Consider the following 127507-nt stretch of genomic DNA (forward strand, 5'->3'; position numbering starts at 1 on the left):
TCCTTTCTCCTCAGTTGCTTTTCTCCCAAATACGCACCTGGCGCGTGTCGGACCTTCTCTTCCTTCCCGCCTCCCCCCCAGTTTAGGGGAAGAGAGAGAGGGGCCGTGGGAGAAGCAGGTTCTCCGCTGAGCGGGTACCCTGGATGTAGGACTTGATCCCGGGACCTAGGGTCATGAGCTCAGCCGAGGGCAGATGCTTTACCATCTGAGCCATCAAGGCACCCCGTTGAAGGCCTCCTTTGCGTCTTTGTTCGCGGCTTTCCCAGTGAAGACGTCCCTGTCCATTCTACTTAAATCACCACCATTTTAAAGACTCCATACTCTCTAATCTTATTTTTCTTATCCGACTCGTAAGCTAAATGTACTTATTTTATTGTCCGTTTCTCACCAGCTAGACTGTAGGCTCCATGAAGACAAGCCTTGTGTTATGTTCAGAACTGGAACTCCTGGAACAGCGTGAGCACTCGGCAGAGCCCACCAAACTATAACGCCGTGTTGAGAATCACTATTATGGAAATGTTTTAATTTTAATTTCTTTTTAAGTCAGAAGAAAAGTATAATGATAATAACATAGAACAATGAATCTAACATGGATTATAGTTATCCTTATAACAACAGCCATAAAGTAGAATTTGAGAATGCCTTTATGAGGGCACCTGGGTGGCTCAGTTAAGCCACTGACTCTTGATCTCAGCTTAGGTCTTGAGCTCAGGGTACTGAGTTCAGGTTCTTAGTTGAGCTGGCACGTGGTCTAGAGCATTCTTTAAATAAATAAATAAATAAAGCCAGCCTTTATGGAGGAAGTAAATTGTGTAGGGTACATAAATGATAGTTATTAATCACAAGTCTAAGTGAATGGATAAAAGAATGAAGGAATTCAATCATCCACTTGACAGGCTGCAGAGGGTGAAGCAATCTAGTGAGTCCCCTAAAATGAAGACTGGAATCAAGAAATGTGAAACCTGGCCAAAACAGAGGGTAATAAGCTACTATATTTAACTGTTAGTCCCCTGACCCTGTACAGACAGAAAAGTTTGAGGAAAAAAATGTAAAAAAAAAAAAAAAAAAAAACCTAACAATATCTTTTGGATTCAATAACAAGAAGAGCCAAGGTATGTACACCGACTTTCTCCCTTGATTGGCTAAAAGCTAAATCCCAAGAACATACCCTACTTAATTACAAAGCATTAGAAAATGTTGCCCTGTGTGTACAGACCTACATCTCTGTGTCTTAAAAAAAATTCTAAAACTGAAATAATTGTTCAGTATAATAAATGTGCAGAACTTAATGACATATAATCCTGATGAACCAAAACCAATACAATTCCAGGATAAACAATATTTTTTTCATTTAGGAGAGGCTATAGAAGCCAAATTTAAATTTTGTCTGCTTAGATGCATGATAGATCCTTTAATTTGATAAGAATTAAAAGTGTGAAGATTTTATGTTATATGCTTACATATCTCTGGGGAACCATTTTCCTATGGGGTTTCTGTATTTTATTGGTTAAACTTCCTAGTACTTCTCAATGGTATGATTCCTTGATAAATGATGTGCATACTTAAGATTATTATATTAATTTTTGTCTCCCTCACTATGGACTTTACGAAGGAAAACCCACTCATTTTTTAAAAATTTACCAGTTTGCCCCAAACCTAGCACTGACAGCACTAGTTTCAACTTTTGTAAATAGTTGCAGAAATTTTTCTTTTATTATATTTTTAAAGATTTCATTTATTTGAGAGACAGCACAAGCAGGGGGAGGAGCAGATGGGCAGAGACAAGCAGACTCCCTGCTGAGAAGAGGTAGGACTTAATTCCATGACCCTGAGATCATGACCTGAGACGAAATCAAGAGTCAATCACTTAAACAACTGAGCCACCCAGGTGCTCCTCTTTTAGGTTTAATCTTTGTTTTATTAAGTAGGCTCCACACCCAGCTTGGAGCCCAAAGCAGAACTTGAATGCACAACCCTGAGAGCAAGACCTGAACTGAAATCAAGAGTCAGATGTTTAGGGGCACCTGGGTGGCTCAGTGGGTTGAGCCTCTGCCTTCGGTGAGGGTCACGATCTTAGGGTCCTGGGATGGAGCCCCGTGGTGGGCTCTCTGCTCAGTAGGGAGCCTGCTTCCTCCTCTTTCTCTCTCTGCCTGTCTTTCTGCCTACTTATGATCTCTGTCAAATAAATAAAATCCTTAAAAATAAAAATAAAATATGCTCTGAAAAACAAGCAAGATAAACTATAAACTCAGAGTAGCCAAACTATAGAATATTAAGGATAATAGAAAAATCTTGAAAGCTAACAGATTTACCTTCAAAGTAACAATTAGGTTGACAGTAAGCATCTTACCAATTACCAAAGGGTCCAGAAGACAATGGAGTACTATCTTAAACATATCAAGATTAAAAAACAAAAAACAAAAACCTCTTTCAACCTAGAATTTTAAAACCGGCAATCATTGAGGAGTGAGCATCAAGAATTTCGTTTATGACCTCCCAGACACCAGCTTAGATTCAAAGTGCTTTCAGCCAAAGCCTTCCATTGACTTATTAACGCAGGTGTATGTACAACATGGCACAATTCAGTGACTGGCAGGTTATCCATACCCCTTTAAATAACAGGTCAGTATATGTAAGCTCTTTCAATAACTTTATTGAATAGCCAAATTGATAAGTTAGCACAGTTCAAACGATTATTTGCATGGGTTACAAATGACTTTTTTACAGGAATAAAACAGTGAAAATTACAAACTGTAAAAAGGAAGACAAATCTTGTCTCTAATATTTAAGAGAAGCAAGATTTAACACAGCACATTGAAGATCAATACATATTTGAATTTGAGAACAAGAATTTAATGTTACAATATTTTACACTACTTTACAAAATTAAAATTTCTATATAAGGATTATATTTGAAATAGTTAACAAAATCTTGAAATCACATTTGATGGTCCCCTAGATAATAGCTGTTATGCATCTTTGATTAGAAGAAATAAATCTTTTGTTCTAATTATCGAAAAACAGTCTGTTAGACTTAATACATTACATTAAATTAAAAAAATGAAGTATATGCAAACTAAAATGGTATACAGCTTGAGTGAATATTAATGTCAGATGTACAGAAATGTTATTTTAAAAATCCTAGAAATTAGAAAAATAGAGTACTTTTTATGGTAGAATTGCCATGCTCAGATTTAAATACCAAGATTGCCCTTGTCTGTTACTTTAGTAGTTGTAGAACTGTAGAAAATTTAAGGATCGTTTATAATTTATAACTACAATAAAAAAAATATGGCATAGTGTAAATATTAGTTGCTTTACGTCAAAAAGTAATACAAGATGAGATAGCAGGTAGTGCCCTACAGCAAAAAAAAAAAAAAAAAAAAAAACCTAAACTAAACACATTCAGTATTGCAAAAAATAATTGCTTAATATCATTATCTCCAAAAGGTTCATTCATTCCCTCATTACCCAGAGAACAAATATTATGAATCTTAACTAAAGTTGTTTTTTATGACATGCCTATGACAAAATTATTCTGGATTGCACATGTTATACACTATCTAAAATAATTTTTAAGGTGAAATTTTAAAAGTAAATTTGTGAAATATACTAACAAAGCATGTGGCAATAACAACTCATATTCACTTAGGGATGAAGTGAGGCACAGGAAGATTTCTTTCCTAGACGCACAAACTTTTCCCTCTGGAAGGTTCTTCACTACTATTAAGAAAGGATCTACAAATATCAAGATTGACAGTTCACATTAAGAAGAGAATTTTAGTTATTTTAAGAAACATCAGTGCACAAGGATGACTCTGTTTCTTTAAAAGAAGGCAAAATACAATTTTAATTTGCTGCAGCTTGAAAATAGTTTCCTAATAATAATGAAGCAGATTTCAAGAAAATTTCCAGTTCATGTGCCACTCTCATCCTGAAGATAAACCTTAACACTGCTTAAGGGAGATGATATTCCTATAAAATCCAAACAATTAGTCTGACCCAGCATGTAAGCAGTAGTGTATATTCTAATGGGACCTGCTTCTTCTCTGTCCCCAAACAACTCAGTTAAAGTCAGCTCATACTGATGTAAACCTGAAAGTTACTATTTCATTGGTGATCATATAAGACCAAGATTGTAAACACATTTTTCTAACCCATTAAAACAAAGAAACAAAAATATTTTCATCAAGTATTACACACGAACAACTTTTATGTTAAGAAGTTCATACAAGACAAGGTGAATCTGTGAAAAATGGGCCAAACTCTTTAAAGATATCCTATCACAGCAATTTAAATATATAAATGTATAATTTACCTATTTGTAAACAAAATCCACTCAATGGTTTTGACTATAATATTTCTCTGGCTCAAACAAAAAAGCAGTCTCTTGAGCATGTTCAGAAATCAAGCTTCTACCATAACTTCAATATATTGGATATGTCTAATCTTAATATCCACCAAATCAAACAGCAGCATTCATGCTTTAATAAGTTTTAATATCCAAGAATAAATATCTAATGAGCGGCTTCCAATTATTAAACTTTTTAGAAAAATGTTACTGATGCATTTGAGACAGAATTTTTAAAACCTTTAATTTCTTTAATTCATCAATTCACCAATATAACACTTTTATTATACATCACAGAGCAGAAATGAACCAAACAAAGCCCACTTCAAGGATCAAGATAACCAAAGTCTCTCATCTCCCTATTACCATTGCCAGTCTCAATGTATTTATGAAGGCAGCTGATTCTTTTCACTGCAGAATATGATACTGGCTCCAACCAAGTCTTCTGCAGTCAAATCAGAAAACCACTTAATTAGTTTTCATTTCAAATCAAAGTGACTTTGTTCTTCAAGTATAGAGAATACTGACAGATTTTAAAGCTTGACTGTATTATTTCATATTCTTCTCAAACTAGACTAGAGTTAGTTTACTCTGGTTTTAGTTAACATGATGATCCTTTTTCTTCCTTTAAAAAAAAAAAAAAACAGGTGTGGGAGATGGGGTCTAGCTTTTCTACATATATTTACTTCTGAAATTTTTTTGATCTTAAAAAGATCATTATCAATGGATTTGTAATATCCCTGCAACACTCAGTCTCGTGAGGTTGTAAATGTAGCAGCCAAAATTTCAGGAAAAAAGGAGAAATATACATTTGAAACACAGAAGTCTTTATTTTACAAAATTTACTTTGCCTCTGCAATATTGTCTCATCCTATTTCAATCCATAACATCTCAAATATTATTGGCAGCAAAGGAAAAAAAGTATCCAGTCAAATGTATGTAGATATATTTTGATTTGAAAAATACAGTATTTCAGAGTTTCATGTTTGATTCTCTGCTGTGGTCCTTTATTTGCTATAGTTTGTTGAAATCACAGTGAGAACATATAATCATCCCATTAGTCCACAAACCTAATAGAAAAGGAAAGTATTACACATTCTCAGGTGTTCTGCATTATCATGACTTTAAGCCAAATATCTTCATTTGTTCATTTGTTCACTTGCTGTTGTATATGCAAGAGGAATTCATAATATGATAATGCAGATTCTGTTCTGTCTTCTACCATGTTTTGAAGGAAGTTTGCTTTCATTGGACTCTCATCCCTGAGGAATAAAAGATAAAAATATATACATTAGATAACAATGTAATAGTAAAATAAAGTGGATTTGTTATGAGACTTTTAATATACCCTTTACTAATAACTGGATATAAAGAATAAATGAGTAATATTTATTGAAAATCCTTTTTTTTTTTCCTGAAGGGTTTGCCTAAGCATTAGGTCACATATGACTCAAAATAGGTCCTTGTAAAGCTGAACAACTGTAAACCTTGTAAAGCTGCTATTTCACTATTAGCAAATGGAAAATTCAACTTACCTTATTACATAAAGTATGGGGAAAAATGGTCTCTGCTCTCTTAGCCAAGAGATGAATGCTATTATTCTGGCAGATTCTGGTGTATCAAGTTCTGGAAGGTCTGTCTGTTAAACAAAACCAAGCAATATCCAACTTACTTGAGTCACATATCTAAAGCATCATTTACAGTGCTTCTCAAACTTCATCATGTATATGAATCCCCTGGAGATCTTAACCAACGGAGCCATCCAGGCACCCCTAATTCTAACTTTAAAATCGAAAATTGTCCAAACAAATGCTATAGAGCTTAACAAATGCTTTCTTATGGATCATTTCAGTTATTCTTCCATAAGCAAGAACATTCTTAATTTACAAATGAGGCTGTTAGTGACTTGTCCATGATTACAGAGCTGGTGACAAAGTTTATTATTACTTTCTTCAATAATATATATTAATCCAACTGACACTAATCACAAATCATTAGCTTATTTGGCAATTAGATCAGTTCTTACTCCAAATCAGTGGTTAAAAGGACCCTGCCATAGACCAATGAAATGGTCTTGTGAGTCTACCACAATCATAATCACGATAAAACAGTCTTACCATAATCTGTGGAATTAATGCATAGTTTTGAACTCCTAGAACCTGGCTGAGAAAATTTTGTCCACAATTTTTTCCAACCCAAAGCATCAGTACCTGGGAATAGGAAAAAAATCATTTTGAGACGTGTGTAACAGTGAACTGCTGACTCACCTTTACCACTGAGTATGTTCTAAAAGATCAAAATGATGAGTACGTTTAGTGAGCTTATACAGTCTTCAACTGAATAATTTTCCATGATGAGACATGTATGCTTATCATGAAAAGAGGCTATGGAGGGAGAAGGTGACTCATACAAAAATGTATAGATTAAATAGCACATAATCTGTTCAGAAAAAGACATTAAAGGGAATGAAGATACAGCAGTATGCAGAGACAAGGATCCAGATTAGTCAGACTACTCACAGAGCCTGCATCCATGAGGAAAGCTCCATCCCTGCTCAACTTTTCCACAGAAAGCTGAAGAATAGGTGGCTGAGGTATGGTGCGATCGTTGATGTTCAGTGCTCCCTGAGGAATTAAGCAAAAAAATTAAAGGTTTTAGACTTTATTTATTTGAGAGAGAGAAGAGGGGCAGAGGGAAAGGGAGAGAGAATCTCAAGCAGACTTTCCATTCAGGATGGAGTCCGATGTGGGACTCGATCCCACAACCATGAGATCATGACCCAAGCCAAAATCAAGAGTCAGAGGCTTAACCGACTGAGCTACCCAGGTGCCCCCAAAAAAGTTACAGCTTTTCAATACAACTTAAGAACAAAATACCCCAATAATTAGACAGCAACAGCTGACAGGATGGGTTCCCTCATCATAAACTTTTTATCAGAACAAATGCCCATGGGGAACAAAACCAGACAACACAGCTTGAGGTAGCAAGCACACACAAAATTCAGCAAAATTTGCAGACCCCCGCCACACACCTTATCAGGCTGCTGCCTGATCCTGAAGCTGCTATGAGAAGTATGAAAATGTATCCAGCTTGTCACTCTGCTCCTAAAGTTGCAATTTGAGACCTCAGGCTGACCAGCCCTTAATAAGGACACAGAACTTGTGCCTATTCAAACTCGAGCTCAAACCTTCACCTTCAGAGCAGACTTCTGGTTTGTAAACTCTACAGCACTAAAGCTCTCCCTTGCCTCTAACCAAATCTTTGCATTCCAGGAATTTTTGTTGACATGGTAATATGCAGTCACAATTAAAAAAAATTTTTTTGATGTCACTTCCAAGACTTTGAAACTTAGCTAAATCACAGTTATTCATATTTAAATATAAGGAAGATGAAGAAATATTTATTGCTCATCTAAACAAACCCATTTGAATCCCAATAAATCCAAATTAACTTCTGATCTTAACTATTATTTTTTTTTAAAGATTTTTATTTGTTTATTTGACAGACAGAGATCACAAGTAGACAGAGAGGCAGGCAGAGAGAGAGAGAGAGGGAAGCAGGCTCCCTGCTGAGCAGAGAGCCCGATGCAGGACTCGATCCCAGGACCCTGAGATCATGACCTGAGCCGAAGGCAGCGGCTTAACCCACTGAGCCACCCAGGCGCCCCTGATCTTAACTATTATTTAAAAAATATAATAAATGCAACCAATACCTATGTATCCTGAACAGAAAAATGACTTCAGTGAGAACCAAATGAAATCTGGAATTTAGTTAATAAATAATGGCTAACTGTGTGACTTAGGTTATGTGCACATGTGTGGGAGGAATAAAGGCCGAATGCAAATGAGATTTTAATAGTTCTATTAGGTTTGACATTAATTTATTAAGGCCAGAAATGGAAATTTCTCATTTATAACGAATACTACTATTCTCTGAAAACACACACACCTTTAAATATTCATAACTATTAATTTTTGACCAAAAAAACTTTGAGTACTTAAACTAAGGTGCTTGATTAAACCTTACCTAAAGGAAGAAGTAAATAAAATACTGATCTATCAAGGGGTATGCCCCCTCCAGCTTAAGGATTTAGCTTTAAAGAGGGAGTACTAATCACATTACCTTAAGACCTCTGACCTTAAGGCATGTGGGAACCACCACAAAGAATATGCAGACTCAAGAGAGCCATTCAGAAATTTCCCCTAAAGGCTTTTTTTTTTTTTTTTAAGATTTTATTTATTTATTTGACAGAGAGATAGAGACAGAGCACAAGTAAGCAGAGCCATAGTCAGGGGAAGAGAGAGAAGCAGGCCCTCCGCGGAGCAGGGAGCCGGATGCCGGGCTCCATCCCAAGACCCTGGAATCGTGACCTGTACGGAAGGCAGGCGCTCAATGAACTGAGCCACCCAGGCACCCTCCCTAAAGGCTTCCTAATGTGAAAGAAAAAAAGAATCTTGTCTTTCTCTGGTGGGAAAGAAGATAAGCGATCAGTGGCTCTGTTTTCTAGTCTCCTAGCAAAGACCCCTAAGAAAGAATGAAGTAAAAAAGGGGGCAAAAAATATTACAATTTAAATATTTTTTCTTTGGGGCGCCTGGGTGACTCAGTTTTTAAGCGGCTGCCTTTGGCTCAGGTCATGATTCTGGGAGTTCTGTGATCAAGCCCCTGTCTGGCTTCCTGCTCAGCTGGGAGTGTGCTTCTTGCTCTGCCCTTTCCACCCCCCCACCCCCCCACCCTCGCTATGACCCCCATGCAGGCTCTCTGTAAAATGAATAAATAAATCTTTAGAAAACAACAACAACAAAACTTTCCTCATTTCTACAATGGACTCAGAATAATTAGGTCTTTAAAACTCCAAGAAATAGCGACTAAAAAAGTAATCAATCTTACCTCATCTGAGAGATTGTCAACTCTATACAAACTGGGATGAGTTGTGAGCATAAGGTAAACCAAGGGCTGATTTTTCACCTGACACATGGCAAAAATGCGTTCATCTAGACGTGCATTTGTCCCAGTCTGAAATGATTTCTGTAACAAAACACAACCCCCCATTAAAAAAAGGGGGAGGATTTAATAATAAATATAAACAAAGCTTTGCAAATATAAGATGTTAAAAGAATATCTTCAGACAGAATTAGCAAATTTTTTGTTAATTATTCTTTTAATGGATTCTGTTAAGTATCTTTTAAAAAGTCACACATCTATTAAATTATGACTACACTGCCACCTGAAAGAAACTAATTACATGACCACGGCAAAGTCATTAGGTCTCTCTGGTATTTCCTAATCACTGAACTAGATCTAAATATTCTATCTGCCATAGAGGGATAGTGATATAGAAATCTAAATAATACCATGAGAAGAATAAAGTTAAACTGCAGATGATGAAATAAAAACATACACGAAGGACTAAAGATCTGTTTTGTAAATGTTAGGAGATGACTAATGGTGGTTAACTATCCTTGTTTCTCCCATAGTTAGAGAAATTAAACAACACAATAAAGGTTAAAAATCAACCAGAAAAATAGAAATGAGGATGTTAATTAGCAGAATAAAAGTAGTAAATAGTAAGTTTTACTGATGTTTAAGTACTAACTTTTAACTGATATATTAGCTTCATGGAGAGTATTAGAAGTTTTGGGGTAGGGTTTTAAGCATTCCTGGGGCTCCTGGCTGGCTCAGTAGGTAGGGCATGCAGCTCTCGATTGTGAGGTTGTGAGTTCCAGCCCCACAGTGGGTGCAGAGATTACTTAAAAAAAAAATAAAATCTTTAAAAGAAATTTGTAAGCATTCCTACTGATGGAAAGTTGTAGAAACAGGCAAAGAGCTAGCAGCAATGAGATGATGTATTAAAACAAGTGGAAGTGCTATAAATAAAGAAAGACTGGAAAAGGCTCTTAAGTTTTTTGTTTATTTTAATAATCTCTACTTCCTAAATGGGGCTTGAAGTGATAACCTGGCATGCTCTATCGAAGGAGCCAGAATGAGGCCCCAAGGCTCTTAAGATTTCTTTTTAAGTAAGCTCTGCACTCAACATGGGGCTCAAACCCATGACCCTGAGATCAAGAGTTGCATGCTCTACCAACTAAGCCAGCCAGGTGCCCCAAGATCTTTTTTTTTTTTTTAAAGATTTTTTATTTATTTATCAGAGAGAGAGAGAGGGAGAGAGAGCGAGCACAGGCAGACAGAATGGCAGGCAGAGGCAGAGGGAGAAGCAGGCTCCCTGCCGAGCAAGGAGCCCGACGTGGGACTCGATCCCAGAATGCTGGGATCATGACCTGAGCTGAAAGCAGCTGCTTAACCAACTGAGCCACCCAGGCGTCCCCCCAAGATCTTTTAAATTAGTATGTTAATAGTCATTAAGAAAGAAAAAAGAATATTATGAGAAATGGAAGAAGGAAAGTTTATTCATTCAATAACTATTTACTGATAGTCCATTATGTACGAAGAATTGTTCTTCTAGGTGATGGGACAATGTGGTAACTTTTCAAAAAAGATAAAAATCCTTGCCCTCATGGACAAAAAATCCTAGTAAGGGAAAAGTAAATAATAAATAAGCAAAATACTGATATGTCAGTGTTAAAAACTATGGAGAAAAGGGAGGGAAGAGAAGTAAAGAATGTAGGTTAGGTACATTAGGTAAAGAAGTAAAGAATATAGGTTAGAACACTGCACACTAAATGGGGAGATCAGGAAAGGCAGGCCTCAGTAAAAGGACAACATTTAATGGAAGACCTAAAGAGAGAAAAGCTCAGATTTTTAAGTATTAAAATTTAAGCATTTATGTAATTTCTGTGCATTTATATTATATTCAGAAGTGGAAATACATAATTTGAGTTAAAGAAGCTAGAAGTTGATCCAAAAACCATTCTATTAGGATGAGTGGGTTGTCCTTCTTCCCTAGAAGAGATGACATACACCAGACAAATCAATCCTGGAGTTCAGAAAAATATACAAATTGACAATTTTTGTAGTTTCTATCAATTTTGGAATCTGGGATGCTCTCCCAGGTGATTTATTAACATGAGCTTTTTGATAAAATTTAACTGATATATTTAAAAATTTGTAATATGTATTTTAAAATTAATAAACTTTACACCCTAAGTATACAAGCTTGGATTTTTTATTTTGGATACTGGAAAAATAAGCCTCCTCTACCTACCAGCAGTAGGGGCAAAGGGCAGGCAGAGAAGACAAGTAATTAATATCAAATAAAAAACTCTACAAGACCATAGAAGGAAAGGCAACTTCCAGAAAGGTAACATTTAAACTCAAACACAGGCATAGGAAAGTATAATGCAGGTCATGGAAATAGGTGCACATGTATGAGAGGGAAAATCTAAGATTAAGTAGTAGTATGTGGGTGAAATACTGGACAGAGCAGGAAAAAGCCAGAAGAGTTTTATGTTATGTGTGACTTCTTACATGAGCAATAAAACATATAGCTCTTGTTCTGGAAAACTGAAAAACTGATCATTGACATCTCTGATAATGTCAATGAATACTTGGTGAACATCTCTTACAAATGAGGCACATGCTTTAAATCAGTATCTTGTGAATTTATTAGGTTACAGATTCTTTCAAGGTTCAAGTAAGAGTCAAAGTCACTGTCCTCAGAAAATTTTAATGGCTTAAAGTAATACATACAGTGTTCAGTGGTTCACAGGATAAAAATTTGGGCTATTGACATTTTCACTGTTTTAGTTTCTGGTTTTGATTCTCTTACCTGTTTAAGGAGAGCCAACACAAAGAGTGGGAAAAGCCGCAAAGAAAAAGGAACCATGAGTCCAGGCTGCTGGTTACTTAGGACTGAAGAACGATAAGCTGAAAGAGAGTCTATGACAGCATTCACTAGGGCATCCCGAGCATCACTCAGACTGGCAGTCACAGACCTGTCAACAGCTAACAGAGACAGAGGTAGGGACAAACAAGAGAAAAGAGAGAAATTTAGCTACCCCACTGTTAAGGATAGAAGAGATGTAATTTTTTTTATTATACAAATTCTCTAACTTATTACACAGATAAGCAACCAAGGAAAGCATTTAAAAGCACATAGTTTGACAAATCAAACCAAACTCCCCTGAAATCAGTCTCTATTTCCTAGCTGTATGACAATATGGCAAGGAATCTGACCTTCATGAGCTTATCTATAAAATGGGAAAACTGTATCTTGCTGGATCTAAGATGTTATTAATTATAATCCACCATCTTATGTTTTATACCACAGAGAAAGAAAAAACTCTATAACTAAACATACATGCTCTCTTCACAGAGAACTTTATATTTATTGAAAGACCTCTCAGGAAGCTACTTAGATGATTCTTATCATCAGTCATGCCACTGTTCATATGCATTTCTGCATACTTGAAAAAAATGTTTCCAAAAAAATTTTTTTAAATACTAAAACAACTATTATTGTTTTGAAGACTTCTCAAACTAGAACTAAATTCATGTGGTCTCAAAAATACAATCAATAAAGTAATGATATTAACTGCTATAACCAAACTTGTACATAGCCAAGAAAGACCACTGTTACCAGGCCAACAGCAACTCTTTTTTTTGTTTTTTAAAGTGGGCTCCACACCCAGTTTGGAGTTCAACAAGGGGCTTGAACTTATGACCCTGTGATCAAGACCTGTGCTGAGACCAAGAGATGGATGCTTGACAGACTCACCCCACCCAGGTGCCCCAAGAGTAACTCTTAAGACTTGAATTGAAGACTTCTTAAGATTTTGATAAAATGTGAAAAAAATGTGCATACTGGGATAAAGGAAATTTAGTAATAAAATAAATATTTGTGAAGCAAATTGTGAAAATTTTTTAAATCTACAAATACTGCTTGAATTATAGTTCTTGTTGATGATAATAAAGATAATAAGAATGATCATATGATTACTAAAAAGTATTAGTTCAACAAAATATAAAGGCAGTGATCCTCATATTCTTAGGTCAAGATCTTTAACCTTCAACAGCATGTGAGACTATAACAGGGTTGGATTCCTTATCAGGCTTCATTAAAGAAAAAAATTTCCCAATAGAAAATGTGAGAAAATGAGTAATTATTCCTAATATTGACAGATCTGAGTGTGAAGCAAATGGATGCAATGGCATCTTTCCTGAAGGAGAAAAAAATTAAGAATCAAAATGATGTTAAGCTCTATGTATTTGAAAAAGACCAAAAAAGGCAACTATATCTGATACAGAAGTAAAGAAGTGAAGGTATCAGTAAATTTTCTTCTAGCTCATGTGATCTGGCCAAGGCTGTAAACTTATCTTTGAGAGTAAACTGGTTGTTAATCCTGAATTCCAAGACTCCAAGACTAAAGATCTTTACAGTTCAAAGTCTCTTGTAATCCAGGTTATAGAACTCATTAAAAAGCTATTAACCACTAGTAAATTTGAATATTAACTAAAATATGATATTTAAGCCCATCGTAGGCAGATCATGAGACAGAAAGCAGTTTAGTACCTGCCTAAAACCAATGAGGGAAGGAGGAAGGAGTAGTGGGCAGTAACTACTAATTGGCATGAGGTTCTTTTTGGGGTGATAAAATGTTCTAAAATCAGGTTGAGATGAAGGCCACGCCATTCTGTAAACATACTATAAACAGTGGGGTTGTATTAGGTAAAATGGGTTATGTGAAGTGGTATATAAATTATATCCCAATAAAGCTCTTAAAATTTTTTAAAAAATAAGGTTACCTGCAACAGATCCTTTCATTCAAGTAGCTACCTAGGAGGCATACAGAAGTTCTAAAACACTGAAACCTTTAAAGGTACTTACTTAAAGGAAAGAAAACTAAGCAGATTTTTCTATTATTATATTTGTGAAATATTTATAACAGCTGATAATGGTTCTTACCCATATTGGCCAATAACCCTGAAATTGCTTGAACATCAGCTCCAAGAAAGACTTCATTCAGAGTTGAAACTACAGGCAAACACAATGTATGAACACGAATTCTTCTTTCACCTTTGCCGAAAAGACAAAAATGATAGTAAGGACACAACTATATTAAAAATTTGTATTTTCTTGGAATCACTTCTTTTTAATTTAGAACCAAAAAGGGTTATTCAGTATGCAGAAATAGTATCAAAACTTTAAAAATAGGGGCGCCTGGGTGGCTCAGTGGGTTAAGCCGCTGCCTTCGGGTCAGGTCATGATCTCAGGATCCTGGGATCGAGTCCTGCATCGGGCTCTCTGCTCAGCAGGGAGCCTGCTTCCTCCTCTCTCTCTCTCTCTCTCTCTGCCTGCCTCTCTGCCTACTTGTGATCTCTCTCTGTCAAATAAATAAATAAAATCTTTAAAAAAAAAACTTTAAAAATAAACAAAAAGAAACAAACTTCAGAGTTTTATTCATTAAAGATTTTCTTTATTTGAGAGAGAGAGAGAGAGAAAGAGGGATCACAAGCGGTGGGGGCGGGGAAGGACAGAGGAAGAAGCAGACTCCCCATTTATCAGGGAGCCTGATGCAGGACTCAATCCTAGGACCCTGGGATCATGACCTGAGCCAAAGGCAGATGCCTAACTGACTTAAGCCACCGAGGTGCCCTCTTATTTTTTCACTACAAAATTCTTTTTGTTTGGGGCATCTGACTGGCTCAGCCAGTTAAACATCTGCCCTGAGATAATAAGGCTCAGGGTCATGATCCTGGCATCCTGGGATCAAGCCCTGGTTCAGGTTTCCTGCTCAGTGGGGAGTCTGCTTCTCCATTTCCCTCTGCCCCTCCCCTCTACTTGTGCTCCCTATCTCTCTCTCTCCCTTTCAAATAAATAAAATTTTTTAAAAAATTCTTTTTGTTCAAGTTACAATTGAAAAGGGATCATACTCAAATGGTGGTAAAATGGTAGCTTAAAAATCTCTTTTCTGAATCTTTTGGTTATTTTATCTTTTTTATTAATATAAATTTTGAATTACATACATTGTATATATGAATTACATACACACATGAATACATACATAATGACAACAATACTTCCACATGTGTTCTAGAGTCTGTTTTGACATTTATCTATTTATTTATTTATTAAAAGATTTTATTTATTTGACAGAAAGAGATCACAGTAGGCAGAGAGGCAGGCAGAGAGAGAGAGAGGGAAGCAGGCTCCCCGCCGAGCAGAGAGCCCGATGCGGGACTCGATCCCAGGATCCTGAGATCATGACCTGAGCTGAAGGCAGCGGCTTAACCCACTGAGCCACCCAGGCGCCCTTTTTTTTTTTAAAGCTGTTTTGACATTTAAAGTCCAAAGAAATTTTATACTTTCCTCTTTAATCACAGAAAAAACTTTTTATTTTATTTTTTCAGTGTTCCAAGATTGTTTATTGTTTATTCACCTCACCCAGCAGAAAAAACATTAAAAAAAAAATCAATTAATATAATTATTTTCTCGGGGCGCCTGGGTGGCTCAGTGGGTTAAAGCCTCTGCTTTCAGCTCAGGTCATGATCCCAGGGTCCTGGGATGGAGCCCTGCATAGGGCTCTCTGCTCAGTAGGGAGCCTGCTTCCTCCTCTCTCTCTGCCTGCCTCTCTGCCTACTTGTGATCTCTGTCTGTCAAATAAATAAATAAAATCTTTAAAAAAAAATACAATTATTTTCTCTTTAGTAATTACCCACAATAAAAAATCAATATACAGAAAAATGAAAACTTTTTGATAGCCATCAAATATCAGATATTATGTCTGATATAATTTTTAAAATTTCTAACCAGTAAAACCTTGAACACTAATGAAAAAGAACAAGTCAAAAAACTAGAGATGATATTCATACTACAACCTGTACTGATACATGAAGAGTGATGAAAATGTACATATGAGGAGCTCATTAAATTACTTTTAAAAAGGAGAAATAATATCTGCAAAAAAGGGTAACAGTGTTTAGAGTTTCTATTCTAGCCAAAAACAGTGAGAGCTAAAAGAAAACAGTTACAATAATTAACCTATCAACAACAACAAATAAACATACAGAGAGACATGCAAAGACATACACACACACAAAATCAGAGGCTAAAATGGAAAGGGCACTTGATGGGACCATGAACTGGTGAAATCCTTCTGAAAAACAATCCGACAATACTAAGATTTTTCTTAACAGTCAGCCTGACACTAAGTAGACTCTTAGTAAATATCTGTTAAAAACAATGGCTAAGGAAAACAAATACAACACATCTTAGCTTTATCAGGAATAGCAACAAAGCTCTTAAGATGAGAAACACTCTTCTGGCTTAATAGAAGTGAGTATGTCCAAAGGAGAGGGCATTCATTATAAGGCAAAGAATACATAACTAAATAAAAAAATTTACCTTTGCCACAACACAATGGATTTATAGTTAACTACACTGGATTGTAATCTTAAAAATCTGTTAAAAGTGTAATCACATGTTATATGTCTTTGCCACAATAAAAGCAAACAAACAAACAAAACTAATTTACCTTTGCTGGACGTATACAAGAGTGCAGACTGAAAGGAAACCAACTGAGTGTCAGTAAGACTCTCTTCCACAGACATCTGTACTGCATACCCAGCATCTGGGTTTACGTTAGGCAAAGACAGTAAGTCTGTCGACCGAACAAAGAAGTTCCCATGGAAAGTATGAATGGAAAGACCTAGAAGAGAAAATTTTATCAAGATGATTTACATAAGGCAATATATAGATACTTAATTTTATCTTTGTCACCTATCAGAGTGACAGAGTAAATTTAAAAGTTTAGTTGTGGAGCTGTGGAGTGGGGGAGAAAGTTTAGTTTTCAGGCACCTGGTTGGCTCAGTCGGTTAAGGGTCTGCCTTCTGCTAGGATGATGATCTCATGGTCCTGGGATCCAACCCTGTGTTGGATTCCCTTTTCAGCAGGAAGTCTGTTTCTCCCTCTCCCTTTGTGAATGCTATCTCTCTCACTCTTGCTCTCTCTCAAATAAATAAAATCTTTTTTTTTTAAAGATTTTATTTATTTATTTGACAGAGAGATCACAAGTAGGCAGAGAGGCAGGCAGAGAGAGGAGGAAGCAGGACCTCCATTGAGCAGAGAGCCCGATGCGGGGCTCAATCCCAGGACTCTGGGATCATGACCTGAGCTGAAGGCAGAGGCTTTAATCCACTGAGCCACCCAGGTGCCCCAAGTATCCAACTCTTAATCTCAGCTCAGCTCTTGATCTGAGAGTTGTGAGTTCAAGCCCCTCACTGGGCCCTATGCTGGGTGTACAGCCTACTTAAAAAAAAAAGTTTGCATGTAATATTGTGATTTATAATAAGAAATAGGTACTTGGTCTTCACTCATTGCCAGCACAGAACTCCTAAACTCTTAGGACGATCTAAGTGATGAAATTCACAAAGGTATCTTCTGCTATGTTGATGGAGTGATCTTTGATAAGCACCTATGTAACCAAAGGATGGGAGCTGGTTACCAGAGGACCCAACCATGTAATCAGAAGGTTGGAAATTACAGTCCAACCTGTCCCCCCACCAACAACCTTTGGGGAGGGCAAAGGAACTGGAGGTAGAGTCAGCCATCAATGGCCAATAACTTAATCAGCCACAACTATGTAAAACCCAGTAGGAGAGGTCCTTTGGAAAGCTTCCAGATTGGTGAACGCACAGAGATTTGGGGAGAGTGGAGTGCTCAGAGAGAACATGGAAGCTGCAGAAGCTCCATGCCCTTTCCCTTTCTCTATACCTTTCTCTATACATCTTTTCCATCAGACTGTTCCTAAGTTACATCCTTCTATAATAAACCAGTAATCTAGAAAGTAAAATGTTTCTTTGATTTCTGTAAGCTTCTCTGGCAAATTAATTGAACCCAAAGCGGGGGTAGCAGGAACCTCCAATCTACAGCCAGCCAATCAGAGCACAAGAACCAGAAACAGAAAGCTAGTTGGTAACTAACTGGTGACGAGTGACATTACTACCTGAGGTGTTTGGAGATGTGGCAACCTTTTTTTTTTTTTTTTTTTTTTTTAAGATTTTATTTATTTGTCAGAGAGAGAGAGCAAGCACAGGCAGACAGAATGGCAGGCAGAGGCAGAGGGAGGAGCAGGCTCCCCGCCAAGCAAGGAGCCCGACGTGGGACTCGATCCCAGGACGCTGGGATCATGACCTGAGCCGAAGGCAGCTGCTCAACCAACTGAGCCACCCAGGCGGAGATGTGGCAACCTTATAGAAGTATTTGAAATCTTACATATTACAAAGGCTTTATTGTCAGCTGTTTTACTCAACCGTTTTTTCTTTTTATTACAGTGACAGATAAAAGAGAACTTCATTTGACACATGGTTTGACAGAAAGATTTCAACATCTATCTAGTGGACCAGTCCATGGATCCTTATATATTGATATATTTTGTTTTTGTTTTTTTGCTATTTCATATAATCTTTCCACTTTAAAAAAATGATTGCTTCATATCTCTTAAAGAACATTATTTTATTTATATATTTTTAAAGATTTATTTATTTGTCAGAGAGAGAGAGAGAGCACAAACAGCAGGAACAGCAGGCAAAAGAAGAAGAAACAGGCACCTGATAGGAACAATTTCCTAGGACCCTGGGATCATGACCTGAGCCGAAGATAAGACACTTACCTGAGCCACTCAGGCATCCCAGAACAAGATTATTTTAAAATCTGAATAAAGTGGGGCGCCAGGGTGGCTCAGTGGGTTAAAGCCTCTGCCTTCAGCTCAGGTCATGATCCCAGGGTCCTGGGATCGAGCCCCGCATCTGGCTCTCTGCTCAGCAGGGAGCCTGCTTCCTCTTCTCTCTATCTGCTTGCCTCTCTACCTACTTGTGATCTCTGTCTGTCAAATAAAGAAATAAAATCTTTAAAAAAAAAAAAATCTGAATAAAGAGGCGCCAGGGTGGTTTACTGGGTTAAAGCCTCTGCCTTCGGCTCAGGTCATGATCCCAGGGTCCTGGGATCAAGCCCTGCACTGGGCTCACTGCTTAGTGGGGAGCCTGTTTCTTCCTCTCCTGCTCCCTTGCTTGTGCACTCTGTCAAATAAATAAATAAAATCTAAAAAAAAAAAAAAAAAAAAGAAGATTTATTTATTTATAACAGAGAGAGATCGCAAGTAGGCAGAGAGAGAGGAAGGGAAGCAGGCTCCCCACTGAGCAAAGAGCCCGATGTGGGGCTCGATCCCAGGACCTTGGGATCATGACCTGAGCCGAAGGCAGAGGCTTTAACCCACTGAGCCACCCAGGCGCCCCCAATTTTTTTTAAATGAGAGATATAATTCACATACCATAAAAACCACACATACATGTACAATTCAGTGGCTTTCAGAACATTCGAAATAGTTTCTATTTTCTGGGGCGCCTGGGTGGCTCAGTGGGTTAAGTCTTTGCCTTCAACTCATATCACGATCCCTGGGATCGAGCCCTGCACTGGGCTCACTGCTTAGTGGGGAGCCTGCTTCTCCCTCTCCTGCTCCCTTGTTTGTGCGCTGTCAAATAAATTAAAAAATATATTTTAAAAAAAGTTTCTATTTTCTTTTATAATGTTTCTTCAGATTATTATTTTTTTTTTTTAAGTAGGCTCCACACCCAATGTGGGACTTGAACTCACAACCCTGAGATCAAGAGTTGCATGCTCTAGCAACTGAGCCAGCCAGGTACCTCTCTTCCCTATTCTTAATTTCATATTCCATTAGTTTAAGTAAAATCTCTTATAAAATGAACTTTTTTTTTAAGATGTATGCATTTATTTATATATTTATTTGACAGAGAGAGAGAGAGAGAGAGAAACAGAGATCACAAGTTGGCAGAGAGGCAGGCAGAGAGAGGGGGAAGCAGGCTCCCTGCTGAGCAGAGAGTCCAATGTGGGGCTTGATCCCAGGACCCTGAGACCATGACCTGAGTCACTGAGCCACCCAGGCACCCCAAAATAAACTCTTATGAAGCAACCCTTATGAAATAATGTTAGCTGAAAATGTTTATTTATTGATATCAAAAGCAACACATCTATGTAAGTGTGAAAAAAGTGCCCTCACCTTTCGTACACCGAATCCTCATGACTGCCTCAAAGCCAATCTTTCGAGTGAGGTATCTCTGTAGTTCCTTCTGTAATTTCTGTACTTGGACTGGGTTCTGCTGATGGTGGTAAGAAGGATAGTAATAGACACTACCTGCTGAATACCGAGAAATACAACCTGGAAGAAAACACATACTTTTTAAAAATTCTGTAATTAACTATTACTGCATGAAAAAACTACTGGTGTTTGAATCAGTCTTGCCCCAGCCTCCCAAAGTATTATCAAAAAAAGAGTATTTCATCCTTTTAAATAGCAGTATAAAATCTCTCTATTATAAACGTTCAGAAATACATAATAAATGTTTAGAAGACCAAAGGTTTATAACAGACTGATTAACTCTCTCAAAGGAATAAAAATTTCTTCGCTTTGTCCTTTATTTAGAGTATCATCATACAAATGTCATTTTCACATTTACTTGAGAAAAATAATCATGAGGAAGAACTCACCCAGAGAAGCCAAGTCAGAATACTGTCCACTGAGAAGGAATAAGTCCACGGCTACCTGCTGACCAGAACAATCTAAGGCTAATTTCTTGTAAAAGTCAGTGGATGGTGTCAAGTGAATCTCCTGTTAATAATAAATTACAAGAAAGAAAAAAGTTTTAATTATTAAGTTGTCATAAAAACTTAAAACCTATCTCTTGAGATACATAGATATATATACCAAGATGTTAACAATTATCCTTGGGCATGCTAAAAATACTTTCTTTTCAGTTCTTCATTTTCTCAGCGAAAAACATGTACGACTTAAGGATTTTCTATTTTCTACTTTTAAAAAAGAAATATATCTATAATGCTAATTTCAATAATCTATTAAATGCTTAGAATGCTGGAAAGTGTTCTAAAGAATTCATGTGTAATATCTATGTAGACCTTTGAACTATTGTAAGAAGCTAGTACTATAATTATTTTTACTTTATAAATAAACATAAGGAAACAGAAGGGCAAAGAAATTAATTCTTCAAGCTCGTACAGCTAAAAGGCAGTTGAGGGACGCCCGGGTGGCTCGGTCGGTTAAGCATCTGTCTTTGGTTCAGGTCATGATCTCAAGGTCCTGGGATCAAGCCCCAAATCGGGCTCCCTGCACAGGAGAGAGCCTGTTTCTCCTTCTGCCTGCTCTTCCCCCTGCTTGTGCTCTCTATTACAAATAAATAATATCTTTAAAAACATAGTAGTAAAAATGATAAAACAAAAAGCAGAATTTAGACAGACTGACCCCAGGACTGACACCATCATCATTACAGTATACAGCATCTCTCATCATCTTTTAAACAATACACACTTCAAATCGTTTATATACACAAAGTGCTCAAAAGCAATCCATGGCAGTCAAGAAGACAGACTACTTTTTAGCGGTCACCCACATTCTACTTTGTTCCTAAAAGGTATATTCTTTAGACTGCCAGACTTTCTTATTAAAGGCAGGCTGCACTGCTAGCGGCCTGCTAAAGATCCAAAAATAAGGTAAAAGTGAATCAGGTGGTAAGTGTAACAAAATAGAAATTTCGACATAAAAGAGAAATGCTTTGTCTCTTTCCTTATACTCCCTCCTCTCCACAACTGAAAAATAAATGAACAGGCTTTGTGGTCAAGGGACAGAGCAGAGTCCCAAAATATATGGTAACATACATTTGATGACTTTCTAACCTTAGCAGATGACCTTTGGTTGGGCTCCTCTCGTGGTCTCAGGGCTCCCACTCCAAGAGTAGGAAGTTGTGTTTGAAAGACAGACATTCGACCACCAGTTGGGGACATCAGCTTAAAGGCAGCCTGAAGTGCAGGACCCAAGGCACTCTGGGTTTCCAGGGTCTTGGTGAACATTTGTGGCAAAGTTTTCAGTAAATCTTGAACAAGCTTGTAAAATAAAGCAAGAAAACTCAAGATGTTAACAATTAAAAACTTCTTCCACAAAAGTCAATAACTAATACAGTAGACAAGACACTGAGTCATGATGATGGTCAGAGAATCTACAGACAGTACAGTAAACAATGAAGTTGGCCAAATGACAAGAAAGCCATTTTAAGTCAACATTATAAATTGGCAAGCAAGACAAATCAAAATTGGGGCCTTACAGTTCTTGCACATGCAGTAGTCCAGCAAGACTATAAGTCCAAAATGTATCCAAAAGAACCATCACAGTTTAGATTTGATTTCTTTTAATGCCATCAAACACGGCCTTCTCAATCACCTCTACACACTTTATTCTTTCCAGTTCCAAAGCGATTTAACTCTTCCCCTATTGAAAAGTCTAAGATAGCCAGTAAATTTTCCAACTAGTAATACCACTACAAAAGAAAAACAAAATGAAAAACTACTACCTATTCAGGTTAAGTTGTACAAATAAAGAGAGTTAAAGGGAAAAAAAGTACTTCACGCTATGGTGAAGTCACTGTTGCCAACAGCTGAGACCATAGACTTGCTAGTTAAAATGTTACCCCTACGGCATATATGCATGTACAGGGTAGACAACATCCCCCCTTCAGACACATTCTGTTCACCTCTCACTGTATTATGTCATGGCAATTTCCAGGCAGGGAATAAGTTTCTTCTGAACTGACCCCAATGACACTCTGTGAATCAGAAAAGCAAAGGGCACTGAAAGCAGCCTAGCTAAAGTGCTTCTATGTAGTGACCAGAAGCTTATCTGAGCAACCCTCCCCATTTCCCAAATGGTGGCAAGGCAGGTTTCCTTCAGGTTTCCCTTTACGAAATAGGCTTATCTTCTACCCTATTACAAAGTATCTTGCTACGTTAGACTTAAGAGCCATCAGTTCAAGGGTAAACTCAAGATCTGTTCATCTGATGAATTTTAACTAACAGCAAATATAAAATGTTATACATCTTAGAAATGCCTCAGAAAGAAAAAAAACTACTTAAAGTTCATTTTGAAAATATATTCCTTCAATATTTCAAAAAAATGTGTCAGATAAGAAAATGTAACTTACCTCTTTACTTTCATTTAAATTTACTAATAAGTTCTCTGGCATAGGTATAAAAACATCTGAAAAAATAAATAAATATTTCTTTCAAACAAAACTTAATTGTTAAAGATATTCCAAACATTTAACACTGATATAATTAACCACCCCCAGGGATGCCTGGGTGGCTCAGTCCGTTAAGCATCTGTCTTTGTCTCAGGTCACAATCCCAGGGTCCTGGGATACAGTCTGGTGTCTGGCTCCTTGCTCAGCAGGGAGCCTGCTTCTCCCTCTGTCTGCTGCTCCCTCTACTTGTGCTCTCTCTGACAAATAAAATCTTAAAAAAAAAATTAACCATCCTCATAATTTAAAGAAAAGTGACGTCCTCGATTATATAAGCACTGTCTACCTATATTCAAAAAGCCACCAAAGGACCATTGATTTAGGTATTTATTATAACTTACGTTATCATATAAAAGGTAAATAGGCTCCTAATTAGAAAATATTGATCTGTTGAGTAAACACTCAGTACAGGTTTGTACAAGTGCTCTGCTTCTTAAGTTAAAGACAAGAGTTTAGAATCCTACTTTACATTCTTGCTTATTAGCCCATGAAACTAGTAGTCTTGGCATTAAAAAAAAAATGTTGACTAAGATGACACACAAGAATGCTAGGTCTTTACAAAGAAGTAATGGAACCCAACAACAGCTCTGTCACTCAAAAAGCACATACTGTCTCATAAAGAATGTCCCAACTAGTGCCAATATTTATGAGACTATAAAATCAGGTAAATCAGATGGTATGCTAACTGACCACTTCAGATGAGCTCCTCAGGATTCAAATTCATTTTTATTTAGGAATTAAATTCTCTTCCTTTAAAAGGAAGCAAAACTGTGGGTGGAGGTGAAGGTTTATAAGAAGTCTTACTTTCCACATATTGGTACTATTTGCTTTTTTTTTTAAAGGCTCATTATAATGTTCATTAAAAATAATACTAAAATACTATTTGTAATATTAAATATTTACTTTAGCTGCCACACAAAAATTCTACAGTCAAGGCACCTGGGTGGCTCAGTTGGTCAAGCATCTGCCTTCAGCTTGGGTTATGATCTCTGTGTCCTGGGACTGAACCCCGCATCAGGCTTCCTGCTCAGCAGGGAATCTGCTTCTATCTCTCTTCCTCTCTCCCTTTCCCCCTCTGCATCTCTCTTTCTCTCAAATAAATTAGAAAAATCTTCTGAAAAAATTCTCGTTGACAGTTGACTATTTAGATTTTTTTCTTTAAAGAATGTTTTGAGGGGCGGTGGGAACCGCTGGTGAGTCGGTCGCGGGAGTAGTCCCCGGCGCCTGAGAGGAGGACGAGGAGGGTGTGGGCATGAACGTGGCAGAGGGGGACACCCTGATATCAGTGGATCATGAAATTTTTGGGAAGGTCCAAGGGGTGTTTTTCCACAAGTACACTCAGGCTGAGGGAAAAAAGCTGGGATTAGTTGGCTGGGTCCAGAACACCGATGAGGGCACCGTGCAAGGACAGTTGCAAGGTCCCATCTCCAAAGTGCGTCATATGCAGGAATGGCTTGAGACAAAAGGAAGTCCCAAATCACACATCGACAGAGCAAACTTCAGGAATGAGAAAGTCATAGTAAAGTTGGATTACTCAGATTTCCAGATTGTGAAACAATGGCTTGAATTTAAATTTTCTAAGATAAATTCACTGGTTTTGTTTTTATTGTTAATATAGATCTAGTCTGTGTTCAGTATTAGATTTGGTCAGTAAGTTATGTTAGTATCAGATATTTGAATTTTACTTTATATTATATGTATGATAGATGACCAACTCTACACAATTCTAAATAAATAAAAATGCATTAGAACCTTTAAAAAAAAAAAAAAAGAATGTTTTGAGGTGCCTGGATGGCACAGTCAGGCCATTCAAGTTTGATTCTTGTTTTCTGCTCACGTTGTGATCTCAAGCCCCATGTTGGGTTCCACGCTTCACAAGGAGGCTGCCTAAGGCTCTCTCCCTCTGCCCGTCCCCCCACACGCTCTGTAGCTCTCTCTCAAATAAATCAATCGTAAAAATTTTAAAAATGTTTAATAAGTTTAATTGAGATATAATTCCCGTATCATAGAATTCACCCTTATAGAAGATAACAATTCAGTGATGTTTTTATATAATCATAGAATTGCAAATCATCAACACTAATTCCAGATCCTTCTCATTATCCCAAAAGGAAACACCATGTGAACTCTTCATGTCCCTGCCAACTCCCAGAGAGCTAGGAAGCCACCAGTCTGTCTGTGGATGTGCCTATCCTGGACATTTCATATTTTTAAAAATATTTAATTTATTTATTTTAGAGAGAGAATGCATGATAGCGGTGAGTGGCAGAGGGAGAGGCAGAGAATCCCAAGCAGACTCCATGCCCAGATAATCTAAGACGAAACCAATAGCCCAACACCTAACTAACTCTTGATTTCAGTTCAGAATATGGTCCGAAGGTCATGATCCCGGGGTTGTGAGATCAAGCCCTACATCAGACTCTGCACCAACGGGGGAGTCTGCTTGGAATTCTCTCTCCTTCTGCTCCTCCCTCACGTCCCATCCCCCACACCACAAGTGCGAGCACACGCACACAAACAAGCGCGCGTGCACACACACGCTTTCTAAAACAGATAAAATTTTAAAATAAAAAGAGTCACACACGAAAGAGTCACAGTACGAGGTACTTTATGACTGGCTTCTGACATTCAGTATAATGTTTTCAAGGTTCGCTATGTTGAAGCACCTATCAGTACTTTATTCTTTTTTACTGACAAATAGTATTTCATGGTATGGATACACTTTTTATTTATCCATTCATCAAATAAGGGGCATTAGGGTTGTTTCTACTTTTTGGCTATGTTGCTATGAACATCCACCTGCACATTTTCCTACTTTCCTTGGAAAAAAAAAAAAAAATATATATATATATATATATATATATATATATAGACTAGAATTGCTCGGTCATATGATAACTCTATGTTTATAAACTTTTGGAGCAAGTGGTAGACTGTTCCATAATGGCTGCAGTATTTTCCATTCCAACCAGCAGTGTCTAAGAGTTCCACTTTCTCCACATTCTTGCAAATACTTTACTTATTACTATCTTTTTTTAATCCCTGCTATATGACATCCAGCAAGGGACACTCCATCCATCAGCTTATGTATAAAACTGAGAGGCTGGATCTTATCAGTGAATTCACAATTTGGCCCATCATCAGAATCACCTATTCAGTGATTTTATTTCATGCAAAATAATTATCTGGTTAGGGAATGAATGAATAACCGGGCTGGTTTGTTGTGAGATTAAAAACAACCAAGACAGAAACCAGGGCTCTTTTAAACTACTGCCCTTTAAAGATGTATAGTGAGTCCTCACTACTTATGGATTCTGTATTTGCCAATTTGCCTACTAAAATCTTTTTTGAAGATTTTATTTATTTGACAAAGAGTGAGAGAGAGAAAGAGCGAGCACAAACAGGGGGAGTGGGAGAAGGAGAAGCAGGCTCCCCTCTGAGCAAGACCCATAACCAACTGAGCTCACCCATGTACCCCTACTCACTAATATTTATTTGTAACCCCAAAACCAATACTCATGCTGCTTCTATGGACATTCATAGACATGCTCAGAGCAGCAAAACAATTTGAATTCTGAATCTGAGATTTTCTAACTAGTCTCATCGTGGTTTTCATTTGTATTTCCCTGATAACTTATGATACAGAGCATCTTTTCAAGAGCTTATCAGCCAACTGTTTATAGAAAATATTGAATACTGTGTATAGAATAGAGACATGTCTATTCAAATCATTTACCCACTTTAAATTGTATTTTTCTTGTTCAGTTGTAGAAGTTCTTTCTATAATGCAGATGTAAATTCCTATCTTTTTTTTTTAAAGATTTTATTTATTTATTTGACAGAGAGAGATCACAAGTAGGCAGAGAGGCAGGCAGAGAGAGAGAAGGAAGCAGGCTCCCCGCTGAGCAGAGAGCCCGATGCGGGGCTTGATCCCAGGACCCTGGGATCATGACCCGAGCAGAAGGCAGAGGCTTTAACCCACTGAGCCACCCAGGCGCCCCCCTATATCTTTTTTTTTTAATTTTATTATTTATTTGACACAGAGAGAGAGACATCACAAGTAGGCAGAGAGGCAGACAGAGAGAGGGGGAAGCAGGCTTCCCACTGAGCAGAGAGCATGATGCGGGGCTCAACTCCAGGACCCTGGGATCATGACCCGAGCCAAAGGCAGAGACTTTAACCCACTGAGTCACCCAGGTGCCCCACAAATTCCTATATTTTTTTAAAAAGATTTTATTTATTGGGGCATTTGGGTGGCTCAGTCAGTTAAGTATCTGCCTTCAGCTCAGGTCATGATCTCAGGGTCCTGGGATTGAGCCCGCATCAGGCTCCCCCATTCATTGGGAGTCTGCTTCTCCCTCTGCCCCTCACCCTGCTTGTGCTCTCTCTCTCTTCTCTCTTTGTCTCTCTCTCAAATAAAATAAAATTAAGATTTTATTTATTTACTTGACAGAGAGAGAGAAAGATAGCATGTGAGAGAGAGAGCATGTGCACAAGGAAGAGGAGCAGCAGGCAGAGGGAGAGGGAAAAGCAGGCTCCCCACTGAGCAAGGAGCCGGATGCAGGGCTCAATCCTAAGACCCTGGGATCTTGACCTGAGCCAAAGGAAGTTCAAATGACTGACCCACCCCAGGTGCCCCTAGATATAAATTCCTGATCAGATATATGATTTATAATATTTTCTCATTCTGTGGGTTGCCTTTTTACATTCTTGACTGTGAAACACAAAAGTTCTTAATTTGGGGGGTACCTGGGTGGTTCACTTGGTTAAGCAGCCAACTCTTGATTTACATACATGTCATGATCTCAGGGTGGGGAACTTGAGCCCCATGTAGGGCTCCATGCTTAGGAGAGTCAGCTTGAGATTCTGTCCCTGTCCTCTGACCCTCCCCGTTCTTGTGTACTTGCTCTCTAAATAAATAAATCTTTTAAAAAATTATTTTTTAATTTTGAAGAAGCCAAATTATCTATTTTCCTTTTTCTTTTTTTTCTCCAAGATTTTATTTATTTATTTGACAGAGATCTCAAGTAGGCAGAGAGGCAGGCGGAGAGAGAGAAAGAGGAGGAAGCAGGCTCCCCGCCTAGCAGAGAGGCTGATGTGGGACTCAATCCCAGGACCCTGAGATCTCTTAAAATATCTGTACTATAGGGGCGCCTGGGTGGCTCAGTGGGTTAGGCCGCTGCCTTCGGCTCAGGTCATGATCTCAGGGTCCTGGGATCAAGTCCTGCATCGGGCTCTCTGCTCAGCAGGGAGCCTGCTTCCCTCTCGCTCTCTCTCTCTGCCTGCCTCTCCATCTGCTTGTGATTTCTCTCTGTCAAATAAATAAATAGAATCTTAAAAAAATAAAAAATAAAAAATAAAAAAATATCTGTACTATAAATGGTTCTTAGATACTTATTGTAACCTATAAAAGCTAGTATAACTTTTCACTGTTGTGAAATATAGTGCTCTTGCGTGGTATAGAAGAATGTGAAGGATCATACCTTACGAGAAGTGGACTAAGTCTCTCACCTGGGCAAATGGAGCCTCCTTATTCTTTTTTTTTTTTTTTTTTAAAGATTTTATTCATTTATTTGACAGGGAAAGATCACAAGTAGGCAGAGAGGCAGGCAGAGAGAGAGGGGGAAGAAGGCTCCCCACTGAGCAGAGAGCCGGATGCGGGGCTCGATCCCAGGACCCTGAGATCATGACCTGAGCCGAAGGCAGCGGCTCAACCCACTGAGCCACCCAGGCGCCCCAGGAGCCTCCTTATTCTTGCCAGCATTTGTATTTCTTTTTTATTTTAATTTTAATTAATTTATTTATTTTTAAAAGATTTTATTTATTTATTTGGCAGAGAGAGAGAGAGAGAGATCACGAGTAGGCAGAGAGGCAAGCAGAGAGATGGGGGGAAGCAGGCTCCCTGCCCAGCAGAGAGACTGATGCAGGGCTTGATCTCATGACCCTGAGATCATGACCCAAGTCCAAGGCAGAGGCTCAACCCACTGAGCCACCCAGGCACCCCATAAATAAGTAAATTCTTAAAAAAAAAAAAAAAATCAATTCAGGGGCACCTGAGTGGCTTAGTGGGTTAAACACTCTGCCTTCAGCTCAGGTCATGATCCCAGTGAGATCAAGCCCCGCCTCAGGCTCTCTACTCAGTATGGAGCCTGCTTCCTCCTCTCTCTGCCTGTGTTTCTGCCTACTTGTGATCTCTGTCAAATAAATAAGTAAAATCTTAAAAAAGAAAAAAAATCAGTTCAGCATATATGTTCGGTTTATTCCTGGAATAAACCTATTCTGTCCCATTACTTTTATATGTCTCTCCTCAAATACTTTTTGAATGAATGAATAAGAAGGGAAAAAGAAACCTATGTTTAATTTGTTTGAACATTAACTTGTTTTTCTTGCCTCAGAATTCACTTTACCTCTGTTACTGTTTTCTCTTCTATAAAATGAGGGATTGGACTAAAGGACTCTTACAATTACAATAAGCTTATGACTTTATACTCAAGCTCTTAGTCATATCATATACACCATACACACATACATATGTCAAATATTCATAATATATTTATAAAACTGAAAATTCCTAAGGCGTTTCAATAATTTTAAGTATATATACCTTCAATATCTGAAACGATTAGCATCTGAGGTTGAGAGAGACCTTCTTGAAGACTGTAGAAGTGGATTGTACTATCAAATGTAATGAAGCCAATTTTTGTCCTGGTGTTCCCAGGAAGCCTACAACAAACAAATTCAAAAGAATATTGCATCAAGTTTTTCCATATACATACATATATAAAAATATCTGTGAAGAGTTAACATATATATATCATACAAAATATGATATATGATAACATATATATGTGTATCATACAAAATACTTTTGTATTACGGAAATTGTCCCAAAATAAATGATTAAACCACCAAATGTTTAACTAGTATGAAAACAGAACTTACGCAAAGTGAAAACATTACATGTAAGCCAAACAATCAACAAAACCCTGTAATAATACAGCAATCCAGGGGTGCCTGGGTGGCTCAGTGGGTTAAGCTGCTGCCTTCGGCTCGGGTCATGATCCCATGGTCCTGAAATCGAATCCCGCATCGGGCTCTCTGCTCAGCAGGGAGCCTGCTTCCCTATCTCTCTCTCTCTCTGCCTGCCTCTCCATCTACTTGTAATTTCTGTCAAATTAATAAATGAAATCTTTAAAAAGAAAAAAAAATACAGCAATCCAAAACTCACTACACTTTTATAAAGTTACATAAATTATAAAGGAAATAATATATTAAAAAAATACCTGAATGTAAAAAAAAAAAAAAAAATACCTGAATGTATATATAAACGTTTTCATGTTCTTATAGTGAACTTTGTAGATGATTTTAACAAAAAGTTTTAATTTAACAAAAAATTACCACTTAGCAACTGTAAAATATAATATATTCATGTGTCTATGTGTATATAATATATATATGTATGTGTGTATATGCTAGGCATGGAACCCACCAAAGGGCATGAACTTCAGACCCTCAGATCAACACCTGAGCTAAAATCAAGAGTTTGATGCTTAAGCAATGATCCACCACATGCACCCCTAAAATATAATATAAATTAATGTACTGCATATCTTTTAAAAAGTTTACCAAAATCTTACATTGTTCACCTTAAGAGCACCAAAAGTATCTGTCTTAAAGAACTTAAATATGTGGATCTTCAGTTTCTTAAGGAGAGAGACAAACTAGTTTTCATTCTTGTTGATTAAAAATACAAATACTGGGTGCATGGGTGGCTCAGTCAGTTAAGCGTCTGCCTTCAGCTCCCGTAGTGATTCCAGGGTCCTGGAACCAAGCCTTGCAGTGAGAAGGGAGCCTGCTCTGCCTTCCCCTCCCCCTGCTCATGGTCTCTCTTTCTCAAATAAATAAGTAAAATCTTAAAAAAAAATAAATAAAAATTTAAGGGCACCTGGGTGGCTCAGTGGGTTAAGCCTCTGCCTTCACCTAGGTCATGATCTCAGGGTCCTGGGATCGAGCCCTGCATTAGGCTCTCTGCTCAGTGGGGAGTCTGCTTCCCCCCCTCTCTCTGCCTGCCTCTGCCTACTCGTGATCTCTCTCTCTGCCAAATAAATAAATAAAATCTTTTTAAAATTAATTAATTAATTAAAATTAAAATTAAAAAGAAATACAAATGCTGGCAAGAATAAGGAGGCTCCTTTCGCCCAGGTGAGAGACTTAGTCCATTTCTGGTAAGATATGATCCTTCACATTCTTCTATACCACGCAAGAGCACTATATTTCACAACAGTGAAAAGTTATACTAGCTTTTATAGGTTACAGTAAGCATCCATTTATAGTACATATATTTTAAGAGACTTAGCAGATATGACAACTAAATGCAACAAGTATACACTGTTTGGATTCTTATTTCAACAAACCTACAATAAGGGCATTTCTGACATAACCAAAAATTGAACTAGGTATTAAATCATATTACAGAATTACTGCTAATTTTGTTTGCTGTGATACTTGTATCTTAGTGTGAAAAAATAATTGCAATTATTTATAGGTAAGAAGATATGCTGCGGGGCGCCTGGGTGGCTCAGTGGGTTAAAGGTAAGAAGATATGCTGGCTGAGATTTGAGTGAATATACTCATGTGGGGGACGCCTGGGTGGCTCAGTTGGTTAAGCAGCTGCCTTCGGCTCAGGTCATGATCCCAGCATGTGGGATCGAGTCCCACATCGGGCTCCTTGCTCAGCAAGGAGCCTGCTTCTGCCTCTGCCTGCCATTCTGTCTGCCTGTGCTCGCTCTCTCTCCCTCTCTCTCTCTGATAAATAAATTAAAAAAAAAAAAGAAAGAAAGAAAAAGAAAATACTCATGTGGAAAAATTGTTTGTGTATGGGAGAGATTAGATGAAACAAGAACAAATGAACATAAAAACACTGAAGTTGAGGAATGGTACCTGGAAGTTCACTACATTCTATTTACTAGTTGTTTGAAATTTTTCCATAATGAAAAGTTAAAATAAATTTATGTTTTTCAGGGGGCCTGGGTGGCTCAGTGGGTTGAGCCTCTGCCTTCAGCTCAGGTCATGATCTCAGGGTCCTGGGATCGAGCCCCACATTGGGCTCTCTGCTCAGGGGGGAGCCTGCTTCCCCCCCCCCTGTGTCAAATAAATAAATAAAATCTTAAAAAACCCATTTATTTATTTTTAAAGATTTTATTTATTTATTTGACAGTGAGAGATCATAAGTAGGCATAGAGGCAGGCAGAGAGAGAGAGGAGGAAGCAGGCTCTCCGCTGAGCAGAGAGCCCGATACGGGGCTCTATCCCAGGACCCCGAGCTCATGACCCGAGCCGAAGGCAGAGGCTTCATCCACTGAGCCACCCATGTACCTCTAACAAACCAATTTAAATGGACATTTAGAACATAATTATATATAGCATTTTTAGTATTTTGAAACTATTAATTCATTTTGCAAACAGTAGTTTCAAATTTAAGCTGAATTAAGGTACTTACAAATCCAGATTGTCCAACAAACTCTGGCAAACTGAATTCAAGTATCCAGTTTCAACTGCATTGTGAGATACATCAAATACAAAGAGGTACACTGGGGGTTGAGGTGGTCGTAACTGAAGAAAAGAAAGATCTCATTAAAGACCTTTAACAGGATTAAATCTAAACTTACCATCTGTAGATCAAATGGAGACACTAATAAACAATAATGGATTAAGAAAATAACACAGAAATATCAGGAGTTCTAAAAATAGACAAACTATATTATACTGTTTTCAGATGTGGAGTTAGAGAAAGAAAAATGAAGATGTGATTGCCCTAAGTCAGAGAGTTTTTCTTTAGGGACAGGAGAGAAAATATAGTCAGAGGGCTTCTGGGAGAACAGCAATGTTCAATTTCTGAACCGCATGGTACTAATAACACAGGTGTTTACAGCTACTTGGTAACCTACACATTTGTTTTATAGACTTTTCCACATATACACTGTATTTCACAATTTAGGGAAATTAAAACTGTGTAAGTGACAAATCAAGTTAGCCTGAGCTGGTTTCTTAACCAGCGCATTTTAGTCAAGATCCATAAAAATGTACAACTATAATTTAAAATTCCAAACTCAAAGATTTGTTCTCAAGTCAATAAAAAAGCATCAAATAACCACAATGAGAACTGGGCATGTAGTATACTAATTTTTTTTTTGGAGTGTACTAACTTTTGTATTTTTTTGCACAGACCACTTGCCAGATTCATAGCATCTGTCACCTAAAAGATAAATGGAGAAGGTGCAAAACATCTTGCAATAGGCAAATTTACAAATTTAAAGGAAGTCAGTTTTCCAAACCCTGGGAGATAAAAGACACCTCGGGCAGCCAATACAAAAGAACAGATGCATCTTCTGATTTTTTGGTTTTAATTCAACAAAGAGATAGCTATACTAGGGAAAACTATTACTGACCATTTAAGTGTCACAAAACTGTCTTCTACAATGAACTTTTCTGTGGTGAAAAAAAAATGAACCCTCATAATTTCTATTTCCCATTGCCCAGAGATTACCCACAAAAACATAACAAGGTAAAATAAACCATAAAAAATTGGGGGCGTCTGGGTGGCTCAGTGGGTTAAGCCTCTGCCTTCCAAAAAAAAAAAAAAGCCTCTGCCTTCCGCTCAGGTCATGATCTCACTCAGGGTCCTGGGATTGAGCCCCGCATTCAGCTCTCGGCTCGGCAGGGAGCCTGTTTCCTCCCCCTCTCTCTGTGCCTGCCTCTCTGTCTCCTTGTGATCTCTCTCTCTCTCTGTGAAATAAATAAATAAAATCTTAAAAAGAAAAAAAAACATAAAAAATTGATGTGAAGTCTTATCTTCATATTCCTTCTATTTAGAGGCATAATGGCATGGTGAAAGCATAAGCAAATCAAAAGGCATGGATTTTTATACAAGGTCTCCCACTTACTTAAAGGATATTTAGCAAGTCACTTAATCTGTGTTCACATCTGTAAAGCAGGATTAACAGCACTGACCTAGCTTAAATCAGATGGTTGTTTGTGATGATCAAAAATATCTAAGTGCTTAATAAAATGTGAAGTGCTAACGAAACATTAGGCCTAATTATTATTTTAAAAATGCAAGACCTCAGATACTCATACAAGTGCATAATAATAGTACTTACAAGAGAACATTTATCATGACATTATTAGAAAAATATTGGAAGTGACCTAAAAGTAAATATGATCCTGGTATTATATTTCACATTTCTGGATTGATACACAAAAAATACAGGTGAAATTTTACGTATACTTTTACTTTTCAAATTTACCCTTATATAATAAATTACATTTATAATGAACAAATATAAGATTTAAAAACATAAAATTTTGTTATAGAATGCTACAATGTTTTATTTAAAGCCCAGTGTTAAATAAATACGCTACATAAAAATAAAGCTTACCATGTATTCTGAAGGAGCCATAAATTCAATAGTAGCATTCTGAACTTCAGGTCTTCTGTGAGGTTCTCCATAAACTCTAGTCAAAGGGTTGTACATGAATTCCTCAGGAACTATAAGTCAACAACATTCAATGATAAAACTGAAAGGATTAAGTTTGATGTATCTTGCATTTAGTTGTTTTCTTATTTTCAGGATTTATAGATAAACCAATATAACCTAAATATTAAAGGATAAATACACTGTTTTTGAGTTCAAGTTTCCCCCACACTCAATAGCACCAAGTATGTCTTGCTTTTACAGCCACAATAACGGTGATTTTTCTCTTCTACCTTCTAATATACTCTTTGTCTTAATTCTTGCTAAAACTGCTTTCCTAAATCAGTTTGACAGGATAATAAAAATTCATTAAATACCAATTATTATCTTAAATGTGAGACTAAATTTTGTGTTAAATTTCATAATGGTACACAAATATTAACATTTGACACAATATGTACAGACTCTGGCTGCCCCACAAATCTACGGTAAAAATACAAGCTAAAGCCTAACAGTTCTGTGACTTCCATTAATTAAGGAGGCCTTTATGGAATATCAGTTACCTACCACTTATAATATACTAGTGCTCAAAGAATATTTTCTAAATTATCATTGCCCCTGTCTTCCCATTAATGTTTAGAAATTCAAATCCTGTTGAAGGGTAAGCCATAGTTTATGAAATGGTCTGGGCTGCATACTAAAATGATTCCTACCTTTATTATAATTTTATTTCACATTCTAAAGCACATATACATAAGATTTTAAAGGCATACCAAACCCTATACATATGTTTTCTAAATTATTAGAGTAAAAATTATGTTCTTATTCTATGCTCACTTTACTCCTAAAAAACATAAGAATGGTCTTTAAAAATCTCTTAAATTCCCCATTTCCCAATGCTTAATGAAATTTCCTTTCAAACAGAGACCCAGTTTTCTTTTCTATCTTAATTTTTTTTTTTTAAAGCTCTACACCCAATGTGGGGTTTGAACTCACTACCCAAAAGCAAGAGTCACATGCTCCCCTAAATGAGTCAGCCAGGTACCCTGGAGACCTAAGTTTCAATATGGTTATCAACATACCCTTTTTCCTCTCTAATCCTAATAAAGTGTTACTGGTTAGCTGATATTCCTTAAACATTGACTGTAAGCAGCTTCTGAAAGAGATCTCCTCTTCCTCAATTACTGAAAAAACTACATTCAACTAACCTTCTAGCACTGCCCACCTCCCTTCATACAGCAGTGAATGAAGCTAATGGCAGCTATTCTGTGGACTTATTTTCTTTCACCCTAGAGAAAAGGCATGGGACAATTTCTAAATAAAAATATTTCTTAAATTATAGGCTTAAATAATACCATGAAATATGCCATTTATTATATATCTAATATAATAAATGTAAAAAAGTGGTATCAGAATAATATAACATTTTGTTCAAAAAGTATATAATTATTCATATATGTATACATATGCACATATATGTATGTATGTATAAATGTGTAGAAAGAAGTTAACAAAAGTTATCTTAGTGTTGAAGGATTACAAGTAAGTAAGACAGGTTATTGGTGCTTTTTTTTCTAAATTTCACCTTATCTGCTTTCTCTACAACATGAACTGAAATTTGTAAATGTTATTAAAAAAACATACCATCGTTGACTCGATAACATAAGTTACACTTCCATCTCCTTTGATCCAGAAAGCTGACAAAAGGGTTGATATATGTCCTGCATGAGCGGCATCTCACAATTGTACTGGAGGTAACCACAGGCAATTGCTAAAAAAACAGAACTGATTTTTTAAAGGCAGTGATCATCACATCTAAAGGCCAAATACTAATCCATACCTTTCAAGTAACTTCTGGGATACTGTAATTTTGGAGAAGAAAAACAAGGGTAAAAGATGTGTCCAAACTGTCACACAACAAAGTTATATAGTTAAAATGTATTGATTTTAAAAACTATTTTTCTCCAGGAACATTCTCATTAATCCTGCCTTTCCAAAAGTATTTATTTTCTAATTAAACATTTATATTATGAAATCAACATGGTAAATACCCAATGTATTTTTGAGATAGATGGTAAATGGCCAATGAAATGACCAAGTAAGTTACTAGGAATTTTCTTCATGTTGTATTAAGAGGCTTACTAAATTCTCATGAAAGAACTGTCATAAAGTAAGGTAAGGGTAAATTATTAAGTATTCAATTAAATCCTGCAATTATGTTCCTATTTAAAGTTTATCCTACATACTAGAAGTTCTAAAGTCTTAATATAAATTTGTTTTGGAATAGTCACCTCACTTATGTACTGATCCTCCCAAGAGTATGTCAAGGTCCCCAAGCCTTATGATAAAAGTGGAAGGGCTTCTTTGTTCTTCCCGTAAGCAGAGGGAACAGCTTCCTAAAGCAATTAAATTTACTCCAAGAATGGCAGGACTGGGAGACTGGGTAAAGCATTTTAAATAGGCAAATAATTAACAACTTTTTAAAATAGCATGGTTCATTTATTTATTTTCTCTCAGTAGTTTTCTCAGTTGAGTTTTTCAAAAATAGGCTTATTTTACCTCATTTCGATGTATTTGGTAATAAAAATGATGGCTGAATTACAAATAAAGGAACCTGTCAATGGTCAAATTCCTAAATAAAGCGCAGATAAATTCCACATGTGATTCTTGCACTACTGTAGAAAATTCCTTACCACCAAGATAATTTTCCATTAGACATTTATGTTCATTAGTGAAACATACCACTAGGTCTTTGAAAGGATGAAGAAGCAGTCCCAAAGGAAGTTTGGCTTTATTCAGTAAGGCCTGAGTCTGAGGAATACTAGTCAGCGTGCATCGAAATAACCTGTATCAAAGTAAAAACCATGTATCATAAAAAAAAGAATCATTGTCAGCTGTCACTATGATTATTTTTGGACAAAAAAAAATATATGAAAGGTAACACATTTTAACAGTGGATCAAATTACAAAGAAACTTTTCAATAGGCCCTCTCAAATTTTATCCCATTAAATATTTAAGTCCTGTTCAGAAAGAGTGGCTGGATAGTTACAACCCAGTATTATGTAACTAAAATACGGTCTCTTCTTGGCTTGGCTTGTGCATAAAACAGCCCAGACTAACAAATGACTTCTTCTTTATATAAATCTTGATTACACTGGAATTAAAAGGTGATGACACAAATGTACAAATGCAAGCTTAAGTTTATTAATGAAAAGATCAGTTTTGTTGAAGGTTCTAAAAAAACCATTTAAAAAATAACAAAATTTGATTTTGTTATCACTACAAAGTCATCACCACATACATTTTAAACTAAAGATCCATTTTAAGGGATAGAAGGGTATTAAGTTTGTTATGAAAAATAATTTAAAATGAGAGGAAATAAAGAATTATGTAGAATCAAATCCCATATGCTGGACTTGAAAAAAAAAATTTATTCACCACAATGATAATGAATGTCATAGTTCCATTAGGGCTGGTAAGAACAGTCATCAGCTTAGAAGTTACAACCCTATCTGAGTTAGAATATTTCAAATATCAAGTAAGCAATTAACAAAGATCTATTTTCCTGTATGCAAAACTATTTTCATAAATTAATGGTTGTACTGCTAGTTCATAAAACATGTAGTGCCAAAAACAAAATCCAAAACTTCTAGAGTAAAATGTCATGTGAAATAAGAAACACTATTTGAAACCTTACTCTGGGTTACAGTTGAGTTTCTGGATATCTTCATGCAAATTTGGAACAGGAGGCCGCAAAGGTGTTGCTGGAAGCATGTTTCTTTCTTGAAGAAGATTGATAACTCTTAGCCCCTCTGGATGTAGACTTAATCCACTCATGCTTGCAGCTAAATGATTAGCACCTAAGGGAGTCTAAAGATACATAATTTCAAAGTAAGTAGCCTTTATAATGTTTTCAGTTGAAAACAGAAGTATATAAGGACTTAGTTACTTAATTTTGCTCTAAATAACAAAATTATATTTCCTGGTCAATTTTGTTTGGTTCTGGGGATATGTAATAAAACAAGTCTTATGAAATTCCATTATTTTAATTGGTTAAAAGAATTCATTACAGCTTCCCAAAACTTTTATGCCTACACAGTTTAAATCAAAAGATGGAAAGCTGGTTAAAAAAGAAGAAAAAAAGTTTACCTGAGTAAAGCCCTGTGGCCCACTTGAGTAATTCAAGGAAGAGGGTGGCATTCCAGTTGTACTAGGTGGTCCTGTGTTCTGATAACCAGGTGGTAAGGAGGGATATGAATACCCAACACTTCGGCTCACTGTGGGATTCTTGTTAGTATGCTGTGGTGTTGCTAGAAACAAGGTAACTTTTAAGTTCTATTTTATACTCTAGAATACTTCAAATAAACACATACATCCATTGAATTATAACTCTAAAATCCCTTGGGTAATTTAATTCCTTCATTTATCAAATTTGCAATATAAGACAAATAAACACTACTGACAAAATAATAGCAATGATGAAAATATAGTTAATGTAGACTATAACCAAAAACACTTAAAAATAAGCTTATATGAAAAAAATAAGCTTGGTATGGTTGATTTACTTTTGTATCATTTACTAAACTTTATATTTAGACTAAAATTCTAATTCAAAACATCAATGAAAGCATATTAATGTACAACTGGTTTAATATATTGAAGTAGATTTAATTCATAAAAATACTCTATAGCCAGAACATAATAATAAAGCCCATGATCCCAATTCTTTTTTTTTTTTCTTAAGATTTTATTTATTTATTTCACAGACAGAGATCACAAGTAGGCAGAGAGGCAGGCAGAGAGCGAGGGGGAAGCAGGCTCCCTGCCAAGCAGAGAGCCGGATGCAGGGCTTGATCCCAGGACGACAGGATCATGACCCGAGCCCAAGGCAGAGGCTTTAACCTACTGAGCCACCAAGGTGCCCCCATGATCCCAATTCTTTTTTTTTTTTTTTTTAAGATTTTATTTATTTGACAGAGACCACAAGTAGGCAGAGAGAGAGAGAGAAGCAGGCTCCCCGCTGAGCAGAGAGCCTGATGCAGGACTCGATCCCAGGACCCTGAGATCATGACCTGAGCCGAAGGCAGCGGCTTAACCCACTGAGCCACCCAGGCGCCCCATGATCCCAATTCTTAAAGGGAAAAAAACTAATAAAAAGAATCTAAAGGTATAGAAATAAAAATGCTACCATGAGGTATTACTGTGTGATAAGATTATGAAATTTTCTTCACTGTTTCCTATAATGAACACATACTAAAACAAAACAAACATACACATACACAAAAAAACAAAATCATCTTTTATAGCATCTCACCCAAGAAGCCACCGCCTTCAATTTCATCATAACTATTGTGAACCACCATAGATCCATTATTGGTATTTGATGCAATACCTAAAAAAGAAGTTTATTACAATACTTAAACTAGAAAAATTGTTAAAATTTCTGAAATATTTGAGCACTAATGTCTAAAATTTAATATAACTTTCCAAATATTTTAGCCTACAACCCAGGAAAAGTGTCAAATCTTGAAATAAAAATTTCAAATAATGCACATTTTTAAGTATACAAAATATATAAAAGTTGTGGGGTTTTTTTAAAGATTTTATTTATTTATTTGACAGACAGAGATCACAAGTAGGCAGAGAGGCAGGCAGAGAGAGAGAGGGGGAAGCAGGCTCCCTGCTGAGCAGACAGCCCAATGTGGGGCTTGATCCCAGGACCTTGGGATAATGACCTGACCTGAAGGCAGAGGCTTTAACCCACTGAGCCACCCAGGCGCCCCCAAAATATATAAAAGTTTTAAATAATTTTACAAACTTCTAAAACTGATAGTCCTTCGTGCAGTTTGTAAAATTATATATTATCTGAAAGATTTCAGCAGTTGAGAGCATTAAAAACCTCTAAAGAACAGTACACACTGAAAAAAAAAAGTCACCAAAATCAATACTATTTAAAGAGGAAATAAATCATGAAGATAAAAATACTTTTTGGGGGGAGGCACCTAGGTGGCTCAGTCGGTTGAATGGCTGCCTTCGGCTCAGGTTGTGATCCCAGGATCCTGGGATCGAACCCCACGTCAGGCTCCCTGCTCAGCTGAGAGCCTACTTCTCCCTCTCCCTCTGCTGGCCTCTCTGCCTACTTGTGTTCTGTCAAGTAATAAAATCTTAAAAAATATATATAGTTTTTTTTCAAACTAAGGAACAGAGTGGAATCTAGAATTAATCTGAAGATGATATAAGTTAATGTAATGATTGCTTTATTCTAGGGATCAGCTACTAAAATAAAATAAAAGTCTTAACTTCCTTTCCCTCCAATTTAAAGATTTAAAGATAAATGCCAGGAACACCTGCTTATGAAGAATTGAAATCTATTTCAAGGACCTCTACTATTTATGAGCTCTAAGTCAGGTATAGAAGAAACTAAAATTAGTAAATAGAATCAACCTCTAGCTTCTAAGTACAAAGGTGCTAACTTTAACAGTCATTTTCACACCAACAGTTAAGTTTAATAGTTGATAAAATCAGTTAATTCCTTTCTAGCTCTCAAGACCACCATGACTTTAATCATGAGTTGATATGAAAACCTTAGTAAAACTGTTTGTAAAAGAAAATGAAAACACTGGGCATATTTTTAGTTGGTTAAAAATGCAAATATTTATTGTAGCTTGATTTTCAAAATTATAATGTGGCAGACAGTGGGACATTTTCATTTTGTTACTCATTGTTAACACCATTCTTTCCAAAATATTCACAGGTCGCTCTTTTCCCTACTTATATAATACTAAAAAAAGGAAATGCTAGAAAAAAAAATAATAATATTCATCATATTCAGAAGTAGAATATGGACAGCGGTTTTTCCCTCTGTTTTCCTATTTCCACATTTTGTTGCATTGGTTAGGTTATTGCTAAAATCAATTTCTTACTTGACAAAATATATTGTTTAAACTAATAAACTTGTATTTTAAAGTTATATCTGAAGACAATGCTTTAAAGATTATTTATTTATTTATTTGACAGAGAGAGGGATCACAAGTAGGCAGAGAGGCAGGCAAAGAGAGAGAGGAGGAAGCAGGCTCCCTGCTGAGCAGAGAGCCCGATGCGGGACTCGATCCCAGGATCCTGAGATCATGACCTGAGCCGAAGGCAGCGGCTTAACCCACTGAGCCTCCCAGGCGCCCTGAAGACAATGCTTTAAAACATTTTCCTGTTTACATACAACTTCAAAATGCTTGTATATTTTACTTTTTATTTAGGTTGATGAATATTTGTTAACATTTACAATAACAGCAGAAAAAAAAAACCACTGCTTTCATGGAAAAGAGCCAATGTATTAAAAGGACAGTTCTAACACCATGCCCAGAAAAACAGAAATTCTCACCTTCCTCCGCCAAAAGGCATAACTTTAGAGCCATGATTGTTAAAATCTGCCCAGCAACAAAAAACGATAATAGTAGTTCCTAAATGCTAGGCCCGATACAGGTAGTAGAATACTAAGGAATTTTTTTAAACTAAATTCTTGAAGGCCTTCCTAACTGAAACAACTAAATTTTCTGGAAAAAATATTACCTGAATGCAAAAATTCAAATAATATTGATCCTTCCACCCCCCAGTCAAAACATTAGGATTTGTCTTGGTTTTGCCTTGCTTACCTTCTTGGTTGACAACTGAATTGAATGAGGGCTGGGGCGCAGCTCTATGTGATGGTTTCTGAGGAGTGACTGCCCTCACTGGAGGTGGTCCTCCAGCTGGAGGGGGCCCAAGAGGAGCTCCTGGTTGGAAAGTGGTAGGCAGAGATGGGGTCACTAATGCGGGTGTAGAACCTACAGAAACATCAGTTTTTTACAAGTCACTTAAGAACTAAGAAGAACAGCCTTTTACCAAATATGTGTTAACTTCCAGATTTACATTTTAATTAAAATCACTAACAAATTACCAGAAATATGTTACCTGCTCAGGTTTATGACTTCCTAATTTATATGCATGCTTTACACATTTTCAAGTCTCTTTTACATGCTTCTTATTAGTCAATTATTAAAGGAGCATCAAATCACTTATACGGTAGATTCAATGCCCTGTTTATTGATTAATTTTAATTAACTAGTCACAGAGGTTCAACAAGGCCATGTCAAATATTCCAACAGAAATTAACATGAATAAAATATTATTAATGACCTATTAATGTAGTCCATTCAATTAACATTAATTAGGTTAAAGCTACAAACTAGGGGTGCCTGGGTGGCTCAGTCAGTTGAGGACACAGACTCTTGATTTCAGCTTGGGTCATAATCTCAGGGTCGTGGAATCGAGCCCCATGTGGGGGTCTCTGCTGAGCTTTGGAGCCTGCTTAAGGTTCTCTTTCTCCCTCTTACTCTATTCCTCTCCCCTACTCACAAGTACTCTCTCTCAAAGAAAAAAAAGAAAGGAAGGAAGGGAGGGAGGGAGGGGAGGGGAAGAGAAGGGGAAAGGAAAGGAAGAAGGAAGGAAGAAAAGAAAACAAAGGAACACTCCCTAGGCTTAAAAAATCAGGAAATGATACAAAAGTTAAAGTATATACTTTATAAAACACTGATATCTGAGAAGTTTAACACTACTCACAAAACAAAACTAGGAATGACGTGGTATTTTTCTTTATATTTACCAGTATCTTGCTGCCTTGATTTCACAAGTTTTCTTTTCTTTTTTTTTTTTTTAAGATTTTATTTATTTGACAGAAAGAGAGAAATCACAAGTAGGCAGAGAGGCAGGCAGAGAGAAGGGGAAGCAGGCTCCCAGCTGAGCAGAGAGCCCGATACGGTGCTCGATCCTAGGACCCTGAGATTATGACCTAAGCAGAAGGCAGAGGCTTAACCCACTGAGCCAACCACGTGCCCCCATTCCAGAACTTTTTAAATCCTCTGAATTTGTAAATGAAATAGATAATAAATGAATTTTACTGATATTCTACCTATATTTGTAAAACCTTGTGATTTTTTAAAATAAAGGGATAAAGAGACCCAGATACGAAAATTTTCAATGTTTCGTTTTTTTTTTTTTAAAGATTATTTATTTATTTATTTATTTGACAGAGAGAGATCACAAGTAGGCAGAGAGGCAGGCAGAGAGAGAGAGAGAGAGAGATGAGGAAGCAGGCTCCCTGCTGAGCAGAGAGCCCGATGCAGGACTCGATCCCAGGACCCTGAGATCATGACCTGAGCCGAAGGCAGCGGCTTAACCCACTGAGCCACCCAGGCGCCCTCAATGTTTCTTCAATACTGTTCAATTCTCCAGGGTCAAAATGAAACACGATTGTTATTACTGAACCTTATAGCTCCGAACAAGACAAATCAGTGCCTGTTAACAACTGAAGACAAAGATTACTGCCATATAACTCTCTTATCAAGGAAGCACTGACATATATCCATTGCAATACAGACAAGTCAAAAGAACAAAAGGACAAGGTACACTACCAACTCAACACGAGCAAAAATGTATGATACATCTGGCCACAAAGGTATAACAACCTAATGTTTAACAAAATACAAGTGAGCTTATAGAGATTTTTCACAGGTTTAAGAAAAAAAAACTGAAACCACAACATGCTACATTTCATAAAGTAGACTTTTTAAAAAGACTTTATTTTTATTTATTTATTTTACAGAGAAAGAGAGAGATTGCAAGTAGAGAGGCAGGCAGAGAGAGAGGCAGAGAGAGAAGGGGAAGCAGGCTTCTACTGAGCAGAGAGCTCGATGTAGGGCCTGATCCCAGGACCCTGAGATCATGACCCAAGTCGAAGGCAGAGGCTTACACTGAGCTACCAGGTACCCCTAAAGTAGACATTTTTTCAAGCTGAATAATTTTTTCTTTTTTAAGTAGGTCACAAGCCCAGTATGAAGTCCAACACACCTTGAACTCATGACTGCGAGATCAAGACCTGAGCTGAGACCAAGAGTCAAGCACTTAACCAACTGAGCCACCCAGGTGCCCCTCAAGTTGAATAACTTTTTTTTTTTTAAGATTTTATTTATTCACTTGACAGACAGAGATCACAAGTAGGCAGAGAGGCAGGCAGAGAGACGGAGAAGCAGGCTCCCCACTGAGCAGAGAGCCCGATACAGGACTCTATCCCAAGACCCTGGGATGATGACCTGAGCCAAAGGCAGGGGCTTTAACCCACTGAGCCACCCAGGCGCCCCTCAAGTTGAATAATTCTTATATATAACATTCGTAGCTAGAGTTGTAGAACCTGCCCTCTTGAGACCCCTAAAGCCAATGTAAGGATGTTAAAAGATGGCTTATGAGGTAAAAGCAAAGTCAGATCGGTGGCTCAGTCGGTTAAGTGTCTGCCTTCAGCTCAGGTCAAGATACCAGTGTCCTGGGATCGAGTCCCACATTAGGCTCCTTGCTCAGCGGGGAGCCTGCTTCTCTCCCTGCCTGCTGCTCCTGCTGCTTGTGCTCTCTCTCTCTGCTGACAAAATAGACAAACAAACAAACAAACAAATAAATAAATAAATAGAAATCTTAAAAGAAAAAAAAAAAAGAGTCTGCCTTCAGCTCAGGTCCTGATCTCAGGATCCTGGGATTGAGCCCCAGCAACCGCTCTCTGATCAGTGAAGAGTCTCCTCCTCCCTTAGACGCCCTCTCCCATTGTTCATATTTCCATGCTCTTTCTCTGAAATAAATAAATAAAATCTTAAAAAAAGAGAGAGAGAAATTTAATGATGTGGACTCGAAACTTAGCATAACCTAGATACAGTTTTGAGATCAGATAATCAGGCATCTACTACCAATTAAGTGTTAAAAAAATGAGGAATTTTTTTAGAAGTATCTAAGAAAAAAGAAGGATAATCATATATTTATTTAAGGTTCATTTTCTTAGTAAATGTATCTTTCTTCCCCCTTCTTTTATATAAGAAACTTCCCAAGTTTTTGTCATTCGCATTTGTCTTTCACTGTATCTGTGGTGTAGCTCTCTACCTGAGGGCTTGTAATAACTGAAAAAATTTCAGATTATTAATGATGTGCTTTTTAATAAGAAGCTACACCTACTCTTAAATAGTTTTTATTTTTTTTAAAGATTTTATTTATTTATTTGACAGACAGAGATCACAAGTAGGTAGAGAGGCAGACAGAGAGAGAGGGGGAAGCAGGCTCCCCACTGAGCAGAGAGCTTGATGTGGGGCTCGATCCCAGGACCCTGGGATCATGACCTGAGCCAAAGGCAGAGGCTTTAACCCACTGAGCCACCCTCAGTGGCTCCTTCAGGTGCCCCTAAATAGTTTTTTAATAGTAGCTTTTCCCAAACTATTCTCTTGTGGCTTTGGGCCAAGTATTCAAACCTTATTTCTTATCTGTAAAAGAAGACACTGTCATGAAGATTAATTAAGATACCACATACAGAAGTTTGGCGAAGTGCTGGAAAATAAAAACATTCAATAACTGTTACTTATCATTATCAATAATGACATGAAAATTCATTAATTTCAAATGACTGATGCTCACTCATGGTGCCAAACGAATAAGAATAAAAGTAACCAGACGATTTCAGTTTGAACAACTGCAGATAAGAAGATTTCTACACAGAAACCAATTTTCAGTTTCAATTGATTAAGTGTCTGCCTTCAGTGCAGGTCATGATCCCAGGGTACTGGAATCAAGTCCTTAATTGGGCTCCCTGCTCAGCGGGGAGCCTGCTTGTCCCTCTCCCTTTGCCTGCCACTCCCCCTGCCTGTGCTTGCTCACTCTCTCACTCTGTCTCTGACAAGTAAATAAATAAAATATTAAAAAAAAAAAGAAAAGAAACCAATTTTCTAGACACAACTTTAACCTTTATAGGCCAAAATGCAAAATGTATTCACCAGAGCCAATGACAGATCAGAGGCCAAGAAAAACAGTTTCAGCAGTTCAAGTATATGTAGTATACAGGAATACATACACTAAGTAACTATTGATATTACTATTTCATTTGGAAGCTTTTACTAGTTCATTTCCTTGAGGATGTTGGCTCAACAGAATCAACCTGCAAATCTCAATACAGAATTTTAAAAGCTTTTTAAAGTAACACTATTAATTTTGTTAAGTGTACAAGACACTAATTTTTTTTTTAAAGATTTTATTTATTTATTTGACAGAGAGAGATTACAAGTAGACAGAGAGGCAGGCAGAGAGAGAGAGAGAGGGAAGCAGGCTCCCTGCTGAGCAGAGAGCCCGATGCGGGACTCGATCCCAGGACCCTGAGATCATGACCTGAGCCGAAGGCAGCAGCTTAACCCACTGAGCCACCCAGGCGCCCACTAATTTTAAGAGCTAAGTAGGAACAGTGAAATGGTTAAATGAACTTACTTGTGAACCAGATACAACCAAATTTTGATATACAAACTGATGTACACACAATCCCAATCAAAACTGCAAATTGACAAACTAATCCTAAAATTCTTATGAAAATGCCAAGAAAGGCAGAATAGCCACAACAAACTTGAAAAAGAAAAACAAAGTTGGAGGGGTGCTTGAGTGGCTCAGTCTGTTAAGCATCTGACTTCAGCTCAAGTCATGATCTCGGGGTCCTAGGATGAGCCCTGCATGGGGCTCCCCACTCAGTGGGGAGTCTGCTTCTCCCTCTGCCCCTCCTCTCCTGCTCATGCTCTCTCTCTCTCAAATAAATAAATAAAATCTTTTAAAAAAAGAAAAGAAAAAAGTTGGAGGAGTTACACTTCCCAAATTCAAGACTTACTACAAACCTACAGTAATCAAGTTGTTTGGTACTGGTATAAAGACAGTTATAGATCAGAGTCCCTTACATTTATGATCAATTGATTTTCAATAAGGGTGCCAACACCATTCAATAAAACAAAGAACAGTCTTACCATCCAATAGTCCTGGGACAAATGTATACTCACACGCACAAGAATGAAGCTGAACCCCTAACTCACACTATTCACAAAAATTAACTCCAGATTGATCAAAGACGAAATATGAGAGCTAAAACTATAAAACCCTTACAAGAAAAAATAAATATAAATCTCTGCCCACTGCTTTCTGACTACAATTCTGGTAATTAACACTCCTCACTACAAAAGTTATTGTCAGGATCCTACACCTTCTGGGGACCAAAACTGTCTAAGCCATAACAAAAAGATAACCCAAGCCTCAGATCAAGACAACAAAAAAGAGACCGAGCTTCTTAATATGGAACTGAGCTTAATATGGAACCCAATTAAAAAAAGTAATGGCAAGCCCATAAGGAAGTAGATCTACATGCATACCTGATTCCCTGAAGTATCATGGGTGACTCAAAGAAACACAGAGGATACCATCAAAGGTAAAAAGCAAACCCATGATTTTAAGCTAACTCAAGGTTAGAGAAGTAACTTATTTAAAGATTAACAATAAGAAAACTAAGAGTCCTCCGTTTAGTTTTAAGTCTTGAAATATAAATTATAACATCTCAACTCCTAAAATTTTCTCATTTCTACAGAGGAAGTACTCCTAATAAGAACTCTACCTGATTTTATGAAGTTGTTTTGAAATGAAGGATCTCCAGAAGAGACATACTGATGACTTGTCAAATTTGTATTCCCAGATATAGTTGGTTGGGATGATGCAGGAGGACAATGGTTTGTCTGTGATCCTGTGGATGGATAGTTATACTGCCAATTCAAAGGTGGATGTACGTTGGCTCCAGGAAGAAAGCTACCAGAAGGCATTGGTGTAGCAGCTGGGTTGTGAGAAGTAGGTTGTGGCATTCGGGGAACAGGAGCACTGTGAAGTGAAGGTGTCGCTGGATTAGAAGCCACAGGTGGTCCGTAAAGAGTCTGCCCAGGTCCCTGATAATTACTTAACGGAGAAACAGTCTGAGAACCACCATAGTTAGACTGTCCAGAGACTGGATTCAATGTCTTTGCTGGTATTAGATGAGGATAGGATCCTGGAAGCTGAGAATTATATCCTTGGTTCACTGATACTTGTGAAGACACCAGTACATTTTGGACAGGACCTTCCAATAAGAGGAGGAAAAATTAGTCTTGCAAACAAAGCAATAAAAAAACTTTAAGAAATACAGTAATACATATGGTACTCTTATAATTAAATAATAAAAAGACAACCCAATTTAAAAATGAACAAAAGATTCAGGCATTCAAATATATTTCCAAAGAGATATGCAAACAGTCAATACACACATGCAAAAACACTCAACATTATTAGTCATTAGAGAAATACAAATCAAAACCACAGTGAGATGGCACTCACACCAATCTGGATGACTGAAATGAAAAAGTCAGTAAACATTTTAGTGTTAACAAGAACCTGGAGAAAGTACTGAGCCCTGCATCAGGCTCCCGTTTCTCCCTCTCACTCCCCCTGCTTGTGTTCCCTCTCTTGCGTGTCTCTCTCTGTCAAATAAATAAATGAAATCTTTACAGGACACCTGGGTGGCTCAGTTGGTTAAGCGTCTGCCTTTGGCTCAAGTCATGATCCCAGGGTTATTGGATCCAGTCCTGCACTGGGCTCCTTGCTCAGTGGGCAGCCTGTTTCTCCTTCTGCCCCTGCCTGCCATTACCCCTGCTTGCGCACTCTCTCTCGGTCTCTGACAAATAAATGAATAAACAAACAAATAAATAAATAAATAACTTTAAAAAAAATGTGGAGAAACTGGAAACCTCACACAATGCTAAAAGAAGTGTAAAATGGTGCAACTACAGTAGAAAACAATTTGGCAGTTCCTCAAAGTATTAAACCTAGTTATCATATAATCCAGCAATTCCACTCTTACCTTGCATAAAAACTCATGCACAAATGTTCATAACATCATTATTCATAATTGCAAAAAAGTACAGACAACCCAAATGTCCATCAACCAATGAACAGATAAACAAAGGGTACATCTATACAACGCGATATCATAAAAAGGAATGCAATATTGACTACATTTTACAACATAGATAAACCTCGACAACATTATGCTGAGTGAAAGATGCTGGCCATCAAGAGCATATGTTGTATGATTCATTTATATGAAATGTGCTGAACAGCAAAATCCAGTTGTATTTGCTGGAATGCAGGCGCTGGGAGATTGTAGGGGCTGGGAGGAGGAGGGAATGGGGAGTAACTGCCAGTAAGAATAGGGTTTCTTTTGGGGATTATAAAAATATTATAAAACTGATAGTAGTGATGGTTGCAGGAAGCCTGCTGCTCCCCCTGCTTGTGCTCTCTCTGTCTCTCTCACAAATGAATAAATTTTAAAAAAATCTTTAAAAAATTATAAAATTGATAGTAGTGATGGTTGCAAAACTCTGTGAATACATGAAAGATCAATGAATTGTACATTTTAAAGCTGTTATGGGGTGCCTGGGTGGCTCAGTGGGTTAAAGCCTCTGCCTTCAGCTCAGATCATGATCTCAGGGTCCTGGGATCGAGCCCCGCGTTGGACTCTCTGCTCAGTGGGGAGCCTGCTCCCCGCCCCCCGCCTACTTGTGATCTCTATCAAACAAATAAAAATCTTTTAAAAATTAAAAAGATTAAAATTAATTAAAAAATAAAGCTGTTATAAAGAAAAATCCCTAGAACTACCACTTCTACTCAGAAATATACTGTTATTTCTGTTGCTTAAATTAGACAATAAAAGGAAACAGATAAACCCTTTTTTAAAAGATTTTTTTTTTATTTTTTATTTTTTTAAAGATTTTATTTCTTTATTTGACAGACAGAGATCACAAGTAGGCAGAGAGAGAGAGAGGAGGAAGCAGGCTCCCCCCCGCTGAGCAGAGAGCCCGATGTGGGGCTCGATCCCAGGACCCTGGGATCATGACCTGAGCCGAAGGCAGAGGCTTTAACCCACTGAGCCACCCAGGCACCCCTTAAAAGATTTTATCTGAGAGCAAGCGAGTATGAGCACAAGCGGGGCAGGAGGAGTAGAGGGTGGAGAAGCAGACTCCCCACTTAGCAGGGATCCCCAATGTGGGGCTCAAGCCCAGGACCCTGAGATCAAAGGCAAATGCTTAAAAGACTGTACCAGCCAGGCAACCCAAGATAAATACTTTTTAAAAAGATAGCACTCAGAGTGCACCTGGGTGGCTCGGTCAGTAGAGTGTGCAACTTTTTTTTTTTTTTTAATTTTATTTATTTATTTATCTGAAAGAGAGAGAGAGAGAGAACAAGGAGGACCAGAGGGAGGGATGAACACACTCGGTGTTGAGCTTGGAGTTGTACTTGGGCCAGAACTCATGACCCTGAGATAATGACCTGAGCAGAAATCAAGACTTGGATGCTTAACTGATTAAGCCACCTAGATGCCCCAGCTCCTCTTTAAATATTTATGTACAATGAAGACCCTCATCTTTGAGTTTAATATATGCATATGGTAAAGTCCCTGTCAACTGACATGTTACTTCATTTAATGACAAAAGACCTTCATAAACAAGCTATTCAATTTCCTACTCCTTTTCCTCTGCTCAGCTCCAGTCTCACCCACCTGAATGTTTCTTCAACAAGCTTAAATATGCTCCTACCATAGGGTTCCTTCACTTTTTAACTCTGCCAATAATGCTCTTCCCAAAGATAATCTCATTCAGTGTCTTTACTCGGGTCTCTTTTCGAACCATCTCCTCAAAGAAGCACCACGTGAACACCATAATTCAAATAGCACCTCTTTTCATTCTCTTCACCTCTGACCCTGCTTTATTTTTCCTTCTAGTGTTAAAATGACACAGGTTATTTATTTATAGTCTCTCCACCTCACTATAACATACAGTCCATGAAGATAAGGACTTTATTTGGAGAAATGTGAGAATCAACTGTAATAAAAGCTAGTTTCAAATGCTACAGTATTCACCTGATGGGATCTCTTTTTTTTTTATTCCTAAAGATTTTATTTATTTGGCAGGCTGAGAGAGAGAGAGGAGGAAGCAGGCTCCCCACTGAGCAGAGAGCCTGATGCAGGGCTCGATCCCAGGACCCTGAGATCATGACCTTTAACCCACCGAGCCACCCAGGCGCCCCGCTGATGGGATCTTTTAAAAGATTTAAAAAATTATTCCAGGGGCGCCTGGGTGGCTCAGTGGGTTAGACCGCTGCCTTTGGCTCGGGTCATGATCTCGGGGTCCTGGGATCGAGTCCCACGTCGGGCTCTCTGCTCAGCAGGGAGCCTGCTTCCCTCACTCTCTCTGCCTGCCTCTCCGTCTGCTTGTGATTTCTGTCAAATAAATAAATAAAATCTTAAAAAAATATTCCATTCCTGGGGATAAAAATATATTATATGTTTATAAAAGAAATTATTCCATGATATGGCACCATGCTGGATATTCTTATAAGCATGACTTTTAAATAAATTAAGGATGCCTGGGTAGCTCAGTCAGTTAAGCAGTCCGCTTTTGATTTTGGCTCAGGTCATGACCTCAGGGTCATCAGAACGAGCCCCACAAGAGGATCCACAATGACCATAGAACCTGCTTAAGATTCTCTCTCCTTCTAACCCTCCTTTCACTCACACTCTAAATAAATAAATAATAAAATCTAAATAAATAAGCTAAAAAGCAAAATAGTTCCTTTCTTGAAAAATTCGGTGCTAAAGACATGGGGTTGGGGAAGAGGTATAAGCATCCACACCGGAGGGAAGGTAGAATAGAATGAGAGAGCAGCACCAGCAATGGGAGAATGGTTACACACAGGAGAACTAACCAATTAAATACATACAGGATAATGGAAGCAAGGTCTCTCACTCTCTGAGAAGGGAGTCACAAATATGGAAAGGGGCAAACTAGAATGAATGAACCTAATGATGGTGGGTCTGCACTGGGAGTTACAACTTAAACTCATGGATTTCAATATATATATAGATAGGTAGTTTCCTTAATTCTGTCTGCTGAGACTGGTGGCAGAGACATTCTAATTCTCTGATTACATCTAGTACAAGATCTTGGTTTCTAAATATTTTTCTCTCCACTAAAAGGAATCATGGCTAGCAAAAATATAAAAGAAAAAACAAAAACAAACAAAACAAAAACCAATAAACAAAAAAGGAATCTTAGGGGCGCCTGGGTGGCTCAGTGGGTTAAAGCCTCTGCCTTAGGCTCGGGTCATGATCTCAGGGTTCTGGGATCGAGTCTTGTGTCAGGCTCTCTGCTCAGCGGGGAGCCTGCTTCCCCCCCTCTCTCTCTCTGCCTGCCTCTCTGCATACTTGTGATCACTGTCTGTCAAATAAATAAATAAAATCTTAAAAAAAAAAAAAAAGGAATCTTAGAAAGTACAAGAGCCTATAATATCTTACTGTGCCAGAAGTTAAAATGCCCAGGGATGATTTAATACAAGAAAACAGAGTGGACAGCTTGAAGGGCACCCAAAGGCCATCTGAGATAATATAAAGTCAAAATAAGTAATAATAACAACAGTGGATTACAATCCACTGAATAAACAGTCTAAACCAATAAATAAATAAATAAATTCATAGTCTAACAAGGAATGAAATATTTATATAATCTCTATCAGTGATTATTTTAAGTAGGCTCCATGCTCAGTGCGGAGACCAACATAGTGCTCAAACCCACAACCCTGAGATTAAGACCTGAGATCAAGAGTAGGATGCCTGGGGCGCCTGAGTGGCTTAGGTGGTTAAATTTCTGTCTTCAACTCAGGTCATGATCCCAATGCTCTGCAATCAAGCCCCATATTGGACTCCTTGGTCAGCAGGGAGTCTGCTTATCTCTCTTCCTACCCAACCTGTGCTCTCTCACAAATAAATAAATAAATAAATAATTTTTTTTTTTAAAAGATTTTATTTATTTGACAGAGAGAGAAAGAGAGAGATACAGCGAGAGAGGGAATACAAGCAGGCAGAGTGAGAGGGAGAAGCAGGCTTCCCGGCAAGCAGGGAGCCCAGTGCGGGGCTCAATCCCAGGACCCCAGGATCATGACCTGAGCTGAAGGCAGATGCTCAATGACTGAGCTACCCTAGTGACCCTAAATAAATAAAATCTTATGGAAAAAAAAGGGGGGGCACCAGGGTGTCTCTGTGGGTTAAAGCCTCTGCCTTCTGCTCAGGTCATGATCCCAGAGTCCTGGGATCAAGCCCTGCATGGACTCTCCACTCAGCAAGGACCCTGCTTCCTCCTCTCTCTCTCTCTCTCTGCCTGCCTCTCTGCCTACTTGTGATCTCATATGTCAAATAAATAAAATCTTTAAAAAAAATTATTCCTTGCTAATTGAAGCTTTCAAAGTTAAGTTCTGTCCTGTCAATTTCTCACAGATTCACTGTCTGTCTAAAAAGTATAAAAGCACCTGCCTTGGTCATTTCTTTAGGTCTCAATTTCATTATTGGGCCTCCCTGCACATGTAATATTAATCTGTCTCATGTATTTAATTCTTAGTCCATTTAGAAAACCTCAGATAGAGGAAAACTTCTACCCGCCCCCCACCCTGGGAACAAATGGAGAGTGACCTAATGGGTTTAAGGTTGGGGAGGGAGGTGATGAAAATCGATTGTGGGGGCGCTTGGGTAGCTCAGCTGGTTAGGTGTCCAACTGTTTTGTAGGTTTTTTTTTTTTAAGATTTTATTTATTTATTTGACACACAGAGACAACAAGCTGGGGAGTGATAAGCAGAGGGAGAGGGAGAAACAGGTTCCTGCTGAGCAAGAAGCCTGATGCTGGGCTTGATTCCAGGACCCTGAGATTATGACCTGAGTTGAAGGCAGAAGCTTAACCCACTGAACCACCCAGGTGCCCATAGGCATCCAACTCTTGATCTCAGCACAGGTCTTGATCTGAGGGTTGTGAGTTCAAACCCTCCCATAGCGCTCCAGAGTTGGCACGGAGCTCACTTAAAAATAAATCAAATCAAATCAAAGCAGGTGTGATGATGAATATACTGAAAACTACTTACTTGTATACTTTAAATAGGTGAATAGTATAGTATGTGAATTATTATATCTCAATAAATCTGTTTTTAAAAGTGGCTTTGGGGCACCTGGGTGGCTCAGATGATTAAGCATCTGCCTTCAGCTCAGGTCATAATCCCAGGGTCCTCAGATTGAGTGCCACATTGGGCTCCCTGCTTAGCAGAAAGCCTGCTTCTCCTTCTCCCACTCCCCCTCTGCTGTGTTCCCTCTCTTGCTGTCAAATAAGTAAAATCTTTTTTTATAAAATGAGATTTATATGAAACACTTACAGTGGTATTTCTCATAGTACTCAATAAATGTTTGCTGTCTTCATCTAAGAAACATGTATTTGTGCCCTTAAGAATGTAGCACTCCCCTAAGGCTGTTTATCAGTAAATCAAATAATTTCATCTGAACTAATCTTTTTTCCTAGTGTTTTTTTTAGTTAAGACTAATCCTGTATTTAACCTAATTATTCATTTTATTCCAAATGGTTAAGAACATTCTATTCATTCCTTCCTTAAAACACACATTTACCAAATATCATTGGAGTAAACAAAGGTGAATAAGATCCACTTCAACACTGCCCTCAAGTAGCTCACAGTCCAGAATGGAAGGCAAAGAACCAGGCAAGGACAATTGAGAGTGATGTGACAGTAGCAACTCAGGGCACTATGAGAGCACGGAGGAAGTAACACCTGGTCTAAAGAGAAGGCAGAAAGGTAGCAAAGATGGTTTCCTGAGAAAGGGAAGTTTCAACTAAGATCTTAAGAGATAATCAGAGTTAGTTCCAGGAAAATGAGCATCAAGACGGTTTCCAGAAAGGGGAGCAACATGCACAACAGCCTATGGTCATACAAAGGCACTGTGAAAGAAGTTCAGTATAACAGAACAAAAGCCAAGTGACTGAGCAAATCTCTGCAGTGCAACACAAGTTCAGAATTTTTCCCTTAATGAGTCTGGATTTCAAGGGCGCCTGGGTGGCTCAGTCACTTAAGCATCCCACTCTTGATTCTGGCTTGGGTTGTGATCTCAAGGTCATAGGATGGTGCCCTGAGTCCAGCTACACATTCAGCACAGTCTCCTTGTTCCTCAACCTCTGCTCCGCCCCAGTTGTGTGCTCTCATTCTCTCTCTCTCTCTTTCTCTATCTCTTAAATAAATAAAATCTTCAAAAAAAAAAAAAAAAAAGTCTGGATTTCATCCTAAGAGCAATGGGAGGCTTGGAAAGGCTACCTATGAGACATTTTAAATTTGCATGTAAGAGAACCTCTTAGGGATTAGAGAAGAGATCAGAGACTAAAAGGAGTCTACAGCTGTAGTCCAGACAAGAAACCACTGACTAAATAAAAAGTGGCAGTGGGAATATAGAGATGTTTGAATCAGTAAGAACATTTGTCAAACATAAATAAATATGGGCACCTGGATGGCTCAGCGGGTTAAGCTGCTGCCTTCAGCTCAGGTCATGATCTCAAGGTCCTGGGATCGAGTCCCACATCGGGCTCTCCGCTCAGCAGGGAGCCTGCTTCCCTCTCTCACTCTCTCTCTGCCTAATTGTGATCTCTCTTGTCAAATAAATAAATAAAATCTTTTAAAAATAAATAAATAAATATGAAGAAGTAAAAACATTTGTCAAAAGTTAATTCATAAGCATATTGTGGGTCTTATGGGTAAAAACAGATATTTCACAGCCTAATCTTATCACAAGATTTCATGATTCATTTTGTATTTGTATTTACTGTTTTATCATAGGCTAAATGCAAAAAAGGCCTTTAAGCCAGGTCCAGCCACATGAAAGCCAAGCATCATCAAAATGCACAAATGGGTGATGCAGTAGGTTGAGAGTTGAGAGTCCAACTCTCAGTTTCTGCTCAGGTCATGATCTCAGGGTCCTAGGACTGAGCCCTACATGGGGCTCCATGCTCCACACAAAGTCTGCTTAAGATTCTCTCTCTCCCTCTCTCCCCCTTTCCAACACACGCTCTGTCAAATAAATAAAATCCTTTTTAAAAATGCACAAAATAAGGCAGCACCTGGCTGGCTGCCAGTAGAGTGTATGACTTTAAGATAAAAAAAAAAATTTTTTTTAAGATTTTGTTTGTTTATTTATTTGACAGAGATCACAAGTAGGCAGAGAGGAAGACAGACAGAGGGGGAGAAGCAGGCTCCCTGCTGAGCAGAGAGCCCGATGCGGGGCTCGATCCCAGGACCTGAGATCATGACCTGAGCTGAAGGCAGAGGCTTTAACCCACTGAGCCACCCAGGCGCCCCAAGATAAAAAAATTTTTATTTATTTATTTGAGAGAGAAAGAGAGCCAGTGTGTGCACAAGGCGGGGGAGGGCAGCGGAAGAGGGAGAGACTCCCTGATGAGTGGGGAGCCCAACATGGGGCTCAATCCCAGGACCCTGAGATCATGACCTGAGCTCAAGTCTGACACTTAAACAACTGAGTATATGACTCTTGATTTCAGGATCATGAGTTCAAGCCCCATGCTGGGCTTAGAGCTTACTTAAAATGATTTAAAAATTTTTTTTATTCTGAAGTCATTAATAAAGTAAGTAGTCCATCAAAATTAGAGATCAGAGATTATGAATGGGTCCAGAACACAGCACTGTGATATACAAGTTATTCTGAGCACAGGGCATAAGTTCCTTAAATCTCTTAGTCAACCAAAAGCAGAGCCTCCCAAAAGAATGCCAAAAAACTCAATTATCATAAATCTCCAGCCCAGGAACAACCAGAGATAACTGACTCCTATCACCTGAAATGAGAAGTCTCCACACTACACCTAAACATATTGCCGCAGAACTATCAAATCTCCCATCTATTCTATTAAGGGCCCCATTTTTCCTAAAAATCATTTTGTTTTACCGTAAGTGCCGTTCTCTCTCTCCCCTTCTGCTATTAAGATGGCACCCAAGGGGTGGTTGGTAGCTCAGTCAGTTAAGTGTCTGCCTTTGGTTGAGGTCATGATCCCAGGGTCCTGGAATTGAGCACTACATCAACTTCCTGCTCAGTGGGGACCTGCTTCTCCCTCTCCCGCTCCCCATTTGTGCTCTCCTTCTCTGTCAAATAAATAAATAAAATCCAGAAAAAAAAAAAAAAGGATGGTACCTAAATTCCAAATTCTATCTGCCTCCTTGAGTCACATCTTTGTAAACTCTCATAATATATAAAAAAAACGGTATCTTCTCTCTTACTGATCTCTGTCTCTTGCCAGTTTAATTCACAGGCCCCCAAACACCAAATCTAACAGTGTAGGAAAAATTCTTCCCCCACAACTGAAAACAAGTTTCATCTTTATTTTTTCAATTTCTGAAGATTATATTTATTTATTTGAGAGAGATAGTCAAAGAGAGAGAGAGAAAGAAAAATGAATGGAAATGGGGCAGAGGAAGAGGGAGAAGCTGACTCCCACTGAGTGCGGAGCCAAATGGAGGGCTCCATCCCAGGATCCCGAGATCACAACTTGAGCCAAAGTCAAACACCTTACCAACTGAGCCACCCAGGTGCCCCACATTTTTTTAAGTAGATCCATGAGCAGCATGGAGCCCAAGGTGGGCCTCATACTCACATCCCTGAGATCAAGACCTGAACTGAGATCAAGTCGGATGCTCAACCCCCTAAGCCACCCAGGCAACACTTGACTTTAAAAAGAAAAGAAGACTGACCATGATAACGCCCAAATGATGTTCCAACACGTACAAAATCAAAACAATCCAATCAGCTTTGGCTTCAACCCAACATAATCCATCACATTATTTAATATGTTAACTTTGAACTGTACTGCTTTTACATATGTTTTTATTTTAACTTTTACTTTTACATTGTACAGAACCTATAAATATATGAAGTTTAAGCCTAGCTTTGTGTTTGCATACGTTTTTTTAAAAAAAATTTAACATTAGAGTTGCAAATAAATATTTAACACCCATATGTAAGTTTTAAAAACTGACTGAAGAAATACAACTGATGGGACTTGATGTGAACTGAGTATCTGAGTTCATGTGAAGAAAGTGAATAGAGGAAGCAATTAGGGATAACTCCCCAGATTCCAAACTGAACAACTCAGTGGACAGCAGTGCCATTCACTGGAGAGGAGAAGAAAAGAATTGGGGAAGATAGAGAACAGCAAAAGGAGGAGGGAATAAAGAATTATTTTAAATATACTTTCAGGTGTCACCAAGAAATCCAAATACAGATGTACAACAGAAAGACATCTATCTGCAGCCAAAGAGATGGATTTCAGCTTATGATATAACTTTGGCAATCACTGGCACATACACAACATTTGATACTATGGGGATTAATGACATCCAGAAGTATATATAGAGTAAGAAAAGAAGAAACCTAGCTACAGAAATGATGTGAAAAAAAATATTTTGGGAGTTTTCTTTTTAAATTTTTAAAGTTTTTTTGCCTTTTTTTTTTTTTTTTGGTATAATCTCTATAGCCAACTTGAGGCTCAAACTCACAAGAGCCCATACTCTACTAACTGAGCCAGCCAGGAAAGATTTTATTTTTAAGTAATCTCTACACCCAACATGGTGCTCAAACTCACAACCCTTAGACCAAGAGTCACATGCTATACTGACTGAAGAGCTAGGCACCCCTATTGTTATTATTATTTGTTTTAAGAACGAAAGAAAAAGAAGAGAACCAAGTCAGAACCTGAAAAACACCAATATTTAAGAAAGAGAGAAAAGAAGGGACATCTGGGTGGCTCAGTCAGTTAAGTATCTGCCTTCAGGATCCAGGGTGCTGGGACTGAGTCCCGCATCAGGCTCCCTGCTCAGTGGGGAGCCTGCTTCTCCCTCTCCCTCTGCCACTTCTCCCTGATCATGCCCTCTCTCTGGCAAATAAATTTTAAAGAAAAGAGAGAAGAAAAAAGGCAATCAAAAAAAGAAGAAAATTAAGAATACTGCTGTTGAGGAAAAAAAGACAAATCAGAAGGGTCTTAAATGGAAACAAGTAGTAATGAAGAACATCAGATGCTGCTTGAAAAATATGAGAAATGAAAAATATTTTTTGTATTTAATAACTAAAAAGTCATCTGTGACCTTATTTAGAGCTGTTTTGGGGGATGTCTGGAAATAGAAGCCAAATTTAGAGAAGGTAAAGAGGCAAAGATTCGGGGCACCTGCGTGGCTCAGTGGGTTAAAGCCTCTGCCTTCGGCTCGGGTCATGATCTCAGGGTCCTGGGATCAAGCCCCGTATCGGGCTCTCTGCTCAGTGGGGAGCCTGCTTCCCTCCCCCCTTCTCTCTGCCTGCTTCTCTGCCTGCTTGTGATCTCCGTCTGTCAAATAAATAAATAAAATCTTAAAAAAAAATAAAAAAGAGGCAAAGATGCAAACAAGAGATTAAAATAAAAGCAGATGGCAGCACTTGGGTGGTTCAGTAGGTTTGAGGGTCTGACCTGATTTCGGCTCAGGTCTGTCTTGGGGTTATAAGATCAAGCCCTGTGGAGGGCTCTGCACTCTGCTTCTTCCTCTCCCTCTGCTCCTCCCCCTACTCTTTCTCAAAATAAATAAATAAATAAAATCTTTAAAAGTAAATGATTGCTGGGGCACCTGAGTGGCTCAGTCAGTTAAACGTCTGCCTTCTGCTCGGGTCGTGATCCCAGGGTCCTGGGATCGAGTCCCACGTGGGGCTCCCTGCCTGGCGGGGAGTCTGCTTCGCCCTTTCCCTCTGCCTCTCACCTGCTTGTGCACGCTCTCTCTCAAATAAATAAATAAAATCTTTAAAAAAAAAAAAAAGTAAATGATTGCTACTCAATTACCCAAACAGCAGCTTCAGAATCAAAGAGATACAAGTTCCACCTTTGTAAATTCCATTTCTTTTTTTTTTTTCCCAAAGATTTTACTTATTTACTTGACACATAGAGAGAGATCACAAGCAGGCAGAGAGGGAGGCAGAGGGGGTGGGGGGAAGCAGGCTCCCCGCCGAGCCGAGAGCCCAATGTGGGGCTCGATCCCAGGACCCTGAGACCATGATCCAAGCCGAAGGCAGAGGCCTTAACCCACTGAGCCACCCAGGTGCCCCTGTAAATTCCATTTCTATTGCACTCAATGGGATCCCAGAATCCCCATTAGTAAAAATGTCATGTCCTAGGGGTTCTCATGTACATCAGAAGAAACTTTATGAAGAAACCACTGATGTGCCAAAATGCCTTGATATATGATTACTAATGAAATCTAGAATGCAAAGATTTTAAAAAAACTTCAGTATACTATTCCAATGAATAAAAAATAAATTTTATTTTTTAAAAATATTTTATTTATTTATTTGAGAGAGGGAGAAACAGAGAGAGCACAGGCAAGGAGAGAGGCAGAGGGATAGGGAGAAGCTCTGCTGAGCTGGGACCCTGCCAGGCTTGATCCCAGGACCTGGAGATCATGACCTGAGCTCAAGGCATACACTTAATCATCTAAGCCACCCAGGTGCCCCCAAAATAAATTTTAATTTTACAAGTTTCTTCAAGAAAGCCTACTGGACAGTCAAAAAAGCACAATCCATAAACTATCCCTTTCATGCACATTTAATACTAAAGGGAAAAGATGGCGCCAAGAATGGTTTTCCCTAAAATTTCAAGCAAAAAGACCAGCACTCTTTGTATTCTTAAGCAATTCATTCATTAATCCATTCACTAAATACATACTATTTTCCAGGGACAGTTTACATTTTCCATCAATCATACATGAATCCAACTGAATGACCAATTTAAATTAATTCAAGGCTCTCTAGAGTATGGTTCTATTAATTATGGTGTCATACACAGAAGTATAAGTAAAAGTCAGAGAAAAATGACCAAGTATTCAAAAATATCACATTTGAGAGAGTAATATGTTCCTTAAACCTTGACAAGTTCCTTCTTTTTGTGTAGGTATTTTTTTTAATTTATTTATTTATTTGACAGACAGAGATCACAAGTAGGCAGAGAGGCAGGCAGAGAGAGGAAGGGAAGCAGGCTCCCTGCTGAGCAGAGAGTCCGATGTGGGGCTTGATCCCAGAACCCTGGGATCATGACCTGAGCGAAAGGCAGAGGCTTTAACCCACTGAGCCACCCAGGCGCCCCTTTGAGTAGGTATTTTTTTTTTTTTTTTATTTGACAGAGAGAGATCACAAGTAGGCAGAGAGGCAGGCAGAGAGAGAGAGAGAGAGGAGGAAGCAGGCTCCCTGCTGAGCAGAGAGCCCGATGCGGGACTCGATCCCAGGACCCTGAGATCATGACCTGAGCCGAAGGCAGCGGCTTAATCCACTGAGCCACCCAGGCACCCTGAGTAGGTATTTTTAAATACAACAGGTTTGAATGATAAATTAAATATTGGGAAAGAATCTCATTCAGCACCTCACCCCACACATTAAATATATTCTGATCACTAAGAGAGCTGACCAAATGAAACTTAAAGTACGACAAATGAATGCCACTGTGTGAGTACAACTTGTGGGTCAGTCACTAAAAAATAATAGCATTCGGAAAGCAATGGAAAGAGAAAAGCAAATGCAAGGAATCTAAGTGGGGTAGGAGCAATTACAGGATCTGGAAAACATTTATGAAATGTGATGTTGAAATATCAAAGAAACTGACTATATACTAAAAAAAAGTGAGGGTCAGGTTATATAATAATTATAATCCAAGGGAGAATAAGCTACGTGGCAATTTTGAAAAATATAAACTTACTATAATCATATGCATCCACCTACACAAAGAAACCAAAGAGAAGGTTCTGATCCTTGATTCAGGCTCTAATTCCAGGTGCTAGGTCCTGAGATTCAGATATAACAACCAGATAAACTGAATAAGAGTGCTTAACTAAGACTGCCTAGGCTTGAAATCTAGTATCCACAATTTATTAGCTGTGTGACCTTAAACTAGTTCCTTGTCCACCCATCACGGTTTCCTTTTTTTTTTTTTTTTTTAGAGATTTTATTGATTTATTTGAGATAGAGAGCACGCAAGTGAGAGAGAGAGAGAATGTGCATGTGCATGAGCACAGGGGAAGGGCAGAGGGAGAAACAGATGGGAAACTCTGTCCCAGAACCCCTGGACCACGACTGGAGCCTAAGGCAGACGCACATCCCACTGAGCCACCCAGGCATCCCGCATCATAGTTTCCTTGTCAGTACTTAACAGTTCTTACCCCACAGTGCAGTTGTGAGAATTAGATGAGATAATGGGTATAACATAACCTAGCACTGAGTTTGGAATATGTAAACAATAAATGATAGTTCTTATGGTTACTATATCTGTCTTTCAGGAACTTCCAGTCTATCAGCAGAGACAAACATGAAGCTCAACACCAAAAGTTCTCACAGAGATACACAAAAAGTTTTGGAAGTCCAAAGTTACTGCAAGTTTTGGAAGTCCAAAGTTACTGCCCCTACTGAAAACATGAAAAGGCCACAACAATCACAGACCATGCCAATTTTATTTGTAGCATGCTTTGTTCATAACTAGAGATTTTCTATATCAAATACACGATCATAAACATGGTTTACATCATAATGAAACTAAAAAAGACCTACATTTCTGTCACGCCTACAGCAGATGGCACAAGTCTAACATTTAAATTGATGACCGAATAACAACCCCCAACATATTCTATTGTCTTAGTTAATATTGCTAAAAAAAAAAAAAAAACACTAAAAATACATCAGAAAAAAAGGAGTTTGGAAATGAGATCTAATCTTGTATTACGTGAATATATATTTAGTGACTTAAATTCCAAAACACCTAACTCTAAAACTTCCATTCAATGAAACTGGTAATTCCTAAAATGTGCTAGATACCATGTGGAAAGTTGGAGAGAGGATGATGTGCAAAAGCAGATACCCTTGCTTATACAGGTTTTATAGTCCAGAGGGCAGAAAGGTATTATTTTACAAAATTACATACGTTAGGGGCACTTCAGTGGCTCAGCTGGTTAAGTGCCTGCCTTCAGTTCAGGTTACGATCCCAAAGTCCTGGGATCAAGCTCCACATCAGTCTCCCTGCTCAGCGAGGAGTCCACTTCTCCTCTCTCTGCCTCTCCACCTGCTTGTGTGCTTGCTTGCTCTCTCTCTCAAACAAACTCTTCAAAAAATTAAAAAATTCCATACATTAAACCAGGGAAATCTGGGTGGTACAAATGATGACAAATATCCTTTGAGACCTCTACTATATTTGGGAGAAAGTGAACATTACATAAATATTACCAAAAAATAAAATTAGTAAAACTACAGTTTCTAACTGCCTTGGCAAATTGATCCAAGTAGTCAAAAAATCCAACTAATTAAAAGTGGGAGTCATGGGATACCTGGGTGGCTCATCTGATTAAACAGCCAACTTGATTCTGGCTCAGATCATGATCTCAGGTTTGTGAAATGGAGTCCCATGTTGGACTCTGCACTCAGTGTGTAGGCTGCTTGTCTCTCTCCCTCTCTGCCCCCCTCCCACAGAGTATGTATGCATTTGCTCTCTCTTCCTCTGTCTCAAATTTTAAAAAAAAAAAAAAAAAGGAAAAAAAAAGTGGGAGTCATGAGGAGCACCTGGCTAGCTCAGTCAGTAAAGCATGGGATTCATACTTGGGGTTGTGAATTTGAGCCACATAGGTACAGAGATCACTTAAAAAAAATTTTTTTTAAATCTTTAACAAAAAAGAGTGGGAGTTATTATTCGCCTTTAGCCTTATTACATATTAATGAGATGAAGATATGCCAGTTTATATAGCCTTACAGTTTCACTGTCAATTTTTGCAAAGAAAATATGTGTACACAAATCTATACAGACTTAGAGAAACTTGTTTAGACAACCTTTAGATTGCAATGTAACAATCTACCACAGAAAAAAAAATGTCCTGGTGTGTCAGGAATTACATATAATGACACTATAAAATACCACAATAAGTTACAGAAAAATGGAAAAGGTAACTATTCAGTCTTTTGATTTTCTAAAAAGTATCTGAATATTCAACTGAACTGTAATATGCAATTTAAAAAAGCTACATTGGGAGGTACAAACTTCCAGCTATGCAATGAGTAAGTCATGGGGATGAGAGGTACAGCCTAGGAAATATAGTCAATTGTATTTGTAATAGGATTGTATGGTGACAGATGGTAGCTACACTTGTAGTAAGCACAGCACATAGAAAAGTCCAATCAGTAATGTTATATAACCAAAATTAATTTAACATTATGTATCAACTGTAATTTTAAAAAACTACATTAACAGGTGCATGGGTGTCTCAGTCAGTTAAGCATCTCTTTTTTTTTTTTTTAAAGATTTTATTTATTTATTTGTGAGAGAGAGAGGGAGAGAGAGCGAGCACAGGCAGACAGAGAGGCAGGCAGAGGCAGAGGGAGAAGCAGGCTCCCTGCCGAGCAAGGAGCCCTATGTGGGACTCGATCCCAGGACGCTGGGATCATGACCTGAGCTGAAGGCAGCTGCTTAACCAACTGAGCCACCCAGGCGTCCCTCTTTTTTTTTTTTTTTTAAAGATCTTATTTATTTATTTGACAGAGAGAGATCACAAGTAGATGGAGAGGCAGGCAGAGAGAGAGAGAGAGGGAAGCAGGCTCCCTGCTGAGCAGAGAGCCCGATGCAGGACTCGATCCCAGGACCCTGAGATCATGACCTAAGCCGAAGGCAGTGGCTTAACCCACTGAGTCACCCAGGCATCCCAGCATCTGGCTCTTGATTTCAGCTCTGATCATGATCTCAGGGTCATGAGATGGAGCCCCTCCTGGTAGTCTGTGCTCACCAGAGAGTCTGCTGAAGATTCTACCCCTCTTCCTCTGCTCTTCCCCTGGCTCACCCTCAGGTGCACTCCGGCTTGCACACACTCTCTCTCTCTCTCTCCCCCTCCCTAAAAACAAACAAAAAACATCTTTTTAAAAAAGATTTTATTTATTGGGGCGCCTGGGTGGCTCAGTGGGTTAAAGCCTCTGCCTTCGGCTCGGGTCATGATCCCAGGGTCCTGGGATCGAGCCCCGCATTGGGCTCTCTGCTCGGCAGGGAGCCTGCTTTCCCCTCTCTCTCTGCCTGCCTCTCTGCTACTTGTAATCTCTGTCAGATAAATAAATAAAATCTTTAAAAAAAAAAAAAGATTTTATTTATTTATTTGACAGACAGAGAGAGATCACAAGTAGGAAGAGAGGCAGGCAGTGGAAATAGGCTCACTGCTGAGCAGAGAGCCCGATGCAGGGCTCAATCCCAGGACCCCAAGATCATGACCTGAGCCGAAGGCAGAGGCTTAACCCACTGAGCCACCCAGGTGCCCCAATAAATAAATCTTTAAAAAAAATAAAAAGCTACATTAAATCTACAGTATGAGTATTCAGGGGAGCCTAGGTGGCCCAGTCATTAAGTGCCTGCCTTCAGCTCAGGTCATGATCCCAGGTCCTGAGATCCAGACCCTGTGTCAGGCTCCTTGCTTGGCAGGGTGCTTGCTCCTCCCTCTCCAACACCCCCTGCTTGTGTTCCCTCTCTCTCTGTCAAACAAATAAATAAAATATATATTTTTTTAAATCTATAGTACGAGTATTCAAAAGATACTTTAGGACCAATAACTGCCCTGAAAGAGTTAACCAATAAAATCAGATTTCAACACTGAACTCCTTCTTCCACCTTCTAGAGAAATACCCTCTCCAATTGTTCACTGCATCCCTACTGTCTTTATTATTAGCAGGATGAACAACAAAGAAACCCAGTACACGCCATTAGCCATTTTACTGAAAATAATTCTACAAAAACTTTAGAAATGGAGATAATAAAGACTTTCAAAATTATACCTTCAAAATGCTATTTGTAGTCTAAGGATTTCCTTTTCTAAGCAAATTCTCAATTGGCCCTGGGCAATGTGTGCACAGGGACTGTTTTCTTTTACATTCCCAAGGACAGAACTTAGAAAGTGTGCAACAAATCTCTGTTGGACAGGATTAAGCCAACAGAGGTGACAAAATCTTTTATACTACATGTTGCAGTGGCTAACTTCCTTCAGTATCACACCAAAATTATGACAATGCACTTAAATATAAACTGACAAGGGGCACCTGGGTGGCTCAGTGGGTTAAAGCCTCTGCTTTCGGCTCAGGTCATGATCTCAGGTCCTGGATCGAGCCCCACATGCAGCTCTCTGCCCAGCAGGGAGGCTGCTTCCATTCCTGTCTCTCTGCCTGCCTCTCTGCCTACTTGTGATCTCTGTCTGTCAAATAAATAAATAAAATCTTAAAAAAAAAATAAACTGACAAGCGTATTTGCAGGACTTGCTCATGTAAAACTGCAATTTATAGATTATAAGAAAAAGCCGTAGCCATATGACTTTTTTTTTAAAGGATATAGAAGTTTATTGAATACACTGCAAGAAAGCAGCAGGAAGGATAGGAGGAGAGGCTGTCTGCAATCATATGACATATTCAGTTTTTCTGCCTCAAAGTGAAAGTCTTAAAATGATTTCATCCTCAGTGTAAATGTTACTAAATAGCCTAGAATCAAACACACTTTACTTAATCTGTTACCACAAATATGAGAAGGAACAATTCATTCAACTTAATACCATTACAGTGCTTACACTTATTCTTGCTTCTGCCTACATACCTGCCTACTCAAGACATTTTTAAAAGTCTTTTAGAGCCTTCTTTGTAAAGAAACACTAGTCTTCTCTAAACACAATGTAAATTGGGTATTTTAGTCACTGGCTATTTTCCTGAACTTCACAAAAATCTTAGATTACAATGGGCATTTTAAGTATATTAGTTTTATTCTACTAGTTTTGTTTCGATGAGCCAAAGATTTACTCGTAAATCAGTAACTTGGAAAGATTTTGGCAAAAAATCTTTCTTTCTCTAATATAACAATTATAGTAAGTTTAGCCAATCACCATGTAAGACAATTTAAAGAGTCCTAGAAGAGGCATAAAACTAACTCTAACACCAACTAATAAAGTGTAGTGCCACATGTACACTCTCGAGAGAGGTTCAGAGGTGTTTCCGACCACTTTTCCAAGTGAGTAAAGACCTCTGGAAATCAAACAGGAGATCATCCCCTATTATTTGATTCTTCCAAAGCTGAAAAGCTTAACAAGTGGCCTATGTACATTCGCCTATGGCTCTGGAAGACACGAGCAGGCCTTAAAGGGGCCTGCCAAAAGCACATTCATTTACCTCCATAAATTCAGACGCCCCCACTCCCACCCCATCGCAGGCCCTGTGGAACTGAAATGAAATGAATCAGTCCCGGAGCTGTGCTGTCTTGGAAGACAGGGTGAAGTGGCAAGGAAGGGGAAAGCACATGAACAGGCACTATGAGCCTTGCATGCGAGTACTGAGGTATGCACCGAATCTGTATCTTTCACCCACGTATACCCAGCGTGTTGTATTCAGCAAGCACTCATTAATTGTTCACTGAACGCACGAATAAATATGAAACAACTTAAGACGAGTCTGGGATTGCGGCTGGATATTCACGGCGGTCTCCTTGGCCCAGGCACCCACCACCACCCGCTCATTTGCCTGGCCGGGAGGTCACCCTCTTCCGTCGCCATAGGCAGCGGCAGTAACCAAAGGTCAGCTAGAGCCCAGGCCGCGCCAGCCGCCCGCCCCCCGGGGCAGTACTTACCGTTGCTGTAGAGAGACCCCGACACCGAGGCGGCCCCGTTCTGGGCCTGGAGGCCGATTGGGGCGCCGCCGGAGGCCGGTATCCCCGGCTGGGACATGACGACGGTGCGCGTCGGGGTTGGCAGGGGATGGTCGGGGTCTGCGACAGCGCCAAACTAAGAGCTGAAAGACGACTGCTGGAAGCGGAGGGAAGGAACCACCAACTCAGGACTGAGGCGAGGAGAGAGGGTGGCGCATCATGCCCTAGGCATGGCGCTGCATTCTTCCCAGCCCGCGAGCGGCCACGGGTTGGCCTGGGAGCTGACGCCTGGGAGTCGGACAGGTGGGGCCGAGAACGCCAGGCTGGAAGGCGGCAGCCTACCGAAAGCCGAGAGAGGCCTCGGCCGGAAGTGCCTGTCAGCCGCTGGCCGCGCAGGCGCAATCGAGACACGTGGCACTTCCGGCTCCGGACTCGGTCGAAGTCGCTGCTGCGGTCGGTGCGCTCTTTTTTCCTCTCAGGGCTTCCCAGAGGCCGCCCGATAGCTCCGGGTGTCCCTGCCCGAAGGACCGTGCTCGACCTCGCCTGCCACGTCACTGAGTGGCACCGCCGGCCGGAAGTGGCGTGTGTCACTGCTACGGAAATCCCCGCCGTAGTGAACGTCATCTCGCGGGCAGAGCTAGAATCTGAGAGTAGGCCGGGCTTCGGGAGCCACTTTCGAGGGGTGGGACTGACAGTTCCTCTCCTGGCATTTGTGAAGATAACCTGAGACGACAGAAGTCATCGTCCTCTCTTAAAACTATGCCTCTGGTAGCTGAACTGATGAATATTCGTCGCAGTATTTCATTTCACATTTCATTATATTCCAAGTGTAAATTATAAGGGGTTTTTTTGGGTTTTGTTTGCTTGTTTTAAGGGGGGGTAATTATGTACGTGTGTTAAAAGTAATCAAATCGAGGAGCAACTCTGTTTTTTCACTGGACGACTCAACTAATTTTAATTTTGAAACTCGCTGATTCATAGCATAGTCACGCGAAAGTTCATTAACATCATCACATTGAACAGCAGGTTTAAATGGCAGTTTTAGTTCCTCTTCTAAGAGGTTACAGTAAGGTAGAACATTCAAACTTCCTTTCTGGGCAAACAGACTTATTTTTTTATATATACTTTTAGGGAGGTGGGATAATACAGTTAATTGATGGACTCCTTAACCATTTTACCTACCTTCATTCTACTTGGGTTTTTCCTGCTCTGAGCTGATGACAAAGCTCTTCTTTAATCTACAGATTTGTTCTGTTGATTAAAGTGTCCTACCAAGGGCGCCTGGATGGCTCGGTTGAGCGCCTTCAGCTCAGGTCAGGATCCCAGGGTCCTGGTATGGAGTTCTGCATTGGGTTCCTTGCTCAGGGGGGAGTCTGCTTCTCCCTCTTCCTCTGCCCCTCCTCCCTACTTGGGTTCTCTCCAATAAATAAATAAACCTTAAAAAAAAAAAAAAAGCACGCCAAGGATTTTGTAAATGCCTGCTATGAAATACTATATTTATATTGTATAATGTTATGGTATATAATCATTAGAGCAAGAGCTAAACCATTGTGTCAGACCTGAAAAGCAAACAGTAAGAATTCAAATAATTAAGGGTTAAATTTTCTCCTAATCCTGTTTTTATCATTTGCCTCAGAACCTTACTAAAAATGTATTTGTCTTGTGTGGAGTTAAACAATTAAACTCCTTTGCACAAGATGCAAGTATGAAGGTTTCTTTAGAATGAAGATGATACTTTTAGTCAAACTGTTTCCCTATAACAAAATCCCAAATCATATATCTCAAGATTAATCAAAAATATGAGCAACACAAGCCTCTCAATGTTTTAAAAAGAAAACAGACCTCAGAGAGACTGTACCTTCCTGAGGTCAGAGAGAAAGTCACCGTCATTCTTCAAAGAGACAAATGCTTAGACCTGGTCTCCAACTTGCAGTAGTTTAATTTTTTTTCTTTTTTAATGCAACTCCTTAATTGGTTTATTGACTTTGGCACCGGACTTTCATTTGGTTAAATCAAACTTTCTTTGGACTTTATTCTGTTTAAGCAATATCTGTGTGCTCAGAGGGGAAAAAAAAACACCTAAAAGATTAGACATTTTGAAACATAAATCATGGTTGGTTAAACAAACCAATGGCTGGCTAAACAAACCAACCACGGTTGGTTAAAAAAAAAAAACCATAATATGCTAGTAAGTAAATACTCCTTTTTCTAAAATTTGTCCCCCTTCCTTGTGTTGTTTTTATTCCCCCAAAAAACAATGGCTAAGTGATAGTTTTAAAATACTTAGGAGATGCTGGGGGGAGTGGGGGTAGGACTAGGGTGGTTGGGTTATGGACATTGGGGAGGATATGGGCTACAGTGAGTGCTGTGAAATATGTAAAGTCTGATGATTCACAGACCTATACCCCTGGGGTAAATAATACATTATATGTTAATAAAAATAATTTTAATAAAAAATAAAAAGCTAAATTTACAATAAAAAAATAAAATACCGAGGAGAAAAGCAGCATTTGTCATCTGCCCACTCTCAGGGACAATAGGAAGTTAAGTTTAAGGAATTGAGGTGAGACAACATAGTTAAAAAGGTAATTTTCTGGGGTGCCTGGGTGGCTCAGTGGGTTAAAGCCTCTGCCTTTGGCTCAGGTCATGATTCCAGGGTCCTGGGATCAAGCCCCACATCGGGCTCTCTGTTCAGCAGGGAGCCTGCTTCCTCCTCTCTCTCTGCCTGCCTCTCTGCCTACTTGTAATCTCTGTCAAATAAAATAAATAAAATCTTTTTTAAAAAAGGTAATTTTCTTTCTTTTTAAAAAATATTTTATTTGGGGCACCTGGGTGGCTCAGTGGGTTAAAGCCTCTGTCTTCAGCTCAGGTCGTGGTCCCAGGGTCCTGGAGTCTGTTTCTCCTGCTGACCTCTCTCTTCTCATTCTCTCTCTCTCTCTCTCAAATAAATAAAATTCTAACAAAAAAAATTTATTTATTTGATGGAGAGAGACACAGTGAGAGAGGGAACACAAGCAGGGGGAGTGGGAGAGGGAGAAGCAGGCCCCCCCCCCCAGAGAAGGGAGCCTAATATGGGGCTCAATGTGGGGCTCAATCTCAGGACTCCAGGATCACTACCAGAGCCAAAAGCGGACGCCTAATGACTGAGCCACCCAAGCGCCCCAACAGTAATTTTTCTTTTTAAATGTCATCCATACATTGTCAAATCCTTCTCTGACTTCTTAAAGTGTGACTATATAAATATCAAGGAAAAATTATTAGTGCTATTATGAGTTGTTAATGGTATTGATTTTTTTTTTAGTTAACTATATGAATCTATCCTACAGTACCATACATTTTTCTAAACTGATGTCAGTAATATATTCTACCTTTTTATCCTTGTTTTCCAGAACAACAGGACCTTATGCCACAGATACACCCTTCATATGTTTATGTATCAGATTTTCCACGCATTATTTTCAAAGCCTTCAATCCTACTAAAGATGATAAACAAACAAAAAACATAGGTGATACTTCAGAGTCTCAGCAGGAGACAGCACTATACAAAGAATATTCCATTAAAATGATTATTTATTTTAGACCAAAGAGGTAGACAAGCATTCCTATTAAAATTCGTTGACAGGGGCACCTGGGTGGCTCAGTGGGTTAAAGCCTCTGCCTTCGGCTCAGGTCATGATCTCAGGTTCCTGAGATTGAGTCCCACATCGAGCTCTCTGCTCAGCCGGGAGCCTGCTTCCCCATCTCTCTGCCTGCTTCTCTGCCTACTTGTGGTCTCTGTCTGGCAAATAAATAAATAAAATCTTTTAAAAAAATAAATAAAATAAAACAAAATTCACTGACATACAGAAGTGAATCCAAGCTCATACAGGAGGGCCCCTTTGCCTGCCTGTTCCTCACTGTTGAATTGTCAGCTGATAAATGGGAACAATTCTGTTTACTTTTCAGAATAGGGGGAGTTAATTTAGGTCCTTTAATTATTTAAATATGTGTCCTATTTCAAACAAACAGACAAAAAAAAGGTTTCAGTTACAAACAACAGGTTCTGAAATTCTTGTGACTCCATTTTAAGAACAGTTCCCTTGGCCTCATTTGCCTCTGGCAGGACATCTGTTTGTATCTAAAGTCAGTAGCTCAGAAGCTACACCGCAAGAGCACTCATCTCACACCAAGCCAGTAAATCCCATCGTTCTCTTTGAAAACTTTTCATCTTTATGTAGGTTCTTGCCATTCTCACCACCCACTGGTTAATTTTCATTATTTTGCACTGGAGCTCCCGGGATAGCCTTTCTGGTTTGCCTCTCTCCAATCCATCTTACATGTTTAACTGAGCTCCTAAATACTGATTCTGTCTTTATTCTGTCTTTTCCTTTACCCCAACACCTATAATTGCTCCCCTTGTCTGTTCCATCAAGTTTCTCTGCATGGCTTTTCTCATCTTGCACAGAGTAAAACCCAAAACCCCACTCAACCTTCTAAGTCCCACATGACCTGGCCCTGATACCTCTCTGTCTTCATCTTCCACACTCTCACTCACTCCACTATACACATACTTGCTGTTTCTCCACCTACCCAACCACAAGCCTGCCTTTTACACTTAACTTCTTTCTTTGCTTTTTTTTGCTTTTTTTTTCTTTGACAGAGAGAGATCACAAGTAGGCAGAGAGGCAGGCAGAGAGAGAGGGAGGAAGCAGGCTCCCTGCTGAGCAGAGAGCCTGATGCGGGGCTCAATCCCAGGACCCCGGGATCATGACCTGAGCTGAAGGCAGAGGCTTTAACCCACTTAGTCACAGCAGGCGCCCCTACACTTAACTTCTTAACCCACGATGCTCCTCTGCAAGATATACCTGTGGCTCAATCTCTCACCACTTCAGGCTTTATTCACAATAACTTATTTTTACCCCTTCTCTAAATACCCCTACAATAGCATACCCTCTCTGCTCATTCTAACCCTCTTATCTTGCTTACTGTGGGTTGTTTTTTTTTTTTCATAACACTTCTCATTCTTAAATGCTTGAGGCTATGTTTACCTTTCTTCGTGGAATAAAATTCTATACATATCCTCCCCATTCTAAGGTAATTTTTTTAAAAGATTTTATTTACTTATTTGACAGATAGAGTTCACAAGTAGGCAGAGAGGCAGGCAGAGAGAGAGGGGGAAGCAGGGTCCCTGCCAAGCAGAGAGCCCCATGCGGGGCTCAATCCCAGGACCCTGGGATCATGACCTGAGCTGAAAGCAGAGGCTTTAACACACTGAGCCACCCAGCGCCCTGTAAGGTAATTTTTAAAATTTCATATGTGTCTTGTTTTTAGATCCTCAGATAGTAGAAACCAAGGATGTGTCCTTTTCACATCTATATTCTCAGCACTTGGCTTAGGGCCTCACCTTTAACAGGTGTTCACTAAATGTTTTCAAGTGAATGAATTTAAAGTGTCATCTTTTCCCATCTTCTGACTATTTTGCCCCTCAACAATTCACTACTTCGAGTTCATATTTCAAGTATAGTCTAAACCACATTACTAGTACTTATTTCTAAATTATGTTGTCTTTCATTCTTTCAGGTTCTTTTTTAAAAAGATTTTTTGTTTATTTTATTTAAAGATTTTATATATTTATTTGACAGAGAGAGGTCACAAATAGAGCAGCAGGCAGAGATAGAGGGGGAAGCAGGCTCCCCACTGAGCAGAGAGCCTGATGCCGGGCTCGATCCCAGGACCCCAGGATCATGACCTGAGCCAAAGACAGAGGCTTTAACCCACTGAGCCACCCAGGCACCCATAAATACATTATTTTTAAATTAAAATTTTGGTCAGTGGTATTGATGTATTGGTACTGAGACAACGAGTAACAAGTAGGAATCTGGTTTGGTTAGGATGGTCAGGACAAGAGGTGACATTTAAGGTGTGATCCAAAGGATGAGAGAGGTAGCAACACAAAGAGAGAAAATGGAAAGAAGAAAGGCTCTTTTCTTCTTTCCACCTACAAAATGCAGAGGCAGGAATGAGCTTGCTATGGTGAGCAAGGCAGAAATGGCAAGAGGTAAGATTGGAGAAGTAGATGAGGCAGAGCAATACCTCTTGTAAGGCATTGTAAGAAGTTTATAGGCCTTGGGAAGCAGTTGAAGAGTTATAAAGAGGGGAGTAATTTGATCCAAGTCATGCTTTAAGATGAATGCAATTTTAGGGTGCCTGGGTAGCTCAGTGGGTTGGGCCGCTGCCTTCGGCTCAGGTCATGATCTCAGGGTCCTGGGATCGAGTCCCGCATCGGGCTCTCTGCTCAGCGGGGAGCCTGCTTCCTCCTCTCTCTCTCTGCCTGCCTCTCCATCTACTTGTGATTTCTCTCTGTCAAATAAATAAATAAAATCTTTAAAAAAAAGATGAATGCAATTTTATTTTATTTCTTAAAAAGATTTTAGTTATTCATTGGAGAGAGATATAGAGACAGAGGCAGAGAAAGAGAGAGCACAAGTAGGGGGAGAGGCAGAGAGAAAGGGAGAAGCAGACTCCCTGATGAGCTAGGAACCTGACCTGAGGCTCCATGCCAGGACCTGGAGATCATAACCTGTAAATGTAAGCATGTAAATCTTGTTCTTGGGGTCATGACTTTAAACACCACATTGGGCCTAAAGCTTACTTTAAAAAAATCCAGCAGCTGTGATGATAATTGACTGCAGGGAGAAGAATGGAGTTGTTGAATTAAACTAGGCCAGGGATACCAGTAATCTGCGGTGAGGTTGCTATTGTGGGAATTTAAGTAATCCAACTTAAAATTCTGGACTTTGAAAACTCCTTTATTTTAGCTAATAATATGCTATCAATCATTACATCTTACAGGTTTATTCAAGGGTTTATAGATTCTCACACACAACTCCATATTTCTTTGTTCTCATAGACCCAACCTAGGCCTGTGTTACCACTTACCTGCATGATTGGACCAACCTCATTCCTGAGCTCTGTTTTCAGTCAAGCTATTCCAATACAACCCACACTAGTTGCTGCTAGAGCAAACTAACTTTCTTTCTTCCTTAAAAGATTATTTATTTATTTGGCAGAGAGACAGTGAGAGAGCGAACACAAGCAGGGGAACTGGGAGAGGGAGAAGCAGATTCCCCACCAAGCAGGGAGCTCAATGCTGGGCTCTATCTGGGATCATGACCTGAGCCCAAGGCAGACGCTTAACGACTGAGCCACCCAGACACCCCTAGAGCAAACTTTCAAAAACAACACTGAACACGTTTCTGCTCTATTCAAAACCCTCAAGAGGCTCTATAATATGGGAGCTTAGGTCCCTGATAGTCCAGCCCAAATCTACCCAGTCAAATCATAATACCTGCCTGGTGCTTTTTCCATCTCTCCCCCTTTTTGTATGTTATTTTCTCTTATATCATCCCTTCTGAATCTTCTGGATATTAATCCCCATTTTACCTACACGGGCATTCTAGGTGGCTAGTTTTGTTAGAAGCATAGTCTGTGACTAGAAGTTGTGCTCTTATCTTTTATATTCTATTAAAAATGTATCCGTTAAAATTCAGAATTTAGAATCATTAATTACATGGTAAAGTGTCTATAATAAATGTTTTGAATTTTAAATATTTTATAAAACCGTGTCTAGTATGATTATAATCTAATAAGAGTGGTTTAATCTGTGAGGTGAGACTGGGGGTAATTTTTGTTTCCATGAGGAATTTTTCTGGATTTTCTAAACTTTTTCTTTTCTTTCTTTCTTTCTTTTTTTTTTTTTTTTTTGACAGAGAGATAGAGGGCAGACATAGGCAGAGCAGCAGATAGAGGAAGAGGAAAAGGTAGATTCTCCACTGAGCAGGGAGCCCGACCCGGGGCTTAATCCCAGGACCCTGGGTTCATGACCTGAGCCAAAGGCAGCCTCTTAACTGACTGAGCCACCGAGGCAACCCAAACTTTTTATAATTAATATGTATTACTTTTATAACAACAATCACCAAAAAGAATGGGGGGAAATATGTTATGTAGCCTTTAAGACTATCTCAAACAGGGGCGCCTGGGTGGCTCAGTGGGTTAAAGCCTCTGCTCAGGTCATGATCCCAGGGTCCTGGGATGGAGGCCCGCATCTGGCTCTCTGCTCAGCAGGGAGCCTGCTTCCTCCTCTCTCTCTGCCTGCCTCTCTGCCTACTTGTGATCTGTCTGTCAAATAAATAAATAAAATCTTAAAAAAAAAAAGACTGTCTCAAACACTGGCATCACTGGTTTCTTCACTCCCCCATCACCATCACCATTTTCTACATTATCCTCTCTCCCCTCATCTTTTTTGAAAGTCAGGTGTGACTTAACACATTTTCCTGCCAAACTGGGAGGTCCTTGAGTAAAGACACTATGTTTTGCCTATTATCACAACTTGCATTCCTAGACATTTTACAATTTCTTGCTGAAGCCAGGAGTTTAGATTTTTTAAGGCTGAATAAAATGCCAGCAATATCAGGAAAGAAAGGCTATCAAGATAAGAGCTATAATTTTGAGGAGTCCAGTGAACTAGTCCTTTAACTACTTAGAAGCATTGTTAAACCTGTTAACCTTAAGGGGCGCCTGGGTGGTTCAGTGGGTTGAGCATCAGACTCTTGATTTCTGCTCGGGTCCTGATTTCAGGGTCATGGGACTGAGCCCCATGTTGGGGCTGTGTCATCCTGAGCATGGAGCCTGCTTGGAATTCTCTCTCTCCTTCTCCCTTTGCCCGTCCCCAGCTTGCGTGCTCTCTTTGTCTCTCTACAACTGAAATAAAACAAAAACAAAAAACTGTTAACCTTAAAAATTAAACTGTCAGTTATCTTACTGGAAAAAAAAAGTTTATTCTGAAATAGCAGAGAACTGCATTTTCAGACACACAGGCTAGGGCTTTGCAAGTCTAGAGAACATGGGAGAGGACCACTCTTTACAGAGGACTGGCTAAGTTGAGAGGCCTTTGTTATGAACAAAACACCTCTCAGAATAAACTGGGAGCTCTAAGTGTAGTGGCTTTTCATTGGCTCAGTTGTGACAGTCTCTCATTGGCTGGGCTGTTGCTGGACAAAGAAATTCTTTCCTCCTGCTACAGAGGTAAATACAGTTTTTTTCATATGGGGAATGCAATGGAGGGGTCTGCAATGGAGGAAGAGTGGCAGGGTATAGGAGCTTCCATTTCTGGTTCCTGACTCCAGTGTGTGTGTGTGTGTGTGTGTGTGTGTATGTGTGATTAAAATTTATTTTTTAAAGATTTTTAAGATTAAGATTATTTTTTAAGATTTTATTAAGATTTATTTATTTAATGTGTGTGTGTGTGTGTGTGTGTTTTAGGATTTATTTTTATTTATTTTTTTAAAGAGATTTTATTCATTTATTTGACAGACAGAGATCACAAGTAGGCGGAAAATCAGGCAGAGAGAGAGAGGAGGAAGCAGGCTCCCTGCTGAGCAGAGAGCCAGATGCAGGGCTCCATCCCAGGACCCTGGGATCATGACCTAGCTGAAGGCAGAGGCTTTAACCCACTGAGCCACCCAGGCGCCCTGAGGATTGATTGATTGATTGATTGATTGATTTTTATTTGTCAGAGAGAGGGAGAGAGAGCGAGCACATCAGAGTGAGAGAGAGAGCACAGGCAGACAGAATGGCAGGCAGAGGCAGAGGGAGAAGCAGGCTCCCTGCTGAGCAAGGAGCCCGATGTGGGACTCAATCCCAGGACGCTGAGATCATGACCTGAGCCGAAGGCAGCTGCTTAACCAACTGAGCCACCCAGGCGTCCCTGAGGATTTATTTATTTAAGTGATTTCTATACCCAACATTGGGCTCCAGCTCATGATCTCAAGACAGAGTCCCATCCTCCACTGACTGAGCCAGCCAGGCACCCGTCCTGACTCCATTTTAAATGAGATTTCCTTTTATTAATTTTAAAGAAATCAAACAGGATTCAAGAGTAGGTAAGTGGAAAGGGGAGTAGAGGGAAACCCAGACTGGAAGGCAGCTATGCTCACCACTATACCACCAACGCAGAAACCCAGACTGGAAAAACAAGTTCCTCTAACTCAGATCAATGGACTTTAGGGAAATTCTTCAATCCCTTGAGGACAAAAATGTACCTAGGAGGGATGCCTGGGTGGCTCAGCCTGTTAAGTAACTGCCTTCCCCACAGGTCATGATCCCAGGGTCCTGGGATTGAGCCCTGCATTGGGACACCCTGCTTGTGTTCTCTTGCTCTCTGTCAAATAAATAAAATCTTTTTTAAATTTTTTAAAAAGATTTTATTTATTTATTTGACAGAAAAAGAGAGATCACAAGTAGGCAGAGAGAGGGGAAAGCAGGCTCCCCGCTGAGCAGAGAGACCGATGTGGGCCTCCATCCCAGGACCCTGAGATCATGACCAGAGCCCCAGGCAGAGGCTTTACCCAATAAGCCACCCAGGCACCCATAAAACCCTTTTTAAAAAGTACGTAGGAGTCCTTCATTTATGAATAGATCACTTGCTCATATGTATTGAGCACCTATTATATGCCAAGCACTGAAAACAGGTTCAAGAGAGGAAAAGGTAGATATGGTTCCTGATCTTAGGAAGCTTACAGAATGTCTATTGGGAGAGACTCTACACAAACAATCACGTATTTACTTGGACAATTATAAGGTAACTTGAATGGTAATAGGCTAATTATACAGTTGCTGGGGAAACCAAGATTGGGAGGGAGTTTTATTTTTTGTTTTGATTTTTAAGATTTTATTTGATTAGGAGCTCCTGGTGGCTCAGCTGTTAAGTGTCTGCCTTCCACTGGGTTCATGATCCTAGGGTCCTAGGACTGAGCCCCCCACATCATACTCCCTGCTCGTGGGGAAGGTTGTTTTCTCTCTCCCACTCTCCCTGCTCATATTTCTGCTCTTGCGGTTTCTTTCTCTGTCAAATACATAAATAAAATCACACCAAAAATTATTTATTTATTTATATATTTATTTGAGACAGGGAGACGTTGGGGGTGGGCAGGAGGAGTAGAGGGGTAAAAGGAGGGAGAGAATCTCAAGCAGACTCACCACTAAACACGGAACCATACGTGGGGCTGGATCTCAAACCCTGAGCTGAAAACAAGGGTGAGAAGCTTAATCGAAGGAGCCACCCAGGCACCCCTGGGAGGGAGATTTTGATGAGAGGTCTCTGTGCTGAGACCTGAAGAGTATAGATGACATAGGGAGGTAGAGAGGAGAGGTTTAGAAAATTTGTTCTAGCAGAAGAAATGGCAAATGTGAAGGGAAGACACATGGGCTAAGGCATTTTCTGAGGCTGCAGCAGAAAGGGGGAGATCCAGCAGAGGAAGTCATAGAATTTTCTTCTATTGAATAACCCATTCTTTAACCCCCAACAGCTCCTTCTTCTGTCCCTATGGCCTCAAAACCAGTCTTGCGAGCAATCATGAGAGCCTCACACTTCCATTCAAGGCACTCAAATATTCTTATTTAAACACATTTAAGGAAGATACCGTTAATCCACCAGTAAAGAACAGCAGAGTCAGGACAGTCTTGTTTAAAGCTCAAAACCTAGCATCCAACCTATTATCTGGCACATAATTACGTTTTGTAAAATTACTTGTGAATTCAAGAAACAGGTGTACTTTAAAAGATATATTTTTTAAAAATGTATTTTTAAAAACGGATGTAATGTATAATTTTCCCAAGCTACAGACTCGCGTTTGCTTCTCTGACTAGGCCCTCGGACCTCTGAAGCCCTTTCTGACCGGCATGGGGAGACGAGGTTGGCTCCAGCCCTCAAGCGCGTTCAGCCTAGGTGTTGGCGGCGGAACCGCGAGGAGGCGGAACTTTGGGCTCGTGGAACGGTGGCCCTGCGGACCATCGGGAGGGAAGCACACACACACACACACACACCCCCGCCCCGGCAGCCCGGAAGGAGCTGACGGGAGCTGGGACCTCGGCAGCCATCGCGCTTTGCAGTTCGAACTAGAAGGTTGTAGGGCGGACTCCAGGTGGGGGGAATTGCGATCTGCCCATTCGCAGGTGAGTGGCGGTCTCTTCCCCCGGTAGAACCGGCAGGCGGCAGCTGTGGATCGCAGGGAAAGTGCACTTTTCGGACCTGAGCCCACCGGGGCCCCCGGTTGTGGCCAAGAGAGAAAGGGGTCCCTGTTTTCCTCTCCGGAGTCAGGCAGCACTAAGGGGAACGGGTTCTTTTTCTGCTCTGCGGTGGTCGCTCTTAGAGTCCTCTGGATAGTGCACCTGCTGCTGTCAAACGGTGTCATTTGAGGAAAGAACGAGCTGACTGTAAGGCGCAGATAAGCCCTTCCTTCCCCTCAGCCTCAGTTTCCTCACCTGATCAGGCAAAGGCGGCCGGGATCATTGACAGCTCGGGACCCTGCGACGCAGTGTTTTCAGTTCTCCCAGTTAGTGTTCTGGCAAAGTGAGCTTCCTTACTAGTAGAAGTTAACGTTTGGCCATAGCCCAAGTCCCAGGTGAGTGGGAGAAAAGGTAAACTGGTTGGGGGAAAACTAATGATTTATAAATTGTTCCCAGATTTTTGAACAGCATAGAGATTTGTTTTGACAACAGCTGAAACTCTGACCTCACTGGCCCAAAAGCCAAACTCATTAGGTACTTAAAGTATTTGGTACACTTGAGCAAAACGAGGTGAGGGTATCCTTTTAACTTGAAAAATTAAAAGTAGTATTATTTGCATATTTATCTGTCAAGCTCAGTATTACCACGGGTCTTACTCTGAAGACTATCCTAGGTTCAGTGTTAAAATACCAGTTTAGAGGATGAAAGAAGGGGCGACTGGGTGGTTCATTCGATTAAGCGTCTGCTCATGATCTCAAGGTTCTGGGATCGAGTAGGGCGTGGGCTCCTTGCTCAGCGAGGAGTCTGCTTCTCCCTCTGCTTCTCCCCCTGGCTTGGGCGCACCCTCTCTCTTTCTACCTCAATAAAATAAAATCTTTAAAAAAAAAAAGAGTATGAAAGAAAAGGAAACATTTACTGTCTCCTGTGTGTGAGGTGCTAACCATTCACACAATTCATTAAGGAAGGTAATGATATCATCTCTGTTTTACAGATGAGAAATAAGGGAAAATTAATAATTTGTCAATAATTGTGGTGCTGACTTAGTAAAGCAATGTATAGCTAATACTTTTTTTTTAAAGATTTTATTTATTTGACAGACAGAGATTACAAGTAGGCAGAGAGGCAGGCAGAGAGAGAGGAGGAAGCAGGCTCCCTGCTGAGCAGAGAGCCCAAGGTGGGGCTCCATCTCAGGACCCTGAGGTCATGACCCCAGCTGAAGGCAGAGGCTTTAACCCACTGAGCCACCCAGGCGCCCCTCTAATACTGTTTTGAGGATATACATTCATTACCAAGATATTTGGAACTTAACTAATCTTATAGTTCAGTGGCATTTTCTTTTTTTCTTTTTTTAAAATTTATTTGACACACAGAGATCACAAGTAGGCAGAGAGGCAGGCAGAGAGAGAGAGAGGGAAGTAGGCTCCCTGCTAAGCAGAGAGCCTGATTCGGGGCTCGATCCCAGGACCCTGAGATCATGACCTGAGCCGAAGACAGAGGCTTAACCCACTGAGCCACGCAGGTGCCCCAGAAAAGGAATGTTTTGGCTTTATTTTAGAAATGTTAGAGAAGCACTGTTAATAATTACAAAGATAAGCAGTTGAAAAAAGTACATTTTAACCACCCTTTCCTTGCACTTCAAGCAGGAACTGAGACAAAAGATTAGGCTGGGGCGCCTGGGTGGCTCAGTGGGTTGAGGGCTCTGCTTTCGGCTCAGGTCATGATCCCAGGGTCCTGGGATCAAGCCCCACATCGGGCTCTCTGCTCAACGGGAAGCCTGCTTCCCCCTCTCTCTCTGCCTGCCTCTCTGCCTACTTGTGATCTCTCTCTGTCAAATAAACAAAATCTTAAAAAAAAAAAAAAAAAGATTAGGCTGTCAGGAATGAAAATCACTGGCACATTGTTTGAAGTTTATAAGTCAGAATTCTATAGTAATGATGATTTCTCTACCCTCTTTGAGTGTACTTGGCTGATACTCATTCAAATGATTTGTCTGCAAAACATTACTAAGCAAAAACCTTTAAAATTACACGTTTGAAATATTTCTTTTGTAAGTGATGAACCACTGAATTCTCCTGAAACCAATATGCGCTGCATGTTAACTCACTAGAATTTAAATAAAAATTTGAAGAAAAAGAAAAAGAAAATTTTCTTTTTCTTGTATATAGCTTTTGAACAATTTCAATTAAGCGTATTTTAAGGGGGCGCCTGGCTGGCTCAGTCGGTGGGGCATGCTGCTTTTGATCTTGGGGTCATGAGTTCAAGCCCCATGTTGGGCCTGGAGGGTTTTATTGTTGTTGTTGTTTTAAAGATTTTATGTATTTATTTGACAGACAGAGATCACAAGTAGGCAGAGAGGCAGGCAGAGAGAGAGAGAGGAGGAAGCAGGCTACTTGCTGAGCAGAGAGCCCAATGCGGGGCTCTCCCAGGACCCTGAGATCATGACCTGAGCTGAAGGGAGAGACCTTAATCCACTGAGCCACCCAGGCACCCCTGAAGACAGAGGCTTTAACCCACTGAGCCACCCGGGCACCCTTGGCCTAGAAGTCTTTAAAAAAAGTATTTTAAGGTTTGAATTTGTCACTGCTTATATTGATTTTCATTTTCTTAATTCAGTATAGGCAAGTGTAGTACTCAAGACTCACAACTTTTCATAACAAAGCATTTTTCCCCCTTCTCTCACTCTTAAAAAAAATCCTATTTATATTTGTCACAGATTTAACCTTCCAGTTGAGTGTCACTTTTCCCCAAAGGAAACTTGAGTTTGTATTCTTGTTGATTACGTGAATGCAAAGGTCTAATTCCATTACTATGATTGCTATGCATTCAATCATAAAATGTTTTCTCGAGTTTTTTATTTGCATCACTGTTTCAAAACTTTAAAGGCTATAGAAAGAAAAATCTTAAGAATTTTAGGGGAGAATATTTATAAGGGCAGCACTGTCTCGAAACATTTAACATTATTACTTTTCATCCTTGGTAATGCACAGGTAATTTAACATTATTACTTAACATTAATTTAACATTATTACTTTTCATCCTTGGTAATGCACTGAAATTCTATAAAACATGGTCAAGCAGAGTTTGGGCTCATATTTCTAGTCCTATTTGAATTTGAAAGAGAAGTGTGCATTAATATCTGGATTAGCTTACAGGTAGTTTACTGATCTTATGGAATTTATGCACATTTTCATTATAAACCCGATGAAGTTGGATAGAAAATTATGATTAATGTTTTCTAGTAAATATCTTCACCTAGAGTTGAAGGAAATTACTCTAGTATCTTCTCTGGTGACAGTGACAGTGTTGTTAATATTTAAAGTGAAGCTATTCATGAAAAGTATCATTAAAAACTTCTTCATATCGGGGCACCTGGGTGGCTCAGTCGGGTAAGCATCTGACTCTTGATTTCTGCTCAGGCGATGATCTCAGGGTTTTGTGAGAGAGAGCCCCGAGTCAGGCTTAGCTCTGGGCATGGAGCCTGCTTAAGATTCTACCCCCCCTTCCTCCTCCCACCTTTTTTCTCTCTAAAAAAATTTTTTTGTTTTAAAATACTGAAGTTTTTCCATATTCTTGTTAATGTTGAAGTTAACTTGAAAATTGGCATTTAGAGTTTATGCTTTTGAGGAGGCACCTGGTTCAGTTTATAGAGTGTACAACTCTTTATCTTAGGGTTATGAGTTCAAACTCCATGCTGGGTGTAGAGATTACTTTAAAAAAATCATTAAAAAATTTATTTTGAATTTCAGTTAATTTAGTCAGAATGAGTTAATGCCGCATTACATTGTATAGTATTCAAAATGTTTTCAGGTACATTATCATAATTAATTATTCTTAAAACTCTGTGAGGCAGATAATATTCCTGTTATAGGTAAAAAAAAAACTGGAGCTCAGAAAGATTGCCTTTCCCAGAAAAAAATAATAGTATTTCAAATGGTGCATATTAAATCCAGATTTTTAAAATTCTAGGACAGGAACTCACTTGCACCATAGCTTTATCATCCTTTGCTTCCCAAAATTAATAATGTATTGTTTCTGTAATGCTACTCTGGTGTTATATTTGCCTTTTTAGATCGTTGGCGCTTTTATTTTTATTTTATTTTTATTGACATATAATGTACTATTTGCCTCGGGGTACAGGTCTGTGAATCATCAGTCTTACACATTTCACAGAACTCACCATAGCACATACCCCCACCCAGTATCCATAACCCCGCCACCCTATCCCTTCCTCCTACTCCCCCAGCAACCCTCAGTCTTTATTTTTTAATAATAGCTTTATTGATGGTTCACATACCATAAAATTTATCCTCTTAAAGTATACAATTAAAAAAAAAAAGTATGCAGTTCAGTGTTTTTAGTATATTCACAGTGTTATGCAACCATCACCACTATCTATTCCAGAACATTTTCATCACCCAAAAAGAAATCCACTACTTATTAGCAGTCACTCCCTGTTTCCCCTTTACCTCCCTTGTCTGACAACCACTAACTTGGTCTGAGAACTTACATGTTCAGGACATTTCATGTAAATGGAATCATTCATTTAAGTTTAATGGGAGAAGGCTTTAAGCAGTTATTTGTAATTTGAGAGCTTCTGCTCGATTCTACTCTTAAGTGCTGATTTTCGTGTTACTGGAGTAGATCACTTTTCTAATCTGTATAGGCACTTTCCTGTTTGTTGTTCATGCAATAAATAAATCTGCTGACGTGTATATGTTTCCTTATTCTTGACCTTTGCTCTTCACATGTCTAATAGTGTATTCATGGTGTTGTGTAACCTCTTCAGGGCTCAGGTATCTGTGGCTAAGTAACTTTATTCTTAGTTGGGCATTTTTATTTCTACTTTGAAATGACTAATGCTTGCTACCTTGTTTTAAGGTCCTTAGAAACCACAACTTTATAGAAATATTAGTATCTCATTATCTTCTAAAGCAGAGTTTCCCCATATGTGTTAATAAATTATTTCTCTAGGGGCAAATTTTACAACAGCAAATTTGGACCATCTTTATGCAAAGTCATTTTTCTTTTAAGACTTACCCTACCCTGTTCCACTCTCTGTCAGTCTCATAGCTTTCACCTACTAACAGTCATCTTCAGTGAGGAATTCCTTTTTTAGTAAATTCTGCTCTCAACATGGGGTTCAAACTTATGACCCCAAGATCAAGAGTCACATGCTGCACTGACTGAACCAGCCAGGCACCCTTTCAAGGACTTTGTCAGTTGATTCACAGTCTTGCTCTCTCTAGCTCTCCGTTCTTCCAGGTGATTTTGTTGTCAGTGTGGACAGTATACCATGTATCCTGGCTTCCCCTTTCTTTCACTCCAGTTTTCTTCATCTGTCTATGCCAGAGCCAGGCCTTGGAACTTGCCACCACCCAGATCTTGAATTTCTGAACGCGGCATTCTCCTCCAGTTTGCTGACACAGTTCTGCTCCATCTTTCACTTTTCTCGCCCTTTTTACTATGACTATCTTTACAGTTGCTTTTTGATCAGATTTTCCCCCGTTCTCTTAGTTCTCTTCTGTGAGAAGCCTGCCTTTGCTCCCAAGTTTATACCTATATACTAGCTGCCTTTATACCTTTACTCACACAACCTGAACTTTTGATCATACCACTTCAGCCTCTCACTAGTACTCTCAAATTCCTGTTCCCCTTGTCTTTTTTCAGGTCCTAATCCCTGTTCACTCCATGTTCTGTAAAGCTGATCCTCGCTGGGAGGTGAGGGCAGCAGGGGAGGTTGGAAATCCATGCAGATGGGCAAAGCTGTGAATGTTTTTCAGCCCCAATCAAGCACAACAAAATTCATTTGTTGGTTGGGAAGGAGAATGGGTAGAGGTTTTAAGGTGGTAAAGTATAGGTCACCAGCAGTGAATGGCAAGTGGTTCACTTTGACCCAGGGAAAGCTACAAATAGAGAAGATTCAAGCTTGTAAAGGTGACCAAAAGATAGATAGTGGAAGTTCTGAATTACAGGATGAGGAGTTTGAATCATTAGCAGTCCTTTAACTTGATCTTTTCCCCACAGTAGCTATTCGAATCTTCACTCTGCTCCTCAGAAAAGTCTCTGTACTCATTCTTCACTTTCGTTGTTGGATTCCTGCAACCTCCTCTGTACGTTCCTGGCTCTCCTTCCTTCTACTGTAAAGATAGTCATAGTAAAAAGGGCGAGAAAAGTGAAAGATGGAGCAGAACTGTGTCAGCAAACTTGGAGCAGACATGCTCTCAGCCCTGGCTTTTCTTGAGACTTTGCCCTTTTGCTTAATTCCTTCCTTCCCTTTCTCTCTCATCTTTAACCTCTCCCTTTCTGCTAGCTCCTTATCAACATACTTACCCTTCCTTAAGAAGAAAATCCCACTTCTGTCATTCATTTCAAACTCTTTGAAAGAGGAATCTTTCCTTACTGCCTCTAGCTATTGACCTTCTGTTCTACTCTCTCCATAATAACAGCAGCCAGGTATTAAGTACTTATTTTGTGCGTTTTATCTCACTTGATCTTCACAACACCCTGCAAGAGTTTGCAAAAGAAACTGTAGCTTGTTCTAAGGTCACACAGTTAATTACTTCTGGAGACCTGGCTCTGCTGTGCTTTAAGTACTGGCCTTGGGTCTCCAGGACTTCCGCTCTGCCTGTGGACTGCTTATGCTCTCAGCGGTTGTCACCTTGTCACGAAGAAAGCTGTGACATCTTTGCAGTGGTACTGCAAAGTGGTACTTCGTGGGGCTAACTTCTTTCCACTTTTTCCACCATCTCTTCTTGGTTTTTTGTTTTTGTTTTTTTAAGATTTTATTTATCTGAGAGAGTGAACGAAAGAGAACACAAGTGGATAGAAGGGCAGAGAGAGGGAGAAACTGACTCCTCTCTGAGCAGGGAGCCTGACTCCAGGCTCAATCCCAGGACCCTACAGTCATGACCTGAGCTGAAGGCAGATGCTTAACTGACTGAGCCACCCAGGCGCCCCTCTTCTAGTTCTATCCTTGCAGGGTTCTTTTGGTTCTTCTACTCTTCTGTCCCTTAAGACCATCTCAAGTGAAAAGTCATTTCTTCCATAGCTTTTGGCTGGTGCTTGAGGCAGGATGCCTTTAGGCAGAATAGGTGGGAGAAATTCATTTGTTGGTTGGGAAGGAGAATGGGTAGAGGTTTTAAGGTGGTAAAGTATAGGTCACCAGCAGTGAATGGCAAGTGGTTCACTTTGACCCAGGGAAAGCTACAAATAGAGAAGATTCAAGCTTGTAAAGGTGACCAAAAGATAGATAGTGGAAGTTCTGAATTACAGGATGAGGAGTTTGAATCATTTCTCAGCCCACAGACCTCTAGTGGCTCTCTATCCAAAGGTATAGGGTGGCCATATAATTTATCTAATCAGGATGTTTCTGAGAGTAAAAGGAAGTACTATTAATAATTGTACTGGGGCATCTGGGTGGCTCAGTGGGTTAAGCCTCTGCTTTTGGCTCAGGTCATGATCTCAGGGTCCTAGGATCGAGTCCTGCATCAGGCTTCCTCCTTTCCCTCTGCCTACCTCTCTGCCTACTTGTGATCTCTCGCTCGCTCTCTCTCTGTCAAATAAATAAATAAAATATTTAAAAAAAATAATTGTACTGAGCTAACTTTGCGGAGACTGTCCTCAGCAAGCTGGAAGTTACAGTCACCCTGATCATGCAACAAGTCAAGTCTAAGATGACATTTTGATGAAGCCATTCTGGAGGGTGTGTACAAACTGGTACAAACAGAATTTGAGGTTAAGATGATAGTTTGGGAATGTGATTTAAGGTTCTTCACTTACTGGTGCCTGTATGAATCAAAGAAAGCTTGAGACTACAAAAACTGATAGAGCTGGGATGTAACTTAACTGGATGTGGGATGTGAGGGAGGAGGAATTACACATCAGAGTTATAAGCTGGAGTGATTAAAAAAAATGGTACATAACCATTTAAAAAAAATTAAGCCTTGGGGTGCCTGGGTGGCTCAGTCTTTAAGAAAACATCTGCCTTCAAAAAAAAAAAAAAAAAAAGAAAACATCTGCCTTCGGCTCAGGTCATGATCCCAGGGTCCTAGGATCCAGCCCCGAATTGGGCTCCCTACTCAGCGGGAAGCCTGCTTCTCCCTCTCCCACTCCCCCTGCTTGTATTCCCTCTCTTGCTGTCTCTATCTCTCTCTGTCAAATAAATAAAATCTTTAAAAAAAAAAAAAAATCTAGGCCTTGGAATGCCTGGGTGGCTCAGTGAGTTAAGCCTCAGCCTTCAGCTCAGGTCATGATCTCAGGGTCCTGGCATTGAGCCCCACATCAGGCTCCCTGCTCAGCAGGGTGTCTGCTTCTCCCATCTCCCTCTCCCTCTCCCTCCACCGGCCACTTCCCCTGCTTGTTCTCTCTCTCTCTGTCAAATAAACAAGATTTTTTTTTTGACAGAGATCTCAAGTAGGCAGAGAGGCAGGCAGAGAGAGAGGGGGAAGCAGGCTCCCCACAGAACAGAGAGCTGGATGCAGGGCTCCATCCCAGGACCCTAGGATCACGACCTGAGCCAAAGGCAGAAGCTTTAACCCACTGAGCCACCCAGGCGCCCCTCTGTGTCAAATAAATAAATAAAAATCTTTAAAAAAAAAAAAGAGAGAGAGAAAATCTAAGCCTTTAAAATGGTCATAAGGCCACTGCAACGTAAGAGAAAGGGAATGGACCTAGAAATCAGAAAGACCCATGTTTGGAACTTGACTGTGACAATCCCTAATACTTGAAATTTAGTTATTATAACTTCAGTTTCTTCTTCTGTAGAATGGAACAGTAATGTATTTACTTTGGGGCCCAGTCAGTAGAGTATGCGACTCTTCATCTTGGGGTCCTGAGTTTAAGCCCCACATTGGGCATGGAGCCTACTTAAAAATAAAAATAATATAATATTTACTTTGAAAGGTTATTGGGGTATTTAGTGGTGACATCCACAAAGTGCCTGTGGGCCACATGGTAGGAGAAATAGAGCAGCTAACGCTGAATGCTTCTTCCATGCCAGCTTCTAAGTGCTTTGTGTGTAGTAATGGATATAATCTTCACAGCCATCTCAGGTAGCTATTATTGTCCCCAGTTTACAGGTAAGGAAATTAAAATAACTTGTCTAAGGTCAGTGGTAAAGTCCTGGCTCTGTAGCTCTTGTTTTTAACCTTTCAGCAAATCATAATGCTTACAGGGGTAACTGCTACTTCTTGTGAGCTTTGCTTTGTTAAATTGAAAGACTGATTGAATATTGTTTCTTAGGTCTAAATGTTTCAGGTAGCAAGCATGAGACCAAACACCTAAATTTACTCTCAGATTTGTTTCTCATTCTGACTTATGCCTCACTGGTGACCATCTGTTGACTAACGCTGTTTGCAGCCCCCTAACCTGTCCCATCACAGTACCTGAGTTTTTGCTGTCCTCACTTCGTTTCACACCTCTGCACATAGTATAACAACCAACAACCACTTAGCAAACCTTTACTTAATCTTCAAGATTCAGGCTGAACATCATCCAAGAAACCTTTCCTTAGCTACAACTTGTTGCCTTTGTAGAACTGTGGAAATAGGACTGTGGATGTAGAGACAAGGAGGACTGGTTTTCTCATTTTCTATACAGAACATAAAGTCATTTGTGAGCATACCATACCCCTTCCTACTGCATTACTTCTTTTATTCTCATTTTCCACTGTTAGGATTATTAATCCCCTTATAGTTTAAGATTTTCAGTATGGGCAGTTTTTTTTCTTTGTGTTTGTATAAGTTTTGAAATTCTATAGGGTAAGTTGTTACCATCCTAGATAATATTCTATTCAGTTTTAACATTTTTCAGTTGAATTACATTTGTGTAGCTAACTTACCTCTCTAGACTATAACCTTTTCAAGAGAAAGAGCCATGTTTATTATATTTGTATCCTGTATGGTGTCTAGCTCAGGATCTTGGACATAATATGAATTTGGTAATCATTAGAATTAAATAAAATGTCTTAATATACCACTGCTTTATTTGATTTCCTGCAGTAAAAGTTATGATTCTATTTGAAAAGTAAACATCTTACCTAAAAATCTTCAGGAAAGATAAGTCCCTTACATATATTTTCTGTGACTACAAGTTTCAAATTTCTACAAGACCTAGAATAATAAAGAATGAGATACAATTTTCAACTTGAGTAAAATAAGAATTTCTAAGGTACTGGATTTTTTTTAAAGATTTATTTATTTAGAGAGAGAGCAAGTGAGCGGTGGTGAGGGGCAGAAGGAGAGAGTTTTGGGATTTAAGATTTTATTTATTATGTCAGAAAGAGAGAGAGAGCGCATTTATGCACAAGCAGGGGGCTCAGCAGGCAGAGGGAGAAGCAGGCTCCCTGCTGAGCAAGAAGCCAGATATGGGACCCGATCCCAGGATGCTGAGATCGAGACCTGAGCCAAAGGCAGGTGCTTAACCAACTGAACCACCCATGCATCCCTAGATTTTTGTATATATTTGTGGCTCTTCTAGTTCTCATTCTTGTGCTACTGACACATGAAACTTCATAATTTGTGAGTCACTCTCAGTCAGGAATGGACTGGTTGCAAGAACAAAATTTTGCTCTTGCGAGTTAAAGTAAGGGGATGGAAGAGAGGAGAGGCTATTGCCTGGGTCCAGAGAATATCCTAGTAAATACTGCTAGGCCTCCTAAACTGGAGGTAGGTGTCTCTTTTTTCTCTCACTTTCAATGCAATGTAATCTCCTAACACCTTATCATCTAGCAATTCTTGAGTTCGCTGGGCCTACCTGGATCAAGGTTGGCAGCCCACTGACGGAAATGGTTAAAGAAAGCAGTGTTGTTGACCACCTGGGTGGCTCAGTTGTTAAGCATCTGCTGACAGCTCAGGTCAGCTCAGGTCATGATCGCAGGGTCCTGGGATGGAGTCTTGCATCGGGCTCCCTGTTCAGTGGGAAGCCTGCTTCTCTCTCTCCCACTCCCCCTGCTTGTGTTCCCTCTCATGCTGTGCTTCTGTCTGTCATATAAATAAATAAAATCTAAAAAAAAGAAAAAGAAAGAAGTGTTGTGTGTCACACTTGTCTAAAGATGTCAAAGAACTTTTCAAATTGGTAGGACTTGGCCCAAATTTGGGCCTGGGTTTTGTTTAGCTCTAGAAAATGAACTTTGGGGGCGCCTGGGTCGCTCAGTGGGTTAAAGCCTCTGCCTTTGGCTCAGGTCATGGTGTCAGGGTCCTGGGATCAAGCCCCGCATCCGGCTCTCTGCTCAGTGGGGAGCCTTCTTCCCCCTCTCTCTCTGCCTGCCTCACTGCCTACTTGTGATCTCTCTCTGTCAAATAAATAAATAAAATCTTAAAAAAAAAAGATATAAAAAAAGAAAATGAACTTTGTTATCTGAAAATGTATTTTTGTGTATGTGATCTTTCGTTTCTCCAGGATTTTTTCCCTTTTCTTTCCATATTAGCTTTATTAGTTATCAAGCCATGTCAAGTAAATGCTAAACGAAACTATGTTTTGCATTTTCTACTGTGATTTAAGAAAATGTTTTTTTAATATTTAGTAATATGATTAAAATTTGAAAAATGCAGAAAGATTATAGACCCCCAAATTTGCCACCTATTACCATCTGCTATAAAAGACCAAAAGTAACAGAAAGTGGGTTTTTACTCCACTTAGGTATAACCAGACTTGGAAAACTTACTTAATTATCATAAATTTCCTTGTTTCATCTCTTTGCTCTTTGCTCTTCCTTCCCCCACTCTAAGGTTTTGGTACGTATTTCATAGACCATATATACTTCATTTAAATTACTGTTGATTATAGATTATTTTCTAAATTTTTCTTACATAATGCTTTGATGCACATCTTTTTTACATAAACATTGTCTGTATTTAGGACAATTTCTAAAAGTAGAATTCTTGGGGAGATTTCTGGGGGGTCAGTTGGTTAAGCATCCCACTCTTCATCTCAAAGTCAGGTCTTGATCTCAGGGTTGCGAATTAAAGCCTATCTTATATAAATAAGTAAATAAATAAGTGAATAAGAATTCTTGGGTCAAACAGTATAACATTTATTACTGCTGAATTAGTTGTTAAAAAGATTTGTACCAATTTATACTGCCACTAACTGCCTCTCTTACCACATTTTTTTCCAGTTCTGGCTGTTACACTTCATTTTCATGTTTGCCACTCTGATTGGCAAGTAATGGTCTCTGGTTGTTGGGGTTTTTTTGTTTGTTTGTTTGTTTAGTCACTTTCTTTTGGTGGGTTTTTTAAAAATGGAAAGAGCTTTTACTTTTTCTTTTTTTTCAAGATTTTTTGTATTCGTCAGAGAAAGGGGTTGTGGGAGAACAAGCAGGGGGAGAAGCAGGCTCTCTGAGGAGCAAGGAGCTCAATGAGGGACTCCATGACCTGGGATCATGACCCAAACCAAAGGCAGACACTTAACGACGTCCACCCCCTCACCTTCTCTTTTTTTTAAAGTAAGCTCTACAACCCACATGGGGCTTGAACTCAGGATTCTGAGATTAAGAGTCGAATGTTCTACCAATTAAGCCAGGCAGGCACCCCACTAGTTTGTATTTTAATGCCCTTTTTTTTTTTTTAATGCATCAGTATATATCAGATTAGACCACCCTGGATATAGGCACCTAGGTGGCTCAGTGGGTCGAGCCTCTGCCTTCGGTTTAGGTCATGATCTCAGTGTCCTGGGATTGAGCCCCGCATCAGGCTCTCTGCTCTGCTTACTTATGATTTCTCTCTCTCTCTCTGTCAAATAAATAAAATCTTAAAAAAAAAAAAAGATCACCCTGGATACGAATGACTAACTCCTTATTGTAAGGTTCTCGTAGGATTATTTACTCAGAGTTCACGTTTAATGTTGTTAAATGGTGACTACTAAATTCAAACACTTTCTTTTCCAGACCCAGTAAGATTTCGATATGTCCTTCATATTTGACTGGATTTACAGTGGTTTCAGCAGTGTGCTACAATTTTTAGGTATGTTGGCTCTTTGTTCTTTATTGTTATCCCATTTAATCCTACTTAAATAAAAGTGCTTATTTGTCTAGAGCCTCTTTATATTATAACCCAGTAGTTGTGAATATGAGCTTAGAAATCATACAAATGGGGTTGCCTGGGTGGCTCAGTGGGTTAAAACCTCTGCCTTCAGCTCAGGTCATGATCTCAGAGTCCTGGGATTGAGTCCCGCATCGGGCTCTCTGCTCAGAGGGGAGCATGCTTTCCCCTCTCTCTCTGCCTGCCTCTCTGCCTACTTGTGATCTGTCTGTCAAATAAATAAATAAATAAAAATCTTTAATTAAAAAAAAAAAAAAAAGAAATCATACAAATGTAGTTACTCACTGTGTCACTTGTAAATTATGTAGTCTTGGGAAAATTACTTTTTCCACCTTAACCTTAGTTTCCTTATCTGTAAATTAAAACTAATTCTACCCCTTAAGGTTGTTGATAGGAATATTATTTACAGGAGTAGCTACCTTTGATTAGCCACTTTACCTAAGTGCTTTAGATACTTTATCTCATTTAATACACTCACAGGAATTCTCTGCTTTATTTTTGTTACTATAAAATGAACGTTCCATAAAGTACCTTGTATATCATAACTGGCAGCCTATAATCTGCTAAATAAGACTTGTATACCCAGCAAATCTGACTAGTGATTTTCCTCTCTTCTAGATTTTAAAGAGGAAAAATTTTAGCATCTCATTCTCTTATTTACACTCTCAACTTCTCACATTTTCCAGTGAAACAAGCTTTTGATTAACTTTTATGTTCTGATGTATACAATTTTATTATTGTAGTAATTAATGAAGATATTTCTGGTCTTCTATTTTCAAATCATGCCCTAAGTTTAGTCTCCATGTAATCATCATCTTGAACTGGAACAAAGAGACGCATTTCATGTAATTACAGAGTTGTCAACATAATTCCTCACTGGCCACAACCATATTTATGAATTATCATCTTCTATAGAAATGGCTCTTTTTCCATAAACATAACTTTAACAAAGGAAATAAATTTTGTTTGGAAAATACACATTTTGTTTGATTACTATGTATTAAAAGGACAAAAATGTAAGATCAAATTTTGTCAGTCTATTTTTATTTCTTATTTAGACCTCAATGTTTGCACATTTTTTAAAATCAAGGTTTGGGTTTTTTGGTTTTTTTTTTTCCTTTTTAAAATAAAATTCCTCACATTTTATAATGTCACTCTACTACAGGTCAAGTATCAGATCTCTCTACATTACCTCCTCAAGAGCTCTTAAATATTTTTATCAGATTGAAATATTTTGTTACATATTTGCAACAACTGGGTCAGAAATAAACATTTTAAACTTCATTATACTGGGATAACCCAGGTTGTAACAGGTTGGTATCTATATCTCAGTTTATAGAAAAATTAATATTTGCTGAACTATGTTGAAAAAGCAAAATAAATTGCCTCATACGCAGGAGCAAGAGGTTAATAGGGCTAACAGTGGGAGGCAGTGTAGAGAAATGAAGTGAACCAAAGCTTTGGCATCAGGTGTGATTTCAAATCTTACATCTAACTTCAGCATTTGAGCAAGTTAACTTTAAGCCTTTGTTCCCTTCTGTAAAAAAGAGGATAATAGTATTTACTTAAAAGAGTTATTTTAAGGATTACATAATGTGTAACAGCTTGCTTAATAGTGCCTGTCACAAGATAAGGATTTAATCCAACCCACTTTAAAGATTAAAGTTGAAATGTTGTATGTGTTCCCTTTTGGAATCTTATCCAGTGCACTTCTACTACTTAAAAGGATGGTAAGATTGATTGTGATTGCACTGGTTAGAAACAATCTGTGTAGAAACATTTTAAAAAATAGAAATGTCAGGGTGCCTAGGTGGTTCAGTTTGTTAAGCGTCTGCCTTTGGCTCAGGTCATGATCCCAGGGTCCTAGGATGGTGTCCCCTATCAGGCTTCTTGCTCAGTGGGGAGTCTGCTTCTCCCTCTTCCTCTGCCCTTCTCTCTGCTTTTGCTCTCTCTAATAAATACATAAAATCTTAAAAAAAAATACAAATGTATAAAAAAGTGTTAGTCATAATTCATGATTAAATAAGAAATGTAGTATCCCAACTCAAGTAAATATGGAAGACAGTCTTCCCCTTAGGATCAGAACTCTTGGTCACTGGGTTATCAAAAGATTAGGACTTTAAAAAAAAAAAAAGATTAGGACTTTAAACAATTTACTTCTTAAGCTTCAATGTGGATAAAGAATTGGGTATTATTTTGGCATGAACTTATTTAAATGGGTAACCTGAATTACAATGCCTTATGTCTTTAAAAGTTCATTTATTGGCTGAGTGAATATTTTTGGAATTGCTACTATGTCCCCAGTGCTCATGTAATTCCGTGTGTGTGAGACAGTTAAACACATGAAACATAAAGTTCAATATTACCACATACCCTATTAGAATGTTCAAAAGCTGGACATTGACAGTAACAGATGCTGACAAGGATGTGGATCAGCAAGAACTTTCATTCACTGCTGGGACTGCAAAATGGTAGAGACACTTTGGAAGATTGGATGATTTCTTAAAACACTAGACATACTCTTACCATACAGTCTAGCAGTTGTGCTCCTTGGTATTTACCCAGAGGAGTTTAGAGCTTAGATCCACACGTGAACCTGCACACTGATGTTTTATAGCAGCTTCATTTGTAATTGCCAAAACTTGGAAGCAACCAAGGTATCCTACAGTAGTTGAACAGAGAACTAAATTGGTTCGTCTAGACAATGGAGTATTATTCAGCACCAAAAAGAAATGAGCTATCAACCCATGAAAAGACATGGAGGAAGCTGAAATTCATATTACTAAGTAAAAGAAACCAATCTCAAAAGGCTACATACTGTCTGATTTCAACTATATGACATTCTGGCAAGGCAAAAAGGCAAAAATACGGAGACTAAAAAGATGAGTGGTTGCCAGGAAGTGGGGGAAGGGTGGGATGAACGGGCAGAACATACAGGATTTTTAGGGCAGTGAAAATACTTTGTATGATATTACAATGATGGATGTATGTTCTTACATGTCTGTCAAAACACAGAATAGGGGCGCCTGGGTGGCTCAGTGGGTTAAAGCCTCTGCCTTTGACTCAGGTCGTGATCCCAGGGTTCTGGGATCGAGCCCCACATCAGGCTCTCTGCTCAGCAGGGAGACTGCTTCCTCCTTTCTGCTGCCTCTCTGCCTACTTGTGATCTCTGTCCGGTAGATGAATGAAGTCTTAAAAACAAACAAACAAACAAACAACACAGAATATACAAACTAAGAGTGAGCCGAGCCCTAAGGTAACTCTGGGAGATTATGATGTATCAGTATAGGTTCATCATTGGTTAAAAATGTACCATTTTGGTGCAACCACTCTGGAAAACAGCATGGAGGTTCCTCAAAATGTTGAAAATAGAACTGCCCTATGACCCAGCAATTGCACTACTGGGTATTTACCCTAAAGACACAAACGTAGTGATCCAGAGGGGCACGTGCACCCGAATGTTTATAGCAGCAATGTCCACAATAGCCAAACTATGGAAAGAACCTAGATGTCCATCAACAGATGAATGGATAAAGAAGATGTGGTATATATACACAATGGAATACTATGCAGCCATCAAAGGAAACGAAATCTTGCCATTTGCGACAACATGGATGGAACTAGAGCGTATCATGCTTAGCGAAATAAGTCAAGCGGAGAAAGACAACTATCATATGATCTCCCTGATATGAGGAAGTGGTGATGCGACATGGAGGCTTAAGTGGGTAGGAGAAGAATCCATGAAACAAGATGGGATAGGGAGGGAGACAAACCATAAGTGACTCTTAATCTCACGAAACAAACTGTGGGTTGCGGGGGGGAGGGGGGTTGGGAAAAAGGGGGTAGGGTTATGGACATTGGGGAGGGTATGTGCATTTGGGTAAATTGGAAGGGGAGGTGAACCATGAGAGACTATGGACTCTGAAAAACAATCTGAGGGGTTTGAAGTGGCGGGGGGGTGGGAGGTTGGGGTACCAGGTGGTGGGTATTATAGAGGGCACGGCTTGCATGGAGCACTGGGTGTGGTGAAAAAATAATGAATACTGTTTTTCTGAAAATAAATAAATTGGAAAAAAAATAAAAACAAACAAAAAAAACAGAAAAATAAAATAAAAAGGAAGGAAATTCTGACATATGCTGTAATATAATAAACCTTGAAACCATCATGTTAAATGAAATAACCAATCACAAAAAGCAAGTAATGTATGATTCTATTTATGTGAGTATGTGGAGTAGTCAGTATCAGGCAGAAAATAGAATGGTAGTTGTCACGTGCTAAGGGGAAGAAAAGAATGCAAAGTTGTTGTTTAATGGACAGATTGAGTTTTACAAGAGGAAAGGGTACTGGAGATGGATAGTGGTGATTCAGCACCACATTATAAATGTTGTTCACTACCACTGAACTGTAAACTTAAAAATGGTTAAGATGGTAACTTTTATATTATGTGTATGTTACTACAGTAAAAAAATTGGGAAAAAGAAAAAAAAAGAAATGCAATGGAAAGAAAAGGCAATGTATCATAAAATGTGTTTTGCATGTTGATAAAAAAAAAAAAAGTACCATTTTGGTGAGTGACACTGGAAATCTCTGTACTGTCCTATCAGTTTTGTTGTAAACCTAAAACTCCTCTGGGAAAAAAAAACCTTTAAAAAAAATAATAAAGCTCAATTTTGAACTTCACAGTAAATGCCAATCTCTTATAAATTGGTCGATGCTCTTTTTCCTGTCACTTCCTCTATCGGTATTGGTTGATACATCTAAATTATGTGCTTGGTTCTTTTTGTTATTGCTTTAGTTTTTGGCAATTCTGTGAATAGTTTAACCATATTCTCAGGGAAATTTGACAGTGACCTAAACTTTTCATTGAAAAAACTCACTATGATTTTTATTGTCATAACTTCTTACTTTTTTATCAACCATGAAAATTCCTTTAATTTTCCTTTTGGTCCAGCTTCATAAATACATGATGTCAAGTATGTTATGAGTATTTCTCTAATAGAGAACATTGCTATTTATCCCTAACTTGTCAAGGGAATCAGCATTGTGGTATTGAGACAAGTTTAGGTAACACATTCAATGACTGGGACAAAGTTTAGTTTTGAAATGATTTGAGGGGTGCCTGGGAGGCTCAGTCCATTGAGCATCTACCTTCAGCTCAGGTCATGAGCCTGTAATCATTGTCAGATCCCTCTGCCTCCTGCTCCCCCTGCTTGTGCTATCTCTAGCTCTCTCTGTCTCTCTGTCAAATGAATGAATAAAATCTAAAAAAAATAAATAAATAAAATGACCTGAACTTGGTAAAAGGCGAAAGATTTATGCGATCTGAAGAGAAACCAGAGTATGATGACCTGAACTTGGAAATCATGACAGATTTAGAATAGCTCTTCAAAACAAAAAATAGACTAGAAATTCAGGCTTATTCAAGCCAATTTTAAAATCTTACAAGTTCAAAATATATTTTCCTTATGTAAATGTTATACTTATGTATATGTATATATATGTATATACTATACTAATGTAAATGTTATACTACTATTTGAAGTCTTTTGCTTGGATAATCTATGTCAGAGAGAATTTTGACTAATCATAGCTCTTACTCCGCAGGATTATATAAGAAAACTGGTAAATTGGTATTTCTTGGATTGGATAATGCAGGAAAAACAACATTGCTACACATGCTAAAAGATGACAGACTTGGACAACATGTCCCAACGTTACATCCCAGTAAGTATATTCCCATGTACAACATGTTACTTTATCAAGTGATACCAGTTCATACGCACTAACCAAAAATTTTTTTATCTTTTGGTGTTTTTTGGTGTATTAAGAAGATCAGGTGATATGACCGATTCTTAAAATAGTATAATAAATCATAGCTGACCCACTCCACTTCCAAGAAGTACATTTAGATCTTAAAATAATACACATAGCTTTTTTTCAATTAGTATACCCTTCTTCAACTAGAGGAATTAAAGTTACTGTCACAGGGATTTTAACATGATTGAGTTCTTTCCAACCAGATATTGCTTAGGCTATAAATAGTCACCGTTACCTTGTTTAGATAACCTAAATTTCTTTCAAGTTTTAAAATTGTACTTCTAATCATTATTCAGTGGACAGATTATAGTCTTATACTTTGCTAGTGACATTTGTTAACCAGTCAATTCTCTACTCTGAGAAACCTCAACAAAGTATGTTATAAAGACCATAGAATTATTACAAAAAACAGGGCACATACAGATACATTTATAGAAAGTTTTAGAACAATTTGAAAAACAATTTAGAAAATTTGAAAAACAATTTACTGTGGTTTCTTTAAGAAAGACTGCCTGAATGACATTAACAATGACTCTGTAAATCACTTACTAATACCATCTAGTAAGTATATAAGGTTATATTGTGGTACTATTTGAGAAAGTAAAGTTCATGTTAAAGTGACAAAATTATTAGAATAGAAGCCTAATTTAAATACCTGTGACCTTCTGTCACTTGAAAAGACTATAAGTCAAGTAGACATAAAGTTCTGTTTTGTTTTTTCATTTTTTTTAAGATTTTATTTATTTTGACAGAGATCACAAGTAGGCACAGAAGCAGGCAGAGAGAGGGGAAGGGAAGCAGGCTCCCCGCTGAGCAGAAAGCCCAGTGTGGGGCTCGATCTCAGGACCCTGTGATCATGCCCTGAGCCACTTGGTGCCTCTAATTTTATTTTTTTAAACATCTAGTTCAAAAGCAAGCTAATCACAGATTATTATGAAATAATGAGGGTAGATTTAAATAATCAGCATAAAATTGAGCACTGGACCAGAAAGGAGATAATAATATGATAGTTATTTAATTCAGTAAATATACAGAGAAAAAGGAAGGAGAATAACAAAAAGTACTATTTTATCAATAAAACTCTTTGTTGGAAAAGGAAGATTTCATAAAACTGATACATCTTTTTTTATATTAGGATAAGAGTGGAGCTTGGCAAATAAGATTCTGATACAAGAACAATACTATTAAAGAAAAAATGATAATTGTGAAATTGAGTAGTATATAAATTGTATGCAATTTATATACTCAAGAGACTATAGAGTGGTGTGGTATTATATTAGGTGTAAGTCAGTTAAAAATTTTTTTTTAAAGATTTAAGTAATCTGTACACCCAACATGGGGCTTCAGTGTGTAACCCTGAGAACAAGAGTTACATGCTCTATGAAGTGAGCTGGCCAGGCACCCCCATTTTTATATTTTTGATGTTGCTCTCCTTTATTCATCAGATACTTATTGACACCTACTTTATGTCACACATTGTTCAAAGTACGAGGAGTGAAAGCAGTGGCAGAAAACAGTTGCCATCTCAACTTTCCTGCCGTTCTTGTTCATTTTATCTCAACATTTTCCATTAATCAAGAACATATGAGATAAAGGTAATATGTATCTACCCTATGATCTGACAGTTCCTTTGCTAAGTATTTATCAAGAAGAAATGAAAATATATATTCGCCGAAATCCTTGTACAAGAATGCTTATACCAGCTTTCTTTGTTCTATAGCCCCAAACTGGAAACAGCACAGATACCCATCCCCACCAAAGGAATAAATGATGAAATTCTATTCAATAAGAAATAGGGATAACTGTTACATACAGTATATATTATGATGCTTGGAAGAAGATGATCACAAAAGTTACATACTATATGGTGTCATTTATATGAAATTCTAGAACAGGCGCAACAAACCTGTGATGATAGAATTCAGATTACTCCTGGGAGTGGACAGTGAGTGGGAAAGGGCAAACTCCCTGGGATATTAAAAGTTTTCTGTATCTTACTCAAACTGGGACATTTTATAAAGTAGGGAGTATATTAGTATATTAGGGATTGTAACCATAAAGGTAATTTCCCAAGTAAATATAATCCAAGCATTATATTTACCTTATGGAAAGGAACACACTTTGAACACGAATTGTATTGGTTTATTCAGTTGGGAGGCGACATAAAGAATTTTTAATAAAATACTCTGGGGCCTCAGCAATATAATGGATAGTTAAAATTATACTGAACCTTTCATTATAATTGTAGGGGACTTCTGCTTTTGCTCTGGGGCAGTAAGAGCATCTGGAATTATCCCACTGTAAGCAGCTAGAAAACTGGACAAACGTATATACTACGACTGTTTTCAGAACTGGACAATAGCTAACACAGGACTATGATTCCTGAGAGAAGGAAAACAAACCTTTCTTTATTCAAGTTTTACCACAGAGATACTCTTCAGACCGTGGTGCAGGGAGAAGAAATCCAAACATAACCCAGTATCCTTGCTGAGTTGAGACAGAGACTGAGGTGACGAGAATTTGCTTGGCATAATACCAGAGAGGAAGGAGCTCTACAGACAAAGAACTGCAGAAAGGTTCATGGCTAAATACCAATCCATGTGCATAGGGTAAAAATCCCCTTGGCCAATCAAAAAACAATTTCTGGAGAAAGAATAATTGTAGCAGAGCTGTTAACCAAGTAATTCTCAGAGTTCACATGTGCCCCGGAATCATTCATATTCCCACCAACCGCAAAGGAGAGACCTGGCATTCACTAGAGACTCCATAAGGTCCATGCCTTAGTAATGGGGCAGAAGTACCAGTAAAGTAAAGACAACTATAACCTAACAAAACTTAAAAACTGATCCGCAAGCAGTATAACTGTCTGCCAGCACAAAGTCCACCTCACTTCAAAGGAATACAGTGAAATCCAGCATCGAGTAAAAAATGACTAGACATGCAAAGAAGCAGTAAAGTGTGACCCAAAACCAGGAGAAAAATCAGTCAGTAGTGATAGACCCAGAAGTGACTAAGATCATGGAATTAGTAGATGAGGATGCCAAAAGAGCTGTGATGAATGTGCTCACGGACTGAAGGAAAACATGAAAAGAATGAGGAAAGAAATGGAAGATACAAGACACAACCAAGTGGAAACGTCTACAAATGAAAAAAATAACAGTAACTGAAGTGAAATTTTCACTCCATAGGATTAACAACAAATTAATGCCAGTACTGCAGAAGCAAGAACCAGTGAACTTAAGTCAACATAATAGAAAGTGTATAAGATGAAGCACAGAGAAAAGTGAAATGAACAGATACTCAGTGACTTGCGGGAAAATATGAAGCAGTCTAGGGCATCTGGGTGGCTCAGTGGGTTAAAGCCTCTGCCTTTGGCTCAGGTCATGATCCCAGGGTCCTGGGATCGAGCCATGTTTCAGGCTCTCTGCTCAGCAAGGGGCCTGCTTCCCTCTTTCTCTCTGCCTGCCTCTCTGCCTACTTGTGATCTCTGTCCATCAAGTAGATGAATAAAATCTTAAAACAAAAACAAAAACAAAGCAGTCTAGCCAACCTATATTTGAAGTCCTAGGAGAGGAAGGGAGGGAGGGAGCAGAAAAAAATTTGAAGACATAGCAAAAATTTTTATTGCAACCGTGTTTATCATTAAAGACTGTTGCGCAGTGGCAGTATCGTAGCCAATGAGGTTTATCCGAGGCGCGATTATTGCTAATTGAAAGACTGTTGTCACTTGGTAATATGACAGCCATGAGAGAAAATTTCCCTGGTATCATCTAAGATGAATTATAGAAAAAATTATTAGGTTGGAGCAGTTACTTGAACTCACAGCAAATAATTATCTGAATAGTTAATATTTTCAGCAGGAGAAAGAGAGAAGGAAAAAAAATGTTGGATTTGTGGAGGTTAGTGAATACTAGAATATTATCATGACTTATGTTGTCAGTATAAATTGAAGTATATCTAATTACAACAAATTCTTGTATTAGTGCCTAAATGTTTGATTTGAACTTATTTGCAGTTAATCAAACATTAAGTAGCAATATATACCATGAATGGATATCTGATTTTCTTGTTGTAAGAATATATGATTTTCTTATCATATTGTTATTTAGCTTCAGAAGAACTAACCATTGCTGGCATGACCTTTACAACTTTTGATTTGGGTGGACATGTGCAAGGTAAGATTCTATTACTCTTATAGTTGCTCTGTTTTATTTTAATAAAAATGTGGCCATTAGTTTCCCGTTCATGAAATCTTGTTCTGTTAAGGAAGGCAGAGTACACTTAAAATTTAGGAATTGTTACCACGAGATAAGCCTTTTTTTTTTTTTTAATTAATTAATTAATTAATTAGACAGAGAGAGATCACAAATAGGCAGAGAGGCAGGCAGAGGGAGAGGAGGAATCAGGTTCCCCGCTGAGCAGAGAGCCTGACGTGGGGCTCGATCCCAGAACCCTGAGACCATGACCCCAGCTGAGGGCAGAGGCTTAACCCACTGAGCCACCCAGGCGTCCCACCACAAGATAAGCTTTAAACCAAAGTGATTTTCATGATACTCCTGGTCAGTTTAAGTCTTAATTGCTTTTGGTATAAAGCATGTAACCTAAATTTAGCCTCTGTCCTCTGCTCCAATCCATATTTCACCGATTGTCATAATCATGTTATGATGTTACTGCTCTGTATTAAAAACTTTCAATGGCTGACCTACAAAATAGAAGCCAAACTTGTTGACCTGGCATTTGGGATCTCTATAATCTGATCCCAGTTTATTTTTTGAGTCTTTATTTTCCCCTGTTCCCTTTTCTATTCTCTGTTCTCCAACCAAACAAAACCCTCTCGGTGTTCTTCCTCTCTGGGCTTTTGCTCATGCCATCCCCATCTGCACACAAGTAACCCACCTTTCAGGGCCCAGTGTAAGTGTGGCTACCTCCCATTCTCACCTGGGAATGCTCTTAATTATATTTCCATGGTGCTTAGTGCATTTGTGTAAATGTCTACAAGTTTGGAAAAGACTCTGTAATCTCTTCTACTCAACTTTCAGGAACTAAAGTGTATTTCGTATGTCCCCCAAAAGACATGACAGTACCCAGCACATGGTAATTCATAAATAGTGAATATTACAAAGTTGGTGGGCATTCTAAAGCTCCTGTGACAAATAGTTGAAAAGATTTTGGTGGTTATGGCTAGTGAATGCACATTTGAGACATTATAATTATTTGAAATATATATGAAATACTCCAGAATACAATGGTTAGAGAGAATTGGAACCTAATGGAGTCTGAGACTTAATTTCTGTGTTATTTTTAAGATAAAAACTGAAGTCAGTTGCTTACCCCTAAGGCACCCCTAAAACTTCTCTAAAAATAATGTCATAGAAAAATTACCCTAAAGGTTTTGTTGACTTCAGTTAATTTCTGTTATAACAGTTTGTTTTATTATTTTAACTTAACAAATCTGTACCCACTAATTTCCTTCTTTCACTGACTCCGAATTTATCAGTGGCAAAATAACTGCTAAACCTTGAAATGTCAGAAAATGAATATTGCATATAAATTTTAAAAATAATGGCAGTCATCCAGTGAACTTAATGTGCATCATTGTCCATTGGTAGCAAATAATAATTCCACTTCTAACTTGGGAGAACTGGAGTAGAGTAAAATATTTGACTTGCTTATATCAAGGAAAGCCTTCCTTGGTCCTCTGGAAAAATTTGGCGATCCTGGGTTAAAGATGAATTTAAATATATAGTGAAGTGGTAGCAGCTAAGGGATAATTAACTTGGTTTCTTGTTGGACTCTTCCATCAAACCATCTGCTAGGTTTGACCGGCAAATAAAATCTAACTCCTGATTGTTTTTGTTAGCTCGAAGAGTGTGGAAAAACTACCTTCCTGCTATCAATGGCATTGTATTTCTGGTGGATTGTGCAGACCATGAAAGGCTGTTAGAATCAAAAGAAGAACTTGATGTAAGTTAACTAAAACTAAACGTAGCTGAATCACTCTGGTAAGCTTGAAGAAATAGGTTGGAGATCTAAGTATCAGAGTGCAGCTTTTCTGTAGTCTCGGATACAACTCCTGGCAATTTATGGAGCTCAGTGGTTAACTCTGCTTAGAACACAGAGACAGTAGCTTCGAGTAATTGTAGCTATTGAGGACATACTAGCACAGACCTTCTTCCTGAAGACCTAAGCTCACTCTGTGCAGCGTACCTTTGTAGTATATTTCATGTCTGCGGCATACCTGGAGTGCCTTGGTCTTGAGTCCCTGCTCATCCTAGATACCATTTTCTTCAGGAGTCGGCCGGAACCTGGAAATGGTGTAACATGCTATCTTAGTCACCACTTCGAGTGAGTGGAGGCATGTGTAGGCACTACTCTTCCCCCTCTCCCAGGTCAGATGCTTCATAAAGTGGCTCAGGATCAGCCAGGAAGGCTAGGGCGTGATCTGGGACCACAGAGGAAGCAGTGATTTGACCTGACTGTGCCTCTGCCCAGAGCAGGCAAATAATTGTTCATGTGGCAAAGTCCAGGTAGGTTCTGTGGTCATGGAACAGGGTCAGGGATTTCCTGATTACCTACTTTGTGCCAGGCATGTGTATATTATATCATTTAATTCCCAAATCAACTCCATAAGGTAGGTGCTACTCTTCCAAATTCTCTTTGAGCTTCACTGAGGCTTATTTGTCCAAGATCTCACAATTCATAAGCAGTAGAACTAGAATTGAAACCAGGTCTGCTAGCTTCAAGGTGTTTGTTTTAGAGTCCCTTAGTGATTCACAGAGCGAGCAGCAGAGTTGAGCATTTACACAAGGAGCTTACAGTTTCTTTGAGCTCACTTTTTTGTGCATTTTTAAGGTTTTTTGTTTGTTTGCTTTTAACTCCTCTCTCCACCCAGCTTGGAGCCAAAACTCACAAGGCTCAGATTAAGAATTGCAGGTTCTACTGACTGAGCCAGCCAAGCACCCCTGATCTTACTTTCAAATGGACAAAAAGTTTGTCAATGAAATTTGGCAGAACTGACATGCTATGGTAGAGAATGAGTCCTTGTTACTCATTGGTATCTTGTCATAAGGAGCTCTTCAGATAGTTTCATATCATCATCTTGTCTTTCATTTTGTCTTGTTTCAGTCACTAATGACAGATGAAACCATTGCTAATGTGCCTATACTGATTCTTGGGAATAAGATTGACAGACCTGAAGCCATCAGTGAAGAGAGGTTACGAGAGATGTTTGGTTTATATGGTCAGACAACAGGAAAGGTAAGTAAAAGAGTTTTCTTTTTTTGTTGACTAGTGTGAATGTTTCATTTGACAGTGTAAAGGTCTTTCAGTTCAGTGTCTTATTTATTTTTATCTTCTGAAATAGTTTAATTCCAATATTAGCTCTAACAGTAATCATGGTGATTAGCCCAACTGGCGGTCTGCCTTTTTTTTTTTTTTTTGAGGTATAACTGATATGTAATGTTAGTTTTAAGTATACAACAAAATGTCTTTTAAAATTACTGTTGTCCAACTACATATGCCCATTATTATTATTTTTTTCATAAAAACTCATTTGTACATTTGGGTCTTTAAATGTCTTTATGTGTTTTCTTTCTACCACTGAATGAAAACTTTTCTTGGGGATAACAAGAATGTCAAAACTCATGCTTGTGGGAAACCAAATGAAAACTTTCAAAGTTTTATTTGTCATAGATTTTCAGAATTAGCCCCCAAATAATATACTTAAATGTTTAAGCATTCCAATAGTGTATTTAGACCCTGAGTTCATCAGAGATAAAAATAAAATGTAAATTTGAACACAGGAGTGTTGGGGGATTTTTTGAACATAATACTTTTTTTTAAAAGATTTTATTTATAGGAGAGAAGGAGAGTGAGCATAAGGGGGTGGGGGAGGGAGAGGGAGAAGGAGAAGCAGACTCCCTGCTGAGCAGGGAGCCCCATGCTGGGCTGAATCCCAGGACTCGGAAATCATGACCTGAGCGGAAGGCAGATGCTTAACCATCTAGGCGCCCTGAACATAATACTTTATAACACAAAAAATGTGTTATTTTTGCAGTCTATTTTTACAGTCAATTTGTATGAGGGAGAGACCTTGATATAGAAAAATCTCAGAATATACAAACGAAATTTCCTTGGTTTATATGTATTTCTTTCAGAGTAGAGAAATACTGCACTGTTTTGAAGGAGACTCTGGTGTTAGGGTAGACTTTAGTCTGTTTTCAGTGTCTTCTTTTCAGTAAGTCAACTCCCCATTTTTAGGAAATGCCTTGTTTAGTCATAAACCTACTCAGAAAGGTTTGTCTTTAATATTAGTGAAGCCGGCTTGGGTAACTTAAATTTTTCCAAGTCAAAGACTGTTTTCATTTTCATGTGCCTTACAAACTCCCCTCTTTCCCACTGAGTGAGAGGAGGAGGTTTCTTGTGTGTCTAAGGCACTTGTCTGCCCAACACCTGAGGCTTAAGCACAGTCACCCTTTGTTCTGAGATGTAGAAGCTGCAGTTCAGCTGTAAAGTGGAGCTTTTATTTCATAAAGAGGTCATCCATCATAATATAATGTCTGTCTTCCCTTCTAGGGCAATGTATCTCTGAAGGAACTGAATGCCCGACCCTTAGAAGTTTTCATGTGCAGCGTGCTCAAAAGGCAAGGTTACGGAGAAGGTTTCCGTTGGATGGCACAGTACATTGATTAACAACCACTTACATCGGTTCCAGGTCTCATCATTCAGGCCTACTCAGAGATTTGATCCACTCAACATGCATAACTTGAATTCAATAGACTTTTGTTGGTTAGAAAACAGATTTTTTTAGATTATTAATATTATATCAACTTAATTTGAGTGCAAATTGAAAACTGATTCAAGTTTGAGTATCACAATGTTAGCTTTCTAATTCCATAAAATAGTTTATACAGTTTATAATCTGACATTATCCCCAGTGCCATTTATAAAGAACAACTTTCCAGCAGTACATTTGAAGCACTTTTTAACAACGTGAAGCTACGAATACAAACCATGTTTAAAAGCTCATCATGTTAAATTTTTATGTACTATTTTGGAACTAGTTTTTAAATTTTAGATTATATGTCCACCTATCTTAAGTGTACAGTTAATAATTAGGTTATTGATGATTGCATGATGCCTTACAGTTTTCAATAATATTTTTTCTTATGCAAACGTCATGCAATAAAACATATCCTGATGTTTGGCATCTTTGTTGGGCAGGTGTTTCATTTTAATGTGTCTTATCTAGCTAGTATGCTCTGACGTTTTTAGTATTTAATAACATACGTATGAGGGGGTTGTGGGGCAGGGAGACCACTTCAGAATTTTTAGGATAATGTGTAAGTCTCTAGAAGCTTTTGCATTTACCAGAAGACACACTGTATTTGGTTCCATTTTACACATTTCTCTCTGCATCGCGTGTATTTGTCACAGTAATGCTACCATGATTAATGCTGCTGGGATCCACCTCCTAGTTTCTGTGGGATCGGTCTTTTGAAGAAAAGCACATCTGGTACAACACAGGGTTAATTGGGGGTTTGATAGGCCTATAGCTCCATTCCAATTGTCTGATTCTGAAGTATTCCAACTTACCGGTGCCCCGTTTGGTCATCTGTGCCTTTTCACCAAAAGTAGTGATGGGCACCAGTGTTCCCACATTTAGAGGTACTCCCCACTCCCTTTTACATAATGATGTAACAGGTAGCACAGCACCTTGTGCGTAGCTTCATTGTAGAGGCCTGTATGTGTGAGGAGAAAGGAAGCCTATTCTGCCGTATGAGCTGCGTGGGGATTCTGGTCCTGTCCTATAGCTCTTTTGCATTGTTTGGCATATTTTATTTCTCAGTAGAAATCAATGAATGCTTGTGTTCGATTTTCTTTTTTCTTAATTGCTGTCAGCTCTTACTTTATATTTATAGCACAAACTCTTGTTTTTACAAATAATGCCTGCTGTGTGATAGCATCTGCAAGCCTCACTGATAGATTAATGTTTTAGGTAGCTTTTAAAGCACTTTAATTTTCTAAGAAATTGACTAATTGTTTTCCATGAGGTTCTGAGATTCCTATAATTACTAAAATAAGCTGAAAGATAAGTGCCAAATATGTATTTTTAAAGACTCAAACTTAAGAGAGTTAGTTCTCTCTTGGTTATAAACCAGGATTTTATAGTATATTCAACTAGTTCCATTGAGAATAGATTGCTCCATTCCATCAAGAATAATTTTAATATCAGAATTAGTGTTTTCTTTAGCTTTTTTCCAAATCAGTTACTCTAGTTTTGTCATTAATAATGGAACATCTGAGACAGATTAAGGATTAAGGGATATGACTGGAAGGAATCACCAGTTAGCTAAATGAACAAGGTCATTTCAGCATGACCTCTGGTTTTAGTAATATGGCTCTTCTGTTTCACTTTAACCTTTCTTTCAAATGAAAATAAGAGCTTCTTCCCTGCTTAGAATCATCACTAGCATCATGGGAAAAGGAGGAGATGACATAATAAACCTGTTGGTTTATTTTGCCACGTGTAATTCAAGTACTCACTCTTAGCGGCACCTGACTGGCTTATTTTATGGAGCATGTGACTCGACCTTGGGGTTGTGAGTTCAAGCCCCACACTGGATGTAAAGATTACTTAAACGAATGAAAAATAAATCAAGTACTTCTAATATCCTGACTAAACAGAACTAGGCCTTATTAAAAGTAACTGTCTCTTGTTGGTATCTATCTTGAGCACCTACAAGGACATTGCATTTTCTTCAAGTATTTCCTTATATTGTGATATTGTGAAATCAATTACTTGTGTCATAAATTGGTATAAAGGAAAAAACCCTCCTAATTTCTCTGAAGTGGAGAAATGCTTTCTGGTACAAATTATATCATTCCAGAATTCTCATTCTAGTTTTGACACTGGGATTATAGAATTAAAGTCAGTTGTGGACCACAACTAAACTGTCGCTATTTTCCCAATGATGAGAGATCCTTACGGCCTGAATGTTCAGAAATGAAGCTGCACATAGCAGCAAGTGGCTTTCATCCCAACTCTGGGGAGATGGGCCCGAGTCATTGGGCTTACCATCTCACTCTTCCAGCTTCTCTGAACACATCCATTGAGTCACTGCTCTCCTTCAAGAGAAGCATATTAAGAGAATTGCAAGAAAAAGTAAAAGCACATGGGGAAGACATTTACTCTCTACATGCTTGTGCAAGTAGGTGCGCCTGTTCAGTATTTTGGGGGTAAATTGTAGCATTGGGGACATAGATTAATTTTGTACCTTTTACCATAAGTTGTGAAAATGTATACAAGATTGGATTCCATATAAATCAGGCACTGCTCAAAACATACATTAAAATCTTTAGTCTACAGCTCTAAAAAACAAGATCTCAGCCTACATTTCTCATTTTAATGAAACCCTTAACCTCACACCTCTTTCAAGGATTGCTGTTAATTATATTTTCGGGTAACTTTTTAAACTGATTCCAGTTTATCTTTAGCTCAGTGAATTTTTAGAATGGAGAGAAGAGCATAGCATTTTTTAAAATTGGGGCAAGACATTTTCTGAAATATATGAAAAAAATTCTTCACCATTGGCTTGGTTGACCCAGTGTCTTTGAATGCCAAAGATGTATGAATCCAGATACTGCCTGCATAGATGTCAATTTTAGTTTTGTGTGCTTATATGCATATACACATTTACTGTGGTTTACAATGTTTTTTTTTCCTGAGTTTTGAACCAGCTCACACGTCTTCCTAGTACTTTCCAGCACATAAACTTGCAAAATCATTAAAATAAGGTAATAGCTATAATAATACTGTTTCTTGCCTTCTGCAAAATGATTTGATCAGTCACATTCAAAACACATCATTTTCACAAGTTAGATCATTAAAAACAGTGTAATTCTAGCTGACATGATTTGAGAGTTGCAAGAGAAAGGTTTACATGTTGTGAAACTGTATTGGTTGTGACTCACTGTGGCATTTCAGTTTTGATAGTTATGTGATTCAAGTTTGCAAGGATTTATTGCCAAATTTTCACTAGACTACAATGAGAAGAGCTAATATGAAGGGAATGCTCTCAAAATATCTTGTGTTCATTTTACTTAGAATATATTGTTTGAATCAATTTAAACCTATGTAAAAGTTGGTGAAGGTTCCAAAATTTTCCAAGAAAGCATGAAAAAAATAGAGATGAGCAAAAAAAAATTCCTTAATGCAAAATTAATGATGAATTAAAGGTTTTCTATGAACCTTTACTATTTTTTGCTATAAATCTAAGCGTTCAGAAAACGGTGTATCTTCAGTGAAGGTCTAAATTCTCAAAACTATATGGTATGCTTCTGATGGCTTCCATCACTGGTCTTTTGAAATGCAAATCAGTGCTTTTTAAGCCCCCCTCCCCCCAAAAAGGAAGGAAAAAACAGGTCTTGGATTATGGGACTCAGTCTCTGTGCAAAGTGATTGGGATTTTGTTAAAACCATCTGTCTACTCTTGGTCCCTAGAACCATCCCTCCCTCACACTCCCACACCACACCTGGATAAAAAGTATGAAGTGGGGCACCCCGGTGGCGCAGTGGGTTAAGCGACTGCCTTTGGCTCAGTTTATGATCCTGGAGTCCCAGGATGGAGTCCCACGTTGGGCTCCCTGCTCAGCAGGGAGTCTGCTTCTCCTGCTGACCTGTCTCCTCTCATGCTCTCTCTCTCATTCTCTCTAATAAATAACTAAGAAAAATATTTTTTAAAAAAAGTATGAAGCGAATCTACAGAGTCACTGAAGAGTCATATTGAAGATGTAGCTCTGAACCAACAAATTTTTGTTCTCATAATTTAGAACATTAAGTAATTAATGCATTTAATACCACTGATTGATTGTTCAGGGATTTGACTACAGTTTTTAAAATAATCAAAAATAATCACACTAAGCAAATTTATCCAGAGTAGACCTTATGGAGCGCCTGGGTGGCTCAGTCAAGTGTCTGCCTTCTGCTCAGGTCCTGATCCCAGGGTCCTGGGATAGAGACCTGTATTGGGCTCCCTGCTCAGTGGGAAGCCTGCTTCTGCTTCTCCCTATCCCACTCCCACTCCCCCCTGCCTGTGTTCCCTTTCTTGCTGTGTCTCTCTCTGTCAAATAAATAAATAAAATCTTTTAAAAAATAAAAAAGTAAACTTTGTTTCAGGAGCATCCTTGCCCCAAATAGATTTTAGGGCAGAAATGGAAAAGCCTTTTGAGTGATTTCACACCAAGTTATTTTTGGAAAAGCTTCACTGGAGTGGATGAATTCTTCTTTAAATAAGGGAGGGAGAATTTGAATTAATTTCAATTTTAAATATTTTTGGGGAAAGGGGGTGATAGTTCTACAGCTTTTGACATACAAGTGGTCTCTGGAATTGTTTTCATTATCAAGTGTAAAGATTCACATCAGAATGACCAACTCTACATGGGTTTCTCTGTTCCCTGGTGCCACTCCTAACCTGAACTCATCATCATACAGTTGCCATACTGAGGTGAGAGCACTCAGGGTGAATGTAGTCACGTTACTTTGAAAGTGATCAAAGTGTTTTCTGTAGTGAGGACTTCAGTATTTGACTGAATTCTAGAGTATGTTGAATGGTAAGTCAGTTCTTTTTATCACTAACCTTGTTTGCACTTTTGTATACCACTGCTTGCACTAGCATCTCAGTGTGGATTTTAACAATGGTTTCACAGTGTATACAGATTGTTAAGCATAATTTATATAAAGATGTTTCTGTTTACCTTTATGTATTTTATAAAAAACAGCTACGATTGATGGTTAAATGTTCTTGAATTGTGTTTGTATGTTATTTTGATTTTGTTTTATTATTCACCCCCTATGAATTTGAGTGTCAGGAATAGAAAAATAAAACGCTAACATGGTCTTTGAAAAACTCTAGTGTCAAGTTCTGTCTTTATCATCCAACTTTAATTTTCATTTTGCTCACTGGAAATTTCTTGGACTTTGAAATTATGAATAGAACTTTCCCTTTGTACAAAGATTCTTAAGAAACTTTGCTTAAGTACCAAGGCCTAACTTGCCTGAAAACAACTTAAGGGCAAACTGAAGTCAAACTGACACAATATTCACTCTGCTGAAATGTAAAAAATAAAGCAACCAGTGGTTTTATCTATATCAAAGTTCTCTAGCGTTAGTATGCATCAGAATCTCCTGGGAAGATTTTATTTTATCTGTTTATTTTTTAATGTAAACTCTTTGCCCAATGTGGGGATCTAACTCACAACTCCTGAGATCAAGAGTCCCATACTCTACTGACTGAGCCAGCCAGGCACCCCTCCTGGGAAGATCTTTTTAAAAAGCACAAAAGAAAAAAATCCAACCAAAGGTGGTGATTCAGTAGATCTGGAGTGGGGGTGGAGGGCAGGAATCTGAATCATTCACAAGCTTCTCAGGTTTTTCTGATACCAGAGTACATGAATTTTTCATTTAGCAGGAACAGAGATGTAACAATACTAAATACTAATAACACTAAACGATTACTGGTTCATCAGTGAAGAAAAACATTAATCATTTTGGTATAGATTATTGAGTTACTTTTGAGACTTAAACATTTCCTACCTTTAACCTTTCCCACAACAATGGACAGAAGGACAACCACCTTTGGGCTAGCTCTTTTAACATAAGCAATCACGATTCTATTACAGTTCTGTCCATCAAATAGATCTACCTATGGACTCAAATTATTTGTTGAGTTGAAACTAACAGGAAGATAGAGTGCAATGAAAGGACAAATAATGAGAAATAATGTCCAGTTTATTTAGCCCATTTTCTTGAATTTGGCTATATCTTTTTTTTTTTTTTTTAAGATTTTATTTATTTGAGAGGGAGAGAGAATGAGAGAGAGAGAGAAAGCATGAGAGGGGGAAGAGGTTAGAGGGAGAAGCAGACTTCCCGCCAAGCAGGGAGCCAGATGTGGGGCTCCAAGACCATGACCAGGGTGGAAGGCAGTCGCTTAACCAAATGAGCCACCCAGGCTGTATCTTTTTCAAAGGTACAAGTAATGCAATGGTGAGAGACCTCTGCAGAATGTGAAAGACACCTTGCTCGGAATAGGGAACTTCCTAAAAAACAACATAAATGTAAATGAAGCCCTTTGGGTGGTGGCCACTCTCCTTATTGAAAGGCAAGACACTGAGGCACCTGGGTGGCTCAGTGGATTAAATAAATAAAGCCTCTGCCTTCTGCTCAGGTCATGATCCCAGGGTCCTGGGATAGAGTCCTACATCGAGCTCTCTGCTCAGCAGGGAGCCTGCTTCCTCCTCTCTGCCTGCCTCTCTGCCTACTTGTGATCTCTGTCATCAAATAAATAAATAAAATCTTAAAAAAAAAAAAAAAGCAGAAAGGTAAGACACTGCTTAAAAACGTGTTAACTATAAAGTCCTAAAACAAAACGAAGGTCCTAAAAAAAACCCCTTGTTTCTGTGGCATCCCTTATACAGGGTTCAGCTAGGGATGCAGTTCACTGACAAAAGTCAGGGCCTCTATTTACAAAGCCTCTTAACCTTGATTTATTTAAAAGTTAGACATTAAAGGGGTTCCTGGGTGGCTTAGTCAGAAGAGCATGCAACTCTAGATCTTGGGGGTCGTGAGTTCAAGCCTCATGTTGGGTAGACATTACTTAGATAAACTTAAAAAAATAAATAAATATTAGGGGTGCCTGGGTGGCTCAGTCAGGTAAACATCTTACTTCCGCTCAAGTCATGATGTCAGGGTCCTGGGATGGAGCCCCGAGTTAGACTCCACACTCAGCATTGGGTCAGCTTCTGCCTTTCATTCTCCCTCTGCCCACGCACCCTGCCCCCCAGCCCACCATGTGCTTTCTCACAAATAAATAAAAATCTTTAAATAAATAAATGAATAAAATTTTAAAAATAAAATTTGACATCAAGGCTCAATAATTTTCTGGCTATTACGTAGTATATAAAGTAAGCTTTGCTTTGGAACGTGGGTTTTGATTTGGGACGTTATAACAAGTAATTTAAGATGTTTACTAAAGTCACTAACTTCAGTGATGGCAATATGCCACTACAAACAAGCTCTTTATGTTGCAAAAATTAACTCAAGAGCTTTCTTCCTTGATTGTATTGAAAGGGCTTGGGTTAATAGGTAACACATTAATGCAGTCAAAAGGTTTTCTACCTAACAGGTTTCAAGGCTGTTTAAAAGTAAAAAAGGAGAATAATTGGAGGAGAGGTACAGGCAGACAGGGGTCAAAATGGAGATTTTTGTTCACTGCTTTCTTTTTTTTTAAAGATTTTATTTATTTATTTGACAGACAGAGATCACGTAGGCAGAGAGAGAGGAAGGGAAGCAGGCTCCCTGCTGAGCAGAGAGCCCGATGCAGGGCTCCATCCCAGGACCCTGGGATCATGACCTGAGCCGAAGGCAGAGGATTTAACCCACTGAGCCACACAGGCATCCCATAAAAGCAACTTTAAATGAAAAGAGAATACACCTGAACGATTAGGGCCTAAAAGGCCAGAAACTTTGGATACCTTTTCTTCTTTTCTGTAGCTGTCTCTTTTTCTCTAACTTAAACAAGCAACTAGAGATGAAGAATGGGGTGTCTAGAGGCAGACCTTACCTGAGCTGAAATCCCAGCTCTCTCTTATCAGCTTTGGTGCCCCTGTTCACTGCTTTCTTGAGCAAAAAGTAACTAAAGGTAGGGCACCTGGGTGGCTCAGTTGGTTAAGCAACTGCCTGCAGCTCAGGTCATGATTCTGGGGTCTCTAAATCAAATTCCACATCCTGCTCCCCCTGCTCAGAGGGGAGCCTGCTTCTCCCTCTCCCTCTGCCTGCTACAATCCCTGCTTGTGGTCTCTCTTGTCAAATAAATAAAATCTTAAAAAAAAGGGCGGGCCCCTGGGTGGCTCAGTGGGTTAAATCTTCTGCCTTCAGCTCAGGTCATGATCCTAGGATCATAGAATCGAGCCCCCAATCAGGCTCTCTGCTTGGCAGGGAGCCTCCTTCCTCCTCTCTCTCTGACTCCCTCTCTGCCTACTTGTGATCTCTGTCTGTCAAATAAATAAATAAAATCTTAAAAAAAAAAAAAAAGCAACTGAAGGTGAAATTCAGTATTGGAATTGTAGTCCCATTTGATCTGGGATTAACAAAATTTCACAAACTAGAGAGATTAGAAATATTACCAAGTTACAGCACCACTTTTATGGTTCTCCTAGCACTTGGGTTTGGGTTCAAGTCTGTCTAGACCTGTATCTGGACTGGGAAGCCCATACCAGGCTGAATACAGTCTGGAGAAAATCAAGTTGACTTTTGGCTATTCTAGGGTCTTCACTTAAAAAAAAAAAAAAAAAAAGTTGGGGTGCCTAGGTGGCTCAGTTAGTGAAGAAACCAACTCTTGATTTTTGGCTCAGGTCATGATCTCAGGGTCATGGGCTGGAGCCCAACACAGGGCTTGGCAATCCACAGGGTGTGTGCTTCCGGATTCTCTCTCCCTCCACTCTTCCCCCTGCTTGCACACGCACATGTCCTTTCTCTAAAGTAGATAAATATAAATAAATGAATAAATAAAATTTAAAGAATTTTTTAAAGTGAAGTAGAGTTGACATACCTAATATAACAACATATTATATTAGTTTCAGGTGTATAGCATACTGATAGGACAATTCTTTTTTTTTTTTTTTTTTTTTTAGATTTTATTTATTTATTTGAGAGAGAGACAGTGAGAGAGAGCATGAGCGAGGAGAAGGTCAGAGAGCGAAGCAGACTCCCCATGGAGCTGGGAGCCTGATGCGGGACTCGATCCCAGGATTCCGGGATCATGACCCGAGCCGAAGGCAGTCGTCCAACCAACTGAGCCACCCAGGCGTCCCTGATAGGACAATTCTATACTTAATGCTCACCACAGTAAGTTTAGTTACTATCTGCCACCATACAATGTTATTACAGTATTATTAACTATCTTCCCTATGCTATACTTTTCATCTCTGTGACTTATTTATTTTATAACTGGAAGTTTGTACCTCCTAATCTACTTTATGTCCTGTACCTGGTCCACAGCAAGAGCCGTCTTGCACACCTTTCTCTCACCTGGAATGTCCCAAATGCCTCATCCAAATTCTTCACCTTCAAGGTCCAAATCAAGTTCTGCCACCTCTGAGACACATCTGTGACACCTCTGTAAAAACAAATTACTAGACTCAGAAGGCAATGCCTCTAGCCAACTGTTTTGCTGTAAAAATGCTCTAGACTAAGTAAATCAGTATAATTTCCAGGAAAACAGAAGACATTTAACTTTAGCAGAAGCATCATTTTGTTACGACAGTTTAGCACAGGAAGGGGTTTGGCCATCACAATGGAGTAACAGGACCAGTTCAACTACACTAGTGCCTTACTTATGAACAGAACTACATGATTGGGGCGCTTGGGTAGCCCAGCTGATGAAGCCTCTGACTCTTGGTTTTGGCTCTGGTCATGATCTCACCGTCATGGGATGCTGAGCATGGATCAGGCTCTGCCTGCAGCACATAGCTCGCTTCTCTCTCCCTCGCCCTCTCCCTCCGCCTCTGTCCCATGCCCCTGCTCTCTCCTGCACAATAAATAAAATCTGTGACTAAAATAAATAAAATACTGGGATCCCTGGGTGGCTCCCTCAGTTAAGCGTCTGCCTCCAGCTCAGCACGAGATCCTTGGGTCCTGGGATTGACGCCCCCCTGAGCAAGGAGTCCAATTCTCCCTCTGCCCGCCCCTCCCCCTGCTTCTGCCCTCTCTCTGACAAGTAAAATCTTAAAAAATAATAATAATAAAATCCCTTAAAAAATAAAAAAATAAAATAACAGCATGATGAACCACATTTAGCTTTGGGAGTGGGTCCTATTCTTCAAATTGATTAAGTACAGTTGATGCACAATGTTACATTAGTTTCAAGTGTACAACACACTGGTTCAATAACTATATACCCAAAAATATAGCTACCATCTGCTTTCTTTTGTCTCTTAGAAATTTTTTAAAAAGATTTTATTTATTTATTTGAGAGAGAGAGAGGGAGAGAGATCACAAGAATGTGGGGGGGGGGGGTGGAACAAGAGCAGAGAGCCCATTGTGGGGCTTGATCCCAGGACCCTGAGATCATAACCTGAGCTGAAGGCAGAGGCTTAACCCATTGAGCCACCCAGGCGCCCCTTTCTTCAGTCTTATAGCAGTAGAAAAAGTGGTCAAACACTGGTTCTCTCTGAATTCGTGAGGAATAAATAAAGGCCTAAATTTTATTTGTGGAATCTGGCTTTTAACTCCTTTAGCCCTTTTTTAGCAGTAACAAATGACCTAAGCATTGTAAACCTAGGTGGAGATTAGAATCCCTACCTCCAAGGAATTGTTGAAAGGATAAAATAAGAAAATACACTGCAAAAATGTACTAAGCACTCAACAAATGGTAGTCATATATATATATATATATATCTCGATGTACATTTATGTACAAAATATAGCCCCTGGTTTGTGTCCAAATAGGCAGAACTGGGGGCAGGTTAAGTCTTAACATGGGTTCCCTGACTTGTCAGAACGTCCTGAACCTCTTAAAATTTGAGGCAGAACTTCATGCTCAGTCGTGTTGGTATAGTCTACTGCAAAAACGATTCAGTATGCATCAGTCTCAAGTAAGTTTGTGAACCAAAATAAGGCAGGGAACCAGGAGGGCAGTTAAGGTTTTGATCCGAGGACGAGGAATTGGGGGTGACCTAAGGAAACGTCTCGGGTCACCTGAGGGGAAGTAAAAATCAGCAGTGCGGGTCTCGGCCTGCTGCCCTTCCTCCTGGAGGGCTCAGTAGGTGACGGCCCATCCTTGCGTCTCTTTTCTCTGCCCCTTGACTCCAGCGAGGCCTCCACATCTCCCTCCACTTACCCCCAGAACCTCGCGCTGAGGTAGGAAACGCTTGGAGCCTCAGCGGTCAGCACCAAGCAACACTTGCCCACGCGGCCGCGGGGAAACTTTAAACTGGGCGCGGCGGCGGGGCCAAGGCGCGGGGTGGGGCCAAGGCGCGGGGTGGGGCGGCAAGGTAGAGCTCCAGCCTATGAGAGAGCGGCGTTCGGGTGACGGGGGCGGGGCGACGGGGAGCGCGCCGTGCCCGGGGACGTCACTTTTGAGAACGTCCGCCAGTGGGACTGGGTCTGAGGTCGAGTTGAAGAGCTCTAGCGCTGGAGAAGCAAAATAGGTGGGAGCAAGTGTGTAACTAAGGGCTCCATTGCCCAGGCACACAGCTCTGTCAGCTCCTGAAGGAAACTCTTCAATGCTGCCTTCTTTCCTGACTGCCTGACCGCTGATGGCAAGGGCACGAAGCCATTTAGAGAACAACCTGAGTTTTTCTCCACCCCAGCTTCTATATAGGGCCAGGCTGAGAATCATCAGTCCTCTGGTGGTTGAGTAGCAGTGGGGTCCCTCTTGGACTCTCTGGGGCTTCATTCTGCCTTCCGCCTCAGAGAAGCAGTGCTCCGACTGTTCTATGAGATGATTGGACAGCCTTTGCCTACCACCCTATATGTCAGTGCTGGGCTGGGCAAAATAGGGAGGAACCACACTAGGGTTCTCGCTTCCCCCCCCACACACACACAAAACTTTACATATGGGGAACTATTATTTATCACCAGGCACTTGGCAAGTATTGTGCTGCCGTTAGATTCAGTTCTCGGTGCGTGGCCTCACTTGCGGTCTGCTTCTCCTTTAGTCTGTAGGCATTTCCTGAACACCTGCTGGCAACTGGCATCACATACTGAAAAATGGGTAAAGATCTGCCCAGGAAACCATGGGAGGCAAAAGGAAAAGGTACCCAAACATTACCAAGGAGGCTTTTAGCAAGCAAGCACCAAAAGGAGTACAAATTGGTTAGGTGGAGAGGTGACAGAGGTTGTGCCAATTAGGTAACCCATAAAAGGCAAAGGCATCACAATAGAAGCCATGTTGTAATTTGGGGGCTGATAGAGCTCAATGCCTGAAGAGGACTATGGGAAGAATGTTCTAGGAAAAAGGCAGGAGTGGAGGGAAAGACCGAAGAGCATGAAGCCTGACCTGAGGCAAGAGTGGAGGGAAAGACCGAAGAGCATGAAGCCTGACCTGAGGAGGAAGCAGGAGAAGAACCCCAGGTTTTTCCCATCCTGTTTCTTACCTGTAATGATATGTACATTTTTAAAAAAGATTATTTGTTTATTTATTTAACAGAGAGAGAGAGAGAGCAAGTGAGAGAACACCCAGGCACCCCATGTACATTATTTCTGACACTGGTTCCAAAATCAGCCTTGTATGAGGTATGACCATGTTTAGCAATCCACAGTAGGAGCTAGTGATCCACCAGGATATTCTGCTCTTGGGACCATCAGATCAGGATCCAGACATGCTATTTGAAGTTGGGACCCTCTGGATAGACGTGTCCTTCTTAAAATGCCACATTGACTATTGAGCATGTACACCAGAATGTGTGGTGCTGATAATGGGGAATATGCTGATTTGAGGTAAAACTAAAAGACAAGCATGAAGCTGTTGAAACAGCGGGGATTGTCAACCTATAAAATGCCTGGCCAAGCCCTGGGGTCAGTAACAGGTGAGTGCTCCCTGAGGATACTGCCGGGAGAGCGGGGAACTGAGACAGCATCAGTTCCATCTGACCCCTCTCTGCAAGCCTGTGACATGGGACTGGCTTTACCTGAAAAGTGTGGGGATCTGCTGGTTCCACCAATCAAATGATGTAAGTGTAATTGTAGGAGTAAGGGGAGGGGCATACTTATTGCATTCTAATCCCCTAAGAAAGTACCCAACTTGAAGAGTCAGATGGGCTTATCTTAACTCATCAAATAGCCTAAGGGCTGTCCAGTGAACAATGGACTGTCCAAGATCTCTGGCTTCAGGACTCAGGAGGACCTATGAATAGAAACAAGCTTCAAGGAGACAATTATAGTTGAATTTAAAGAAGATTTTTTTTTTTTTTTTTTTTAGCACAGATGACTTAGCACTGGATTGCCTTTAAAATGACAGTCTCTCTGTCGTTAAAATTCAGAGACTGTTCTCAAGAAGTTGGTTTGTAAGACTGAGTAAGGGACATGTGGGAGGGCTAGTAACCAGGCTCACAGAAATCCCAGATGTGGAGAAGTGTTACAGACAAGATATTACCCAGATAGAAGGGACCATAACAGACCCACCTTGTTTGTCCTAAATGTGACAGATGATGTATTTACCGAGTTCCCTGGTCAGTTATTTATAATGCAGCGGGTAAAAGCCCTTAATGGCAACCCATTCCTGACCCCTCTCACTCTACAAGGTTTTTTCCCTTTCCTTTCTGTTCTTGCCTTCACTTAATAAATTTTCACCTCACTTCACCTTTTTGTCCGTGAGATTCATTCTTCAACTCTGTGAGACAAGAACCCTGCAACAAGATGAGCTTTCACTTTCCCCTACCCCCCAAACTCGAGTCCTCTCACCCAGATGCAGCTCCAAAGATGAGGGCCAAGCAGGAACCAGGATTAATGGTGTAAACTGGTGCCAGTCCCATACCCTTTATTTTTTTTTTTTAAAGATTTTATTTATTTATTTGTCAGAGAGAGAGGGAGTGAGAGCGAGCACAGGCAGACAGAGAGGCAGGCAGAGGCAGAGGAAGAAGCAGGCTCCCTGCCGAGCAAGGAGCCCGATGTGGGACTCGATCCCAGGACGCTGAGATCATGACCTGAGCCGAAGGCAGCTGCTTAACCAACTGAGCCACCCAGGCGTCCCCCCATACCCTTTCTGGACTAGAAGGAAGTGCTCCTGTTTTGGGGGATGGAGGTGGGGTTTCTCTGAGATTTGAGCATCCCTTCTGATTTCTGGTGCCTCTTCAGGGCACATCGTTCTTCCTTTGACATTAACCCATTATGGAGTCTTAACAGTGGATGAGGCAGCGATTAGGCCCACCTGACCTCCTTCCCAAGCTTCCTTCTGTAAGCTAATGGGCATGAATGTTATGGCTAGCATGTGGGAAGCCAGGCTATGAAACTAAGCATCTGTGACCAGAACCAGGCCCCAAAATGGGAGTTTTGGAACATGGACAGGTGAAGGTTTATTTTGCTGAGTCACTTTCTGTCTTGGCTTCTCTTGTACCGCCCCCCCCCTTTGTGAGTTTCATGTTGCTCACAACATTCAGTTCTTAGCAATGGAACATTCCTTCTTTGCAAAAAGGGGTTGGGGGGGATAGGAGGGATGTTCTATTCAGCTACATTCTAGCTCTTGGGTTACAAGGTTTCAAGTGTACAGGACTGCCACCAGAGAACTCAGCTGGTAGGCTGGGGGTTTCTCAGGCCCAGGCAGCTGACTATTACAGGTATCACAATGAGCTGCTCCCTGACACCCCTCAGAGGTGTACAACCAGCCCCTATTTCAGCCCCCACCCAGGGAGCAGACAGGCCCTCACCCCAGACCACAGTTGTCCTGGATGGGGGTAGGGAGGCCCTTGAGAACTTGTAAACAACCAGGCTCTGCCAGCTCAGATTCCAGGAAGTGAGTTAGTAAACAAATCCCTCTGGCCTCCTCACCTCTGGTTAGTCTGCCAGCCCAGAGCTGTTCTCTGCCCAAACCTCCTCTTCCCCACCTCTTCCACCTTTACGGAGTCCTCATTTTGCCTACCTCATGTCTGTATCCCCTTAAAACCTCTCACTTACCCTGCATGGGGGCCCAGCAGGAACTGTCATCCTCATTTAACAAATGAAGGAATTGAGGCCCAGAAGGACCAAAATACCAGTCCTTAATTCTCCATTACACCCAAATTCCCCAGATTCCATTTCTGCAACAAGAAGCCTTGAGTTTAAGCTTTGAGTTGGGGGACCTACAGGAGTCGGGTGCCCCAGGAAAGGCCCCAATATCAACTTTTTTTTTTTAAGATTTTATTTATTTACTTGACAGAGATCACAAGTAGGCAGAGAGGCAGAGAGAGAGGAGGAAGCAGGCTCCCTGCTGAGCAGAGAGCCCAATGTGGGGCTCTATCCCAGGACCCTGGGATCAAGACCTGAGCCGAAAGCAGAGGCTTAACCCACTGAGCCACCCAGGCGCCCCTCAACTTTTTTTTTTTTTTGAAAGTTTTTTAGAATGGCTTCTTTTTGCTTAACATTTTGTTTGTTGTTGCAGTAAAACAACAACCTTATTGAATGTACCTTATTGAATGTAGCAGGGATTTCACCCCTGACCCATAGTATTTTTTTTTAAACTGGGGTGAATGAAAAAACACATAGCATAAAATACACGTAACAAGTTCTTTATGTATGTATGTATCTATGTATTAGGGAGTGTGAGGAAAGAGGGGGAGAAGGAGAAGCAGGCTCCCGAGCAGGGAGCCTAACAACGCGGGATTGGATCCCAGGACCCTGGAATCATGACGTCAGTCAAAGGCAGCCGCTCAGCTGAATGAGCCATCCAGGTACTCCCACATACCACTTCTAAGTGTAAAGTACAGTGCAGTCAACTATATGCACACTGCTGAGCACCAGATCCCCAGAATCCCCTATCCTGCCTCTATACCAGCAACTGAACTCAAGGGGTTTGCTGCTTGGGGGCATCAAATTGAACACCACCCAAGGAAGTGTTGGGAGCAAAGAGTTTTTATCACTTGTCGCAAGTAAGGAGACAGGGAGATAGCTCTCGAAGCACTGCCTCCTCTTAGGGTTAATACAGGGACGTTTATTCAGTACGCTTCAGAACAGGGGCATGGAGCCCAACCCATTAAGGAACTCACCCGTATTTGGTTACTTAAGCACTTCGGATGAATTGCGCATGCTCATCTTAGCCTGTCAAGGCGCTGTGCTTACATGGTGTGTTCAAAAAATGGCTGAACACCACCACCACCACCACCCCCGCCGCGCAAGAGATCTTAGAATTATAATGAGCTAAAGGTAACTTCAGGGCAACTTAGGGGGCTTCTCTTGAAGGCCTCAGCAAGAGTCCGGCTCAAACTGGCTCATGCCACTGGTTATCCAAGGGAACACCTGGCCCTAATCTCCTTGGTGGGAGCTGCTTGTTCTACAAAACAGACACATTCTTTCCCTGCTGTCGTCCCTTCCCCCTCCTCCTTTCTGTTGAGAGCTTGAAGCCCTCTGATCCAAGTTAACTCCTCTTTCCATCCTAGCTCACGCACCTGCTGAACAGCTCCCACCTCCTCTGCCCCTAGACCCTGGCACCCGCCACCCTATTTCCTGTTTCTACCAGCCTAACTACTGAGATACCTCATATAAGAACGATGGTGTAGGATGTGTCTTTTTTGTGATTGCTTATTTCACTTACTTAGCAACATGTGTTCAGTGTTCATATGTCAGAATTTGCTTTCATTTCAAGACCAGGTAACACTCCATTGCATGGATCTGACACCATTTCCTTATCCATTCATCCACTGATGGACATGTGGGTTGCTTCCACCGCTTGGCTATTAGTACTGCAGCCAACAGAAGCGTTTTAGACACTCACCTGCGTCAGTAATAAGTGGCCAGTGGGCCTCAAACAGCTCTAGGGAGAAGGGTTCCTTCAAGGATGGAGTTCCAGTCAGCCTTAGGCTGGGATGTGAGATGAAATGCGGGCAGGCCCCTCTTGGGTTCTGTGTGTCCTGGCTACTGGCTGAAGCTCCCTTTCCATTGCTCTTGAACTTCAGGGGTGAGTATTTTGGAGTTGTGAAGACAGTCTGGGATCTGCTCCAGTCTTACACACCATGGAAAATCACTCGCCAGTTCCACCCCTCTGCCCGGGCCATGATATAGTGGAGAACATGAGGCTCCTGCTACAATTGCCAGGGAAAATCCAGGATGCAATATTTGGTACATAGTTGTACTAAAGAATTATTCAGTATTTATTTGAAATTCTAATTTCACTGTGGCTCCAGTACTGTTATTTGCTATATCTGGCAACCTAACCTCCGAACCCACTGAGGATCTCCCTCACAAGCCAGGACCAGGACCTTTGCCTCCCGACCCAGGTTCCCCAAGGATAGATGATGTGGATGCTTCTGAACTCCAGGCCTGGCTTGGAGCACAGGGTGTCAAGCCCAATCCTGGTTCACTAAGCTTGCCCCTAAGTCACCTGCTTGATTGAGCCCCCATCCTTGCCTCGCTCTCTTTGACTCTAGGCAGTGAGTCTGCCTGAAGCCCAGAAAGCTGCCCTAAAATCCATATTTCAGGATTTCTTCTTTTATCAGGCAACCCCCCAAATGGTGATCATGAAACCCCATGTTCTGCCTGTGCTTTTCATCGGGGGAATGAAGAGTGGGTGGCTGAGGCAGACTCATAGGGGTGCAGTGAGAGGGACTTTCTGGGAGAGTCCCTCTCCATCTCTGGGAGTGTGGAGCACTCCCTCTCCAACCCGCCATTAATTGCCTCCATTGCTTTAGGAGTTATGAGACAGCAGGGCCTGGAAATCCTTGGTCCACCCACCCTAGCCAGTGTGGGAACCCCATAGGCCTAAACCAATGCCTTAGCTTCTCAGGAGCCCTCTGGTCCCTTATCCTGAAAGCTGATAAAGAAGATCCTTCTCCGTGCTGGCTCATGAAGGGCCATGGATGGGGGCATGGGTGTCTTGGGGAGGTCTGGACTCCTGAGACTAGGGACTGCATGGTTGGGCCTGTTCCTGGGGTCCTTGAGACTCCTTGCTGGAGGCATCTGTGCTTGGGCCCGAAGGGCAGCAGATGGCGCCCCATACCCTACCCTTGCAGAAATTTGGTGAGAACAGGGGAGGTTCTCAGAGACCCCCTCCCACCCAGCTTTATACTCACAGGATGGTCTTAGTGAGTAATGGACACTGCTCTGGGATCACATGAATAAGGTGTGTCTCCCACACTGGCCTGGTCTCTTCCTACAGGCATATGGTCATCCTAACGTCCCCAGGGCCCAGTAGCAGGTGTTCAGCGAGTGTGGAATCAGTGCAGGCAAGATAGAAGGGTGGATGAATGCCGCACCCTTCCTGAGAGATACTGGGAAAGAACTGGCCCTCCACGAGGGAGCTGGGAACAGCTCAGTCCACACTCGTCCTGTCCTGTTCTCGGGGACAGAGATAGCAGAGGCAGCCTCAGGGGCAAAGGCCTAGGAGCCCCAGCCAGTTGTGAGACCCCTGCCGTGAAGCAGTCATGTGGATTTGAGTGGGTGCAGAAAGGGACCCCAGAGGGACTTGGTTGGGAACTAGGGCCAGGTCTACTCCTCTGCCTTTCCCTGTGGAAGGGGGCCAAGGATTCCCAATGGCTGTCTGTCTGTCCCTCACTCCCCACAAGCCTGGGTCAATCCAAAGCAACCCAGGAGGCAGCCGATGGCCTCTAGGCCTATGATGCCCAAAATAGTAGGTACTAGCCAAATGGCCATTGATCGAAAGGTGGCTTGGCTACCAAACTGAGATGTGCTGTAAATACAGAAAACACACTGGCCTGCAGAAGAATGTAAAATATCTCATTAGCAATTGTTTTATATGATCTACATGTTTAAGTGCTTATATTTGGATGATAGGTTAAATAAAATTATTATAATTCCATCTTACGTGTTTGTTTTCACTTTTTAAAATATGCGGCTAGGGGCACCTGGGTGGCTCAGTGGGTTAATCCTCTGCCTTTGGCTCAGGTCATGATCCCAGGATCCTGGGATCGAGCCCCGCATCGGGCTCTGCTCAGCGGGGAGCCTGCTACCCCCCCTCTCTCTCTGCCTGCCTTTCTGCCTGCTTGTGATCTCTCTCTCTGTCAAATAAATAAATAAAATTAAATTAAAAAAATATATGCAGCTACCGGAATTACATGTGTGCTTGCACTTGATGTCTACCAAACACTGCTGCTTTAGACCCACAGGTGTCTTGGCCTCTCTGGCCCGTGTAGCAGCTGGGTCAGCTTTCAGGTGTGGGTCTGGGAGTCTGGTAGCAGGGCCCCTGCGTCACTCTTCTGGACCAAGGTGGCCAAGTGGGCGTGGCATGGTGCCAGTAGAGGGAGGACCGAGAGGATGGGGTGCTGGGGTGCGAGCCCAGGGCAGCTGGCCCCTGTGACAGGTGGGCTGGCTAATCAGAAGCCCCAGGTTCACTTCCCATGCCTTCTGTGCTGTGGCCACAGACCTTGGATCTGGAGGTAGCCTTGGGGGCTACTACCTATTGCACCAGTGACAAAATGGGGCAATTCTTGCTGGCAGGAAACTGAGTTGGTGGCTCTAGAAGCTAGGTTCCTTGAATCTCAATTCTACCTCTTCCTGCCCGCCTCTGGCTCTAAGAGGAGGTTCAAGATCCCTTCCTACTCTGCATAGTTTGATGCATCTTTGCACATGCCCGAG

The 127507-nt window shown here is 39.6% G+C and overlaps 3 protein-coding genes and 1 pseudogene across 4 annotated transcripts; 3 read left to right on the top strand and 1 right to left on the bottom strand.

Moving 5' to 3' along the window:
• Nucleotides 1-2633: 2633 nt before the first annotated feature.
• Nucleotides 2634-68682, bottom strand: SEC24A (SEC24 homolog A, COPII coat complex component). Of its 2 annotated transcripts, none has more exons than XM_044227347.1 (23): nucleotides 68314-68682; nucleotides 48354-48845; nucleotides 42526-42645; nucleotides 40191-40268; nucleotides 39026-39186; nucleotides 38574-38746; nucleotides 37618-37720; nucleotides 36520-36646; nucleotides 34840-34949; nucleotides 32901-33013; nucleotides 30007-30125; nucleotides 23307-23362; nucleotides 22009-22215; nucleotides 20809-20929; nucleotides 20321-20479; nucleotides 16781-16954; nucleotides 14212-14322; nucleotides 12076-12251; nucleotides 9240-9377; nucleotides 6871-6975; nucleotides 6469-6561; nucleotides 5887-5990; nucleotides 2634-5613 (listed from the first exon to the last, which is right to left on the bottom strand). In XM_044227347.1, exons 1-23 carry the CDS (start codon nucleotides 68408-68410, stop codon nucleotides 5499-5501), a joined length of 3252 nt encoding a protein of 1083 aa, XP_044083282.1. In that variant the 5' UTR covers nucleotides 68411-68682; the 3' UTR covers nucleotides 2634-5498. The 2 variants fall into 2 exon arrangements, with proteins under 2 accessions (XP_044083282.1, XP_044083274.1); XM_044227339.1 differs by having other exon boundaries at nucleotides 42526-42696; nucleotides 68314-68681.
• On the top strand, nucleotides 24592-25153 carry LOC122891586 (acylphosphatase-1-like). The gene has a single exon (XM_044227358.1). It carries the CDS (start codon nucleotides 24655-24657, stop codon nucleotides 25018-25020), a length of 366 nt encoding a protein of 121 aa, XP_044083293.1. The 5' UTR covers nucleotides 24592-24654; the 3' UTR covers nucleotides 25021-25153.
• Nucleotides 68683-80213: 11531 nt separating the features above from the next.
• SAR1B (secretion associated Ras related GTPase 1B) lies at nucleotides 80214-108439 on the top strand. Its single transcript, XM_044227371.1, has 7 exons — nucleotides 80214-80322; nucleotides 93260-93335; nucleotides 99019-99138; nucleotides 103341-103406; nucleotides 105092-105195; nucleotides 106357-106488; nucleotides 107806-108439. The coding sequence occupies exons 2-7, from the start codon at nucleotides 93278-93280 to the stop codon at nucleotides 107920-107922; spliced, it is 597 nt and encodes a 198-aa protein (XP_044083306.1). The 5' UTR covers nucleotides 80214-80322; nucleotides 93260-93277; the 3' UTR covers nucleotides 107923-108439.
• LOC122897199 lies at nucleotides 102880-103033 on the top strand (annotated as a pseudogene).
• Nucleotides 108440-127507: the final 19068 nt, after the last annotated feature.

Source organism: Neovison vison, chromosome 1 (genome assembly GCF_020171115.1).
Source record: "Neovison vison isolate M4711 chromosome 1, ASM_NN_V1, whole genome shotgun sequence".
NCBI lineage: Eukaryota > Metazoa > Chordata > Mammalia > Carnivora > Mustelidae > Neogale > Neogale vison.

Bases quoted from the DNA above. Each gene is read 5' to 3' on its own strand.
- LOC122891586 (XM_044227358.1), top strand. From the start codon at position 24,655: ATGAACGTGGCAGAGGGGGACACCCTGATATCAGTGGATCATGAAATT.
- SEC24A (XM_044227339.1), bottom strand. From the start codon at position 68,410: ATGTCCCAGCCGGGGATACCGGCCTCCGGCGGCGCCCCAATCGGCCTC. The intron at 34,950-36,519 runs GTATGTTTTTTT...GTTGACTTATAG, and splicing joins ATGTTATCGAGTCAACGATG to TTCCTGAGGAATTCATGTAC. The intron at 20,480-20,808 runs GTGAGTTCTTCC...GTTTTCTTCCAG, and splicing joins TTCTGACTTGGCTTCTCTGG to GTTGTATTTCTCGGTATTCA.
- SAR1B (XM_044227371.1), top strand. From the start codon at position 93,278: ATGTCCTTCATATTTGACTGGATTTACAGTGGTTTCAGCAGTGTGCTA. The intron at 93,336-99,018 runs GTATGTTGGCTC...CTTACTCCGCAG, and splicing joins CAGTGTGCTACAATTTTTAG to GATTATATAAGAAAACTGGT. The intron at 105,196-106,356 runs GTAAGTTAACTA...GTCTTGTTTCAG, and splicing joins AATCAAAAGAAGAACTTGAT to TCACTAATGACAGATGAAAC.